At 38.7% G+C, this 144,179-nt stretch overlaps 1 protein-coding gene across 7 annotated transcripts; it reads right to left on the bottom strand.

Annotated features, from left to right (window-relative positions):
* Positions 1 to 34,017: 34,017 nt before the first annotated feature.
* On the bottom strand, positions 34,018 to 134,430 carry LOC149218238 (uncharacterized). Of its 7 annotated transcripts, none has more exons than XR_016249147.1 (9): positions 134,141 to 134,424; positions 79,266 to 79,344; positions 79,056 to 79,135; positions 36,369 to 36,435; positions 36,055 to 36,126; positions 35,708 to 35,917; positions 35,167 to 35,607; positions 34,639 to 34,893; positions 34,018 to 34,143 (listed from the first exon to the last, which is right to left on the bottom strand). XR_016249147.1 is itself a non-coding variant. In XM_089383859.1 (8 exons), exons 1-8 carry the CDS (start codon positions 134,214 to 134,216, stop codon positions 35,325 to 35,327), a joined length of 756 nt encoding a protein of 251 aa, XP_089239985.1. In that variant the 5' UTR covers positions 134,217 to 134,424; the 3' UTR covers positions 34,996 to 35,324. The 7 variants fall into 7 exon arrangements, 3 of the variants coding, with proteins under 3 accessions (XP_089239985.1, XP_089239986.1, XP_089239983.1); XR_016249146.1 differs by having other exon boundaries at positions 34,018 to 34,140; XR_016249148.1 differs by having other exon boundaries at positions 34,018 to 34,930.
* Between the last annotated feature and the right edge of the window lie 9,749 nt (positions 134,431 to 144,179).

Below are 144,179 nucleotides of genomic sequence, written 5' to 3'. Positions count from 1 at the left end.
GACCCTATATCCCCTTTCTTGTTCGTCATAATGATGGAAGGACTAGGCAGATCGATCAAATTTGTTGTCAGGGAAGGAGATATTAGAGGAATTCAACCATACAAGGGGTGGCTAGGTATAATGCACCGGGAGTTTGTAGATGATACCATGCTACATGGTATCCCTACAGTGAAGGAGGCCCGATCATTCAAGTCTATCCTAGACACTTTTGCTGCAGCCTCAGGTATGGAGATAAACCACTCCAAATCTATGATTTTCTTTTTCAACATGCATATTTCTATACAGAGGAATTTGACAGCCATCTTAGGCTTCCAAAGAAAAAGTATTCCTTCAAAATATTTGGGTATCCCTCTAACTATTAAGGCTTGGAAGAAGTCCAATTGGGAGAATATTGTATCAAATATGGAAGATAGAGTTAAGTGATGGAATTTTAGAGCCTTAAATCTAGCTGGAAGGATGGTTTTGACAAAAGTTGTACTGCAAGAAATTTCGAGGTATATGTTATCAATTCTCCCAACTCCCAAAGGTGTTCTACAAAATATCAGGGAGATTGAAAGGAATTTCTTATGGAGAGGAGCCGAGCACAAGAAGAAATGGGCGCTAGTAGCCTGGAACATGATATGTAAACCAAATTTTTAGGTGGCCTGGGCTTACAGGACCCAGAGACTTTCAATATAACATGTGGAGCTAAACTTTGGTGGTGTTGCTTAAAGGGAGGTTCTTCACCTTGGGCCCAGCTCTAGAGGGCAAAATATGCCAACAATTGGCCCTCACAATACCTTGTCTGTATGTCTGGAACAATTAAAGGATCGGTGATATGGCATTTGGCCTGGGGCAATAGGGAAATCATACAAAAACATTGTTTCTGGGAGGTAATAAATGGAAGATCAGCTTTGTTCTGGGAGGATGCTTGGCAGCAACAACCTAGCTTAAGAAAGGAAGTGTGGCACCCAATTCAAATGATTACTGATAATTAAAGCCAAATAAAAGTGCACCAATTCTGGGAACGGGTGACCGACAATAATAAATGGAGAAGATGGAACCTTAGTATATTTCGGGAGCCTAGTCAAAATGAGAGGGTGTTCCAATAAATAGTAGGAAAATTAAGTAAGAGAAAAATCCTCTATATTGATGGCTAGGATCAATTGAGATATACAAAAAAAAGGCAGGGAATTTAACCTCAAAGAGGTTAGAACTTATATTAAAGTTCACCATTGTGAGACAATAGATTTATTATGGACAAGAATATGGTCATTTCCTCAAATGACCAAAAATTAAAACTTTCTTGTGGCACTTTTTGCATAGGAAATTTCTGACATGGGAAAATCTAGTGAAAAGAGATTTTATTGGGGGCTTCATGTTCTTATCTTTGTGAATGCAAGGAGGAGAATATCAACCATTTATTAAAAACATGCAGTTATACTTTTATTATTTGGAACTGGATGGCTTTTTTTTACTTTTCTTTTTTCTTTTTTTTGAGGCAAAATTATAGAATCTATGATAATATACAGGAAACTATTAAAAAATGGTGAGAGAACTACACTGATAATGAAATCATAAATCTCACATGGTGCCTAGCCCCGGGATTTATCATTTGGGTTGTATGGAAAGAACAAAACTGTTGAATTTTCTAGAACAAGAAGCTCCCTGAAAAATTCCTAGTTGAATTAATTCAGTGCCAATTGAAGGAAATTATAACCAATAGAGGAGTAAAGGTTAATGATGAACAGCCATCAGCACAGGAGGTAAGAATCCTAAAATTACTAGAGTTGGATAAATCTATTGTGTAGGTAAGTCGGACCAGGGAACCTCGAATACCAATGGGTTCAACAATTTGGATTCCTCCCCCCCAGAGCTTCTTTAAGCTGAATTTTGATGGGGCTTCAAAAGGAAACCACGGGAATGCGGGCGTTGTAGGATTTATAAGAGACTACAAACGGAAAATTTACAGGGTATATTTCATCAACATGGGACATGCTTCTAACAATGCATTTGAATTCCATGCCTTGGAACAAGGGATGGAAATTTTGGTAAGAGAGACGATGGTCAATGTCACGGTAGAGGGGGATTCGACAATTGTCATCCAAGCAGTGTAAAAAATTTCTCATTTCCCACCCCGATTTTCAGTTTCACCTTATTTCTCCAAAGCAATTAAATGCCCTTTCCCATATCCATACATTCAACAACAGGAAAATAAATTTTGCTGAAAACACAAATTCTGGAAATATAACAGAATCCTGGAAAATGTAGAAATAGATATCAGCACATACAAACAGCCATTTAACACACCTAAACACAGTGATTTTTGGTCAAGGTGACCCTGGAAAAACCCCCTACAACTCTTGGGGAAAACCAGTTCGAAAGCTCTTTCTTATTTTTGGAAAATGCTTTTACAGTGAGAGAAATATTCAGCAAAAATCAACAAGCAAACTTTTACAACTTATCTCATTTTCAGTGCCTCACAGTCAACTGGAAACTGCTATACGGCCTCCTCCAAAACTGTTGTACGGCCTCCTCCAAACTGTTGTACGGACTGCTGTAAAATTGTTGTATGACCTGCTGTACGGCCTCCTTCAAAACTGTTGTACGGACTGCTGTACGACCTCCTTCAAAACTGTTGTACAGCCTCCTCCAAAACGTTGTACGGATTGTTGTACTTCCTCCTTCAAAACGTTGTACGGACTGCTATACGGCCTCCTCCAAAATTGTTGTACGGACTGCTGTAAAACTGCCTTGGAATGTGTGCCAAGCTGCTGCCTCCTTCTCCTCACTGTCCAGAAATCTCCCTTGCTCTCTTGCTCTCCTTCTCTCAATCTGCTCATAAAAGAATGAATGACCTTTTCCTCCTTTCCCTCCTTTAATCTAACCCTAAGTGACTTTTGGGGAATCCCTAAATCCAATCGCTGAAATAGATTGAGATCTAGGGCTGAGATTAAATGCTCATTTAAATCTCACTTTCTATTTTTTAGTTCACCTCACTTTAATAAAGACCCACTTAGTCATTTATTTCCAAAGTCACTTTTCCTTTCTAATTTTACATTGACTTTATTAAAGTCACTTTAAAATTAGACTTTAGTAACTTTATCACTTAAAATCACTTTTAAATTAGATTTGACATTATAAAAATTATAAAGTCACTTTAGGAGAAAAATTAAATTCTTTTGGACACTTTTCCCTAGGCCAAAGATCAAAGCCTTAGGGAACCACCTGTCCTCCGGTACCAAATTTCAACACTCCCTCTTACCGAGGAAGGTGTTCAACACCACACCCATCTTGTCTCTGAAGTAGTCATGCTTGCCGCGTGGTAAGGCTTTGGTAAAAATATATGCAACCTGCTCATCAGTGGGAATATACTCAAGCTTCACAGCGCCCTTCTAAACACAGTCTCTAATGAAATGATATTTGATCCCAATATGCTTTGACCTGTCATGAAATACTGGATTCTCCGTGAGTTTAATGCAACTCTGATTATCACAGTAAATCACTGAAGGTCTCAACGGCTGACGAAATAAGCCAAACAACATCTTGCGAAGCCAGATGGCCTCACAACTAGCTAGACTGGTTGCCATATACTCTGCTTCCGCTGAACTCAATGCTACTAATTGCTGCTTCCGGCTGAACCATGACACTACTGCCGAACCCAACCCAAAATAGCACCCTGAAGTGCCCAATCAGAATCAGTATAACCTGCCAATCTCACTCCATCCCCCTGCCTGTAGTCTAGACCATAATCCACTGTCCCCTGCAAGTACCACAAAATGTGTTTTGCAGCCACCCAATGAACCTTCCTAGGCTCACACATAAACTGACTCATCGTGTTGACTGCAAAACAAATATCTGGTCTAGTGTTGACCAAATACATCAAGGAACCAATCAGCTGCCTGTACAATGTGGGATCCACCAACTCGGAATCTGAAGCATGAAGCTTCTTCCAGTTGGTGATCATCGGTGTCGACATGGGTTTACAATCCTCCATGTGAAATCTGCCAAGGATGTCCACAATATACTTCCCCTGCCCCAGGAAGAAATGCCCCTCCTCCTGCCACACCTCTAAACCCAAAAAGTAATGCATCACGCCGATGTCCTTCATCTCAAACTCCGACGCAAGATCTCTCTTGAAGTGCTCTATGAGTCTCTCTGCACCTGTAATGACCAAGTCATCCACATACAGCACCAGAATGAGAGGCTCCTCACCTATCACAATATAGTAAAGGTTCGGATCTGCCTCACTCTTTGTGAAACCCATCCCCTGTAAGTATGTATCTATCCTGGAGTACTAAGCGTTGGGACCTTGCTTTAGGCCATAAAGGACCTTCTTCAGTCTGCACACATGGGACTCCTTCCCATGCACCTCAAAGCCCTGTGGCTGCTCAATGTACACCTCCTCCTGTATGAAGCCATTGAGAAATGCAGTCTTCACATCCATCTGGTGGATCTTCCAACCCATCTCTGCTGCTATCGATATAATGGAGCGGATTGAAGTATATCGAGCCACGGGAGCGAAGGTCTCCTCATAATCAACTCCCTCTACCTGGGAGAACCCTCTAGCCACAAACCTCACTTTGAATTTCTCAATGCTGCCATCTGCAGCATGCTTTACCTTGTAAATCCATCTGGAAGTAACCACGGATTTTCCCTCAGGCCTCAGCACCACCTCCCAAACATCATTCTTCGTGATAGAAGAATACTCCTCCTGCATGGCCTCTCTCCAGACCTGCTGGCTAGCTGCCTCCTCATAGCTAGAAGGCTCAGAGTCAAGGATGCTGGTAGCCATTGCCATATAGCTACAAAACCTCTCAGGTGGTCTACTCTCTCTGACCGGCCTCTTAGGCTCAGCAACAGATGTGGCATCTCTCAAGGTGTCCTGAAGCCACTTGGGCTTCCTTTTCCCTGAGCGTACTTCTCCCATTGGAGAATGAAACTCCTCCTCATCATCATCATCAGGAGCCTGAACTCCTGACTGTCTGTCTGTTGTCCTCCTTCCTGCACCTGAACTTGTAGAAGCTGAGGTACTGTGTGAACTGTCCATCAGTGGATTCCCTAGTGAACTGCTCTGCATGTTGCCCGGAGCACCACCCCTCTGGCTCGGTGAGCCACTGCTCACTGACGGACCTGACATCCTCATAGATGTACCTCCGGATCCTCCTGATCCCTGCCCACTGGATCCCTGCGACTGACTCAACTGCTGCTGAGGGTCTAGCTGATCCAGATACTCTAACTCCCGTGATCTCCTAAAGGCCCTATCCTCCTCGAACTTCACATCCCGCCTGACAACAACTTTCCTCTGTGCAGGAATGTAAATCCGAAAGGTCTTTGAGGTCTCACTGTAGCCCACAAAGATACCCTTCTCTGCCATGGGCTCTAGTTTGGTCCTCTTCTCCTTGGGTATGTAGGAGTATGTAATGCACCCAAAGATACGAAGATGACCAATATCAGGCTTCTTCCCAGAAAAAGCCTCCTCCGGAGTCATGTTCCCCAAGGCACGATGCGGACTCCTGTTCTGCAAATAAACAGCTGTGTTGCAGGCCTCTGCCCACAAGAACAATGGCAACCCCTGATCATGTAACATGGCTTTGGCAGCCCCTCCGATGGATCTGTTCTTCCTCTCTGCAACCCCTTTCTGCTAAGGGTTGTAAGGAACAGTGAACTCCCTCCTAATGCCTGCCTCTGCACAATAATCAACAAACTCTCCAAGGGTGTACTCTCCCCGATTGTCCGACCTCAGGGACTTGATCTTTCGACCTGTCTGTGTCTCCACAAGAGCTCTGAACTCCTGAAACCGCTTGAAGACCTCACTCTTGGTCTTCAAGAAATAAATCCAGGTTCTGTTGGAGTGATCATCAATGAATAAAACATAGTACTCATATCCACTCAAGGAAACATGAGACATCCGACCGCTCACATCGGAATGAATCAAATCAAGAATCCCAGTCGCTCTGTTGTCACTGCTGGGAAAAGGGGATTTGGCAAACTTGCCCATTGCACATCCTTTGCAAGTATCAAAGTGATCAGTACTGAAATCTGGCACACCTGTAGTGATCTCCCGCAAGGTCCTCAAGGCTCCATGATACATATGCCCCATCATGCGGTGCCAAATCTCACATAGCTCAGAACTGCTAGCTCTGTTGTCGGTACTACTGCTCAATGCCAAAAGGGGGTGGAATACAAACTTGTACACCTTTGCATGGCGTACACCTATCACTCTAGCTTAATCAGCTGGGGTGCCCCTGGGATACATCAATACCTGTCCTCCCCTGAACAGTACCTCATATCCTCTGTCCTCCAAAGCTAATACGGATATGAGGTTCTTCCTCATCCCTGGCACATAAAGAACATCTGACACCTTCAGGGAGGTTTGGACTCCCTTTGAAATGTCAGTGTCCCCACACCGAATGCTCTAACAACTCTGTCATCACCGAGTACTACCTCTATATCAGTGCCACTCTCTGAAAGCTCTGAGAAGTACTCACGGACTCGTGTCATGTGACGTGAAGCCCCACTGTCCACATACCAGATACCCGAAGATGCTCCGCTAATCAAGGGAAAAGCATGCTCCCTCTGAACCTGTGTGGCAGGTGATCCTGTACTAGAGGACTTACACGCAGTGAACGCAAACTCCCGATCAAAACGATCTGCAAAGTCCTCAATCTCTGCTGAAGCTGCCATGTCCAGGTTCTTCCCCTTCTTCTTCTTCTTCTCCGGACACACAACTGCATAGTGTCCTATCTTTTGACAATTCCAACACTTCAGCTTGGAATAGCCCTTCTGTGTGTTCCCCTGTTTACCTTTACCTTTGCCTTTGCACCCACCACTGCTTGTGGAAGCCTGCTTCTTCCCTTTGCCTTTCTTGCCTCCTACCACCAATGCTACATCTTCATCCTGCTCAACTGGCTTGGCTGCCCCAAGCTGACCTTTCCTGATCTCTGTCTGAATGCAATCATCCCAAAACCTCTCCCATGTGGGAAGGGTCTCACGTGCACAAACCCCATCAGCAAAGTTCAACCATGAACAGGGGAGGCCATTCACTGCAATCCGCACCAACTCAGTGGGTGGAATGGCCTCTCCAATCGCTGCCAACTCATCTCTCACATTAGTAATCTTTGTGAGATATCCAGTTGCACTATCATTACCCATCTTAATGTTCTTCAGCTTCTCCTTCAGGACCATATTTCGGTTCTCATTGGTACTCTGGTAGAGATTGGACAATGATGTCCACATCTCATGGGCATTGCTCTTTCCTCTCACATGAGGAATGCAATGGTCTTTGATTCCGTCTAGAATCAGCCTCTTACCTTTGTTGTCATTTTTATTATAAGTTGTCAACTGAGTAGCATCAGTAGGCACAACAACAGGGTTCTGTATGGTATGCACCATGATATCCCAGACTTCTGCCTCCTCAAAGATACTCTGCATTCTCTCCTTCCAAACGCTGTAATTTGTATGCCCATCCAACCTATCCTCCTCCCTCAATCCCAATGACATCCTGTTATCCTAAAACTAAAAATAGCACTGCTGTAGTAAAGATAAAACTGTTGTTTATGAAAAAATCAGCTTGCTGGAATTTTCTGAGTGAAAAATCAGCAGCTGTAATTTTTCCTTTTGCTGTCCCAAACTGCCTTCAGCACTCAAGCTCTGATACCATGTAGAAATTTCTGTTTCCCCACCCCGGCTTTCAGTTTCTCCTTATTTCTCCCAATCTAGTTAAATTCCCTTTCCCATAACCATACATTTAACAAGCTGAAAAAAAAAAAATAAATAAATAAATAAATAAATAAAATAAAAAATTGCTAAAAACACAAATTCTGAAAATTTTACAAAATACTAGAAATTGCAAAAATAAAAATCAGCAGTAATAAACAGTCATTAAAACACATTTAAACACTGAGATTTTTGGTCAATGTGACCTTGGAAAAACCCCCTACAACTCTCGGGGAAAACCAGTTTGAGAGCTCTTCTTTATTTATGAAAAATGCCTTTTTACAGTGAGAAATATTCGGCAAAAAATCAGCAAGCAAATTTACAACTTATCTCTTTTCCCATGCCTCACAGCAAATTGGAAATTACAGCAAACAAGACAACAATAAATGTTGTACGGCCTCCTCGATTTTCGTGCCCACTTTCAGCATTAAATGTTGTTGTACGACCCTCATTTTGTGTGCAGAAAAATCAACAAACTGCTCCTCGATTTTTGTGCAAACCACTCATCGAAAATCGTGCCAAAATCTGTCTTTCACTGTGTGTTGAACCAGTTGTACAGATCTGCTCAACTGCTGCCTTAGAATGTGTGCCAAGCTGCTGTCTCCTTCTCCTCCCTGCTCAGAAATCTCTCTTGCTCTCTTGCTCTCATTCTCCCAATCTGCTCATGAAAGAATGAATGACCTTTTCCTCCTCCTTTAATCTAACCCCAAGTGGCTTTTGGGCGATCCAAGTGACTTTTGGGTGATCCCTAAATCCAACGACTGAAATAGATTGAGATCTAAGGCTGAGATTAAATGCTCATTTAAATCTCACTTTTTATTTTTTAATTCACCCCACTTAGTCATTTATTTCCAAAGTCACTTTTCCTTTCTAATTTTTCATTGACTTTATAAAAGTCACTTTAAAATTAGACTTAGTAACTTTATCACTTAAAGTCACTTTTAAATTAGATTTAACTTTATAAAAATTATAAAGTTACTTTAGGAGAAAAATTAAATTCTTTTGGACATTTTTCCCTAGGCCAAAGATCAAAGCCTAAGGGAACCACCTGTCCTCCGGTACCAAATTTCAACAAAGAAAGTCTCTCAATCATCCAAGAAGAATAATGGGAGTTGTTGGACACCTAATCCTAAATGGGTTAGTGTGGAAGCCGAATAGACCAAAGCAGTCCAAGAGACCTTGCGATCTGAAACCCAAGAGTCACATAATGTACTATAAATGTAAATCTCTTGTTAATAAAAAAATGTATTGCATGTTTTATCTTTCACATTATCTTTGTTGTCCATGTGTGTTTAACATGGTATCAGAGCCAGGTTTATTCCTGCCCTGCATAATTAATATGAGCCACTTGTTTTTTGTGGCCTTTCTTACCTGCCAGTCCTGTACATTCATATAATTGTTAGTGCTGCTATTATGGAGGTAACGTACATTCCAGCAATCTGAAAATAGAGGCCTGGCTATTTTAAGAGTATGTCAACTCTGCAAAACTTGTCTGCCATTCTCAGTCTAACGCTCAGCCTATCGCTCTGCGCTAACCATACAAATGATGGCCCATACAATTACTGTCTCGGCTTTGCGTTAATCATCGTTGCTCCTGCGCTCTCTGTTTCTCCTGCCCTGTCAGAACCTTGCTATTCTAAGCCTGTAATTGTCTGAGTCAATGTATTATTCTCTGCGATGACCAGTCTCAATTCGAACAGGACTCTAACATCCGTGCCCTCACTGGCCAGGGCTATGAAGAGCGAGACATAGACCGAATTATCCTCAGGGCTCTTGCCATCGGGATAGAAGTAGATGGCCCATTCGTAACCCCCGACCACGAAGGTTTCACTGGCGATGTATTTCCCGACTCCCATTCCCTTGGAGAGGGTGTAACCGTTAATTGTGAAGTGATGGGAGCCATTGACGGTGTCAGTAATTGACGTAGAAGTCGACGGCGCGGAGGTTGGGCGAGATGGGCAAGAAAGGGAAGAAGACGAGGGCGCCACTGCAGCTCCCCTTGTCGTTGTTATCATAATCCCCCTGCTACTCGCTCGCTTGGTGGCCACGGCCATTTGCTGTGTTGTCTCTTTGTTTGGGGTTTAATGTCCGAGGATATCTCCTGTGAATCCTTGGTTAACAGCAGCCTGTATCTGATTACTCATCCTTTCGGAGGGAGAGGTTTTGAATCCCACGTATTTCCTACAATTATTTGTATGAGTGGTTTTGATGAACGCCCACGTTTTGGTGTCAGAGCATTTGATGAATGCCCAGCACCCACTGTTTTGATGAACGCCCAGCTCCCACGTAGCTCCCACGTATTATTTGCATTATACCGCTTGGTATTTCCTACCCATACCATCGTGCGATACTATTCTCCATCGTCCAGTCAGTACACTCTGCATTCACATTGTTCCACTGAATTTCGTGTCAGTCTCCTCGACACTATTTCTGAGCTCATAAAATTTTTGCAATAACACTCAGAAACGCCTCCACCACTCGAAAGTTTACTTACTCGTGTTGTTGCCCAATCTGTTGTTGTCAAAGGAATTCAAAACGACGTTGTCAAAAGAATTCAAAAAGTTTTGAACGTCCCTGTCCGCTCATATTACGCTCCTCCAAATGTCGTATAGATTGGTGATACGATGCGTTGTTGATGATTTTTCCAACATGAAAGATTGAGTGGAGAGCAATAAGATTGTGGAAGGACCCCATATATTCATTGCTCGGTCACTGTTCCAAACCAAGTTTCGTTTGTCCCTTTGTCGTCTCTTCAATCTCTGACGCTGCCACTGACTAAATTTGTTGACTAAATCGTCCACTAAATCTGGAGCAAAAAGTTTGGGACTCTCCGCAGCTTTATTGGCCGTATTTGTGAGCCCGGTCTTGGTATCAGTTGAATGCCATGTCTGACAGAGCCCTATCGTTGATGCCATTGAGGTGAGCGCCTCTTCAAGTATTGTGAGAAGCACCCAGCCATCACCGAATTGTGTGTAGATAGCTGCGAGATTTATCTGACGCTGCAAGGGTCATAGCCGAGATTTATCTGACGCTGCAAGGGTCATAGCCGAGCCTTTGAAAGTAATTTCTTGGCAGCCAAGAAAACGTCCTGCAGTGTCCACACTGCTTCAGCGAACGAGCTAGATTTCTCCATGTATGCTTAGATTGACAGAGAACCGCTGCTTGCACCAGAGGAGAGAAGAGAAAAGTTCGATTTGTTGCAGGAGCAGAAGAGAAAAGGAGAAAAACACGTGGGAGGTGTGAACGTGAGCACTGGTGCGGTGAGCTTCTAGTGTTGTTTAAGCGATCTGAGGGCACCGTGAATTCTGGAGATTGCCAGAGCCATCACAAAACAAGGAGAATAATTATCGCAGAGCCAACACCGTGAGTAAAGAAGCCAGTGATTCCTGTTATTTATAGCCAAAATCTATAAAAGTACAGTAAGCCAGCGCCATCCATTTGCTGTTGAAGATTTAAAGTTAATTTGTTTACAAAGTCAATCTTACTGCCAAGCAACTTGGGCTCGTTTTTGAGATGACCGGTGAAAATAAAAAGTGTGGTGTTGTGTAAATAAACCTGTGAGTGAGTGACTGCCTTTATTTTTTCCTCGGCATTGGAGTATAAATTTGCAGTCGCCTTTTCAAAGTAATAATGGTGATACTGTGCTAAATGGTGATACTGTGATATAGTCCAGAATCCTAAAGTGCCACGCAGTATTTGGGAGATTCGATTAGTTTATGTCAGTGACAGTTCTTTATTTTCACATTTATATACTACAGCACAAGCGGAAATAATTCTGTGATGCATGGATCAGTTCCACGCTCAATGGATAACATTTGAAGTCACGGGTGCACAGTGGCTCATATAGTGCACGGTGGTTTTGGACTGGTGCGCATCGAGGCATGGTGAAAAGACGAACGAGGAAAGCTGCCATCCGTTGGTATACACGCGCATTGCTCCTCCCATCAAAATTTGTTGAAACGAGGAAGGAGGAATGATGAAACCGATGCACTGCACATTGAATGTTTGTTACAGTATGCGTTATTTTTGTGTTGTCCATGTATAACACTCTGGTGAATGTTTGTGTTGTCTTGCATTGCGGTCTTACACTCAGAGCGCTGTCCATTAACACTCAGAGCGCTGCCCAAATATTTATATGTGTTCTTTAACGTTGATCAGTTTTTAGTATTATGTTGAATGAAACGTTGAATGTGTTGAATGCCTGTCTAACATAACAGCTTGAAAGCTCGAGCGGGAATCTCACACTGTTTGGTAGCTCAACAGCGCTTACAGAGCCTTGGCCTGGGCTCCCACCTTGCTCGTCTCATACTGATTGCAAAAATTGACAGTAAAACCAGCAGATGTCCTGGCACAGTTGGTAACGTTACAGAGTGCCATATTTCCTTGTGTAGAATTGTTGGAGAATTTGATCAAATTTGTAAGATGCGTTGCTCTCATATATTTCAATATATGATGAGTACTCAATAGAAAGAAACTGTGAAATATAGAATAGCGGCAGAGGTTTTCTGATTCAAAAGGGAAGGAGTATTTAAAGGATCCAAGCAAGTTTGCAGTTACTGCTGCCCCAGTTGTGGAACTGCATTTAAAACTCATTATCGTTTCTGTTCCTTGATTCATTTGTTGCACATTTACAAAGGATTTTTCTGTGTCTTTGTACTGTGAGTGGTGTTACTTTTACTCATTGGGTCATAGTTGTAATCAATTTTTTAAAGGGGTGTAATTTTGACAATGAAGAATATGCCTCGAATTACTGAAATATTAGAGTTCTTAAAAACTTTGATACATTCCTCTAATCATGAAACATTCCAAATCAGCAAAGGCTCTCTCTCAGAAATTCAGACATGTCTACAATATGCACAAGAGAAAATTGATTTTTTGCAGCTTGAAACACAGCTACAGCAAGAAGAATTAAAACGAAGGAGTCATTCTGAACCTGTTTCTGTTCAGAACAATGAAGCAGACTCCCATAAACAGCAAGTCAATATTGTTCAATTTCATTCAGATCCAGTACCCAATAAAGCAGCAATTGTACATGCAGATGCAGAAACTCAGTCTGCACTTCCCAAGCCCATCATCAGACCTTGGGAACAGCTTGTCCACAACAAGCACAAAACTGGTCTTGGATATGACAAGGACTTGTCCTTTCATATTCCAGACTATGCCAAGCCCATTCAGTTTCAGAGTGTTGGATTCATTCATGACAGTTCACCTGCTCCTCATGACAGTTTAGTTTCAGCTGTTCCAGACTCTGCCCCTCTTCCACAGCAACAGCAACAACAACAACAACAGATTGTGAAATGCCAACACTGTGACCGAGTTGGCCATCTGAAAGATCATTGTTTTGATCTTCATCCATGTAAGCACTGTCACAAAACCAGTCATTCTTCACACAGATGCTTCAGAAACAAACATCCTGCAAGAACAAAGATTCATCTTGGATGGATCGCTTCTTAGAAATGGGCATCAACAGCGAAGAAGATATTCCAAACACATGTCAGAACTTGTTCCAGAATATTGAACAGTCTTGCAGTTGAGTTTTCTCCATCATCTCACCTTGTATCTGACACGGGGGAAATGATGGTCATCTACAAGCTTTAAAGCCACATCAAGCGAGCCTGAGCCACAACCTACCACACCAGTTTCAGAGTTGTAGCCAGAGACAAAGATGCCCGTGAACATGCCTTCAGTTGGCAATCTGGGACACTTCCTCTAGCAGAAGACTTCAGCTTCTTGCCAGTTTTGGAAGAATTTCAGGAACACAATTGAGAACACTTCCTCTAGCAGAAGACTCCAGCTTCTTGCCAGTTTTGGAAGAGTTCCAGGAATTGTATTAAGCATTCCAGAGTTGTTGGTTATCCTTAAACCATCACAGGTTGAGACTTCCCTTTTCAGGTTGAAGTTTCACCTTTTATGTGGGGTGAGACCTCCCTTTTATGGTTGAAGGTTTCCCTCCTTAAAACAATAGGATCACTTCCTCTAGCAGAAAACTTCAGTTTCTTGCCAGTTTTGGAAGAGTTCCGGGAACTGCACTAAGCGTTCCAGTGTTGGTGGTCATCCTTAAACCACCGCCCTTTTTACCAACATTTCATAGAGCACATTCAGCCTAGTGCTGCCATGCATTTTTTGCACATTTTGTATTACAGCTCTCTTCTTGGACTCATACATAACCCTTCGGATTAAGGGGGGAATGTTGGACACCTAATCCTAAATGGGTTAGTGTGGAAGCCGAATAGACCAAAGCAGTCCAAGAGACCTTGGGATCTGAAACCCAAGAGTCACATAATGTACTATAAATGTAAATCTCTTGTTAATAAAAAAATGTATTGCATGTTTTATCTTTCACATTGTCTTTGCTGTCCATGTGTGTTTAACATGAGTGATAACAAAGTGGCTGAGATCAAAGAAAAGGATACCACAAATGTGGAAGGTTTGCATTGGATCATTAAGAAATTGACGAACACAATCATCAATATGAAAAGGAATTCTGGAGAGAGTACAAATGGGAATGGAGGAGATCATAACAACTGAAAATCCTTCAAACCTTTCTATCGTAAGAAGATAGAAGGTGGTCATGGCCAACTTGCGCTACCTGCTCCACCCAATGAAGGGATTTTAAATACGGAAGAGTTGGCTCTTATCAGATCGCTCCTTACCAAAGAAGAACCTATAGTGGAGCTGGAGCCAGAACAAGAAAATGAGGAAGAATACCAAGTAGAAGAGCCCTTGGACAAAGAATCTCAAATCAATGTATTGTGGGATTTCTATACAAATGAGAACGATGATGACGAAGGAGATAGTACGGCAGAAATCCACACTAATGAAATCCCCACACGAAGTAAGGGGCCACTTGCAAGCGTGATGAAGCATGTAGCCCAGACAAAGAAAGATGTTCGCCCTTTGAAGGCATCCGCTCCTAAAGTTCTTGTTGAGAAGGGTAGACCTAGTGGTGATTCAAAGAGTACTCCAGTTGTGAACTGTCCAGAGAAAGATAATACATCACCAAATGCAACGAAGGCAACTCAAAATGGTAAACTTCCACCTAAGAATGGCAAAACAGGTATGTTTACTCTGCCCTACCCTGTTTATAACAGTGATTACAACATTGTGGATGATCTTAAGAAATCTCGAGCTAATATCACATACTTCGATTTGTTAAAGTTAACGTAGCAAAGAGATTTGCTTTTGAAAGCTACTTCGATTTGTTAAAGTTAACGTAGCAAAGAAATTTGCTTTTGAAAGCTATGAATGAACGGAATTACAAACCTCCCACCAATCCAAGTAGTCAAACCAAAACTTTGGTATCCAGACCTATTAGTACCTCCAATACATCCCAAACGCCACCAGCCATGTAAGCCACTCTGTTAAAAATAAATCGAATGCCCCAAGATGTCAGTGCAGCCATGATAGGAAGGAAATCAAAATCCATGACTCCACATTTCCTTATCACATTTGAAATCTTCAACATGAACGTATATAATTGCCTGGTAGATTCCGGCGCCTCATCCACTGTTATGCCTTATGCTATTGCTAAAAGACTTCATGCAATACCCGAGAAAACTAGAACTCAAATTATGCAACTGGACAGAACGAATGTAAAAGTAATCGTAGAATTCAAAGGTGTGCTGATTCAGATGGCTGCTAAACCACATTACACACAAGTCATTGACATAGTGGCAGTCGACATATTCGAGGCATATGGAATGCTGCTTAGTAGGGACTGGTCAGCAAAACTGAATGGATATTTCTTAATTGATTGGTCCCATCTCCTGTTGCCTCAGAATGGAAAAGTTGATATGCTGAGACTTGATCGAGAAAGATACAAGAAGTATGTAATGACAGAACTAAACGATCCCAATGAGCCTGTAATGTTTACCAGCTCTATCCTTGGGAATTATAGTTTCGAAGTTTGTGCCATCGAAACATGTTTCGGAGAATTGCATGCAGAGACAATTGAAGAAACTATGACAAACACACAGTTGGAAGCTCTCCCCTGCAGTCCAACTGATGAGGCACCCTGTAATATAGTAGATGATAGAACTAATTTCGTAGAAAGCAGTTCAATTGATATAACATTAGACTATATATTTTGGACACTACTTTGATGGCTCTCGTTGCCTTGAAGGTGCAGGTGTTGGGAGCATTCTCATTGACCTGCAAGGGAACCAACATCTGATGGCCAGCCGGTTGGAGTTCACGTGCACCAGCAACACGGCAGAATACGAAGGCTTGCTGCAGGGCCTGAAAAAATCCATTGATATGAAGGTAAAAAATCTTAAATTTTTTGTGTGGACCAGGTAAGGAAAAGGATACACTGCAATTCGCCACACCTGGTAAGATACCAACATGAGGTATGGAGCTTAATTGACAATTTTGATTCTTTTAATATCACATACATACCTCGAGGGCAAAACCAAGATGCCGATCTGATGGCTGGTATGGCTGCGAAACTTTTGCCTGATCTTAGACTAAACAAGAATAAATGTTATGTTGAATTGATTTTCAGACCATCCGTCCCTGATAACATCTCAAATTGGCAGGTGTTCAAAGGTGATGAGCAAATCCTTGAGTTCCTGCATGGTGAAAAAACATTCAAAAATGCAGTCATTGATGAAAAAGAGCATGATAGGCTTATGAATGAGAGGGAAGATAAGGAAAAAGATCAGTCCAATATAATTCCCAAGTCAGTTGTCAAGATGGAGCACTTGTATGACCTACATGATAAATTCAAGAAGCTGACTAACTGCAAAACGCATAGCTCATCCATGAAGTATGAATCGGTCAACCTTGGAACCAAAGAAGACCCAAAAATTGTTAATTTGGGCTTAGGATGCTCTCCACAAGAAAGGGTTGTGTTTGTTAAGTTGTTTAAAGAGTACAAGGATGTCTTTGCATGGACATATGGCGACTTAAAAACCTTTGATACCAACATTATGCAGCATGTGATTCCGTTGGAAAAGGATGTTAGGCCATACCAACAAAAGCTTCGCAAGATACATCCAAGCCTGGAACCGTTGGTGAAGAAAGAATTAAACAAAATGTTGGATGCCAAAATCATTTTTCTTGTCAGGCACACCCGTTAGGTAGCCAATCTCGTGCCAGTAAGAAAGAAAAATGGAGACATCAGATTATGTATCGATTTCAGAAACCTGAATAAAGCATCGCAAAAAGATAACTATCATGTCCCTTCTATGGAACACATTCTTCAGTGTGTTTCCGGGTCTGAAATGTTGTCCCTATTGGATGGTTTTTCAGGATATAATCAGTGTTGGTATCAAATGGAGATCAGCTTAAGACAACCTTCAACACTAAATGGGGCACTTACGCATACCGTAAAATGTCGTTTGGAGTTACTAATGCAGGCGCCACATTTCAGAGAGCTATGGAGATAGCTTTCGGAGGATTGATTAACAGATCAGTGGTAGTGTACATGGATGACATTACTGTGTATTTGTATCGCAAAAGGGATCATATTTATCACCTGAAACATATTTTCGAAAGATGTCGAAGATACGAAATATCGTTGAATCCCAAGAAGAGCGTCTTCGCAGTTACAGAAGGGAAACTATTGGGTCATATCCTCTCTAAAGAAGGGATTGTTATTGATCTTGAAAGCATAGAGACCATCTTGAGAATACAACCCCCTAAAAATAAAAAGATAATGCAATATTTCTTCGGGAAAATCAATTTCGTTAGGAAATTTGTTTGAGGTTTCGCAGAAATAGTGTGTCCCATGCAGCGAATGATGAAGAAAGGCGTTGTGTATAGGTGGAGCGATGAAGCTAAGAAATCGTTTCAGCGAATTATGGAGGCCATCGCAGAAGCTCCTGTGTTGGTTAGCCCCGATTTCGACAAGGAATTCCTCTTGTACACTTTCACTTCTGATGTTTCATACGCCGCAATCCTCACCCCAAAAAATGATGATGGAAACGAAGTCCCTATTTCTTATATGAGCTCTAATCTCTAGGGAGCAAAACTAAACTACCCAGATGTGGAGAAACAAGGTTTTGCGGTTTTTAAAGTCGTAAAACATTTTTGCCCTCATTTATTAAAGGCCAGGACTAAAGTAATCGTTCCCCACCCTGCTGTAAGAGCCCTCTCCGTGCAGAAAGAAATGGGTGAACGAAGAGGGAATTGGATAACTGCCCTTCAAGAATACGACCTCGAGATTATGCCGGCGAAGATAGTTTGAGGGCAGGGATTGTGCGAGCTCGCGGCAGAAGCCTTGGCGGATAAAGAAGGGGCGTCAGAAGAACCAGAAGCGCAGAGGATACAGAATGCAGAACTGGAATTCAGGGAGGAGCCCATATGGATTAATGAGACGATGATGTGTGAGTGTGAAACGTCGGAAGTTCCTTTGGACTCTGAGTCATGGTATTACAACATACACTTTTATTTGACACGAGGATCATGTCTTGAGCACATGGATGCATCACAAAGGAGAGCCCTCAGATTGAAATCTAATAAGTATCACTTGGCCAATGACACACTATACAGGAAAAATTATGATGGAGTTTGGCTGAGGTGTTTGGAAAAGGATGATGTCGATCATGTCTTGAAAGAAATGCACGATGGCCCCGTAGGTGGTCACTATGGAGGAGAGACCACTACTCATAAAATATTAAGAGATGGATATTATTAGCCCACACTGTTCAGACACTCACATGCCTACACTCGAAAATGCAAGGTATGTCAAACTGCCGCGGGACGAGAAAGGAAGCCTGTCGTTCCCCTCAGGCCCATTATGATTTATCGCCCGTTCCGGCAATGGGGCCTCGATGTCATAGGTGAGATCACTCTGAACTCTTCACAGCAACATAAGTATATACTTACGGCAACCGACTACTTCACCAGATGAACCGAAGCCATCCTGCTTCGGAAGGTTAACGAAGACGAGGTAATATCTTTTATTGAGAAATTTATTATCAACAGGTTTGGCATCCCTGACGCTCTCATATTTGATAATGCTTCTTACTTTTCATCACTAAAATTGACTGAATTTGCTATCGATAAATCAATTCGCATAAGGTATGCATCAAACTATTACCCCCAAGAAATGGAGTTGTAGAGTCCTCAAATAAAAACCTCATCCGCATAATCCGTAAATCTGTCACCGACAACTAGAGGAACTGGCACAACGCTCTAACAAACGCCCTTTGGGCCGACAAGGTCACCCCAAAAGTAGCATTAGGAAACTCCCCATACTTCCTCGTCTATGGACAGGAAGCCATCTTGCCTCCTAACGTTACCCTTCCCTCTTTACAGCTCTCCCAAGCTTTGAGAGAGACCCCTTCAGACTTACTTCAAAAAAGGATCAACCAACTAGTGAGGTTGGAGGAATTGAGAGATAAAGCCAGAAATAAATTTAGAAATCACCAAATGATTGTGAAGAGATGGTTTGATCGCCATCTGGCAAGAGATAAAGATTACCAAGTAGGAGAGCTAGTCTTGAAATGGGAATGAGCCAAAAGGTAAGCACACGAAATTCCAATACTTATGGCTGGGCCCGTTCCAAGTTGAGGAAAAAATTGGTCAGGGAACTTACAGATTGAAAACTTTACAGGGAGAAACTGAAAAACTCCCTGTTAATGGCCAACATCTTAAGAGATACTTCCAGTAACCACCACATGGTGGTTACCTCCTGAGTAGGTTAGGATTCATTTTTATTTTTTATGTTAGCTTAGTTATATTTTCATCCTGTCCGTTCTTGTTTTTTCCGCAAAGTTTATTTTCCTTCTGTTTTGAATTTCAGTCCTTTTCAGTCAATTGATTTTGGTCCTTCATTCTCGTCTTCACCTTTATAACTCTCTTCAGATTGCCCTCATTCGCCACCTTCAGCTTTTTGCCTCCCTCATTAACCTGCTGATGAGTCTGCCAATCCTAAATTCATCGTTACCTTGCAAATCAAGCAAACTTTCAATGAGCCTATGAGAACTGGAAAATCAACAGTGGAATTTAAATCGAAGCCACTCATTAGCATGTGCTAGGAACTAGGTAGGATCTATTGATAACCTAGATACCTGGAGCATGTAGGGGCATCTTTATAAAACGAAAAAATGCGTAACGACAACTAGACTGGCATGGCGGAACGCTGCATTTTTAAAATCCCACTCAGACCTAGCCTATACTTCCCAATAAGGTTTGCAGTTATTCTCCATTGGTCCCGTCCACCACACCAAGTTTTCCAATACCTGTCATCTACAAGGAAACCTCATTTCATGAGCTAAGCTCACTGTCATATATCCTGTGGCAAATACAATTGTGATCTAGTCCTTGTGCCTGAAACTGGAAGGACTTATTTAAAAGAAAATGAAATGTTGAGTCTTTGTGCCAATCTAGAAGGACTCAGAGTACCGGTTGACACAGCAATCCCAACCTTGCTTAAGCGGCTTAAAAATATGGCATGATCCATGACTGCGCCCCATTCAATCATACGAAAGTATAGCACTAAAATTCTTAAAAATGCAGATAAACATATCTACATCAAGTTTGATGAGCGATAGAGAGCTAAGGTACACACCTAACAGGTATTCACAGATCGGTGATGGCCCCGAAAGGATTTTTGAAAGTAGAAAACAAATAAAAGAAGGTCAATAAATCCCATAATACGACCATTGGAGAATGCCTGTCAAAACCCTATCAGTAAGTAAGAGCTATATGTCTTTATCCCACCTAAAGCTATTAACGCTGAAGTGGAACCCATTCTTGTCCATCTATTACAGTTTGCATTTCAAGTTTATCTTAACACCCTGATTATCTATTGATCCAAGGTTTATTTGGAAACAAAGATTCTGGTTCGCCCAGCAGTTCGCCATTTGTTGTGGCCACAACGACCACCCTATTAAAACCTATTCTGGAAGCAAATTTGAATGTGTCCCCTAGAAGATTGATCTTTTATTTCTCTAAATATTTTGTTTTTATCCCAGGGATTTTAACTCTCTGCCAAGTCAAATCTTCAATTCTTAATGGCTAAGACCCCCCTGAATAAATCTATGCAGCATGATTCATTTATAACCCAGTCTAGTCCTTCATTCATATCCTTCATCGGGACTTTTTCAATCCTCATAAACCTTCATGGTGCTCTATGCCCACGCATATAACCAACCCCCACTCTCTATTATGATTGTATTTGGATTCAACCCACAAAACCTTCTATGCATCTTTATTCCTATTATAACTCTTTTATAATAGAAATGCTTTGCAAAGCATGCATGACTTAACATCTCTGCACTTCCTCGGTCTTTACACATCCTCCTTGCATACCTTTATCGTATATCGCAGGTCGCATTGATCAAGGGCAAGGCCTATCTCTCATGAATAAATGCGATGCGATCAGGCCTCCAATCGCAAATCGCAATCGCACTTTGCTAAGACCCAAAGCCCAAGCTTCAAACATTCCACGATATGGCGGACCCGCTAGGATCATTAACCACAATATATATATTTTCGGGTCCACTCCCCCCAATCGCAAGTCGCAATCAGCAGAGCCCAAGGCTTATACATAAGGCGCACCGCGATATACCGGACCCACCGGGACTATTAAACATGGCATATATATCTTTCGGGTCCAGCCTAATCACATATCACAATCGGCGGAGCCCAGGGCTTATATGTAAGGCGCGATGCGATATACCAGACCCGCCAGGACTATTAAACGCAGCATATATATTTTTCGGGTCCAGCCTATCGCTAATCGCAATCGGCAGTTGGCGAAAGTGAAGCCCATGCGATATGCGAAGGGGCGATGAGCGGACCCGGCGATAATTATACGTCCGGGTGTATAGTATTTGAAGTCTGGCCTTATGGTTTGGCTGCGGGTTTTCCCGTGTATTCCGATAAAATGTTGTGGTCTGGGTTTCAAAGGAAAATCTGATAGGGGTGATGTTGCATGTGATTGCCCACTGTAGTGAGCGATTGCGACATGATCGCATCACAACCTTGGTTGAACTAGGGGTCGATTCTTTCACATTTGTTCCTTGTGATTTTATAAATGTTTTAATGAAGGCAAGATTTGTGATTTTAGGCATTTTTGTCATATTTTCATAAGCATAGTTGATGTTGGTTATTTTTGCAGGCGAGGATCGAGAGAAGGCAAGCGAGGTCAAAGAACAGATGCATAAGCATCAAGTATGGCTCTGGGTAAAAGATGCATGAGTGGATCCGAAGAGTTTATATATGCAGGTGTGTTCTATTTAAAGATCCGGCTTTAGGCGTTGGCGGTCAAGTTTCCATGTGTTACCTGTGTGTTCCAAAGGTTATGTGGTCTTGGGCCTTATCATGAAGAAATAACACGCATACCTCCTCCTTTCGATAGGCATATATTCATTTCCCCAAGAAATGAAACGCTCCAACAGATGTGGCCTTTACGTGTCAGTCGTTTCACCAATCGATTCTACGCCTGTATATTTTAATTTGTATATTGAAAAGAGGAAAGAGGAGGGAGGTGGAAAGGCAGGGATAAGACGGAGGGAGGTGGAAAGGCGGGGATAGATTAGAATATTTAGGATTAGCATAAGTAGTTAAAATTAGTGTAGATAGGATTTGATATACATAGGTTAGTTGTTTCTTTTGTTGATTTAATTGAAGTCTCCCTCCAAAAAGCAATCTTTCAACACCTATAACAATTTACGGGATCCTTTAAAACCCATTGGAACTAGCCACTCCAAACGAAAGCGGATCTAATTGGGATTTGTGATCGGGTTAGTTCCCCTTGTTGGCATAGCGAACATTTGCCGCGTCAACAGATCCATAGCCTCATAAATGAAGCCCATAGCCAATCTTTCCCCATCCACCAACCGCAACACCTTAACTAGTGGCTCAGCAAGCTTCACGATCTCTGCTACCTTTCTCCAAAATATTTCTTCGTTAACTTTCTTTTTCAATTCTTTGCCTTCCAGTTTGTGAGACCACTGGCTTAGATTCCATTCTTCATTGGAAAACATCTTTTGCAAGTTTCTATGTTGTGAAAGCATAGATTGCAATGTCAAAAAATGAGTAGCAAATCTAGTGATGGCAGGCCTAGTAATATCCCTGCCCCCTGTGTGTTTCTTCATGAGTCTCAAAATCCATGTGAATGATTGTTGATAAATTTTGTTATGCTTTTGGCATGATCTACAGTGTTTTTGACCCAATCTAATTTTCCAATATCCTCAAGCATGAGGTCTATGCAATGTGTAGCACATGGGGTCCAAAAGATGGTCTTGTGTTTTTCCTCTAACAGTTTACCAGCAAGAACATAGTTAGAGGCATTATCTGTGATGACTTGAACAACATTAGCCACCCCCACCTCCTCAACAACCTCATCCAATAGTTGAAACAACAATTGCTCATCTTTTACCTTATCAGATCCATCAACTAATTTTAGAAACATGTTTCTTTGTGGGCAGAAGATAAGAAAGTTTATGATGGTACGGTTTCTTTGATCAGTGCATCCATTTGACATGATGGTACATCCTGTTCTTGCCCATGAGTCCTTGAAATCTTTCAAATAGTCATTAATGGATAAAATTTCTTTTTGCAAACGATATCCCCTTTGCTCATATGCATAATCGGGCCTTTTAAGCCTTTTTCAGCAGCATGTATGGCATCAAACATAGGCTCATAATATGGTGAACAGGAAGCATTGAAGGGGATATCAGCATCATACCACCATCTAGCTATGTAATCACAAGCAGTCCCCCTCAATTCTTTCTTCCAATAGTCATCTAAAGTGCGCTGCATTTGACTTCTACTAGCTTGAGGACCATGTCCATTTGATGGAGAGGAGGGAGTGAAATAATTTTTTATATTCATATCACCCTTTTTCATTCTACACTTTCCCTTTTCTTGAATGGACTCAAAACAGGGAGGAAAATATCGGAAGGGGTTGGATGCATCAGTGCAAGGGACAGAGGAAGAACCCTCAAAATCAAAATGGGGGTTGGTAGCCATAATTTTTTGTATATTCCTCGTCCTCCCAATTTCAACCTCTAACTCTTTTTGCCTAGCCTTATCTTCTTTAAACTTCTCAAAGCTGGCTAACAAATACTTCTTAATCTCCCTAATTTCTGGTGAGGTACATGGAGTAATTTGGCCTCTAATCCTCGCCAACTGTTGTTTCAGCCTATTAATGCCCCCAGGACCTTCCTTAATTTTTCCTATGGCAAAATTTGCAATGCATTTGACTATCAACCATTTCAACATATGCCCATGCAGCATCTTTCACTCTAGGTGCCATTTTTTGACTTGGAAATAAAAGCAAACAATCTGAAAATGAATAATTAAATAAAAAAACAAAAACAAAAACAAGAAAAACATTGATTCAATGTTCATTTCTTTCACAAAAAACACTCTTTAAGATTTCTACATTTGCACGTAAAATTTAATAAGCAAACACAGATTTCTACAAGTGAAAAAAATACCTCCAGGCACAAACTGCCTCCTCAAGCTTGCTCCAAGAAACCAACTCCTCAATGCTGCTCCAAATGGCTGCCCAAAATGCTCCTCACTCTAGCTACAATGCTTGCCCAAAACTCCTCACTACTACAAAAACAAACTCAACAACTCCTCACAAACTCTCACTAAAATTCTCAATAAAATGCATGAGATGGTTGTGAGGAAATGAGAGGGGTTGAGTGAGTTAAATAGTGTTTAGGAGAGGGGAATGTACCCCAAAGACCAACTAAATAAAAATTGAAGTGCTTTGGAGTCCCCCACACTAAACAATTAATAAAAAAATCGCTATTTTTTGTTGTTGTCGGGCCGTTGTACGTATCCCGACCGAGTTAATACAGACTCGGCCAAGCCGGCCGGGTTAATACTGAGCCCGCTGAGTTGTTAGACAACTCGGCCGGCTCAATATTAACCCGGTCGGCCGAACCGTTTCCTAGGCCAGGTCGATATTTGGACGCTTGGCTCGGACCAACTCGGCTGAGTCGGTTCCAAGCCGGCCATTTTTAAAAACAATGGTGCCTACAACAAAATGAAACACAATCAAAATAGTAATTACTTTGGTAGATCAAAAAAAATGGAAATTACATCATATGGATGTTAAAAGTGTCTCCCTCAATGAAGATTTTCAAAAAAAAATTTATATCACGCAACCTCTTGGTTTTCAACTTGAAGGACAGGAACATAAAGTTTGTAAATTAATCAAGGTTTCATATGGATTGAAACAATCTCCTAAAGCTAGGTATGCTAAAATGGATGATTTCCTTCGCAAAGTAGGTTTTCAACAAAGTGAATCAAATGATACTTTGCATGTGCGTCAACAAGGTGAAAATCTAGTGATATTGGTAATGTATGTGGATGACTTGATCCTTAGTGAGAATAATGATCCTCATATTTTACAAGTGAAGCGGGAATTACATGTTGGCTTCAAAATGACAAATCTACTATTACTTCACCACTATCTTGGAGTTGAAATATTCCAACATTCAAATAGCATTTTCGTTAGCGAATGCAAATATTCATCTCAACTATTGAAACGATTTGGCTGATAGATTGCAAGTCTATTCTCACTCAAATGGAGCAAAATTTAGAACTTTCAAAACTTGAAGGGGTGGAATTGGTAAACAACGCTTCTTACAACCAATTGATTGACAACTGCTCATCCAAGTTTATCATACGCAGTCAAAGTTATTTCAAGATTTATGCAAGAAACAAGGGAAAGCCACATAATGTATCAAGACATCCAAGGTACAAAATATTACGACCCGTTATATAAAGAGAATATGAATTTTATAGTTGTTGGAATATGAATTTTATAATTGTTGGATATTCAGATGCAAATTTTGTTAAAAATGTTTATGTTTGCGCATCAACATCAAGATATTTAATAAATATGTGATTAGCAGTGATTTCTTAGAGTTGTAAAAATCATTCTACAACACCAAATTCTTCAATACAGATGGAATATATTTTGTGGGAAGCGACATGTAAAATCATATAGTTACACAGTGTTTTACAGGATTTATGAATTCGTTGACCAAAAGCCAATTCATTACTTATTGGCAATCAGTAAACCATTAAGCTTTCCAAAAATCTAATTTTCCATTCCAAAACAAGGCATGTAAACACCAAATATCATTACACCAGGACTCATTAAAATAGGAATCAAAATCATCAAACCAAAGTATTGTCCTTCAAAAGATTAGATTGCAAGTATCTACACAAAACCACTTCGCAAGATTAAATTTACTAAGTTTAATGAAGAATTTGTTTTTGTTCTAATGTACTTTTAGATCAAAGGGGGGAATGTGAGATATTATGATCCAAAAATACTTGATTTAAAATTATATTTCCATATAGTTGGACTTTTCTATGTTATTAGTGTAGATCTAGAAAAACATTCGTTACTTAGTATTAAAATTAGGAAATTTGTTAGTATTACATTTAATGTAAATGGGCAATCATTTGTGACAAGTTGGTCATAACCAATTTAGTTTAGGACAAAAGCTTATTTAAAGCTTATTTTTCTCCTCATGCAAGAGGATTGAAAGATTATTGTAAACTTTTATATCTATTATGTAAATTTATTTTCCTTTGATAAAATTTGTGTTTGATGACACTTTTGTAATCATCCTTGAGAATCCACAAAATAAACTTTAGGTCTTCAAAGCCATGCACAAAGTATACGTTCCATATGCAACTCAGGGAGGCCACCTCTCCTTTCCACAATATCCACAAACCTTCTAGCAAGAGATCTATCAAAAAGATAGAGCAACAACCAAGGATGATGGAAGCACAACCACTCCATCCATTTTGTGGTAAAACACACAAGGGCAAAGATGAGGAATTGTAAACTCAAATAGAGAAACAACTAACGATGATGGAAGCACACAACCACTCCATCCATTTTGTAGTCAATCACACAAGGTCAAAGATGAGGAAGTGTAAACTCAAATTGCACTAGCACTTTGCAAAAGTGACAAGAAGATCAACTTCAACAAGGTGGCAAAGAGTAAGAAATATGTACTTGGTAAGTCATCCTTTGCTTGACAATATTACAAGGAGAAAGGCCATAGTGCTTCAGCAAAAGGCCACCAAGGAGAGAGACCAACAAGTAAAAGGGATAAATTACCTACAATAGAAATTAAAGGACCACAAACACCAAATAAGCACTAAATAAAGCATAATAGGGAAGAGAGGGATTGTAACTTTGGAGGGGGCCAAACCACATCATCTTTGTAGGATCATTACATGATATCATAACCAATAAGATCACACTAAATAAGCACAAACCAAAATTTCACTTTTCATTAACTACCATGAGGGGCCATCTTCAATTTTCAAAATGCAAGAGGCCTATGCACTAGAGTTAGGAATGAATCTTGATGAAATAGTTAAAATCTAAAGATTGTTCACAATTGATAGTCATGCACATGCTTCTACATTGTGGGAACAACCAAGCGAAGAACAAGAGATAGTCAAGGCTTAGAACCATTGTCAATAGCCAAAACCAATCATTAACCAAAGTTATAGCCATGTTCCATAGAAATAGACAAAAGGCACATACATCCAAATTTGTTCCTTCTAAGCTTTTGGAGACCAAAAATCTCTCAATGGAAAGGCGTGACGTGAAATGGGTTTGAACAAGTGAATGGCTATAAGACCCAGTGCTCAGTGTAATTCAACAATTAATAAAGGTTAGATCAATCATGGACCATGCAAATGTTAAAAAATAAATGAGATGAAGGAAACCCCAAAATTAAAACAAGAAAGTAAACAGATAACAAATTAGATGATTCCTCGCTAAAAACAAAAACAAAAACAAAAAAGTGAAAGGATAGAAAAGATATAGGATTCTTGCCTATGCTAAATGTTTTTTGGTGTTAAAATTAACAACTAGGGCCAACTTCGACCTTAGGACACCTCATATGATGGAGATGATTATTGCATTGGATTCTGCTTTCGGAGAGGTACAATTTTGATATAAAGATCATTTCATTCTTACAAGCAAAAATGGAATTTTGAATTCATTCTTCTCATGGACAAATTGTCAAGGTCGACCTTAGTCAAATGTAGGCTCATGAAACTCAATGGATGTGTCCCCTCACCCTCAACGAATTGTATAAATAAGAGGGACCCTTATCTCATTTGGACACTCACTCAACTCATCATATCATCTTCTCTCTCCTCTCTTGATTAGTTCGTACACTTGGAGACTCTCTCTTCTTCACACGTGTGGAAGGAAAAGAGATTTCAGGAAGCCGAAAGTTTTTGTGAATAGAACAGCATTGACTTGGGTACTTTGACCAAGTGTTGACATCTGTTTTTGGGCCAAAACTTTATCTTTTTAGGCCGCATTCTTTGGCATGCAAATCGAGGCAATTGGGAATAGTTTGACCATGTTTATTGCAGCATCGCCTTTTTGTTTGACCACAGAAATTACTGCAAGGATTGTTTGGGTTGACCAAGTTGTTTTGGGTTGACTTTGAGCCTCTAGAGGTCATACTATTATGATGTTAACTGAGCCAATTAGAGGTTGATTTGGGGCAACTTTGACCACCACTGACTTTCTAGTTACGACTGCATTAACTGTTGATTTGGCAAATCTGTTTTGGGCTTGTATTTATGATATTTGTACTCTCTCTTTGCTAAACTATCAAAGAATAATAAAAAGATTCGATCAAAGTGTTTCTCCACATTAGGGTGTCCCTGGCATCCGCCACATCTTGTGTTCTCTTGTCTTGGCTTGTTTTTTGCATATGATTTTATGTTCTATATGCATTTACTATCAATGTGTATAATTTAATGTGATTGCTACTAGATATAATTGGAAATTGTCATTAGGTTGCTAAAGGAACATTGAAGTAAATTGTCTTAAGTATAGAACATACCATTGTTATCTAAATTAACAAACCTACACACAAGTAACCAATTGACATCTTTTCTTTCCTATAGGCATAGCATTGGCTTAATAAATGTTGGATTCCTACATTCTCATCAATATTTTGATTTGTATTTATTGTACTTTACAAAAATAGCACATGTGGCATAATTGAGCTAGAAAAAAGAGCACTACAATCAATGGTGACCACACACCAAACCATGGCAATGTCTCAACATCAAACATCTTGAGAAATCACTACAATCAATGGTGAACACACACCAACCCATGAAAATGTCTCAACATCAAACATCTTGTGAAATCTAGGTCAACTGGACAACGATATACAAAGGAGTAGCAACACAGGCAAAATTCTCAATGATGAGTATTTGCAGAATCTCGCTTTTTGTTGGAATATCAATTGGTTGCTTGTGTACAAATTTCACCTAAAAAACAAGCAATATCACCAATCCTAATCAAAGTTGCAAAAGTTGCAAAGCATTTTGCACTTGGAACTAGATTGAGAACATACAACTTGTAGATAAAACTATGAACAAAGACAACAATTAAATTTGACAAAGCATCAATGTTGATTAAGCACATGGACTATAAAATACCCGTTTACAAATCATACATAAAATCTGCTTTTGACTCTATCCATGCAAACATAGTACAAAAGGAGTTCAAATATGTTTTTTTATTTTCAAATTGATTATCGAAATTGGCCAACCACATCATTAAATGATTTGCTTTTAAAAGCCCATATTCAATCTTCATTTTTCATATGCCTGAAGAAAAGGCATCCTTTACCCTCATTCGAATTCATTGTAAAAAAACATTCAGCCTTCTTTTCATTAGCTCATTAATTTATAAAAAATTGATAAAATTTGAATAGTTGTCATAAAATATTCCTATATTTATATTCTATTTGATAAATAAAATGGCAGATTTGAAATGCACCGAAGAGTTGACAGCATAACATTTGTTAACAACGCATTTATTATGTGATAAGTAGCTCTACTTTAATGCCCTTCGCTTCCGCTTGTTCCACTAAATCGTCCATTGATGACACCACCCCTACCATTTGTCAATTATGTTTTTATGATACCATTATTTGAATGCCCTCCTGTTGTTACACTAATCTCTTCCATTGAATGCACACCCCTATTCTTGAACGTACTTTCAAATTAAATTGACAAATCTTCCATTGTGACACCACCACTTCCGCTATTCTTGGAAGTAATTTTAAATTAAATTAAAAATGTTGATAATTTTTCCAGATTATATTTAGCAAGAAAGTCTAAGGGTGAATTCTAACTATTTTATGCCTCCAACTTTTTTGTTGGAATTTGGTGATACAATTTTTAGTGAGATCACTGTTTTTCACCATTTGAAATATATTTATGAATGCATAAATAGATTCAAAGCCCCAATCACTCCAGAACAGTACATTTATATAAATTCAACAACTCAAATCTGTAATTCCAATAATTCTTTATCTGATTTTGAACAAAGCTCATCGGGAAATATCTCGGAGAAAAAAAAAAGCATAGAATATATCATCAATTGGTTAAGTTAGCATTGTGCTGACACCACCCAGGGGTTTACGAATCCAGATGTTGTAAATAACGTGTACTGCACAATAGGCTTTGCTTGAGCTTGGTCTGGGGTTTGGGTTTTGTATTTTAATTTACATTATAAGACATTTGGTCATGTAATGTGCAACAATTGGTAATGTCACGCACAAGGATGCAAGAACATACGTCCAGTTCATTGTAGTTATATGGATCATTCCACTCTACAGTGTAACAAAATAGGGCAACCTGTCCACATTTGGAACTTACTCTTTGCCTAACACATACATGAACCTATCTTTCCTGAAAACAAGCTGAACCTATCTGCATGCTATTTGCTCAATTGGAAAACGAAATTTTGCAACTTTTCACCATTATCTCCCGTTTGGACGCCATTCGTTCTATATGAACACAAGGAGCTTGAACTTGGAAGTGGCCTTCACCTTACAGCACATGGCGTCCAGTGAAGCGCCCAAAAAACCTTTTCTTGAAAACTCATTTCCTCCCTATCATCCATTAAGGATAGGTGTCTTGGGGAATGCGTTCCCAGAGAAGATACTGCACTCCTTGTAGAGACAAAGAGGGGTTGAACGATTAACTATGTCATTGGCGTAACAGCAGCAATCAAAGGAGCTCAACTGTTAATGGGTCAAGGCAGTAGCTAACTGCTGGCCTGAGGCTTTGCTGCCAAAAGAGAATCTTAGCAAGCCCCTACAATTCTGCGCCACTCCACCAGAATTCATCACCATTATAATCCCGAACCAAAACAGAAGCTTATAATTCACCCTTACCAAAGTCAAAACCTGACAAATCAGATTTCATATATTACTGTTTTTAGCAGCCCAAAGGTAGCGACAACTACTTTCGCACAAGAAAATGTTGATAGCTACCCTTCCGAAAAGAAACGCCTTTGACGTAATTTAAATTTTATTCCATTTTCTTTGCAGCTATACATACTTCGTACTAATGAATTTTATCTACTGCTTCACACAGTATTGCATATATACATAGTTTTACAGTATTATGACGTCCAGAACACTGAATCCTCACTGAAAACACTTGAAACTATGTATATATGTACAGTATTTGGCACTTAGAGATGATAGACCACCCTTAGAAGAGCAAGGGATTGCCTTCAAGCACCAGGAGAGCCCTTGTCATTGTGGAGAATATATTTTTTGTGTTTCATGTGGGCATATTTTTTATGTGTTTCATGTGGGCTTTGCAACAAAGGATTCAATTCGGCTTGCTTGAAAAGGTGCCCTAAAGGGCTGGTCATTGCACACCCTAGGAAGAATATAAATAGAAGATGAAGCGGAGGCTCATTTAACCATCCAAGGAGCAACAAATCAGAGGAAGACATCTCCGAATTGGCCGCAGATCATAAGGAGCCCTAGCCGAAGATAAGGACTGTTTTGTGTCTTCTTGTGACTGGTTTGGAGCAGACTTTGAAAGGGAGTGCAGACTGTGACTTGAAGGGAAATTCTGGGCTGTTTCTTGTGCGAGTTTTGAATAATCTTCTGCAATCAGGCCTAATTCTGTACTGTCTGGACAAGAGGGCCGAGCCCTGCAACTTCAGATTGGAAGGGGGCTGAAAGGCCTAACAGTGGGCTAGAAGCAGCCCTAGAAGCCAGTGAAGGGAAGACGATTGGAGGAGGAAGAAGACCGCAGCTAGAGAAGGGGTTTTGGAACAAATTGGTAGGGTTGAAGTGGACTTATAAGAAACCCTAACCAGGCCGAGATCCTACAACAGAAGCACAGACCCAGAAAGTGTAAAAAGGTATGTCGTAAGGTGTCTTCAAGTTGATTTGTTTGCTAGTTGAAAAGGTCCTTGTTTAGGACAGATTTGTTGACTTGTTTGACATCTAAAGGTCTGTTTGGACGGCAGGTGCAAGGTGTCCTTGATGCCCTAGATCAGCTTGTTGAGAATGACATTGACAGCTGTAAGAAGAGTAGACTTGGAGAAGCTCAGGGATTGTTCTTTGAAGGGCTAAAGGGCAGCCAAGGGAGCACTTGGATCAGCCCTAAGTTGACTGTTGGAGAAGGACGTTTGACAGTCATAGTGGGCAGCCCTCCATGCCCGAAGTTTGTTTTCATTGGAGCAGCACAGGAAAGCAATAGCAGGAAGAAGTCCTAAAGAGTTGAGCAACAGTGGGCAGTCTAGGAGTTGTTCACAAACGGAGTTGTGAACAACTCGCAAGAAGACCCTATGTGTTGATTTGTTGATGGACTAATGATCAGCTAGAAGGCAGATTGGTGAGCTGTGTTCAGTGACCTAAAGGAGCAGAATTCATTGAGAGAGGCAGATTGGTGTTGCTGCAGATTGGGAGCAGAAGGACCAGCAGTTGTGTTTAGGCCCTAGGGTACCACCAAGTAGAGCTGTGAAGTGCACTACATCAGCGAGTAGGTCAGTTGGTATCTTGTTGTGGGTAGATTAAATGACATAGTTGTTAACACCAAACCCTAGTTTGTATTATTGTATCAGTGATTGTATGAGGGCCATGATCCCTGGTATGGGAGCCTTAGAAAGTTCTATTATAGAAATTAATATAGATTGATAACATAACCAAGTTGGGTTATTGAAAAATTGTAAGAAGTTGTCTATTTATGCACTAGTTGATTTACTGCTATATTTATTCCGCTGGGCAAAGTAGTTTGTTGTGACACTTGAGCTGGTTGTGTCAGAGATTCTAAGACCCTAACCTAGATTCTCCAGTGCCGTGGAAAAGCAACAAGCCATGCATTCCTTCAATGTGTCATTTCTCCACTTTATGACAATTGGTTATCCTATGAATACCTTATAGTAGACAGGCCAACTGTGCAACTCTTACGGTCTTTTTCTTATGCATTATCCAAATTTCATCCAGGAATTAAGGCTCAAAAGGAACTTCAAAACAAGAAAAACCTTTCATGAAAGAATATGATTTCATTAAACTTTTCATGGAGTCCCAGGCAAATTCAGAGAAATAGATTCCCCAGGTAATGGCTGCTTAGACAAAGGTCGGTTCTAGGTAACGGTGGCTTAGCCAAAGGTCACTTTCACAAGTCCACTTGCTCGTTTTGACCTGCCAGGTCGCTTTCACAGTGGCTTTTAGCCAAAGTTTCACTTTCACAAGTCCGCTCGCATGTCTTGACCAAAAGCCTTTCTAAACAGTAATTATAACTAGTAATGACCAAACATAAATCTAGAGGAAAATGTTCATAGTAGATTGACAGTTTGTCAGTACAATGAAATCAAACATATTTGCAAGAAAATATTAGTGAGTTTTCATTTGACAAACTTTCTAACGGAATTCTGGGTTGCATAATTAACAAGTTTCAAACACTGTCAGAGTTGTCTTTCAAAGAGGAATAATCTTTACCAAAATGATAAATAATCCTGAAGTAAATGCCTAACTGATAACAGGTTGAAAGAATCCCAAATTTTATCAACCAAAAGAGAACTGAAATAACTAGACATGCATATCCAATAGCAACACCACATATAATTTAAACAAGCAACAATTATTAATATTACTATAAACCAAACCAGATATATTTTCAGTAGAAAGCACTGTTTGAGTGCATAAGTTCGCAGACAAGTGGCATAACGTTGATAACAATAATAAGAAAATCTTCCAGATGGTTCATATGTTCTGTGCAGTCTAAGTTCATTCAGCTGGAACTTCCCCTACTTTTTGAAGCCAACCAAATTAACGAGATCTACTCTGCAGAAAATTGATAGAATCCTTTAAATACAAAATTTCTAAAATTCCAAGGTTTGCCATAAAGTACCATGTCAGCAGCTAAAGATGAAATTTTTCACAGGATAAACAATAAAAACGAGTACAGGAAAAACCAACACAAAACATATATCACAGTCCAAATTAAGTCTGTAAAACATGGTTTTATCAAAAACCTGATTAATCTGTAACTGCAAAAACTTCACCTTGAACTCACCTTCAGAGAGCTGCAACACCTTCCAAAACGAACATTTTGCCCAACTCGTAGGGGAATAGTTGGTTGTCAGAGGTATAATTATATCTCTAATACATTCCAATCAACTCTCCATGATAAGCTTGGCTGCTAGTTACATAAGGAAAAAGTAAACAGGCACTTCAAAAATGATTGATTTCCACCCTTTATATGGGAAAGACTACATATAAACGAGAAAGAAAAGAGAAGAATCGAAACCGAAGAAACAAAAGTCTGAACTTCGTTATAGATTGGTGCAATGCAAATGGGAGACAAAGCTGAATGTATTCTAAAAAAGTTATTTATGCTACAGTGATGAACAAAAGGACCACAAAATGGCTCCTAGAATAGCTCACAAGAAATCCATCACAGGGTATAACATTTGCTCCCAACTGTTCTCGTACAGATTCCAGATATGCATGCTGAAATGTTAATAATGAAAGAACCAACTCCATGCAATCCACTCTATCTGAAAAGAATAGCAAGACACTCCAAAAACAAAACTACAAAAAATGAAAAAACAAAGAAAAAAACTGGAACAAGATTTCAGTTTGCAAGTTCCACAATATCAACCCAAGCATTCAACATCGTGAGAGAGCTCCATACCAACTTAACATAGAACCCGCCCTGTCGAACATTGCATCCCACCACTCTTGAATATCAATATTTTCCATCATCAAAATCAACAGCAAAAATTGAGTGCAACTTTCCCTTTTGATCAGCATCATCAGCATCTAATAACACATGGCCCCAGCCCATCATCATCAACACATGGCCCCAGCCCATCATCATCAACACATGGCCCCATCCCATCATCATGACCATCACAGCAACCAGCAGTGTTTCCACGGCCCCATATAACTATCACATCCCAGTCATGGCCGACCATAAGTCAGAACTAAAAAAAAAAAAAACTAAATTCAAATTTAATGACTACGGTATGCCCTCTACTAATAGACAAAATACAAATAGAATTGCACGATTTTATTACTTCCAGTCCATAAAAACGATTATGCTAATATAAGCACCTAATGGAACATGCCAAATATCTGCCACGACCAGTACTTGGCACCATTCTAAATAAACAACCCAGCAATGGTTAATATTATAAATATCTGGGTAATCAAGACTAACCATCCAAAAAAACAACTCCTCGAACATAGCATAAGTTATGTGTCATCTGTGTCCAACACCACAAGTAGTAGTACTGACTATGAGATCAAAAGCACATTCGAACTGCACTGGTGTATGAAGCTACCTGAATCTACGACAGCTTTCTAAAGTAGATTTCATTATACTGCATAGAGGAAAAAACAAACAATTTCAGCATTAAAGCTCAATCTCAACAATAGAACTATTACATTTAATATTCATTCCATGAAATCCCGTCTGTCAGTCATTTAATTACTTGAATTACTAGGTGACACACTCCGACGTTTTGGAGACAGATTTCGAGCACTGGGTGATAAGCTTGCACGTGCAGGAGACCTAGCAGGAGGACTAGACTGATCTGGACTTCGCGGCTGTGGCGTGGCACTCCTGTAACGAGACCGACTGTGCCGAACTGGGGAACCACTGATGACAACCACCAAATCCAGTTTATATCAAAAATATGCAATTGTTGCAATAAAAATCATCACAGTTTCAGTTTTCCAATCCAGCAAACCAACATTACCTGTCTACAGAACGACTCCGAGATCTTTTCCTTCTCTCATCATCCCTACTTCGGCTTCTACTACGACTGTATGAAGGACTCACACTGCGGCTTCGGCTTCGACGGCGATAATCTCGCTCTCTCTCATGATATCTATGATGTTCATATCTATCACGGCTCCTACTCCGCCTCCTAGAATCTCGAGGCCTATAATTATCAAAGGCCCTTCTGCTGGAAAACCAAACACCAGGAAGGGATTTTGTGACTTGAGGTAATAACATAACAAGCTTTAAACTTGATAGAAGCAAAAGAAAACTGATCAGAAATAAAGAAAATTACTATCATACTAGTTCAACCATACCCCTTACCTGGTACGTCGAGGACTGCGACTCTTATGTCTCCTTGAGCTAGGAGGCTCTGATGTTAGCCTTCCTTTCTGACTGTAATAAAAAAGCACAACAATAAACTATTACCTAATATGCTAAACAATTTAAAGTAACAGATCTCCAAGGCAACACCTAATGAGTTATGCAAACTGATTTAGAAAAGTTTTATTATTATAGTTATATCCTCCTGAAAGATTAATAGAAAACGTGAACCCACTCTAATATTTAATTTTTTGAATAGAAAAATAAATATTCCTTTATTGTCATCACATATATAACCATGTCAATAAACTTACATTGATTCTGCATTCGGACCGTATTTTGCAAATTGCACAACAATATCTCTTCCATCAACGTTTCTCCCTGTATATGAATCATAACAATAATGAGATCAACTATATCCCTTGCATCAACGTTTCTCCCTGTATATGAATCCTAACAATAAAGATATCAACTATGTCAAAAAATACAAACTATGTTCCAGTCCATAAAAATGATTGCCCACAAATATAACAGACAAATCACTATTTTGTAGACAGTTTTAGTCTACAGGCATTTGCAATCCCGCAGATGCAGGTAATGGGTAACTTACAAGCCCACAAACAAGTTCTGTCAAAAATTGAAGACCCACTAGAAGTAAGTTCCACCGGGGTTATCTATGCTATATGCAGGGATAGTGCCTGCAAATAGTGCTTTGTGCACTTTGTGTTGAAAACTGTAAAGAGTGAAGGTCTTCTGGCTTGTGCCTTAGCCAGAAAGACGACCACGAGTTTGTCTTTCTCTTAGCATGGTTTGAAATAGATGGTGCCAATCAAATTGTAACCAACAAGAATTGAACTTGGAGAATGTGCATCGATTACTAACTCTCAAAAAGATAACCATCAAGAAGCAATTCCCATTGCCTAAGACTAACAACTTGCTGAATCAGCTTCAACAACAAAAGTTATTCACCAAGTTAAATATCATTTCATGGTACCATCAAGTTCAAGTGAAAACAAGGATAACTAGAAGACAACTGCGAGGATTTTACAAGTGGTTCACAATGCCTTTTTTATCATGCAATCCGTCAGCTACTTTTAAAATACTGATGAATGATATAATGTGCCCTTCCATTGATTCATTCAGATCATATTTGATCATTTGATATTGCATGTGATGCAGAAATTGGCAATAATAAAGAACCAACAATTGTTGGTAAAATGTGAATTTGCCAAACAATCATGGATATACTTGGGACATGTTATTGGAGAAGGTAAGCTCAAGATTGCTCTAGCAAAGATTAAGGTTATCCTCAAGTGGCCAACAGAATAAAGGACTTCAAACAGGAGCCCAAAATTTGTGTGAGTTCAATGCCTCTCTTTAACAATAGCAGCCTCTTTACTTTCCATAACAGTGAGTTGCACAAGTTTTTTATGGAAAAAATCAGTGCACTTGCATTTAAGAGTTGAAGCAGATTATCTTGAAACCCCAGCTTTGGAGTTTCCCAATTTACAACAGCCTTTGGAGGTAGAGAATAATGCAAAACGATTAAGGGGTCATTTTTCCAGATTGTGGTAAGCCAGACTGCCATCAATCCAATTTACTGATTTCACAGCACTGAATTACCCAACTTACGATAAATAACTCTAAGCCTTGGTGTAAATTGTAAAGAAGGCGAAACATTACTTGTTCAGAAAGAAGATCAACATCCACACTGATCATCAGCAACTACAATAACTTGCAATTGCATATTAAGTTGCAGAAAACAAGGCTCTTCAATTGGAAAGGTATTTTGTAGCAATTTCATTTCGTCATCAACCAGAAGAACCACACATCAAATAAGCTGTCAAATATGTGTTTGATGCACATGGAGCCACTAACCCATGAAGTTTATCAAGAATAATATGCAAAAGATGGTGACAGTGTTGAAAATAAGGGTACCAAGGAGGTGTTTCCTAGTGCATTTATCTTTTTGGCCTAAGAAGACACATTAATGACCCTTTTGTCTAGTGACATTGTGTTTTATTGATGTCATGGAGCTAAAGTACTTTTTATGAGATATGTACTATGTACTTTAATTTATTAAAGTCGTATGCGTTATAAAAGTGACTTCATGAGAAAAGTACTAAGTACACTTTATATTATTAAAGTGACTTATGTTTTAAAAGTGACAAAAAGTACTAAGTACACTTTATATTATTAAAGTGGCTTATGTTTTAAAAGTGATTTTATGAGAGAAAAAGTACACATGGTACAAAACATTAAAGTACTAGAAGACTCATTAATTGAGGGGGATCACATGAGGGTGGGGGTCAAGTGGGGGACTTGATCTCATCCATTGATCTCATGGGCTGAGATTTAATCTCAGCCCATGATTTCTAAGGGTTAGAGTTCTCATCTTTTGGAGAGAGAAAAAGGGAAAAGGAAGTTAAGAGCTCATTCATTATTCTCATTAGACTTGAGGAGAGCAAAGATCAAGGAGCAAGGAGTCAGAGCTTGGATGGAAAAAGGAAGGAGAACACACAGCAAGGAAGCTGCCGTTGTAGCTCGAGTTTCCTACAGCAGTCTGGCAGGTATCCCGAGAATTTCGGGCCAGCTTTTCAGGCTGAATTTCAGTAAATACAGGGCCGAAATTTGAGTTTAAGGCTAAAATGATTGGTTGGAGAGCTGAGAGTGAGTCTCAACAAATTTCCAAGTGTGAAAAGTGCACTCTGAACCCTGTTTATTCTGCCCAGTTCAGACTGAGATTTAAGGAGACTGCCAGCGCAAATTTTGGGGCTCTAGCAGTGAAGATTTCGAGACAATTTGCAGTCAGTGTTGAGGCAGAAACCTCTTGTAACTTTCTGCTGCACCTGGCACAAAAATCAAGTTTTGTTGGGTGATTTTTTCTGCACATAAATCAATGCATATTTATGACTGTGTGAAGGCTCAAATTTCATTGTAACCTAGCAGTGTTTTATTCAAGCTAAACGGGAGATAAGTTTGACTTCTCTCTGCTGTGTATAAATTTCTTTAAGAGCAATCCAAATACTCCTTGAAGACTGGTTTTCCCCTTGTGGGTTGTTCCAAGGTCTTAGACCAAAAATAAGTGTCTAATTTTTTGAGTGTGTGCTTGCATTTATTTCTTATATCAGCTGTGAAAAACAAAAGGAAGTAAACTAGTTCTATGTTTCAAGTTAAATGCAAAACTAACTTGTATATCAGTCATATGTTATGATGGGATTTGGGCATTAAACTACATACAAAAACTTGAAACTGGTTGGGCTATCGCATTTGAAAATTTTCTACATACAGGTATTTTGTGAACTGGAAGGTCAGAAACTTTCTGAAGAAGAGGACAATGAAACTGAATTTACCTCCGAAAGGGATTGCTCTACAAATTAGGGAGGTTCTGCATGCCCAAGGGAGAAAGATTATAACTCATGAGAGAGGCCCACATGTTCAAAGATGCTAGTCACTTTGAAGTTGGAAAGACAGTAGCTAATTTGCATAGATATGTTTATTGCCCAATATGCAAGAATATGTAGCTACATTCATTTGAGGCTGCCTTTTTGGTTGTACCAACAAACCTAGCAACACACAGCACACTTTATTCAGCACATTATCTGTGCCCTCAAGGCAATGGGAAAGACTATCCGTGGACTTTGTTAGAGGTTTTCCAAATTTCTGGCACTGGTCAATTACCTTTTCATGGTAGTGGAAAGGATCGGTATTTTAGTTAAAAGACTATAAAGTGACAAAAAACAGCAAGCTCATTCCTTCCTTACGTCTAAGTGCACTGGGTTACTCTAAACTATTATCTCTAATAGAGACACAACATTCTTCGTATCTTTTGAAATACTGTGGAAGAAGCTCAATACTGAATGAATACATCAACAGCATTCCATCCACAGAAGTATGGGAAAACAAAGGTAGTAAATAAGACATTGCTGCATCTTTTGGGAGGGCTATAATCAGAAGCAATCCAAGACCTGTGATGAGAGTTTGATCTATATTCCACATTCCCAGATCTGACTTCTTCATTCTCTTACAGGTAAATTTTCATTCCAAACATATTATGGTTATTCGTTCCTTTTCAACTTTTGATGTTATTTATACACAGCATAAAGCATCAAAATGATCAATCTCAAGAGATGCTTCGAAGGCTAACAAGCCCATGAACGAATAAGGCAAATTCATTTACAGGTACAAGTGAGACTTAGTGAGTCTCAAATTAGATGCAAGGCAAAGCATGATGACCACACAGCAGTATTTTAAGAACCAGCCAAACCAGAACCAGAAACAGCTGGTTTGACCAGCCAAGCCTCTAAAGGCACTGTTGACCACTACATATCAACGACCCATAGCAATACACCCCCTTTTATCACAAAAGGGATAGCGCATAATCGATGTCTCCGTGCCGTCCAGCTATCATCATTAGCCTGACTACCAAGATGTTATGTAAACCCATTTTGCATGTGTATAATGTAAATAATCTCAGCAGACCCGTGTCATGTATGTAACGACCTGGGTAAACCTACCTTTCTAGTGATAATCTCCATTCTAGGAGGTTTTTCGTCTCACCGATTCATTTTTGAATAATTGGCAGAGTTTTTTCCTCCAGTCTTACCCCAAAGCTGGAATGGTTTTTGTCGCTAGGATCTTAGGCAAGTCCTAGTGTTCTAGATGGAGTCTATGTAAAAGTGATTTGGGAATAATCCTAACTATTTGGTTAGATTATTTTATTACAAATTGTTTGGTCTGTTGGATTATACTTGTGTCGCAAAACTGAGTCGTCTGTGAGAGTCTATTACAAATGGGTTTTCCCCCTTGCGAAGTAAAAAAAATGTAAATCATGATGTAAAATGTCTAATGCATGGTCCCTCGTAATTAGAAAACCATGGCTAAACATTTGAAAGTTGGAAAAATAATTTATCCCCTCATAGGTTAATTAATTAAATTTTTTGCCCCAAAATTAATTAAAACCTAAGCCAAATATTTAATTAATTCTAAGTTCTAATTAAATTTAAATTCTTCACAGGCAAAATTCGTCGGTCCTAAAAAATTAAATTTTAAGAGATCCTGGGACTAAGGTAAATTAATTATTTTGATAAATTTTAACCCTTTCATCCCTCGGGTTAAGTCAAAGTCAAAGTCAAAATTTTTGGGGGAAATTAACTCAAAAATTCTTTTTTTGAGTTAATTAAAATGCATTTAAGTGAAAATTTCGAATTAAATTAAAAGAAATTTTGATCTTCATCAATGGTCAAGATTACTATGACAAAGATAACTCGAACTAGCCGTTGGAGGATTTATCTTTAAGTAGGAGGTCATTTGTCAGTCGAATTTATCTGATCTTTGAGTCATGTGCTAAGCAAGACGCTCTTTGGTTAAGGCAAACCGAGCTTATGTATCACCATTAACAAAATATATTCAGAATAAGAAAAAAAGCAAAAAGCAAAAAAAAGGAAACAATTTGATACATCTGATGGCCGAGAGCAGCTCAATTTTCAGATAAGACAAAGCCCTACAATATGCAAGATCGGGCATGGCACCTCCGAAAAACAACCCACAGATTTGCAAAAAAGTAGGCAAATGCTCAGTATGCACTATATTGAACGCATCTGATGCTATGGGGCATCCTTTGTATTGTATTCCTAACCCTACACCCTTTTATTTTAGTATTTTATTTTGTAGGTAGATTTATGTTTTCCATGTTATTAGGATAGTTAATAAATGAAAAGCTTATATCTCTCCTGTGCTTAATATTATATAATGATTTTTGGATGGACACTACTTATGTTATCTTGTGGGTTGTGTAGATGCAGATTCTAGATTCTCACATTCCTCCGATGCAGCAACGTGTCCCCAAGTAGAGCCAGATGTTGACCACTATGTGTCAACGACCCATAGTAGTACACCCCCTTTTTTCGCAAAAGGGATAGTGCCTGATCGATGTGTTTGTGCCGTCCAACTATCATCATCAGCCTGACTTCCAAGATGTTATGTAAACCCATTTTGCATGTGTATAATATAAATAATCTCAGCAGACCTGTGTAATGTATGTAACGACCTAGGTAAACCTATCGTTTTGATGACAATCTTCATTCTAGGAGGTTTTTTGTCTCACCGATTCATTTTCAAATAATCAATAGAGTTTTTCCCTCCAGTCTTACCCTAAAGCTTGAATGGTTTTTGTCGCTAAGATCTTAGGCAAGTCCTAGTGTTAGATGGAGTCTGTAAAAGTGATTTGGGAATAATCCTAACTATTTGGTTAAATTATTTTATTACAAACCACTTGGTCTGTTGGATTATACTTGTGTCGCAGAACAAAGTAGTCTGTGAGGGTCTATTACAAATGGGTTTTCCCCCTTGTGATGTAAAAAATATGTAAATCATAAAGTAAAATTATGTAAAATGTCTAGTGCATGGTCCCTCGTAATTAGAAAAACCATGGCTAAACATTTGAGGGTTGGAAAAATAATTTATCTTCTCATAGATTAATTAATTAATTTTTCTGGCCCAAAACTAATTAAAATCCTAAGCTAGAAATTTAATTAATTGTAAGTCCTAATTAAATTTAAATTCTCCAAAGGCAGCCACGGGGCTTTGGATTGGCGGTGAATGGGTGCACTGTTAAGGCACTCCTTGCAATAGGTCACTGGTTCAAATCCCTCGTGGGTGCTTACCTAACAACAACAACAACAAAAATTCTCTGAAGGCAAAATTTGTCTGTCCTAAAAAATTAAATTTTAAAAGGTCCCAAGACTAAGGTAAATTAATTATTTTGATAAATTTTAAACCTTTGATCCCTGGGGTTTAAGTCAAAGTCAATTTTTTGGGGAAATTAACTCAAAAATTCTATTTTTGAGTTAATTAAAATGCATTTAAGTGAAAAAATCGAATTTCCTCAAAAATAAAATATTTCGACGGATGAGATTAAAAGAAATTTTGATCTTCATCAACAGTCGAGATTATTTTGACGAGAATCACTCGAACTAGCTATTGGAGGATTTATCTTTAAATAGGAGGTCATTTGTCAGTGTCTAATCTCTGAGTCGTGTGCTAAGCAAGAAGCTCTTGTGTAATCTTTTTTCTGGATAATAAAGAAAGACTTTGGGGTTAAATTCTGTTGGTGTTACTCTTCCTGAGAATGTTGTAAGATGTTTTTATTTCATGCATAAGTTTTTCTAAAGCCATTCATGATAGCTTCTAAAGAGTAATCGAAGCACAGATATCTTGTTCAATTTGCTGGGGTTTGAATAATAATTTTAATTTTGAACATAATAGCAAATATCTTTATTTGTCTAAATTTAATTATTATTTTCTCGCTCTATTTTTTAATGGTTGGATCGAGTTTTGCAGGGAAATATTGAGATAGATTATCGAGCATTAAGGGATAGTCTTTAGAGCCTTCAGTTTGTAAATACTGTGTTTTTCTTACGTGGGTTTTTCTGGTTTTTTAATTTCATCATTGTATATATCGTTTGGGTGTTTTCTTGTTGTCATGCAGTTGCAGATCTCAAGGAGAATTTTTATTTGAAGCCAAATCTAGCCCTAGAGGGTAAGATCTAGCCCCAAAATCATTTTTGCAAGAGCATTATTCCAAAATATTTTCAGTTTGAGGGTTTCAAAATTCAAATTTCAGGATTTTTCGAGGATAAATTTGAAGCAGAAAAATATATCATTTTAATCAAAAAATATAATTTTCTGGGTTTATTTCTTGGGGTTTGTTAGGCTACCATTTTTCTTTTGTCTGTTGCCTTATTGAGCCTCTATTTTCTGCTGCATTTTTCCCTCTGGAAAAATTCGAAATTGTTTTTGTTTCCTCCTTCCGCTGCTATGCAAATTTTCGATTTCTTTTTCTATCGATGACAATCCCAATTCAAACTTTTAGAGCATTAGCATAGAATATATCAAAAAATTTGGGTGGGGCATAGAGTTTGGTTGTGCCTAAGCAATGAGAGGTTACACAGACTATGGGATTTCAGAAGTGTTGGAAACGGTAGGCAACAATGCTTACAGGTTGAATTTACCTCCCTTATATGTGCACTAAGTTACCAGGATTCAAATCGAGATCCAGATCCATCAATTTTTTGAAAAGCCAGGATCTGGGTATAGTAGGGAAACGACAAGTACAAATAATTTAAATATATTTTTATAATTTTTAAACATAAAATTATATACAAGTAATGTTTATAACTAATAATATATAATTTAATTAATATATAGTTACAATATATAATAATATATTAATGATATATAACATATATATTAATAATTTCTAATTCAGATAACTTAATTAATAATATATAATTATATTTAATAATAAATATTTTTGAATGCATCATAGTGTACTAACCACGTCAATTTAATCCACAAGTTGGGCGGACCACTAAGAGAGAGGATTCTCATTCTTCCAACCTTTGTCTTATGTTCTGTTCAATTCAATTGTCAATGTGATCGATTGTTTTGTAACTTGTTTGACATACCAAAGGAAGCGGGGTAAATCCTCGCCCCATATAATTATATTTAATAATAAATATTTTTGAATGCATCATAATGTACTAACCACGTCAATTTAATCCACAAGTTGGGCGGACCACTAAGAGAGAGGATTCTCATTCTTCCAACCTTTGTCTTATGTTCTGTTCAATTCAATTGTCAATGTGATCGATTGTTTTGTAACTTGTTTGACATACCAAAGGAAGCGGGGTAAATCCTCGCCCCATATAATTATATTTAATAATAAATATTTTTGAATGCATCATAATGTACTAACCACGTCAATTTAATCCACAAGTTGGGCGGACCACTAAGAGAGAGGATTCTCATTCTTCCAACCTTTGTCTTATGTTCTATTCAATTCAATTGTCAATGTGATCGATTGTTTTGTAACTTGTTTGACCAACCAAAGGAAGCGGGGTAAATCCTCACCCCATATGGACGGTCTTGGAAGCACTTTCTTGCTTGATTGGCAAGTGCTCAAGGAAGTATTCATGGAGACAGCAAACTAACCTCACCCTGTCTTACATGATTAAATATATACAGTCGAATGCTTTCGATTTCCAAGTGAATGCATGAATGAGGACATCAAAATATCTTAAGAATTTCTCTAACCATCACTCCATGGGAAGGTCAAAGAGTTTGACCCATGTTAGGAACTTCGTGATAGATTATGCTCCGAAATTTGTTCCTTGCCCTATGGACAAGTCCCACAAATCTTTATTTCATCACAAAGAATACTTATAATTAATAATGCTCCCCTAATGAATGCAAACCCTAAGCATTGTTATGGGTGAATCCAGATCCGTATCTGATCCGAGAATGTGCAGATCCAACAATAAGAAATACTACAAGCTAACTATACATGAAAAGGAATAAGAAATATAAGTCTTGCTTGAATAAAATATTTGGCCCGTTCGACGAGAAAATTTAACAAAAGAAATCCCACCACAGGAAATGAAGCAAACCAGCAGAGGTCAGCAAGAATATTGGTAGAATCAAATGAAAGGCCAACATCCAGGCAAAGCCTAATGGTACTCCATGGGGAAAGTTGAGGAAGCTTTTCCTCGTCTCCTTAATGCTTAGAACTTTAGGCACCAAAGGCCTCCCGAAATGAGGAGATATGATCCAAGATGGATTACAGCTAATTTGATATTTCATTGGTCACACTCTAAAGTTCACATGTAGGGGAAAAAGTTCTTCCAAACTTCGAGAGAAACAAGGTTTTTCCTCCAAGTTATGTCAAGCTCACTTCCTCTGAAAAGAAATGAAAATCTGATTGAACAATTTTCATGTCTTAAATACCATCGCCTTAGCCTTGCTAAGATTCACCATCAACTGCAACTACCAGCAGCCACAAACATCAATAAGGGTGTGTAGCTGCCTTTGTAAACTCTCCAAAGCGTAAAGCTCAAAGGAATTTGTCATCTACATAGAATAGGATAGCAACCAAAACACGCTGTGGTGAATGTTAGCGATCTCAAATTGCATGAACCACCATATCATAAGAGAGAAGTGCATCTCATACAACATACAAAAAACCACAGAATTTCAGCTTCATCTTAACAAAAAAAACACTTCAATACCAACATGCAAACAACTACATACCCAATTGAGCAATAAGGGACTTCATAAGCTAAATGGTTTTCTCAAGTGTCATTTATGGAATAGTTTCACCACATAAAGACAAGTTTGGGACAATTAGTAAGGAAAATATATAAAATGTAGCACCCTAAATAACAAGTACAAATAAAAAAGAACGCTACGGTTGGATGACAATTACAAATAAAAAAGAACGCTACAGTTGGATGACAATTACAAATAAAAGAGCACAGAGACCTACTTCCTTTTAATCATTCTTAGTTCAAATCTCCAACAGTTATAGGCACTAACAATGAAAATTTCTTCTCACTTAAGCTAGCTCCTTACATGCAACACACAAGAAAAGGAAATCAAACTCTCTTCAGGTGTTTTGGTTATTAGGCTTAACCTATACAACTAACAAGAGATGACCCCCTTCCGAGAAGGAAATAGCTTTTTATACATTATGGCTTTTGTGAAGCTCTAAAATTCGAAATAAAATGCCAGGCAATATAGTCGCCTACCTCTTCCCTATCTTCTCCCATCCTAGTTGAACTAATTTCTCTAAAAAAATCAGAAGGCAACTCCAAGTCCCTTCCACGTGCTCAAGCTTGGACCATAGCCTTGAGCAAACCTAGAAAAGATCACATGGAGACCATCTTCAAGCCTTTCGCGCTGAGAGAAGCCTTTGCACCATTTAGCAAAATTTTCTCACATGTTAATCTCTCCAATCCCAAACTAAAGGAGAACAAACATGCTTGGCAACAAGTATTAGCGACCAAGGAGGGTAAGTGGCTCGGTATTCATGATCTATGTGCAATGCCTAGACACTCCCCTCCTCCCAGGCGGTCCAACCCCAATTCTTATGAATGACCCTGCCTATTCATTACCTATTGGAATTGCAATGTTGTGTTTTGATATTCACCTAGAATGGTTTATGACATACTTGGTTCTAAGGATCTTTTTTTCCTCACTTAAAACCATGTATGCCCAAAACGAGGGCTCTCACGTGCTATTGGTTATCACTGGATGTAAACTTGCAAAGAAGGATACTTATCATTATAAAGGAGTTCAAGGATTGGACATGGTGGCTTCCTAGTACAAAATTCCCTTCAAAGTAATGTTTAAATGGACATTTGTATTAAGTATGTTAAATTTAGGTTGATGTGAATTCATTGTAGTGCTCCTCTCTTTTGAGATGTTTACAATGTGATTTGTTATTTCCCTTCGACTTCATTCACAGTGAGCCGAATGGGGACTTGTTCCTCGATTTTTACCCAAACGCCTCACTACTCTTCATGGGATGTTATCCTCCTAGAGGATTTCAACACCATACCGAGCCTTTCCAAGTATCAATGCATGATAAGTCTTGGGATGCCCTTTGTCTTTGAAATATTGACGCAATCTCGATGGGCCTGCATAAGATATGGAATGATGTTCACGGCATCCTCACAGTGTATAAACAACATGTCAAACATCTCAATGAATTGCACAATCTTTTGATCCTAAGCGGTCTCCCTTGTTTGTCAGACTTGAATGGCTTCAATTGTTTCCCTCATTGTGGCGATGTTAGTGCAGTTGATCATGTCCTAGCCAACCCAAATTTGCTTCCCCATATCTTGATCTCTCAAACAATCTCCTCACAATGACCCATGCTCTCTTCACCATTTTCCTATCAAGATACACCTCTTGGATTTTTTCATCAAAGCAACATCATCTACGGCTCTAAGGTGTAGGGGTGGCTTATTTCGAGCCCACTAGGATAGGACAAAGAGAATACAATCTCTTATGTTATTATGCATCATTTATAAAAAGTGAATGATCCCTTAGTCCGTAAAGTAGGTTAAGTTTGATGTACATCCTCAGTCCTCACATACCATTTTCAATCTCTTTACTCCCGTTGTCACACAAAATGTCTAGGCACCACGACAACGGCTCAGATCAGGAGTTGTCACCCTGATCCCCAATCTCTCTGTTTAAGTTGTCTCACAACAGCAGACCAAGGGAGGTAGACCCTACGGAAATGGATGCAAGAAAGACTAGTTGGGAACCAACCAATCCGAGAGACACAGTTAAGCGACCAAATACTCGTTTTAGATTAAGCAATATTTTAAAGGATTAGATTAGATTTAGACGATTGATACCAATGCCTTATGGAGTCAACTATCTTGCTGAGTAAATTTAGGACAAGTACTAGATGGATAATTGTTGCTTGGATGAATAACTAACCTATATGACATGCAATTCCTAAAACTAATGTGAAATGCAGGATCTTGGTTAATTTTAATTAAATGTCTATTCTAAGTATGTTCTTTGATCTTTGTGTATATTGAGCCTAAACTTCATAGCGAATGACAGAGAAAAGACAAGGTGAAGCACACGAGGGTGTGATTAACGATCTCTCCTTGAAATCTAACGTACCCGGTGCCTTCAGCACTGTAGACGCTGTGGTTTTGACGACTGCAAGGTCATCGTTTTAGACACTAAAAAGACTAAACTTCTCAAGAGAAGACACAAAGGTGTTCCTATCTTTCTTTCAACCAAGCTTATGCTTGGAGGTTGATTATTAAATGCAAGACTAGCTTGGAATGTGGAATGCAAGGAAGATTAGAAGATGTTTTAGTGAAACAAGATGTTAAAGACTCAAAGCACTTAGATTACTATTTATTCTAAGTTAAATGCTAAAAGTACTTTAATGAAAAATCCCAATTAAACAGATGCTCAAAATACTTAATTTTAAGAACCGAAAGATATACAATTTTCCACAAGTCCACGATAGTATATTCAATAAAAATGTTCATCACAATTACTTGAAAATTTCTCAAAACTAATTATTCAAGAAAATATCCAATAACTCAAGTAAATGGATCCAAACTTAAAAGTTAATTTCCGTCTTCGACAATGAACGATCTCAATAATTATGAAGCATTAAAATCAATGATCACAAAACTTAGGTGAAGCATGCAAATAATGAAAGCCAACGCACTTAAATTTCAATGATTTAATATTCAAGGAAACAATGAAATTTAGATGCTAATTAATGCCAAACACCTCTTCAAATAATTCTGGAAATTATTAATTTTTCTAATGTTTCATATCCAAAAAAAATATCTCTTCTCCTATAGTAAAACTTTGAGAAAGTTTTTAAAAAAAAAATTTATATGTTGCCTTGATTATAGAAAAATTTAAATTTTTACCCACAAAGCTTTTAAAGATTATAAGCCCAAAAATAAAATACCCTTATCACAAAAAAGATTTAAAACTTAGATCTAAAATTTTATGTCACTTTTATTAAATTCAAAGTGATAATGGTCATAAAAAAATGATTTTTCTAAAAAGGGCCAGCGCATTAAACGATAAATGCGATAAATGTTTATGAAAGAATTAAACTTAATTTTTTAGAGGGCCAAACAGCTACTTTAAAAGAATAAATTGAAATGTTAGGTCGAATAAGGCAATCGAAAGTGATGGAAAGTGTATGCAAGTAGAGGGAGAGGAGCTCATGCGCAGGACTGAGGAGCGAAGAGCTCACGCGGAGGAAGGCTTTCGAAGAAGAGGGAGGAGAAGGCAGTAAGGGAAGAGGGTTGAGCAGCAAAGAGGAGAGGGAGGCGGAGGCAACTCATGCAGAGAAGAAGATCAATGTTGCGGGCAAAGAGAAAAAGCGATGTGAGGCAAATATATGTAGTTGCAATCAATAGGAGAAAAGTTGCCAAGAGGCAACGAGCAGGGGGGATAGGAATATGAAGGGCTCGCACAGAGAGGAAAGGAAGGTGAAGGGAGGAGAAAGAAAAACACAGAGAGGAGAGGAAGGAAAATAAGGGGCTTAGACAGCGAATAGGGAGCCACAAGCAAGGAAAAAATGTAGGGGAATGGAGGGTTGAAGTAATAGAGCATATTAGGGCAAAATACCTTCAAAAGTTTGAGACTCAAGTCATTGAACCAATAGAAAATCTTGTGACTCAAGCAGTTGCAAAGTTTGGGAGTCGAGGCTCAACAAACTAAGTTTGATCATGATGACTCATGAGAAGTTTCAAGTGATAATGTTGATCACTATTATCATATATGTAAACTTGTAGTAGGCCAGTGGCCCCATAGTTTGTAGCTTTGTTTTTGCACTCTAGAGGCCATTTAGAGCCTTATTGATTATATATTTTGTAGGCGATATGTAATGCACTTGATGCCATTTTGATATATTCACCCTTACATGGTATATATATGAGCAAACTTTGCCTATTATGTGTCTACTAGTTTGGAATCATGGTTTTAAATCTTAAAAATAGTTTTTTTCATTAAAAATTAATTATTTGATGTATTTTCTTTAAAACCGGTTCATTTAGACCTAACCAGTCTCAGTTTGACCAGTTCCAATTTGAAACCCGGTTTATTAGGTGGACTAGTTCGGTCACCGGTTCCAGTTTTTAAAACAATGGGAAGAAGATGCTTTGGATTGGTTTACGAAAAAGCCTAATAATTCATTTGACACATTGCAATCGATTATTAATGCCTTTTAAGGAAAACTATGGAGATAAGAGACAAGAGAGGCATCACGTTAAGGCTATTAGTGTCATAAAGAAGGAAAATGAAACCGTAGAAGAATTTAATAAGAGATTTAATGGTATTATTAAAGAATTACCTCAAGATTATAAGCCTCCTGATAAATCTCTTTTGGATTTTTACATTGATGCTTTTATTCCTGATACTTCTTCTAAATTAAGGCATGCTAAGAATCATGATTATAAAGTTGCTTGGACTTTAGCTAAAGAGCTAGAAAAAGATAAGAAGGCATCTGGGAAATCTGAAATCCCAGGTTTTGATAGGGATTCAACCAAATTAAAAGAACCTAAAGGAAAAGAGGTTAAAGAATTTGATGATGATCCTATGCAAAAGTTTCTACAGAAACTTGAAAGCATGGAGTTAAATCAAGCAAAGTTAATATCTAACCATGCTAAGGAAATAAGTGCCTTGCAATCTAGGTTGGTCCAAATGGAAAGGTCTCAGGCTCAAAGTTCCTAACCTAGAAATAATAATAATCAGAATAATAATGCTTGGCAAAGAAAAGGCCCGTCTAATGAGCATAGACCTCCAAATCCTCTCGAATCTGCTAATTTTGTGGATGAAACTCCTCCTTATTGTAGGGCCTGTGATGCTCTTCATGAAGAGGCTACTTGCCCCACTGTTAAGATTATTTTGGATAGTGGGATGTTTGGAACAAGTAATCAAATAAATATGGTTGGCAAAGATTTTTCATTATCTATGGAGGATTGGATGGAAGTTAAAGAAAAGAGTCAAGAGGTTAGGCCTTCTACATCGTCCTTTAGTATAAATAATTTTGATCGTGAAAAGGATGTGGTGGTTGAATTATTTGGCGAAAAGCCTTCTCTTGAGCAAGTTTTGGAAATTGTGAAAGATAAGGGTTTGACTTACCAAAGAAGGGATAAGGATCAAGTGGAAATCAAATTCCCCCTCGAAGTTTTAACCCTAGTTCAAGCTTTGGTTTGGATGTTGATTTGGGAAGTTGGTTTAAAAATGCAAAAATTTGGGATCATGTCACCGAGATATTGAAGATTCCTTCCCAAAAGACTAAATTATTAAAAGTTATTGAAGCTCCTCGTGTGAATGTTTCTCAACAGAAGGCTCCTGAGACTATCTATCAGGATGCCCCCATATATTTGCAAAGTATGGATTCGGATAACAAAGATCAAAGAACATACTTAAAATAGGCATATAATTAAAATTAACCAAGATCCTGCATTTCACATTAGCTTTAGGAATTGCATGTCATATAGGTTTTCTGTGTGCAAGTTTTTGCCCAACACTTTCTCTGATATTCACAAATCAAAAAACAAAGAGAAAACTTGCATTTTTCAGATAAACTAATTGAGATCTAAGCCTGACCTTATAAATTTTTTGATTTGTCTTTGAAAAAAATTGCTTGCTTTTGATGTGTGTTCATAACGAAGCATTTTGTAAGGAAAAGCAAGGTTTTGAGGGAACGCAGATACTTTAAGGCAAATTGTATAATAAAATGACACTCGTGCTCCTTTCTAACATTTGTTATATCTTTTTTAATGGTTCACTTGGTTGAAACTTACTCTATTAGATTAAAGATATTAAGTTCAAGTCTTTCTTTATGTAGTGCCCCGCTCTAGTTGACCGACAGTCATATGAAATTTAATATGTATTTAGCCCTAAGGCCCACACTTTATTCTTTGAGGACCTCAGGTTGAGGATCCGAGCACGACTCTATTATTAGTGGTTGTGATGTTTATGTATGTTCTCCATTGATATTATGATGTAGATAGCATTAAGGGTTATGTATGTTATCTATTAGTATTATGATGATTGTAGCATTAATGGTTATGCATGTTCTCTATTGATATTATGATGATTGTAGCATAAATGGTTATGTTTGGTCTCTATTGAATTTATGACGATGATAGCAGTAAAGGATATGTATGCTCTCTATTGATATTACGATGATGATAGCTTTGATGGATATGTATGTTTCCATTGATGTTATGATGATGATAGCCATGATGGATGTGTCCCTATGTTAGCTACTTACATTAGTTCTGGTTCACAATGAACAATGATGCGAATGACTAGGTGATGTTGATGATGCTATTATGACAATGACTAACACTGAGAAACCTTGTTACTGATGATTATTGAGTATGGCAGGAAACCACCAAAGGCACTCGCATATGATGAGTTGATGACAACTTGTTTCATGAAAAATTATATATTGTCTTTGAAATTCTAAGTCAATTTTGAAACCTGCTATCTGTGTATATCTATATTCTGATGATATGTTAGTGGTTGCAGACACAGATTAGTTGCTTGGCCGAATGACTCACATATGGGTGATGGGGTTGTACAATTGAATATAACTGCATGGGAGGGGTGGGACAGTGTCCCTGATCTCACCCAATAGCACTCCCACCGTGACTTGAGCTGGAAAGGTTGAAACACCTTCGCCTTGAAGACCACGATGTCATGAGGGCAGGTCCCAAAGTTGGGTCACTCATGAGGATTTCACTGGGAGGCGCGCATCAAGGCGGATTCCTTGATCCCCGACACCATTACTCTCATTATAGCAGGCAACATAAAAAATGATAGTGGTCTCTATCGTTGCACCTATACTTTCCCCTGGTAGCCATTGAATGCTTAAAGGGCAAGTGGCGTGGGACCCTTGGAACTTCAAGGGAATTTCTTGAAGGGCACGACCAACTTGGCACCCTTGGCATCACAAATAAATTGTTAGGAGTGACACTCTTGGCAGTTCAAGGGAAGTTCTTGAAGGGCACGACTAATCTTGGCACCCTTGGAATCATTAAAAATAAATAAATTAATAAATATAATCAAGATATGAAAACCAAGTAAATTCACATCAAGGGTAAATGATGTTAGAAACCGAGGTAATTAAATCAAGAATAAAACTTGGGTTAAGAGGATCATAGGAAGAAATAAAATATTGTACCTTAAAAACTCTACCCTTCCCATGTTGGAAAATATTAGGTAAATAATGTAGTTTAATTAGGTAAAAAGGCAAAAGAGGGGCATAAATGTAAAGATAAATATTAATCTTAAAATAGTTAAACCTAATTAAGACGAGGATGGTGAATTAAAATAAGATCAATAAATTAAATTTTAGAAAAATTTAGAGAACCTCCATGTAGCATCAACCAACATAAGAATATCCATCTAAGAGATAACTTGAGTTAAATCAGGGAGTAGATAAGGAATCAAATCTTGACTTATCAATTGACTTTAGTAATGAACACAAATTAAGGAGTAAAAAGGGGGATCAAAAGACAACTAGGAGAAGAAATAGGAACCTTGTTAAGGCGAGGAAAAATATTATTTTTAAATTAAAATTTAATTAAATGAATTTTGGAGATCCCTGATGAGAGGGTGACACATGGGTGGGTGAATAATCAAACTATGGGATTATCAAAAATAATTAAATATGCATGAGATGCCAAGTGTCACCTATGAGAACTCCTATAAAAGAAGGGGCAGGCCATGGGAGAGGGGACTTTATCTTTACCCTATTGTTGTATGGATGAGACTATGTCAGAGTAGTGACTACGAGCTTTAGTGAGTTTGGTCAGGTAGAGGACTTTAGAGAGGGGACTCGTGAGCCAAAAAGTGCTCTCCTCTGCCAGCTAAAACATTCCTCCATTATACAACCCCATTGCAGCTCGGGGGTCCATGGGAAGGAGAGTACCCAAAGAGTAGGCTGGGAGGTCAACCAGTGGGTCACTGCATTCCGATTAAGCACGTCCACATTCACACTTGGAGGCGACCAACAACAAAGGAGGGCAATTAGGAACAAGTCAAGTTTGAATCTCGTCTCCTGGTGAACGGTACCTATGTTGTTATAATGATCTTTGGTATGACTTCATTAAGGTTTAGTTAATAACATGTAAATTAGATGATGTGTTCAATGAAGTGAAATTCAGGAAATTTTTATATAGTGCTTAATAATTTTTGAGTTCCCAATGTTATTTTCTTATGGTTGTATTTTTAGTATTTAAAAAAAAAAAAATTATAGGGTTGGTTCCTACACTTTCCACTAATTATAGGTTTTCAATTCAAGTCTTTATTTCCCATGAAATAGAGGTCTTGAGTTCAAGTCTTTCTCTCCATTGAATTACTTATTGAAAACGTTGATGCACCTTTAAGTTATTACATAAAATTCCAAAGCGCATTTTCCTTAAATTATAAAAATGAACAACGCAAAGTGACTTTAATGTTCATTTTATCAAAGGATGAGGACATGTCATCATTTCTCACGAAAGTCTCACAGCTGAGAGACCATCTGCAAGGTCTTGGGGGAACAATATTTGATTTGGTGGTGACCATTTGTGCACTAAATGCACTGCCACCAAAATGGAATAACTTTGCAACAAGCATCCACTCCAAGAAAGATTCAACTCCTTCTGATGAGTTGTGGGCACAATGCATTTTGGAAAAATCAAGGATTAAGGTAAAGATTACATTGGACCAGATGAGTAGTCTCAAGCCTTTCTAACCCGAGTCAAGAAGCTGAAGAAGGGAAAATTTGGAAAGTCAAAGAAGAAATACATGTCCAAGGTTCAATGCTTTAAGTGCAATGAGTTTGGACACTATAAGAGAGATTGTCCAAGACAACAGAACAATAAGAGAAAGGAAAGGAGTGAAGCTCCTGTAGCCAAGGAAATGGGAGAACTTGAGAAGTTGAAGAAGGAAGAAGGAAGAAGTGAAGGATCTTTACTATAAGAAAAGGCATCTTGGTTGGTTCTTGGTAAAATTGGCCTTTCCATTAGCATGCATTATTTAGAAAAGTTTTGATTTTGCATAACATCATAGAGATAAGCATGTGATATCTACATAAGTAGAGTCTACTTGGTTAAGTTACTTTGTAGAAGTCATCTAGTTTTTAAAGACAGATATATAGACCATTTTGCATAATGTTCATCTAAGCATTAGCTAACATTAAGTTAGAGCTTGTCATATTGCTTAAGTGGATCACTGTGATCTGGAAGAACCATCATTATGGAAGGTCTTGGGTGAAGCACTATGACAAAGTTAGTACACATTCCATGTAATGTGGAAATAGTACTGGTAAAGGGATGAAGGAAAGCAATGGGTCAGGATGCAAGCTCATTATGAGACATATAGCTACATGATGGAGTAAGAAGCATAGGAATGCACATTGAAAGTAATTCTTGGACAAGATTCATTTGAATAGAATCTTGTAACATGCTTAATATGATTGTATAATGTTGACTTACCTAAAGATGTAGGAAATATTAAGACATTCTCTAGAATATGTAAATAATGATCAACATCCAGTATAGTCTTTGGAAGAAAAGTTGTAACTTGTTAATCAAGTTCGATCCTTGGGCACTCTGATGCAAGAAGGAAAGATTCATATGGAGATGGACCATGACGATGTTGATGGAACGAGAAGGTCATCATGATGAGGTAGGTATAATTTTCATTATTGTTGGTTATCTGGTTAACATATTATTTTGCTACCATGAAGAATGTTGCGGGAATACATAATCACAGTTGAGGCAAGTTCCACTGTATAGATGGAAATGTATGATGAATGTTGAGAGAAGCTCAACTTGTGGTACCTGGAAACTATGCAGTCAAGATGTGTCCATCTTGGGATTAAAATGTAGCAGTTCAAGAAGATAACTTGAAGGTCAAAGAAGATCACTTTCATGAGGAATTTATGCTCAGCTTAAAGTTTGGAAATGCTCAATACAATGCCTTCATCTATGATGATGAAGTGATGAGAAAGAAGAATGACCTAGAACCTGTCACAAGATTGATGAGTGAAGATGCTCCATGATACCTCAAAAGGAAGCAAGCTCGATAAGGTGAAATGTGGAGAAAAGGAGGAGTCGTGTAGCTATGAAGAACAAATAGCTAATACTCTTATGAAGACAAGCTACAAAGCTTGTGATGGTGACTTCCCAAATAGAAAGAATATTTGGATCTCTAGTTTTGAGAGGTTGTAAAAGGAGTCTCCTTGAATAGGAGTAGGGATCTATTCTCTAGTCAAAAAGGAGAATAGGGATATCCTCTCTAGTTGAGAGGGAGTGATGTTGGACATGACATATGCATTCTCTTCTTCAAGTAATGAAGAGAGAATGGCAGAGGATTGGATAAGCATTTGTGGTTTCCTTGAGGATATAGCATTCAAGAAAGGAAAGAGACTGATACTCTTTGAGAATAGGACAGGTATCCAAGAGAAGAGTAGTCAAAGAGGATTGATATTCTTTGAGGACTCAGATTTGGAGATCCAAGATAAGAATAGTCATAAAAGGGCATACATCGTAGACATCCGGATGGGGTATGTACCTTATAAAGGTAGTGTGGTATCACAAGTAAAACCTCCCAACATAATGCTCTTGAATAAAGAAGAGCTTGTCTAGTTAGGCCTCAAAGATAGTGTTGGTCATGATAATGATGCTTACAGTATGTCTTATCAATTTGACTCTTCTTATGAGAACTCTTCAATTTGAGAATGATGTTGTACCAGTTGTACAATTATGAATACCTCCCTAGTTAAGAGGGAGTGTTGAAAATGTAACTAATTTCGATCTTCATAATTGTTGAACTCGTTTCAATATTTATCTTATGTAACAAACAAGAGAAGAAAAGAAAATTTTATTAGTATTAAAGCATGGGTTGAAAAAATTATTATTATTAAAGTATGGGTTTCATGCTCATTATTGATGGTCTTCCAGGTAAAAGCATGTTCTTCATGCTTCTAGGGTCTGTTAGGTCTTAGGATTTATTGTCATGAGTCAAAGGAGTCAACATCATCTTTATAAGGCCCTTTCATGCAAAATGTAATTGTAAAAAGAATTATTTTTAGAAAGTCTTGAGAACTCAAAAGTACAAGTCGGCCCTGGTTATTACAAGTCGGCCTAAAAGGAGGGAATTCGACCCCTTGGAAAGGTTATATAAAGACGCAGTTCAACCTCATTTACTCATCATCGAGTTTGACCTATCAAGGAAAGAGTTCGATCTATAGCTAGGAGAAGCAAAAAAGGAAAGTGAAGGTTTAGGAAGCAAGAAGAATCCAAGGAAAAACCTTTGTTTTGGGCTCTATCTCTCTCACATGTGCGAAATTCTAGGGTTTGTGCTGTCGTAGAAGGAGGCCAAAGTTGCAAGTCTCAGTTGTAGTAGGACGAAGTGCAGAATCTTATTGCTGGAAGAGAGAATACTCTACCTTGACCTCGTTGACCTTAGGAAGAGTTGTCTTGCTCTAGGAAGGTCTTAGAAGGAAGCGGGATTAAGGTTTCTACGAAGCTGCAAGGTTGAAATTGCATGGTCAAAGTTGCAGGACGAGTTGCATTATTGAAGATGGCAGGCCAAAAGTTTTTCGGGTTTTCTTCTAATTTTTGTGTCCTCTATTGTTGTTGTTTTGTTCTTAATATTTGTTTTATGAAAAGGCTTAACTAAATAACACAAGGAAGATTAACAAGGATCACAAGCAAATATTAAGGTTAAGTTAAATAAGAATTAATAAGCTGTTATTTTACATTTTCCAAGAGCACCTTAGTTACTTTTTATGCCTTTCTTCACAAGGGCATAACTTTGACATTTAGAATTCATTTCTTGTGTCATTTTTTTAAATTGCCTAATTTTTTGAGAGCTTCCCATCCAGACAAATAGAATTTGAAGCCATCTTACCTACAACATATTGTAAAATGGCTAGTGTAATTGATCTCTTGCTTATCAATTCAAACTACTTCTCTTACAAATCATATATGGATAATTTACAATGAGGGGATTTTATTGGGTTATTTGGGGAACAAAAATTGCCCTTCCTAATGTATTAAATAAAACCAAACAAGATAGTAAAATATGAACCGCGTGGATTACTCAAAATGTCCATCTCCAATGATCTTCAATTTCACCTTCAAGGAATTGATTCCAAATGCAGTGTAGCAACAGCTCGATATCGTGTTTGATAAACAAAATGAGATCCACTCCTACCAACGCAAAAACCAATTGATTGCCTCAAATCCTAGTGATTTCTATTGTATTGAAGATTTTTTATCAAAATTCAAAACGCTACTTTCACTTACAAATTGTAAGATAATCAGCACATATGACCAACTTATACATGTTCTTCTTGCTAATCTTCGGACTGCCTATTCTATTTTTGTATCCACCTTTCACTCTAATAAAGAAGCTCTTATTAATCAAGGAGCTACTTACAAAATGCCCTCCCTTGAAGCTTTTGCAATTCTTTAATTAGAGAGCAACATAAGCTCTTTCATCTTGGATCAATCGCAACTCTAAGTACATCTAACAAAGCCTCAATGGCACAACATAAGGATAAAACCATGCATTGAAAAAGAAAGAAGAAAAATCCTCTGAACAACAAACAAACCCAAGATCCCAAACCACCAACCAACTTCTATTACCAACAGTGATAAAGGAACAAAATAGATAGGAATGAAAATTGAGAGATTGTATTTTTTGTGGGCAAGATAGTCATCTAGAGTCTAAATGTTTCAAGAAGATATAAGCCTTAAAAGCACCAATGAAGAAGCAGAACATCAATCTTGACTACTAACTTTTCTTCTCATGGACATGCCCTTTCGACTTCTAATTTTTCCTTTAATGCAACAACCATTTCTTCTAAGTGCATTACTAATTCTAGAGCATCCTATCATATAGTGAAGAATTAAACCATCTTTTTTTAACTCTTAATGAATGTGAAGACAAATCTCCTATTGTCGTAGGGTCTGAAACAATTTAGCTAGATGATGTCAATTTTAATGACATATTATATATTTTGTGCCCTTCTGAACACCCTCTATCGATGAATCAAATCACTCGAGGTAAAACAATATAATTTTCCCCTCATGAAGTTGTACTAGAGGATTTAAAAGATCATAAGCATATCCTAGCAATTGGAATTATTGATGATAATACAAACTTCTATATATTTGACAACTTTGGATCATCGTCTCTTCCATCAACTTTTATTGCTCACACAATTGACTTGAGCAAACTTTGGAATGAGTGATTTAGTCATCTAAAATTATTGCTTATTGCAAAAAATATGTAATTGGAATATGGTGGTTGGCCTTCCTCTCGCTTCTTACAAAGATAGTGTTTGTTCTAGCTAAATAGTTTTGAAAAGTGTGCCTCAACCCCCTTGCAGGTGCTTCACAGTGGTTGTTCATAGTGATTTGTGCGGTCCGCTTCATTTTGCTCCTCTCTCACTCAAGTACTTCTTAACTTTCACTGATGACTTTTTCAAACAAACTTGGGCATATTTCTCAAAACTTAAGCGTGAAGTTTTTGACATGTTCTTGGCCTACAAAGGCCCTTGTAGAAAAACAATTTGGACATCAACTTCAGATGTTAAGAAGAAATAATGGAAGTGAATATGTTAACAACAAATTTACAACTTCCTGCACTACACAGAGCATTCAAATGCAACAAACTGTTATGCATACACGAGGGAAAAATGGTGTTGTTGATAGAAATAATCGCACACTACAAGAAACGGCAAATTGTATGAACCACTCTTAAGGGATTGAGTCCTCACTTTTAATTGCCATTTATTGTACTAATTACATAGTTAATTGCACTGCCACAAAGGTTTTAAAAAATATAGCATTGGAAGAAGCATGGCCTAAAATTGAAGGAAAAAGAAACCATTACAACTTAGAAGTGAGAAGTGCACTTCCATTAGATATTATGAAGATATAAATGGTTATGGACTTCTTCAATCTCATTCCAATGAGATTGCTATTAGAAGAGATATTAATTTGATGAAGATCTCTCGACCTTCAAGCTAAATTCAACATTTGTAGCAGCTTTATCACACTAGCCATCCTTGGTGATTGTGCCCTCTTTTATCCCCAACTTTTCTGCTAGTGTTCCTATGCTTGCTTCTTCTTCAAATGATGACAGTGAAGATGAAATCCACCTTTGGGTTCTCACCTTCTCTAGTTGAGTTTGTACAACACAAGAAGTTGTTTGTAATCTATCAATGATCCTTCATATTAGCATTGTACACGTTCTATTCAGTTCCAACAAGTCTTCCGTCTTTGGGAAGTTTTAGAGACTTGTGATCCAAAACATTTAAAGAAGCTTCTGGGCATCAAGATTGGGACACAAAAATTAATGAATTCCAAAAGGAAGAAAACTAATCTAACATATCTAGGTGTAGAGAACTACACATACATCAAATGAACGTGTGGAACAACACAATGATAGATTGGTTGGCAAAGCATTTTCTCGAGTACAAGGGATTGACTATAATGAAACATTGTTCATTGTAGCCAAAATGAATTCCACCCACCTTCCTCTAGCCCCCACTACTTCCAATAAATGGGAGGTCCATCAAATGGATGTTAAGTTTATCATCTTTCATGCAAATTTGCAAGAATAAATTTATAAGGAATAACCTCAAGCTATGTCCCAAATGACTCCAAACTTGTTTATCACCTTAAGAAATCTCTCTATTACCTTAAGTAAGCTCCTTAGACTTGATATGTTAAAATGGATAGCTTTGTTCTAGATATCATTTTGACCATAATGCCTATACCAAGAAAGCAGGTAGCCATTGTGTAATATTTGTTCTTTACATTATGGAATTTGTGCTCATTGGCAGTGACTCCAAACTTTACCCACGAGTAATCCAACCTCAAGAATATATTTGAAATGATAGACTTAGCACATTTGCATTATTTTCTTGGCCCCCAAGTGTTGCAAACCAAGGAAGGAATTTCTCTTTCTCAATCTAAGTATGCATGTGACTTTCTTCACCATTTTCACATGGACGATTATCAACCAACCCCATCTTCCTTCCAATCTAGAGTTAAATTGGTCACTTGTACTACACCAAAGGTAGATACCACTTTGTAACGTTAGTTAGTTGGTAATCTATAGTAATTAACTCATACATGTCCTAGTATTTCCTTTACTGTTGATCTTGTTGCCCAATGTCTTCAAACACCCCATGAGAGCCATTAGAAAGCAAAATAAATACTTCGATACATCCAAAGCACAATTCCATTTGGGATACATTATAGTTCTAGGGGGTCTCCTTTGTTTGTTAGTTTCACTATTTCAATTGGGTACAAAAAAATTACTTCAATACATCCAAAGCACATTTCCATTTGGGATACATTATAGTTCTACGGGGTCTCCTTTGTTTGTTAGTTTCACTTATTTCAATTGGGTTGGCAACCCTAACGATCAAAAATTTACATCAAGTTATGTTTTCATTATTGGTTTTGGAACTGTCATTTGAGCTTGTAAGAAATAATGTGCCCTTGATTTTTCTTCAACGAAATCCAGGTATCGAGCAATGATTAGTGCAGGTCACGAAGCCTTGTGACTTCAAGGGTTCAATAGATCCTTTCAAAAATTGGATTCCAATAGTAGCGTCCAACCACATTCTATTGTGATAATAGAAGTGCCATTTAGCTTGCCAAAGATCCAGATCAACATCAACACAATAAACACATACCTTCAAAAGAAAGCATCTTCGATATCATGTTCTCAAAATACCATATTGCCCTATAGATAAGCAAGTGGTAAACAACTTCACAAAGTAACTCACTGAAGTGAAAATTTTCAGACTTCAATTTATCTTTGGAGTTTGGGAAATTGTCATTAAGGGGAAATAAGCTCTAATGTCTACTTCCTTCTCCCGTTGTGTCAACTTTGTAAATCCTTCAATCCTACACCAAGTTGTTCTTGTTATTTTTCTAAATATGTAATAAAGAATGTAAACATGGTTAGAAAAGGATCTCGTTTAAGATTATGCAAATTGTGGATGGGACGGGCAACCTACACAAATACAAGTTATTTCTGTCTCTTCATTTTCTCATGTAGTGAAAGGAAGACAACTAAGCATTGATAGATGAAGGGTGCCATTGTTGACTCTAATTATATAGATATAGGGTTTTTAAGCCCAATGGGCTACCTCATTCAATTTTTGAAGTGACAATTTCAAGGCATGCTACCAAGAGATCACAAGTTCAGCTCAATGGATCACGAGTTGCTCATGTTATTGGTAGTGAATGTGCCTTTCGTCTATAGATTCCAGTGAATAAGAGTGAGTCCTTCGTGAGGAAATGATTTTCGGCCTCTAAACCTTTGATATCCTTCGAGCGAACCAAACTTGACCCTTTCCATGGAAAAAACTATATTGGCCTTTGAACCATTTGAATCCCATTCTTGAAGTCTCTTTTGACATTAATTTAATGACATGTACATTATAGGGTGTGAATAAAGAACCTATAACAATGAGTTTTGGGGTATAAACATGGTTATTAGCAAGACATGAGCATTCCCAAAGAGATGTCAACATGTTAATTTTATATAACAATGGTATGTTCTATGCTTTACAGCAACTTACGTCAATTTTTCTTATTAGCCCAATATCAATTTCCAAATTAGCAATCGCATTAACATGATAGTAAATGCAGATAGAACATAAATAATAAGTAGAAGACAAGCCAAGACAAGAGGACACAAAATTTGGTTGATGCTAGGGAAAAACCCCAATGTGGGGAAAACCCTTTGATGAAATCTTCTTATTATTCTTCAAAAGTTCAGCAAAGGGAGAGAGTACAATATACAAAATTTACTTGCCCAATCATTCAAACTACAGTCAACGGGATGCCCTTACCAGAAAGTCAACGTTGGTCAAACCAACAGAAAGTCTCCTCCAAATTAGCTCAGTCAAACCTAATCAACTCAACCTCCAAAGACGGGTTGAATCAACCCAAAACAATCCTAAAATTCTCAATCAAAGACGGTCAACACAGGTCAACATTGCGGTCAAAGTTGTTGTAGTCAATGCTCGTCGATCGCCTAGAAAATCTCAGTATCTGTGCCAGAATATGCAGCCTGCCCAAACAAAGATTCTCCTGGTCAAAGATGGTTGCAACTCAGTCAATGCAAAGAACAGCAATGCCCAGTCAAACCTTCGCACGTGTGGAGAAGAACACGTTGCATGTGCTTTGTACAACCCAATCAGATAGAGAGAATGGAATGTTGAGCTGTGAATATCCAAATGAGGAAAAGGCCTCTTCTATTTATACACAACGTTGAGGGTGAAGAGACACGTCTGTTGGCTTCATGAGCCTACATTAGACTTCTGGCCGACCTTGACAATTTGTCCATAGAAGAAATAAATTCATAATTCCATTTCTACTTGTCAGAATGAGAGGATCTTTAGATCAATCCTACACCTCTCAGAAAGAGGAATCCAATAAAAATATCATCTCCATCATATGAGCTGTCCAGGGTGGAGTTTGGCCCTAGTTGCTAATTTTAACACTCCCTCTCAACCAGGGAGAAATCCACCTGCCAAACCATCTGACAATTTGTACCATCTTTGACATCCCTGCTCTACTTTGTTCAACCATAAATATATAATGAAGAAGAAATGATCGAGAGTGTATAATACCACTCTCCACTGACCCAAAGTCAGTCTCCATTGATCCCAGATCAATATCAAACATCCTAACATATGGAGTACGGTAGTACACGATGCGTCCCTCGGTAGTACTATGGTCCCTATCCTCATTTCCCAACTCATTGGCCAAATGAGAGGTACTTCCGATGAGTCTCGGACTGCATGGGTAGGATGTATCGGCAGGAGAAGGTGAACCACTCATCCTGCTTATGTGCCATAGGAGAAGGTGAACCACTCATCGTATGCATATATCAATCATCATGTGGTATCACAGGGGAAGGTGAACCACTCACCCTGAACACAGCGCACCACTAGGGGAAGGTGAACCACTCACCCTATGGTCTCTCATAGCTCCAAGACGTACCCCAAGCCCCCTGAAGCTCCCAAAGCTCATATCCAACTCAAACGGGACCCTCATAAGAGGGTTTCTCCACGACTCCAAGTCGTTCACGGAAGGTTAAGAATTTGACCTTCCCCATGGGCTTCGTAAGAATATCTGCAACCTGTTCATCAGTCCCAATGTGATGGAGCCTTATTGCGCCTCATTGTACCATATCTCGCATAAAGTGGTAGCTAATATCAATATGCTTGGAGAGGTCATGAAATACGAGATTCTAATTAAGACGAATCCCACTTTGATTGACGCAGTAGATCATGGTGGTATCCAGCACAAACCCAAACAGCTCACTAAAGAGCTTCCTCAACCAAACAACTTCACAGGAGGCCATACTAGCAGCAATATATTCAGCCTCGACGGTGCTCACAGCAACCAATTTCTACTTCCTGCCCATACAGGATATCGAAGCAAAACCTAGTGAGAAGCGACATCCCGATGTGCTCTTACGATCCACCACACTGTTAGCCCAGTCAGCATCAGAATAACCATGGAGCCTGAAATTCTCGACAATGTATCTCAGTCCGTAGGTGATTGTGCCCATAGATATCTCAAGAGATTCTTGGCAGCAATCCAATGTATGTGATGAGGCTCGACCATAACTTGACTCGATGTCTTCACTACAAAGCATATGTCCAGACTAGAGTTTACCAAGAACATCAGGGCCCCCACGAGTTGACGATACTCAAAAGGATTTTCCAAATCAAGGTAGTCACGGACTTGCAATCCATCATCCCAAATATTTCAAGTAGCTTCACAATGTATTTTCCTTCGGAAAGGAAAATCTCACCTGCCTTTTGCCAAACCTCCAAGCATAGGAAGTAGAGCATCAATCCTAAGTCCTTCATCTTGAATTCAGAAGCCAACTCCCTCTTGCATTCATCAATAAGAGGGTCTGCACCTGTCAAAAAGAGATCATCCACATAAAGTACCAAGATGAGAGGTGTATCATTTTCAACCTTGAAGTAAAGGTTCAGATCAGCGTCACTTCTTGTAAAACCCAGCGTCATCAGATAGTTGTCGATCCTCTCATACCAAGCCCGGGGAGCTTGCTTCAACCCATAGAGGGCTTTCTTCAACCTGCATACATGTGTCTCTCGATCTTGAACTTCGAACCCCTTAGGTTGTTCAACATAGACTTCCTCCTTAAGTGAGCCATGCAAAAAGGCGGTCTTGACATCCATTTGATGTAAATTCCATCGTTGAGAGGCAACAAGGGCAATGATCGAACGGATGGTGGTATATCTGGCAACAAGTGCATATATCTCATCACAATCCACACCTTCCTAGCCTCGAGCAACAAACCTGGCCTTGAACCTTTTAGCACTTCCATCAACTCCATGCTTGATCTTATAGAGCCATTTCAAGGTGACAATTGATTTGTCATTGGGTCTAGGGACCGCATCCCAAACATCATTCTTCATAATTGACTCATATTCTTCGTTCATAGCATCCTTCCAAACTTGGTGCTTCACAGCTTCTTCGAATGTGCAAGGCTCAGTTTGAATAATGGTGCTCATGGAAGCTAAGTACCCTTGGTACCTATTCGGCTTCTTACTTTCACAAAATGTCCCCCTTGGTGCAATATGTCTCTTGGCATATTTGAGAGTGTCTCTGAGCCATGAGGGTCTCCTTTTTGAGGAGGAGGGAGATCAATGGGATCCATCGATCCTTCAACGTCGGGCATCGACTCATCCTGCGATTCTCCCTATTTTCTTGTATCTGCTTCTTTGTCCTTCCTTGGAATAGGAAGGTTCCTAATTTTCCCAAGGGCAGCATCATCGAAGGTGACATCATGACTTATCTCCAATTTTCTTTAACCAGGCACATAGATTCTATATGCCTTTAAAGTTTCATTGTAACCCACAAATGTTCCTTTCTTCCCAGATGCATCCAATTTGCTTCTCTTTTCTTTTGGCACATGAAAATACACGAGACTACCAAAAATTCTAAAGTGAGAAACAACATGTTTCTTACCGGTGAAAACTTCTTCAGGAGTTCTGGAGTCCAATGCTCGATAAGGGCATCTATTTTGAACATACACGGCAGTGTTGGCAGCTTCTCCCCAAAGGAACTTTAGAAGGCCTTAATCAAGAAGCATGGCACGAGTGGCTTTTATAATAGAACGATTCTTCCTTTCAACAACCCCATTTTACTCAGAAGTATATTCGGTAGTAGTCTCCTTATTAATGCCAGCTTCTCTACAATAGTCATTGAACTCATTTGATTCATGTTCAGTTCCATTATCAATCCTCAATTTTTTATCTTCTACTTTGTTCGATTTTCAACCAAGGCTTTGAAAGAGCAGAACCATGTGAACACTTCGTCCTTCTTCTTCAAGAAATAAATCCAAGTTTTGCGAGAGAAGTCATCCACAAAGATAGCATAATATAAATATCCTCCCAAAGATGTTACAGGCAACATACCAGATAGATCAGAATGAACCAATTGCAAAATGTCAGTAGTCTTGCTATCACTTGAGGGGAATGGTCCCCTTGTATGGTTTCCTTCGGCATATCCCTAAGAAACACCTTCATGTTCTACTTTAAATTTGGGCATACCTGTCACCATCTTTCTTGCATCGGGTAGAGCCTTATAATGAAGATGAGCAAACCTCCGGCGAAATAATTCGGATTAAAGAGATGCGTCGCAAGACATAGCTCCTAGTGGACTTCCTCCAACTTGATATAGGTTGTCAACCTTGAATCCAAGAGTGAATGCTTCTTTGAAATTTCTTTTCCAAACACGCCTTTCCATCAAGGAATGCCACCTTGAATCCTTTGTCCTCTATCACCGAGATAGATACCAGGTTCTTCTTTAGATCAGGCATATAGAGTACTTCTTGTAGATGAATGGTGTTACCTTGATTCAACTGAAAAGTAACATTCCCAACTCCTTTTACGGGATGGGTGACATTGTCTCCGAGAATGATTTCCAAATTTGTATCCCTTTCTATTAGATTTGAAATAGCTTCCTTATACCCAGTGACTTACCTTTAGGCACCACTATCAATCAACTAATTTCCCAAGGTATCCAGAGGAGAAGCAGTAGAGAGGGCAAATATAAGATAAAATTCTTTTTGCTTGTTATCTACAGTATTAGATTCATCATACCTAGAGTTTCTTGATCTTTTGGGGGGTCGGCCATTTCAATGTTGAGTAGCGGGAGCATTCCTTTTTCCTTTGTTGTTGAACCTGCCAATCATTTGATTGTTGTTGCCCTTGAAATTGTTGTGGTTGTTGTTGTCATCATCCTGAGGTGTATCCCTTTTATTAGGACACTTCTTAGCATGGTGGCCAAACCTATTACAAATGAAGCATCTACCCTTTCTTCCTTTCTTCCATCTTTGAATCTCGATCTTCCTTGACATTGCTTCTTTGAACCTACATTGTTCTTCTTTTTAGCATGAGCGAAGAATGCAGTAGGATCATTCCTATTTCAAGGCATGTCTCTCTCTATCATCCTTGTTTCTTCTTGAGTACATCTAGTCAACAGTTCATCAAAACTTGGAATCCGGTCATTGTTGACAATAGTAGTGTTGAACACATCCCATTCACGAGGGAGACCTCCAAGGGCAATGAGAGTGAGCTCCCTGTCAGCAATAACTTCTCCAATTGATAGAAGATCATTTTTTATTTCGGTAATCCTCATGAAGTAGGATTAGATATCTTCTCCTCTTCCCCTCTTTATGTCCTTCAACTTGTTCTTGAGAAAGAGGACTTGGTTTGCATTGCTAGCTTTGAAAATGCTAACCAACTTGTCATACATCTCCTTAGATGTGCCCAAATCGTTGATGTAAGCAACTAAATGCTTATGAATAGAATCCCTGATGATCTTCTTAGCTTTGACTTCACCTTTCTTGTACTATCTTAGCGGCAGTCGATGCATTTGAAGGAGGTTCAACAATCTTTCCCTGCACATAGTCCATAGCATCATGCTCTTCCAAAGTCAAATCAAGAGACATTTTCCATGCATGATAATCAGACTTATTATTGAGCTTGTCATCAAATTTGGAGTAAGATGAGGAGGCCATTGAATTTTGTCCTTGGCCAACAAATCTCAGTGATTGCTTTTCTCACCCTTGCTTGGGCTTTGTCTTTACCTCAGCTTTCATACCATGTTAATTTTAGATAACAATGGTATGTTCTATGCTTTAGAGAAATTTACTTCCATTTTTCTTATTAACCCAATATCAATTTCCAGATTAGCAAACACATTAACATCATAGTAAATGCAGATAGAACATAAACAATACGCAGAAGACAAGCCAAGACAAAAGGACACAATATTTGGCGGATGTAAAGGAAAAACCCCAATGTGATTAGGTGATTTCTCTTGTTTTGATAACTACTTGTGATATATTTTAACTTAACTTGATTAGCTTCTTCTTTCACCTGATTATTATTATGTTTTTATCAATAAACAGCTACCAAACTATATAAGAACAATGAGACAAGAGGACACAATATATAGGCTATCAGTCAGGGCCAAAGCTCTCCTCTTGAAGGGAAAACCCACATGAACTCTTCTCTTCTTATATAACTTCAAATAACGAATTCCAAGACCTATGACCATTGACCAAGTCCCCTTCCAGGCCAAGTCAAACTTTTCCTCTTCTTGCCAAGTCAAACCAAGTTGCCCTGTAACAACTACAATTTCTCCTTCGACCTAGACTTCAGACCTGCAACCTTGGACTGCAACTTCTATCTACAATTCTTAGTCCCTCCTGCAACCTTGGACTGCAACTTCTATCTGCAATTCTCAGTCCCTCCTGCAACCTTGGACTGCAACTTCTACCTACAATTCTCGGTCCCTCCTGCAAAAACCCTAGATGGCAAGTCTGAGATTTTTATGGTGATTTTTCCCTCCTCTCCCTCTTGCTTGAGATGACTTCTTCTTCTTGGGAATTTGGCTTACAAAGGAAATTTCTTTTAACCCAAAATTCGGCTCTTAATGATAATTGTAATCTAAACTTGTTGCAACTCCAAAGTGCCCTAGTTCTCCTTCACATGTGTGAGAATGATGGTCCAAAAATAGTTCCAAATCCTAAGATTCTTTTTCTTTAAAATCTTCTCCTTCTTCGTTGGCTTCAGGTTTCCTTATCTTTAGGACACAAGATATAGACTATCAACTAGGGCCAAAACCTCTCCTCTTGAGAGGAAAACCCCCAAGAACTCCTCTTCTTATAGAACTTCAAATAACGAATTCCAAGACCTATCACCCTTGACCAAGACCCCTCCAAGACCAAGTCAAACTTTTTCTCTTAAGTCAAACCAAGTTGCCTTGTAACAACTGCAATTTCTCCTTCGACCTAGACTTCAAACCTGCAACCTTGCACTGCAACTTCTACCTACAATTCTCAGTCCCTCCTACAAAAACCCTAGATGGCACTTGTGAGATTTTTATGGTGATTTTTCCCTCCTCTCCCTTTTGCTTGAGATGACTTCTTCTTCTTGGGAATTTGGCTTTCAAAGGAAATTTCTTTTAACCCGAAATTTGGCTCTTAATGATAATTGTAATCTGAACTTGTTGCAACTTCAAAAGTGCCCTAGTTCTCCTTCACACGTGTGAGAATGATGGTCCAAAAACAATTTCAAATCCTCGGATTCTTTTTCTTTAAAATCGTCTCCTTCTTCGTTGGTTTCAAGTTTCCTTATCTTTACCAGTGTTTTTAAAACCGGAACCGGTGACCGGACCGGTCCACCTAATGAACCGGTTTACCGACCGGAACCGGTCTAACCGGGACTGGTTTGGTCTAAACGAACCGGTTTTAGAAAAATACATTAAATAATTATTTTTTAATGAAAAAAACTATTTTTAAGATTTAAAACCATGATTCCAAGCCAATAGAGACAAAATATGCAAAGATTGCTCATTGATATACCATGTAAAGCCTTAAAGGTGAATATATCAAAATGGCACCGAGTGCAATACATATCATCGACAAAATACATAAGCAATGAGGCTCTAAATGGCCACTAGAGTGCAAAAATAAAGCCTACAAACTATGGGGCCAGTGGCCTACTACAAGACTTCAGTCTAGACTCTACATATATGATAATAGTAATACTATAATAGTGATCAACATTATCACTTGAAGTTGAAACTTCTCATGAGTCTCAGTCATCATGATCAAACTCAGTTGGTTGAGTCTCGACTCCCAAACTGTGTAGCCACAAACTTCTATATTGGTTCAGTGACTTGAGTCTCAAACTTCTGAAGGTATTCTGCCCTAATATGCCCTATTATTTCATTTGGTGCTCCACATGGCTTTACATGGCCTCCTATCCCAGCCAAGTGTTGCTTGAACCTGTTAATACCCCCTCCTTGAATGGATTTTTGGCAATATTTGCAGATCATTTTGCCATCAATCATATCACAATGAGCCCATGCAGTATCTTCAGCTTTTGGAGGCATGATGACTCCCTGGATGGTAGATCATAGAAGTGAGAAGTTCATAACACAAAAAAAAAAATCATGGACAACAGACTCAAATGAGGAATTATCAAGTGCAAATCCTTACCTGGAAATGCAAACTAGCTCCCTTAGCCTCCTCTTGAAGATGGCAACTCCACTGACAGCTACACACTATCTCCAAAATAGCTCCAACTCCAACTCCAAGATGACTACTTCAGCAAAAACTCCACCCTCTCCAAGCTCACAAACAAACTCACAAACACTCACAAACACTCCAAATCAGTTGTGTGAGACAAATGAGAGTGAGAGGGGTCTCTTATAGCAAGTGTGAGGGTGTTTTTGGAGGGAAAATACCTTTCCCTCATCCCCAAAACCCCTAAACTACAAAACCGCTGCACTTTTTGTCATAATTCGGTGGGCTGTCCATAAACCGGCCGGTTCCGCCCTAAACCGGCCGGTTTTTACCGGTTAGGGCCGTTTTTTGGGCACATGAGGTATCTAACCCGGTTTTTTAGGCCGGTTCGGACCGGCCAGGCCTCTAACCGGCCGGTTAGACCGGTTACCGGTTTTTGTGGCCGGTTTTTAATACTATGTTCCATACATGACAACGACTTAATGACAAGCCTTTAAAACACTCAATGGGTGCTTGACCTATAAATCAAATAACGTTGAACATGAAACCCATGAGATAGAGCATTCAACCATGCTATATGCAACCATCTAAGAAACTGGATTCGCTCCAGGGCCCCACGTGTCCCGAATCGGACAAATCAGACACGATTCAATGGGACACGTGTCCTCCAAATCGTGTTCGATTGTGTCTTGATTCCAAGATACGTGTCACGCATTTTTGCCCATTGCGCAACTATAAAAGTGCAATTTGGCCATTCTAACTTCACCAAAGTCATTGTGGGTTTGATGTGGGTGTGTAACAATTAAGAGCAAAGGGTGTGGGAGCATTTTGGACGTGATTCAAGCAACAGGTAAGTGCATTTTCTCTCTATTTCTTTTGCATTTTTATTACAGCAGTTTGCATGTGCATTTGTTTTACAAATTTGTGCATTTTTTCTTTATTTTTTTACAGCATTCATGACTCAATCAAAGGCAGCATGGAAGGGGAAAAGGAAGGGGAAGAATATCCCCATTGGAGATGCCCCTCCATTTCCAATTTCATCAAAGGTCTGCAAGTGTTCCCTCTATTGCAAGTGGGGATGCAACAACTTAAAATGTTGAGCAAAGACAAGATAACAAATATCCCTTGTGGAAATATGTCACAAGAGAGCAAGGGCCAGGCAGCAAGATGAAGGGAGGAGGCAATGTTGCTTGGAAATGCAACTATTGCAAAAATCATTTCATGATCACATATTTCCATGTGAAATCTCATTTGTTGGTTTTACCAAGTCGTGCAATTGCATCTTGTACACAGGTGTCTTTACCTGAAAGGAAATGAAAAAAGAGGCCAACGTTGGTATGGCTAAGGTGGCTGCAACATCTAAAAAAACAAGAATGAAGACCCCCTTCCACTCTTGAGGAAAAGCAACAAAAAATTTCCATTTGAGAGTTCTGGTGGGGGACAAGCAGCAAAAAGAAAGGCAATGGCACTTGGTCCAATGGGCAAGATTTTTCAAAAAGAGAAATGGGAAGAGCTTAATCTCACCATTGCATTCTTTTTCTATTAGAACTTCATATCCTTTAATGTTGCACGCTCACCTTTATTTATTGAGATGTGTTGAGCTCTAACTCAAGGGGCTCCATCAGGGTATGTGCCTCCTGGGTCAGAGAAACTTAGAACCACATTGTTGATGAAGGCAAAGAAAAAGGTGGACAAAATGCTTAAGCCTATTAAATCAGCATGGCCAACATTTCGTGTTAGCATTGTTTTTGATGGATGGACAGATCCAGCATGGCCAACATTTGGTGTTAGCATTGTTTCTGATGGATGGACAGATCCAGCACGGCACCCACTCTTCAACTTCATGGTTTGTTCCTTAAATGGTCCAGTTTTCTTGAAATCAATGGATGCACTTGGACAATATAAGGATGCACAATATATGGGTGAGTTGTTTATTAAAGTTATTGAAGATGTAGTTGTTGATTCTTGTGTGCAAATCATTACAGATAATGCACCTGTTTGCAAGGTTGTTGGCATGATTGTGGAAGCTAAATATCCACAAGTATTGTGGACACCTTGCATTGTCCATTCTTTGAATTTGGCACTTAAATCTATTGCTTCTGATGTGGTTTGGATTGGAAGCATTATTGAGGATGCACGACATAACTGCAACCTTGTACTAAATCATACAAATGCCCTCACTATCTACAAGAAGTACACCAATCTATCATTGTTGAAGTACACCAATTCATCAAGTTGAAGAGGTTGAGGGAGCTCAAGACCGCTCTTGGGGGAATGGTTATTTCAGAGTTTTGGTCTTTTTTGATCAAGCAGCCTCAAAAAGAGTGAAGGACACAGCGTTAGATGATGCTTGGTGGGAGAGGGTAAATCTACTTATTCATATCATGGACCCTACATTTCCTTGCTTCAATTTGCAGATATAGACCAACCCATCCTAGGAGAGGTTTATGAGGGATGGGATTCCATGATTGTGTCTGTGAGGAGCATTATTTTACAAATTTAGTGCCACAAGTATGAGACATCATCAGAGGTCTTCTTCACCACCATACAAGATATTCTTGTGAGCTGGGACAAGAATTACACACCTTTACATTGTTTGGCTCACTCATTGAACCCAAAATACTACAGCCATGAGCGGCTGAATGGTGGACCTTCCCGCAGATTCACATGGATGGGCAAATTTCACAAGGGAAGAAAGTTGCATTGAGGCGGATTTTTCAAGATAGAGTATCCCTTGATGAGGTGGAGGATGCCTTTGCAGAGTTTTCCATTGGCACTGGTCGATTTGCAGGATATAATGTGATTAGAGACAGGGGGCTAAGAGGCCCTATTCATGGTGGGCAACTCATGGGCAACAAGCCTTCTTCTATAGCAATTAGCCATGACACTCCTTTCTCAGGTGACTTCATCCTCTTGTTGCGAGAGGAATCAGAGCACATATGGGAATTTGTATAGTGTCAAGTAGAGTAGGCTTGAGCAGTCCAGGGCAGAGACAATGGTGTATGTGCACACTAACCTTCATCTTATTAACAAGCAGAGGGATGAGTAGTTGAAGGGAAACACAGAGATGTGGGATGTCTTTCCTAATGATAGGATTTGGACAACAGTGTTGAGTTGGCACTGGCCAACATGGATCTTAATGAACCAATGTTAGAGCCTGTCACTTTTGATGATGGTGATACTGTAGAGGGGTCATCCTCCACACCAGCAGAAGCAGAGATGACATTGGATACAGAGTAGGAGGATGCAGCAGAGCAGAGCAATGGTGACCATGATGATGAGTACAGTGATGTTGATTTTGATGATGAGGATTGATGACTCATGAGCTACCTACTACCTTCACGCTTGTACTTGTTTTGTATTTCTTATTTCTATTTGCTATTGGCATTGCTACTACCTATGTAACATTGTACACATTTTGACTTTGATGACTTCATGAGCAAACTACAGTATCTTATCTTTCTCCTATTGGATCATTGATGAATAAGTATTACGATTTATCATTTATGTCACAATTGTATTTGTATGCATAATGTTACTTTGTAAAACTTCATCTAGATGAAGACCTATGTTTTATCAATGAATTTGTTCATGAATGAGAATTTGTGTAACAAATATCTAATTTTTAATATATATATATGGTTGCCTAAGTCGCCTGACACAAGACACGAAGGAAGCGGGGATTCGAGTGTCAGACACGGACACGTGTGTTCCGGGGGGTCAACGTGTCCGTGTACGATACTCGAATCCCCGCTTCCTTCGTGTCCTGTGTCAGGCGACTTGGGCAACCATATTATGACAAGGCATTATCTATATATACACATACCTCTTCATTCTTTTGGTCATCTAGACTTCCTTCTAGTAGCTTCCTTTCCTTTCTTGAAGATTAAAGTACTTCAACCAACTTGACATGTCGCATACATTTGTCATCATACCATCATCCTTCCAAACTACAGATCATACTATGTAGATCATCTATATGCCATTTGCTTCTTCCAAATTGAGGTGAACCTTCTTATGAAGATTTCAACGTGTCCGTGTCCGACACTCGAATCCCCGCTTCCTTCGTGTCCTGTGTCAGGCGACTTAGGCAACCATATTATGACAGGGCATTATCTATATATACACATACGCTTCATTCTTTTGGTCATCTAGACTTCCTTCTAGTAGCTTCCTTTCCTTTCTTGAAGATTAAAGTACTTCAACCAACTTGACATGCCGCATACATTTGTCATCATACCATCATCCTTCCAAACTACAGATCATACTATGTAGATCATCTATGTGCCATTTGCTTCTTCCAAATTGAGGTGAACCTTCTTATGAAGATTCCAATGGAGGATCATGGTGATCCTCAATCTACAAATGCTCCATTCTAATGATGATGATGTGACAAGCTTTAATATTTCTATTCTTACTAGATGACTTTCTCCAGATTTCTACTTCAGATAACCTTCCATGTCATGAACTACGTTCATTCTATGATGATTGCTTTATATCAATTTCTACTTTGGTTATCCTTTCATGCTTATATAATGATGTCATGAGCTATTTTTTGCTTCAATCATATGCTTCTAATATGATGGATCCTACATACTTACAATGCTTCTCATCATGACTGCAATCTTTAATCATACTAGAGGTCTCTTCACCTCCCACTTCTCCTTGTTATGTACCTGAAGATAAAATGTGTGAGAGACCTTAATAGTGAAGATCTATCACTTCTTCCTCCTTCTCGGATTCCTTCTCATCGGGTTCTTCTACATCCTCGATCACATGAGCTTCGTTTCTTTCTTTCCTTTTCTTGTTTCCCTTCTTAAGTTTAGGACAATCTCTCTTGAAATGCCCATATTACTTACATTCATAGCATTGGATCTTTGACATATCAATCTTCTTATTTTTTTGAGGACCAAACTTTTCTTTTCTCCTATCCATGGCAGCATATGCTTAAACATGTTCATTTGATCCAACATCGCTCTTTTCCTTCAACCTAGTTTCTTCAATCTTACATAATGACCAAAGTTCACTGAATGGAGTGGCTTCCTTCTTTCCATAGATAGTTGACACAAAGTTGCCCCATTCATCAGGTAGGGTATTGTGCACAATGGTGGTCATCTCTTTATCAGAGATTATTTCTCCTTGTTCTTGTAGTTGATCTCTTATTTGTGACACCCTCATTAAGGTATGAGGCTATTCCTTCTTCCTTTGTTACCTTCGTCTTGTATAGCTCGGTACTCAAAGATATAACTTCTTCTGCATTGCTTATGAATAACAGTTATACCAACTTTTCATAGATTTCTTTTGATGTCTCCATCTTTGCTACATAAGGGATCAGTGAATCCTTGATTGGTTCTATAAGGATTCTTTGAGCCCTTATTTCCCCTTTCATATACTTTGATCATGCTTGAGATTGTTCTTGAGATGGTTTCGAGATGGAGCCCTTTACAAATTCGACAACTTCATTCCCTATGAGGATCAAATCTATCCTTTTCTTCCATGCAAGGAAATTTGATGACCCAATCAATTTGTTGCTTTCCTTGCAGAATGAAGTCATTTTGATAGTAGACATAGACATAGATATAAAGATACTTACTTGTCAAGTGAAGATGCTCCTTGATAGTGATATCTTCAACTTGATGCCTTCTAGATGATGTAGCTTCCTTGATGATCTTCTTCAAGGATATGTGATCTTTGCTTCAATGTGAGGGAGATCACCTTCATGTCTTATATGATGATTGCAACGCTTCTTCTTACTGCCTTGGATGATAATGTAGAATGTGGGGGCTTCCCAAGGTGCTTCAAATGTGCAGTCCTTCTTTCAATGGAGGTACGGTTTTTGAGGTCTTTTTCTTCTTCCAAGAGTTGTGATGATGTGATCCTTATGATGGATGGCCCTTCTTGATACTCCTTAGATTGCTTAGCCCTTATTTATCCTTCTTCGATTGCATGATTTTCTTCAAGTTGCCTTTCCTTATTGTAGTCACCTTAGCTCTGATACGATGTTGAGAAATCTAGGGGTAGCTATATTAGGTGATTTCTCTTGTTTTGATCGCTGCTTGTGATATATTTTAACTTAACTTGATTAGCTTCTTTCACTTGATTATTATTATGTTTTTAACATCAAACAGCTACCAAACAATGAAAGAACAATTACACAAGAGAACACAAGATATAGACTATCAACCAGGGCCAAAACCTCTCCTCTTGAGAGGAAAACCCACAAGAACTCCTCTTCTTATAGAACTTCAAATGACAAATTCCAAGACCTATCACCCTTGACCAAGACCCCTCCAAGACCAAGTCAAACTTTTTCTCTTCTTGCCAAGTCAAACCAAGTCAACCTTACCTTGTAGCAATTGCAATTTCTCCTTCGACCTAGACTTCGGACTTGCAACCTTGGACTACAACTTCGACCTGCAATTCTCGACCCCTGCTGCAGAAACCCTAGATGGCACATGTGAGATTTTTATGGTGATTTTGCCCTCCTCTCTCCTTCGCTTGAGATGACTTCTTGAAAATTCGGCTTGCAAAGGAAACTTCTTTTAACCCAAAGATCGACTCTTAATGTTGACTGCAATCTGAACTTGTTGCAACTGCAAAGTGCCCTAGTTCTCCTTCGCATGTGTGAGAATGATGGTCCAAAAACTCAAATTCTTTTTCTTTGGAATCTTCTCCTTCTTCATTGGTTCTAGGTTTCCTTATCTTTACTTGATCGAACTTCTTGTGAGCTTCATGGATTGTCTCAAATGTGGTCGACTTCCCTCTTATATATAGGCTTCTAGAGAGCCTTATTAGGCCGACATGCCATCTCTAGGAGGCCGACTTCACTGTTTGATAGGTCGACTTGTTGCTTGCACGTTGACAAGGTCTTGGAGGGTCTTTCACTCTAATTTTGACTCAAATAAATCTTTACAATATACAACATGCCCGAAATGGTCCATACATAACAATGACACAATTGACTTGTTGACTTAATGGCATGCCCTACAAGCATTCAGTGGGTGCTTGACCTATAAATCAAATAACCTTGAGCATGAGACCCATGCATCAAGAATGACAATAATAAATTTATTTTCTCTTTAATATAAAATACATAAAATCATGATTACAATTGTCATTATGAAGACCGAACCCGTTTACATATTTCAACACTTTTTAGTACTAATTAAATTGTAAAATGGTGAATTTAAATCAATGTATCATTATTTTACTATTTCTATATCATTTACAATTTATGAATATATGTCTTTCATTGCTAAATCTAAATCTAAATCATGTTTCTAACATTTACAAATTTCAATTTAGAAATGTTTCATTGTTTACTATTTTATATTTACATAGCACAATGTTGAATTTGCAAGTCATGAATTGTTATTGTAGGAATTTTAGCATTATTACTTTATTTTTATATTCTTAGAGACGAGGAATATGCTAGAGACTACGATGCCCCCCCCCCCCAAATTACCCCAAAATTTGGGGGAGGTGCACCCAGACATCCAACATGTGCATCTACTTGCTCCTGAAAACTTGGTGGAACACTAACACACAAGTACCATATCACAAGGAAGCTATAATCTTTCTAAAGCATGCAATGCCTAAGCAATTGGTCAAAAACTTGTAGATGTTAAATCATAAAACAATTCAACATCCACATGGATTAACATAGAATAATTGAAGCTATATTGAAATTTTCAACTAACCTATGCAAATTATATTGTATAGCCACATTAACACAAAAGCAACTAAACTCAATTATTATATTCTATTGTCAACTCAATTATTATATTCCACGTGTATCTCACATGCTCAAGCCAATCATTTCAAGTAAAGAATATTTTCAAAAGATCAAAAGAAAATTATTCACATCATTATATAACAAGTTTTCATAAACCAATATTATTGGTGAAATTTTACGAATATAAATATCATACAAAGTTTACAAATCTTACATGAGGCATATATAAAAGCAAAATCCCACTTGCTAAAAGATTCAACTTGAAGCATAACATATCAACATATTTGCTTACCATCAAGCCTCTCGATCGCCTTCTCTGCCTCGTCAGCGTATTTGTAGCGGACAAAAGCAAATCCTCTAGAATCACCAGTCCTGCATATAATGTGACCATAACAAAACACGAAAGATTTCAAATTATGTAATCGTAACAAAAAAAGAATACTCCAATACAGCGACTTGAGATGTATCCATATAAACAGCTACACATATATACATTATGTACCTCCTATCCCTTGGTATAAAGATGTCCACAACTTTCCCATACCGATCAAATAATGGATAAAGATCATCTGCAGTTGTACCTACAAAAGATGAAATCTAAGAGTCAACAATAAAATAGCACACTCAACTTGAGAATGACACAAAACAAATTTGTGCAATGAATCTAAAAGCATAAACCATGGGATGTGAAAGAAGAAGAACAAACCAAATATATGCAACAACAAAATTCCTTTGTAATGCACATTGTCTATGACAACATTGCAGCGTTTTGAAGTTACAATTGAACAAATAAATGTCCATGTAAATTATCTTAGTATACTTTGTTAAATCTCTATAGCCCAATGGTCCACTTGGAGTAGCTCAATCGGCAATGGCCATGGAAATGAAGTCTCACCGAACCAGAAGTCTTGGGTTCAAATCTTGTGTTATCCCCCCCCCCCCGATCGGGGTTAGAAGTTGGACATGATGAAGATGTAGTCCTACCAAGCTTACAAAAAAAAAATCTCTATAGCCCAATGACTTTAAACCAATGTTACGAGCATAGCAATCGGTATAAAATCGAGGAGGGTCCAAAAAATGAAAAATCATCAAAATCAAGGAAAAAATGGTAAAATTTAGCAAAACATCAGCAAAATTAAAAAATTACAAAAAAAATCATTTTTTAATTTTTTTACTATCTAAGCATCCACAACATAAAATAAATGCATTGACACATAATATGAAAAGAAAACTAATATATAAGATGTGTAATATGTCTAGTGCTACATCACACATAACAATAAATCATGTCCTGAGGCCTGACTCAGCCTCAAAATACTGTATCTCATATCATGAGCCAAATACAATCAAATGAACCACTAAGTAACTAATGATTTCCTCTGCCCCTTTTGTGAAGAAATGTAATAGCTTTCCCTCTATATGAAGAAGGCCCTAGGGTTGGCATTAGACTCTAATGCCCTCTAGAAGAACTCGGAGCCAATGGAGGTAGACCATGTCCTCTACTCGTAAAAATTAGAAAAACGTCGGCAGAATTTAAAAATTACAGAAATATTCACTTTTTTCAAGTTTTTTAGTATCTAAAGCATCCACAACATAAAATAAATGCATTGACACATATATATGAAAAGAAAACTAATATATAAGATGTGTAATATATATAGTGCTACATCACACATAACAGTGAATCATGTCCCGACTCCTAACTCAGCCTCAAAATATCAACAAAAAATATAATAATGTATCTCATATCATGACCCAAATACAATGAAATGAACCACTAAGTAACTAATGATTTCCTTTGCCCCCTTAGCGAGGAAATGTAATAGTTTTCCCTCTATATGAAGAAGGCCCTAGGGCTGGCATTAGACTCTAATGTCCTCTAGAAGAACTAGGAGCCAGAGGAGGCAGACAACATCCTCTACTCGTGACCATGGTAGGTGGTGTCACCTCCTTTCCTTCTCCTCCACTCTCTCCTCTGTAGTTGCTACCTCCTCCACTCTCTCCTCTGCAACTGCTACCTCCTCCACTGCCTCCTCCTCCTCCTCCATTACCTCCTTTGCAGCTGCTACCTCCTCCACAGCCTCCTCCTCTGACCAATCAGGGGTCGATTCAATGACAGGCCTCTCGACCTCAATCCTCCATGCAACAGTGGTGTCAATCCCATCAAATGAGATGGCCTCCACGTCAGGTGTCTTCTGATGTTGCCTCACCCACAATCGAAGATTATAGTGATGTAGACCATGTCATTCAGGCGTTGGGACTCCTATGTGTATGAAGATCATAAATTATATATATTGATAAATATAAAAATAATAAATTATGAATATTATTATTTAATGAATTCAAATAATTAATTTATTACTAGCAATTTTTTCATGATTTTTTGGCTTTTTTTGGCGATTTTTACGATTCCGCTGATAAAATCATCTTCCCAAAAAAATAGTGATTAGGCAATAAAATCGCGATGTTCGCAACTCTACTTTAAACACAATTGAAGAATTTACCATCTTTGGCCCCTAATTATAGATCCCCCAATGTGATTGAAAAGGCAAAAGCCATTGGCCATGAAATCTTACCCTAAAAAGTAGAATAAATAAACATAACCGAAAAAGGTAGAAGAAATAAACATAAAATTGAATGTTGACCTGTATTAGCAAATTTTATACTGCAAGTTGTACAATGCCCCTCCTCTATATTCCATGGATGTTAAAATATCAATTTGTATAAGATTAATCCAACCATAATAGGATCAGAACAACACATCTCTGGCATTGGTAATCCTATGAGAACTATGTACTCATAAGTTAGTACCACGTATTGCACATATATAAAATTGAGCCAATGAGCCCAACCCATGTCAAACTCAAATTTGTAGAGCAAGTTGATCTCTCCACAATCAAAGTCCCACTTCTTCGCGACATTAAACCACTCCTTTATTGTCAGAATGAAGCCCAATTATATTGTAAAGTGATGATTGTCCATCAGGCTGCAGTTTAGCAGTTGAGACAAGGTGTTGCCATGCTAATGTCACAAGGATGAACCTTAGTGAGCATCCAGCCAGTTACCCACCATTTTGTGGGTGATATCCCTAGAAGAAAAAAAATCTCCAAGATGGTCCTCAGCCGGCAGCCCCTTGCAGCCACCATTTAGCTCATTGTGCCATATCTCCAGCCCTTGAGCCCAACCATGTGGTCCCTCACCCATCTGCCATGATCGTATGTTTGAAGGTAGGTCTCTCGAACCTAAAGGTATGTCTTGTCATTTGGTAATTGAGTATTGTAGTTTGCTTATCCTGGACCGAAAGAATGGGTTAGGTCCGTGCCCTTGTCCCCTAGACCCCTTTTGGATATAACTTTGCATTCTAGCCCTGTGGGATCTCTTTTACTGACCATTTGGCTCTAGGGATGGTATTTCATGGGAAACCCCAATTTTAGTGGTCCCGCTCCCTTATCCGCTTATATTACCCTCTTTCCACTCATTATTACCCCATTCATCATTTCTCCCACCTGGTTCCACATTCCTCCACTAGGTCCATGCAGGGTTAGCATGCCCCTTCCCATTGCCCACACCTTGGGTCATGGCCTAGAATGAAGCCCGGAGGTTGATGCAACTTAAAGAAATATAAAAGCATATATGGCCACATTCAACAGGAAAATGTACCACAAAAAAGCAAAATATGGTCGGGACAAACACATTTAGCATGTGGGCAAAAGCAAATTCATGAGCTCTACGCCATCATCATGGCTATCACCCTGGTTCCTACAAGTTCTATGACCTCCTTCTTCATATAGGAACCCATGATTGTCCCAACCCCTGGTGGGCAATGAACTGCCCCACATTCAAAGAGGGTATTCATTGCTATATCTTGTGCATCATGCTCTTACCCCTTGAGCCCCAATCATGTAATCAAAGAAAATAATAAAAAGGCACAAGGCATATAAACAAGGGTGGAAAAATCAAGGTCGGGGAACCTCATGTACCATGATTGCTCCCTCTTGTACATCATAAACCCAAGTGTGGACTTCCCTCCTATTAGCTACCCTTGCACCCTAGCATGTGACCCGGGGCTACCCCTTCTCATCCCCTACTTCATTCAACCATATGTCACATGCCACCACCTTTTGAGGGATGTACCTTCACTATATTGTCCCCTTTAGAAGTAAAAACAACCTAATAGGATTAATGGTTAACTCCATTTGGAGTTCAGGAGACATTGGCACAACATCCTGAAGCCCATTATGGAAGGGCATGCCATTATGAAGTCCCCATTTGTGGTTTGTGATTGGTAAGCTCATTTACTCGATTTCTCTAGTGACTTGTTGTACTGGAAGACTAGGGCACGCATTGGATCTTATGCAGGATTGCAGGTGGTCTCCATTTTGGGTTTGGTCCCCTATACGGTGTCCTAATCCTCCAAAGGGCTATATTGGCACATGTAGGGTAAGCGTTGAGAGCCATGGGCCTCCACAACAGCAGGCAACATCCCATGGATCCCCATAGCTATTTAGAGATCGCTCGTGGTTCACTTATTGGACGAGAAAGATGCACCTAATCCATCATGCCCAACTAGCCCCAGATTTGCATCATACACTTGGCAGATGATCCAAGACTTGCACGATGATGTGGCATCACCTACACCATCATCCTAGCCCTTGTAGGCGATCTACAGGCATCTTCAATTTGTTTGGAGACCCATGAGGACACTTGTGTGCCCCCACATGTCATTTGGAGCACCACGGGTTATTACAAGGGGCCAACCCCTTTTCCACTGCGTTTGAGGGTCCTATATTTATTGTGACACCCATGGACCTCATTAGGTGTCTTAGAGGACCCTACGACATGCATAGATTATTATTTGACCTCTTGAGAGGCTTACATTTTCATTTATGAGCTAGTTTGATGGCTTCTCACCAAAAGTTGAATTATTAGAACATTATTTTATTTTTGGGGCTTACATAGGCCAAGGAGGCTAATTCGAACTCCTAATTTGTGTATAAATACAAGTGAGATGAGTTCATTTGTTGATCATCACTTTGGTTTGGATCTCTTATCTCTCTTGATATTTTCGCACTTTCTCTAGAGGCTTAATTGGAGCTTTATGGATGAGTTTTGATGTGTGGATATTGGTCTATCTTCTCTTGGAGCTTCTCTCTTGTCAACTGTGAATGATTAGTATATTATGTTACATGTAAGTACATGTTTTTTAATGTTATTCTTGTTTACTTTTGTCATATACGTTGGACTGGGATTTTCAATGTTCAAGACTAATTGTTGCATGCATTTACTACTTAAAATTTTGGAATTTGTCTCTATTATAGCATCTCTCAATGTATGGGCTATGTAATATGAGTGAAATATCCTAGGGGTAATTCTATCAAAGAATTTGACCTTGATAAGCCATTTCCCTTGCACATCGAAGTATAAAAGCTGCAACGTTGCTTCTTGACCTAGAAGGCTAGCGAAGTGATCTTGAGGCCTCCTTGACTGGGAACTAAGAAATCCTACTCATATTCATCATTGAATTCATTCTCCCAGAGATTTAAGGCATTGATCTACCAAGGGTAGTCACTAAAAATCGTATTCTTTCACCTCCTCCCACGTCTAGCCAAGTTGGGGTACCTAGGGCATCAATTTCCCAACAAGCTAGCCCTCCAAAAAATTCGATCTACTGGGATCTCCTACGGTGACGTTTCCTCAAGCTCTCCTCCAATTTTGAAGCCATTCCGACGGTGGAGTTGGGAGAAAAGCCAAGCCCTAGCTTTGGGATCAAATCTTGCCCTGCCATCCCTAAGGCTAGTACCTCATAGGGTCAAAACAACATCTTCAAGTGAAAATTCTTTTGTTGATCCTTCCCCCACCTTGTCTAGGGTAAGAATATCATTGTTTGCTACATTCTTTCCTCATACCCTAGTCTGGGTCTACTTGGTCCAGTGTGGTCTCGTTCCTTTGAAAGATCATTCTTCAAAAACCATCCGAGATTACAAATTCCAACAAGGATTTTAGGGATTGGGAAACTCCTTCACAAGTCTCATCTCATAAACCTAACCCTCAAATCCTCTCTTCCTTTCCTAGGAATACATAATACCTTGCATAGAAAGCAAGCAAGCTCCATCCTTTAAACTCTTCTGGGAAACGGTTTATTTGGGTCACTCATTGACTTATCCTTCACTGGTGACTCCATACATACCGAGTCTCCTCCCATCGGTGAAAGTTCATAAATAGAAGGGAACCTTAGTTGAGGTGACAGTGGGCTAAGTCTCCATTTGTTGCCCTTGGCTTAGCATTTGCCCTTTAGGGATCCCCCCTTAGGTCCCCTGCTAGTTTGCGTGGTAACACAACCCTAGGACAACGTGTGTATCAGCAATGTTTGATGGCTCTCTCCAGTGAATTGGAGCCATGATAATTTGGTGTTGGGGTACATAGCTCCCCCAAGATCAAAACAAAGTGTTTACCTTGCATAAACAGATATTCTGAAGAGATTACTTAACTCTATTGAAATGGAACTGATATCCACCTAATAAAAGAAAATATTATATAAATAAATCAATTAAACCTATCCCGTCTGACCCCTATAGTTCAAAAGGATGAATATTATCCCAAATATAAAGCACAATTCAATTTTACTACAGTTGTAAATAAAAAGAATCCCTGCACAAACGCGGTGCATCAAGCTGATAAAGAATATTGTTATACAGATTAAAACAATAAATGCAGATATCAATGCAATAATGATTTTTCAAACTAGTCCAACAGGCACGTAGCATACAAAAAAAAGTGTCTCTGCATATGTGAACATCCATATATCAATGGCAAATGCATGTATATATACTCAGGAAAACATGTAAACTAATATGTAAGCTTAGGAGGTGGAATTCCACCCATCTGTCCACCTATAAACACATGCAAGAATAACCCTATCCCTACTTACTTAATGCGTATGCATTTAGACATCCTTTATCCAGATATCAATATTATATAAATACAACCTATCACTCAACTTCCTTTTGGAGAAGCACAAGTGTTGATCCATCTTAAACCTAGATATATCAAGTATTGTGTTACCTATCAAACTAGCAGGGATTCTAAGGTCCTGGCAACCCGCAACAATAGGCAGACATAGGATGAGGGCCCACTATCACTTCTGCCAACATCCCAACTTTTTATGCCAAACTTCCTCTGTAAAGGGGCTTAGGAGGATCCCCATTTGATACCTCACCCAACTAAATAAAGACTAGTGCTTTTAATGGGGTCTATCAATGAGATCGAGAGTTAATTGTTTACTGTCCCACTAGTTTCTGTGTGAAAATCGCATACAAAATTTACAGCCAGCAAGATATGACACTCAAAAGCAGAAGATATATCAATGTGAGTAGTCAAAATGACCGTACTAGAAAATGAGTATACTAAAAATACACTAACTAAATCTAAAGTTATTTATGCGATTAGAGCTTTGGTTAGAAGGGTTCCAATGTTATTTTTGCTTGTTATTCTGTAACTGCAGACCATAAAATTTGCAGTCAAATGCAAGGATAGTAACAAATCCTCTTAGAAAAGGCAACACAAATAGTGCCTTCACATTCTAGATCAATGTACATGTGGATAGGCTATGAGATATTAAATTAACACCGAAGGATCACTCCGAAGCCTATTACTAACAGCAAGATACAATTTCCAGCAAGCTAGAAATTGATCATGAGGTCAAGGAATCAAATCCCACTGGATACTATGCCCAGTAAATTTCCTGCAAGGCTATTTTGTTTACAACAGCTGGAAATATTGTTTTCTAGACTCTAAATGTAAAAGATAAGCAAAGTATATTTAGTATTAAATCTACCTACAAGTTTCCAAAGTAAAATACTTACTTGTGATGTGTTAGGATTCTTGGAACCTTGAAAATCGCACAAATCTGTTATGTTACAGAAAAAATGCAACACACAAATCTGCAACATAAAACTCAATATACCGTGAAATATGTGTGATAAAAGCTCAAGACTCGGTATATTGATCCTCGGCTAAATTTTAACTTTACTACTTACAAAGGTACAAACTCCAACGTGTAAAAATTAGCTATTTAAGATATGAAACTTGAAAAAATCAGCTCGTTTATTATGCTAACCTCAAACAGCAAATTTAAAGATTTTGGTTTTTTCTATAAAAGTGGTTGTTGAAGATTGCATACCTTGTACCACAACAATTTACCTCAAGATGCCAAGTTGTGAACCACAATTGCACTTAGATTGATCTTGTGTGTATTGTACAGTAAAGTGGGCTTGGTCACGAGTAGAGAATATCACCTCCACTTATGTCTTAAAAAATTTCCATACCTTCAAATCCAACTAGGAGTGGCCACTAGCATGGCATCTCTCATCATCGTATCAACTGTTTGACAAATACTATTTTTCTCTCCATTGAAGCTACCTCCTAGAAGATCAGTCCAACCATCGTCCAAACGACCCAACACAACAAAAGAGATGGCACAGACTAGTGCGTACTCCACCCTTTTCACATGGCCATGTAGCCCCTTGATAGATTGTTCCTCAAAATACTGCGTAATCTTACTTAGTGCAAAAAAACTTATGTTAAAGCCCACTTACAACAATGATCAAGAAAATGTGAAATAAAAAAAGCCAACCCACACAATGTTTGTGCACAAATGAGTTCTTTATTATCACATATAGCGTTCTCACAAATCAACAATAATAATCATCTAGAGGAGAGGCTAGCCTTTTATAAAAATATTCTTACATCTAGTTGGCTCTTCCTCTAAGAAAACATTTGTTTACTTGTCATCCACATGTTGAAGACAAAGTAATTTTTGATAAAATTATTTTTATTACATTGGGTTTGCCCACTTAAGGTTCATTTGGCTCACAATCTTCTGGGAGTCCAATGTTTCCTTGGCAATGTCCCCAGAAGATTAAGAAATGAAGAATATTAACCTTTGGAAACTCAACGTTCCACTTGGAAGCCCAAAGTTCAACCCCAAACGCTAACGTGAGGCTCGACTTGGTCCATGCTACTCAACTTGGTCCATCTTGGAGTTTGATTTGGTTAAAGGAGAGTTCAATTTGACTTCGCAGCGGTTAGAAAAGTGTCCACTCATCAACTTCTTCGTCTATGATGCCCCAACTTTCCACTTTGACTTCCAAATGACTAGTAAAACTTGAGTTTGCCACCTTTGTTTGGTTCTCGAATGCGAACTAGGTCCCGCTGAGATTTGCATTGACTTCATTTGGGTCTCGCTTCATTTTGCCACATACTCCTTGTATTGCCACATCGTCACTATCATTGTCATATCATTACGCCCTACAAAGCGATCTCTAACACCATTGGGAATTTGAAGGAATTGAGACATGGGTTGTGCTCCTCTCCTTCTGTACACCTACATTGACATAATGCATGCAAAGCACTGACCAACATTGCTCTTGTTTCACAACCTGGAAACTTGTTGCATCTGTTGACCAACCTTGACCACTTGTAACTTCATCTTGCCTTCTCGTCAATCTAAGCATTTTGAGACCAAGTTAACCTTTTGAATTCTAAGACCACTTGCATTTGTAAACATGAACTACCTCAAAAAATGTGGAATGATGATTTTCTGAGACTGTAATGTTGAGCACTATCTAAGGAATAATGCACCAAGGCCACATACAAGCTCTATGACTGATAACATACAATAAGACATAAATGCACATTGACGAGGGTTGGACTAGCCCATATGCCAGTGATCACCCCTACATAAGCAAGCTCCTCTAAAACCATGAGTCCTTTCAAGATCCATCCAAAATCTCCTCATCCTATACAAGACAAAGAGACCAAGGACTTAGCCCAAAAGGATACGCCATGGTTAACTATGACAAGGTCTAACCCACTTAATACAATGATTAACATGGTTGTTACAAGGCTTTTGACTTCTATCCTTGGCTTACAATGGTATTAAATGCACTGTGAAATAATATGTGCACCCATAATGACATGAGGGGTAACACACTACAACCGATTGAATCACTCAAGGTGTAAATATTTTGATCATTTAAGATCGATCTAAGTTAATTATAGTCTCACTCAACTCCATAGAACTCCTAACTAACACAACTTATAAAAATACAGATATGCAAAAATACAATTCTGATTGTTATTAAAATATTTATATTTGCATTGTAACAATATTTCTATTTAAATATCATATCTATAGTGTTTCTATTTATGTGAAAATATTGTATCCTTCTTTTTATCTCTCAAATTTCTCATAAATACTATTTCTATTCATGTGTAAGTCTCTAAATCTTTCTTTTAATCTTTCTATGTGGCAACCACTATATTCATAGTTTTAAAAATCGATCAATCCGAATCGATAATTAGTACAATAGGGTTGGGTAACGAGCCAGTAGAAAAACCTAGTTGGAGGGTTGGTTTGTACTAGTGTTATCAAGACTAGACCAAACCGGTCTAAACTGGCCAGCCCCACCATTTTGAGGCAAAAACCAGTTCAGACCGGTTACTTGAACTGTTTTTGGTCGATTCGGTACCGAAACAACTAGTAAAGTCACGAAACAAGTGGGGCTGATTTTACTTTTTTTCTTTTAGTTTGTCTTAGCTAGGCACTAGCCCACAATAGGTGCCTAATATTCAAGCCTATGGGCATACTATTGTTGTGCAATTCATGGTAATATTAAATCTTAAAGTAAAAGTGACATTCTCCTTTATCTTTCATTTTCATCCTTTTACTTAAATTTTTAACATTACCAAGAAATGACCCAGGATGTTTGACAGCGATTCTGACCTCGTTGGATTTCATATGGAGAAAGTATAATTTTAGATCTCACTCAAAATTCAGCGGACTTAACAACTTTTCAAGATTTCAGGATTGGGGGATTCGAATGTTTCCGTTGGATTTTGTCAAGTATGGTAGTATTGAACTAGCATTTAATCAAGAGCTCCAATTCCTCTATTTACCTTTGATGTTAGTGGCATTGATTGTTGAACTCCTCTATCATGATCCTACTAAAAATGTACCCATCACTCAAACAAAATCTTGAATTGACATGCTACCATTTTTTATCTTATTTTAATGCTTATAGGGTGATATTGATGACGAAGATCCCAATATAGGAAAAGATTTTGCTGGTATATAGGTATTTGTTGTAGCATGATATTTTTGGGTGCTAGAGGCCATCTAGGTCTTGTTTTTTATGTATTTTCAGTTCAAAAATCGATTGCACTCTGTGTTATTTTGGTTATGTGCACCCTTGTATGCTCTATAAATGAGAATTTTTGCTTATTTATGTATAAATGCTTTGGATTCTGTTAAATTTTATTGCATGTTCTATGCTTGCAACAATTACTTCAATGTTTTATTAGTCCAATAGCAACTTTACTTCAGATTCCAATAGCAATCACATTAAAACTTCAGTAGCATTCACTTTAAATAATCATTGACAGTAATTGTAGATAGAAATTCAACAGTAAGTACAAGAAGATATGAGATGATAAGTGAATTGTGCGAAATGAAAAGTTTCAAATGAATTTTATACTCAAAATACCCAAGAGACATGTCTCATGTCTCTTTGTAGATTGGATTACATATCTTTGTAGATTAAATTCTAGTAAGTTTGCACATTTACATTTTTAACCATATTTGTTAAAGTGTTAAAGAACTTGTAAATAATGGTGGGCAATAACTCCTGGTATGTATATTTATTTACATATTTTTCCTTATCCCATCTTTTACGCAAATACTTAAATTATGGTGGGTAGTAACTTATGGTAAATATGTTATTTACAAGAGTATGAGCTATTTTCAACGAATGGTCGTGTCGTTAGAGACATGACTCTTCAACACTAATTATTAGTTAATTATTCATTATTTATGATATATATATATATATATATATATATATATATATATATTATTCAGAAAAGGCCACTAGCTGCACTCTTTAATAGAAACTCTCCCCTAATCCTTTACTAGTTGAAAATACGACTGACTTAACTGAATCGTCGGTCGAAACACCCATCGTTGAAAGTGCATCTTCTAAGTCCATATCAGACCAAAGTCAACAGGTCGAAATGGCAGTCGACCCAGTTTTACCTTCAGATGATACCCTTCCCGAAAAGAGTGAGAACAATACTGTTCAAATTATTTTTGTCATTTCAGAGTCCGATGAACTTGGGGGCAATACACCCCTTAATTCACAATAGGAAGAGAATCCTCTAGTTCCCGCTACTCAAAGGGTTATTTCGCCCGTTTATTCAGTACCCCCTCCAAGCAGTGTAATCTCTTCCTTTGATTGGAATCGACTAGCAAGATCTCGCCTTCCTTATAGTGTACCATTCCGGATCATAGTACAAGTTTACAAAATGATCATGTCTGGCACTATCATAGATGAAGGGGCTTCAGTGAGTATCCTTTCCTCAACTGCTTGGAAAGTGCTTGGTTTGCCATCGCTTATGCCTATTACACAGAATTTTTCAGGCTTTAACAAAGGAACCACTCAACCATTAGGGATCCTTCCTAAGTTGTTGATAACTTTGAGAAGGAAAACCATTCACTTGAACATGATGGTAGTCCAAGGACCATTAGATTATAATCTACTCCTTGGACGTCAATATGTTTACAACATGGAAGTTATTGTCTCAACGCTCTTTCGAGTGATGTGTTTCCCACATGAAGGCAAAATTGTCCAGCTTATTGACTAGCTTTCATTTCCAGGGTCAAGCATAGCTCCGAGTCGATCATCATCCCTAAACGGTATTTTTGTGTCAAGAGTGTCTCTTCAACCTTCATTCCATCCACCTAATTACCACGAGTAGTCCGGTGAATGTAACGAAGTTTAGGGGGCATGCACCCTTGTCTATTTTGAGACGAACCCACCTGGAAAGATAGGTTTCCCTATAGGTTATGTGATTGGAAGTGTCATCTCACACAATTCACTTTTGTCTATTCAATGGGCAAAGCCAAGGGAGTGTTTCGTTGGCTCCGTTGACAAAACAATCCTACTTAACCGCAGTGACTTCCATATGGTTACCTGGAGACTCTCCTTCTCTCGATGCCTGGGGGCATGCAAACCTTTTTATGCAAGCGAAAAACGACCAATTTCATTTTTTAGCTTTTTAGAGTTTTTAGCTTTTTAGCTTTTTAGTTTCAACTTCTTAGGTTAGGTGATTGGTCTGATCCACCATTCACCTTTGTCTACGCCACAGGCAAAGCAAAGGAAGAGTTTTTCTAGCTTTGTAGTTTGGTCATTTCTAGCCTACATAAAAAGGCTATGAGCAATGTTTCCACAAGGTTCAAGCTCGTTAAAAAATGAACCTGCCAAATGAGCATACTTTCTGCAAGGTTCGAGCTTGCTAAAAAATGAACCCGCACTTCCTGAGCATACTTTCTGCAAGGTTCAAGCCCGCTAAAAAATGAACCCGCACTCTCCTGAGCATACTTTCCGCAAGGTTCAAGCTCGCGAAAAAATGAACCCGCACTCCCATGAGCAATGTTATCGCATGGTTTAAGCTCATTAAAAAATAAACCTACCACACTGAGCATAGTTTCCGCAAGGTTCAAGCTCGTTAAAAAATGAACCCGCTCCCAAACAGAGCATGTGTTCCCCTAGAGTTCAAGATCTTTTAAAAAAAATGAACCTACCTTCGGTAAATAACCTTTGTGATTGCCTTTACATCAGCCTTTTGAGCCTTGGTTGTGTTCCTGCCATCACCTCCATTCTTTTGGCCGATCATACACTTCCACTTGATTGTTTACCTTTTTTAGGAACAACTGCGACGAGTGGTCCTGTTAGCCACCCTCTTCAGATCACCATGTTTTGAGAAGTTCCAAGATTACCCGGAACCTGTTGCTACCCCAGATACCACTCATTCATCAAAAATGAGTCCACTTTAAACCCTTTTTAGGCTTGCTAAATATGAAAAGATTGTCGACCAATTGGCCTCTCCAGCTCGCTAAAGTAATTGGAAGTGCCATCCCTCTTGTGTATTTTAAAATTTTCAAACCTGAGGGATTATCTCATGAAAAATTTCAAGTGCTTGTCTTTTTTGTCTCACTAAAGTGATCAAAAAGTCATCCCTTTTGTATTATTTTAATCTTTTTCAGACCTAAGGGATTATGCTATGAAAAAGAACTACTAGAGTTCTCTTTTTGTCCCTTTTCAAACTCTCTAAACATGAAAAGGACCGAGTTGTCTTTGTCGCTAAACTCGTTAAAACAATAGCAACAAACTTGTCCACCCAGACAAGAACGAGTTTCACTGTCGCTAGACTCGCTAAAACATAGCGGCAGGTTTGCCCGAAGGGCAAATTATAGAACAAGCATACGTTATCCTCCTCAAGCTTGACAAAAATAAAGAGGTACTGGTCAGCATGATTGAGTCGGGTTGGGTTATTCCGTTCATCGGTTGTATCGCCATTGGTCCTCCATACCAGCCATATTTTGGGGTTAACGCTACCAATCCATCTCAGTGTCGCCCCTAGTTGCACTCTTTAATAGATTCATATGGGATGCGCATGAATATATGTGGTCTTCTTCAAAATTTGAATATTTTGTGTTTACAGTTGATCAATTTTTTGGTCTAGTTTTTTTTACTGATTCTCGATCCGAGGGGTCTATCAGTTCGATGACCGACCCAATTCTGATAAAATTGGATTGTACTAGTTTGGTACTGTTACTGCAAAATCTAGCAGACCTAGTGAAAAGCCCCACTAGGCAATTAAGGTCTTATGGCAACAAGAGATCAGCGACCATTGTCACTTCAATGGCTTATCTCTAGTTTTTTACTGATGAATTAAATCGCATAAGGGAAGCTTCCCAATAAAGATCACCTAAGGATATTCAACAAAGAAGGGTTAACGGTGAGGCAAGGTCTATGGATTGGAGGAAAGGTATCAACAAAGCTTGGAAAGGCTAAGTTAAGATTTACCAAACTTCAAGTACTATTTCCTACGACCTTTTAGATAGATTAGTGAGATGATATAAGTTAGGGATTGAGAGGTATTCAATAATATGGCATGCAATGTCATATAATATCTAGAAGAAATAGCACTTTAAGCATAGCATAATAAAGGAATAAGGCTATCAATTAGGCAGGCAGGTTTTCGGATAGGCAAGTGAGTTTCAATGGCTAAGACATGCATAAAACAACAATAAATGACGCCAACCCAGTTATAGGGTTTTAACATGCAATTAATGCTAAATTTTCTCTTTTTCAAGTTATTAAATGTAATCCCTATGAAGAGGGCAATAACACATCAAAACAAAATTGCTATTAAATACAATTTCAAGAAAAATCCTAACCCCAAATACCTAGAAATTAAAGAGAAGATAAAATATATAAAAAGAAGGGGTTGATCAAAACCTAATAGGTTAGTGCTTTGATCTAATTGGACAATGGAGTCTTCTGGGGCAAAATTTATGAAGGTGGCTTTGATGAAGAGAGTGAGAGAGCGAAACAATCTACTTAGAAACCCTACCTACTTCCTTAAATGGCATAATATTTTAAATTCAAGAGATGCATATATCAAAGTTCTCTTGAATAATTCAAGGAGTCAAACTTTACATACCATGAAGAATCAAGATTTTGAGAAAAATATGGCAATTTTAACATGGCACATCAAGAAACCCTAATTCACAAAATATAGCATGCAAAATGGAAGAAAATCAGCATTAAATTTACACCATTCCACAAGAATCTCTTCAATCAATCCCAAAGAAGTCTCCACATGCAAACATCTCCCTACCAAGACAATTTGCACCATGAAGACCACATTGCATCCAAGTAGAAACAATATAAGAACTCATGCACACTTTTAAAGAGAGAGAAGTGTGATGAGAATAAGTGAATAAGACTCCCCTTTATTTGTATGTGGGCAACCAAGCCTCATTTCACTAATTTTATGAGTAAAAGTCCTAAAACAAGTTTACTTGAGCATTCAGCTAGGTTAAAAATCACAAACCGACCTTGAGATAGCTTTAAAACATAATGAAATGCCCCAAATAACCCACACATGCAGGAATAAATGTTTTCCACTATGACATCATCCTCCAAGAATGGTTGATAATGCATAAGTGTTGCAATGGTCCAAGGGTGTTCCTCACTCCAAGAAATCCTTAAAATTGCATGTGTACATCTCTGAAAGGCACCTCATCCACCATGACATCATCAATAAAGAGGCATACATCACCATTTGAGGGCATGCAAGTGTGACGCAGCACCATCCAAGGCAAATGTTGGCACCAAGGAGGAATGTGCTAGCCCTCCCATGTCATCTCATTGACAACCACCCTCAGTTGGGATTTGAAACAAGGCATCATCCATCAAACAGGGTCAAGGCCAACCTGAGGGCGTCCTAGGTCTATCTGGGCACACAAATACTCCAACGCCCAAGTTGTGAAGCTCAACATTTCAACATTTAGAGGCACACCAAGAGGTGGAGAATCATGTAGAACATGCTCAAGGCCCAACACTCATCTCTGGAAGGGCAACAATGTGGCCAAAATTAATATATGCTCTCAGAACAAGGCAAAGTACCCCCTAAAAGATGCTGGAAAGGAGTCAAGTTGTCCCTCAAGCAATCTCTATTACATATGTGATACCACCTAAACAAACCTCTTTTAATCTAGTTAGATCAACATCATTAGGGGCATAAAACCATTAAAGCGTCATAATGGACCATACCTAATGCTAGGGGCATAAAAATACTTCACACAAAACTCACCTTCAAATGTCTTAGCTCAAGAACCGTAGACAAGTTACCTCAATTATGTTAGGGATGATTAGGTCAACAACACTATTAGGTGTTTCCAACCCCCAAGGGCAGTCACACGTCCTAAGAAAACCATCAATCTATAGGTGTGTGTGATAAAGTGGTCATGGAGTGGGAAAGACTTCAAGGAAGATGCACATCCATGAGACCAGCTAATGGAGGTCCAACATCCTCAGTGTAATGAAGTAAGGAGGAAGCCATCGTGGTGGGATGAGTTACCCCTTTCCTTGGTCTGTTTTTTTCCACCCCTTTGGTATGCCTTTTGTTTTAATGATTTATCTTTCTTTGGTGGATAGCTTACAAAACCAAACTTGCTTTGGGCTCTTCCAATACCCCTTTAAGATGTAGCAAATTCGTGCTCATGGAGTTGGGACGTTCAAGGGTTCCTTTATTTTTGGATGAAGAATTAAATGTTTGAGGAACCGAGTGATGGCTAATCAAGGGGGTAGAGCTCATGTTAGGCTTTTGCCCGTGTGCTAAATACATCCCAAAGATCTTTTCCAGTTTACATTTTCTTTCTATTGTGGCTTTATATGCTTTTACCCTTCTTTCAACTGCATCAACCTCTGAGGCCATGTCTCTACGCGCTGACTTGAGGATGTGGATATATCATAAGGATGTGGATAGTTGATGTTAGGTTTTTGCCCATGTGCTAAATACGTCCCAAACATCTTTTGCATTTTACATTTTCTTTTTATTGTGGCTTTATATGCTTTTACCCTTTTTTCAACTGCATCAACCTCTAAGGCCATGTCTCCATGCCCTAACTCAAGGATATCGATATATGATGCCAATCCCAATGACCAATGATAATCAAATTAAAGATTGGAGATGAATAATTTGGAAAAAAAGGAAAGTGATGAGTATGGATTTCCTTAAAAGCGTTATTTCAATCAATGTCCTTGCTAAGCCATAGGGCCTCAAAGGATGTACATTGAACTAGAGTCAAAAGCTAACCCCCCAAGTGAAGCGTGGGAACAAGGATACAATCAGGAGCAATCAATCGTCCAGTTTGCCTTGTGATCCATATTAGTATACCCATAACATTAAATGAAAGCACATGATTGCTAAAATGGTTAGAGTACCTATTGATAGATGACCCACCTTCCTTCGAGAAGAATTCTAGATGGGTGAGAGCACTGACCAGAGCAACAAATGGAAAACTTTGGCATAATGTTATCTGAAGACCATCATAGGGTTGTTGGTTGGTTGGCTGCCAAATGAAGAGAAAATTGTTCTCCTATGGGCTACACACTTTTGGGGGGGTAATGAAGAATTTCTTTTTTTTTGCTGAAGCAAGAGTCGATCCTTCTATTTCATTTATTCAAAAGAAAAGTTACATAATGTACAAAAAAATCATCCATTTACATGGATTCAGGAAAAAGGGTTCCCTGGCAAAGCCAAACCCCCCACCTTACACCAGTAATCACCAAACCCATGAGAAACATAATCTAAAAGGTTACAAGAACCCTAACCACTAGGGAAGCTCTGGAAATCCACAACCCCTTGTGCAAACAGACAACCATCGTGACGCCCGCCCTTGCAATTCACGCGAACAACGAAAGAGCGAATGGGGGTAATGAAGAATTTCAACCCCCACTCCAGTTATTAGTTTTCCTTTGACTCCATGCATTTAGTTTTAAATCCAAGCATGATAAAAATTCTAAAATCTGGAAATGACAATATTTCTTAAAACACAAATTTAGAGATTTCACAATTGTTGAAATTGCCGAAATAAATCACAGCAAAATTATGACAACCACACACAGAAAATAACACAGTGATTTTCGGTCAATGTGACCCTAGAAAAACACCCCTTCAACTCTTCGGGAAAACCAGTTTAAGAGCTCTTCTTTATCTCTGAAAATGTTTTTACAAAGAAACTGAAATACACAGTAAAAATTCCAACAACCACAAATTACAACTTATCGATTTTCGTGCTTGAACCGCGCCTCCAAAATCGTGCCAATCAGCAAACTGCCAAAACAGAAATTTTTCCAACAATAAAACAGCATTAAATGTTGTACGGCCTACCTCAAAAATCGTTCCTGGAACCTATTGTATAAATCGTACAGATTTTAGCAATATGGCTACCTCAAAAATCGTGCCCAAACCTGCCTCAAAATTAGTGCCCTTGATCTTGTCCCTCTTCCTCGATTTTTGTGCCATTCTCCTGTTGTACAGTTTTGCCTTGGGATGCGTGCCAATAAATGTTGTTGCCCAGATTTCCTAAATGTCTTTTGGCTGCTCTCCTTCACTTCCTCACTGCTCAGGAATTTTCTCCTTGCTCTCTCTTCTCTTTCTCTCAAATGCTCATAAAAGAATGAATTGATTTTTTTTTCTCTTCTCTTCTCCTTTTACTCTCTAAATGACCTTTTGGGTTACCCTAAGATCTAATGGTTGAGATTCATTTAGATCTAGGGATGAGAATAAATGTGCATTTAATTCTCACTTTCTATTTTTTAACTCACCCACTTAAATAAAGACCGACTTAGCCTTTATTTCCATAGTCACTTTTTCACTTTCTAATTCTTCATTGACTTTAATAAAGTCACCTTTAAATTAGAATGTAATTTTACCACTTATAAAGTCACTTTTAAATTAAATTACCTTTACCACTTATAAAATCACTTTAGGAGAAAAGTACAAATAAATTTGAACACTTTTCCCTAGCCCAAAGATCAAAGCCTTAGGGAACCACTTGTCCTCTGGTACCCAAATTTTAACACTCCCTCTTACTGAGGAAAGTGTTCCTCACCACTCCCATCTTGTCTCTAAAGTAGACATCTTGCCCCGTGGTATGGCTTTGGTGAAAATGTCTGTTACCTGCTCATTTGTGGAAATGTACTCAAGCTTGACAACTTCCTTTTGGACATAGTCTCTAATGAAGTGATACTTAATCTCAATATGCTTTGACTTGTCATGAAAAACTAGATTCCTTGTGAGTTTTATGGAACTCTGATTATCACAGTAAATTACTAAAGGTCTCAATGCCTGACCAAATAACATCTTGCGAAGCCATATGGCCTCACAACCAGACAAACTAGCAGCCATATACTTTGCCTCAGCTGAGCTCAATGCAACTGACTGTTGTTTCCGGCTGATCCACGATACAACTGCCGAACCCAACGAAAAACAGCACCCATAAGTACTCTTCCTATCTAGATTCTAAAGCATAACCTGCCCAATCTAAATTCGTGTACCCTGCTAGTCTCACTTCGTCAACCTATCTATAATCCAGACCAAAATCCATAGTCCCCTGCAAGTAACGAAGAATGTGTTTTGCAGCCACCCAATGCACTCTCCTGGGCTCACACATGAACTGACTCATAGTGCTAACTACAAAACATATATCTGGTCGAATGTTGACCAAATACATCAATTTACCAATCAGCTGTCTATATAGAGTAGGATCCACCAACTCGGGATCAGAAGTGTGAAGCTTCTTCCAGATAGTGATCATAGGTGTAGACATGGGTTTGTAGTTCTCCATGTGAAATCTGCTAAGAATATCCACAATGTACTTCCCTTGTCCCATGAAGAAATGCCCCTCCTCCTACCACACCTCCAATCCCAGAAAATAATGCATCAAGCCAATATCCTTCATCTCAAACTCTGAAGCAAGATCTCTCTTGCAGCCCTCAATGAGTCTCTCTGCACCAGTGATGATCAAGTCATCAACATACAACACCAGAATGAGAGGCTCCTCACCCACCACAATGAAGTATAGGTTCGGATCAGCCTCACTCTTTGTGAAACCCAACTACTGAAAGTATGTATCAATCCTTGAGTACCAAGCTCTAGGAGTTTCCTTTAGGCCATAGAGTGCCATTTTCAATCTGCATACATGCAACTCCTTCCCATGCACCTCAAGCCCTGCGGTTGCTCAATATAAACCTCCTCCTGAATGAAGCCATTGAGAAATGCAATCTTCACATTCATCTGGTGGATCTTCCAACCCATCTCTGCTGCAATCGATATAATGGAGTGAATAAGATGTATACTGAGCTACGAGAGCGAAGGTCTCCTCATAGTCAACTCCCTCTACCTGTGAGAACCCTCTCGCCACAAATCAAGCCTTGAACTTCTCGATGTTGCCATCTGCAATATGCTTTATCTTGTAGAGCCATCTGGAAGTAACAACTGATTTACCTTCAGACCTCGGCACTACCTCCCAAACATTGTTCTTCATAATAGAAGAATACTCCTCCATCATGGCCTCTCTCCAGACCTGCTGGTTGGCCGCCTCCTGATAACTAGAAGGCTCGGAGTCAACAATGCTTGTTACCAATGCCATGTAACTACAGAACCGCTCAAGTGGTTTACTCTCTCTACCCTGTCTCTTTGGCCCAGCAACTAATGTGGCCTCACGCAAGGTATCTTGAAGCCGCTTGGGCTTCCTCTTCCTTGAGCATACTTCTCCCACTGGAGTGAAAGAATCCTCATCATCACTAGAAGCCTAAACTCCTGAAGGCCTGCCAACTGACCTCATGCCTGAATCGGTGCCTGTAAATGTTGAAGTACCGTGCAAACTGTCCATTAGTGGACTACCCTGTGAAGACCTCATACCCGAATCTATGCCTGTAGATGCTTAAGTACCGTGTGAACTGTCCATTAATGGACTACCCTGTGAACTACTCTGCGCATTGCCCTGCATGTTGCCCGAAGAACCACCCACCTGACTCTAAGAGCCACTGCTCACTGATGGACCTGACACTGCAATCGATGTACCTCCTAATCACTGACCATTGGATCCTTGTGACTGACTCAGCTGCTCCTGAGGGTCTAGTGACTCTAGATATTCTAACTCCCGTGACCTCCTGAAAGCTCTCTCCTCCTCGAACTTCACATCCCGCCTGACAACCACTTTCCTCTGTGCAGGAATATAAATCCGATAAGCTTTCGAGGTCTCGCTATAACCTACAAAGATGCCCTTGTCTGCAGTAGGCTCTAGCTTGGCCCTGTTCTCCTTAGGGACATAGGAATATGTAAGGCACCCAAAGATACGAAAGTGCCCAACATCAGCCTTCTTCCCAGGAAAAGCCTCCTCCGGAGTCACATTACCCAAGGCAAGTTGTGTACTCCTGTTCTACAAGTACACAACAGTGTTGGAGGCCTCTGCCCACAAAAATAAAGGTAACCCCTGATCATGAAGCATGGCTTTGGAAGCCCCTACAATGGATCTATTCTTCCTCTCTGCAACCCCATTCTATTAGGGGTTGCAAGGAACTGTGAACTCCCTCCTAATGCCTGCCTCAACACAAAAATCAACAAACACACCAAGGGTATACTCCCCTCCATTGTCCAACCTGAGGACCTTGATCTTCCTACCTGTTTGGGTCTCCACAAGAGCTTTGAACTCTTGAAACCGCTTGAAGACCTCACTCTTGGTCTTCAAGAAATAAATCCAGGCCTTCCTTGAGTGGTCATCAATGAATAAAACATGGTACTCATAGCCACTCAAGGATACATGAGACATCCAACCACTCACATTGATATGAATCAAATCAAGGATCCCGATCACTCTGTTGTCACTGCTGGGAAAAGGGGATCTGGCAAACTTCCCCATAGCACATCCTCTGCATACATCAAGGTGATCAGAACTGAAATCTGGCACACCAGTGGTGATCCCCAACAATGTACTCAAGGCTCCATGATACATGTGCCCCATCCTTCGGTGCCAAATCTCACACAACTCTGAACTGCTAGATCTATTGTCGGTCCTGTCTCGAGTATTGCTACTCAATGCCATCAGGGGCTAGAATGAGAACTTGTACACCTTGGCATGGCGCACACCAATCACTCTAGCTGAAGAAGCTGGAGTTCCCTTTGGATATATAAGCACTTGCCCTCTCCTGAACAACACATCATACCCTCTGTCCTCAAGCGTTCAGACGAATATCAGGTTCTTCTTCATTCCAGGCACATATAGAACATACGACACTTTCAAGGGAGGTTTGGGTCCCCTATCAAATGTCAATGTCCCCACACCGACTGCTCTAACCATGTTGTCATCACCAAGTACTACCTCCATATCAGTATCATCCTCTGAAAGTAAGGAGTAGTACTCTCGACTCATGTCATGTGGCTGGAAGCGCCATTGTCAACATACCAAATGCTAGAAGATGTTATGCTAGTAGTGGAAAGCGCACACTCCCTCTGAACCTGTATGGCAGGTGATCCTACACTAGTGGCCTCACAAGATATGAACCCAAATTCCCAATCAAAGCTCTCTGAGAAGCTCTCTATCTCTGCAGAAGTTGCCATGGGTTTGTCTCTCCCTTTCTTGTTCTTCTTCTCCGGACACACAACAGCATAGTGTCCCACCTTTTGCCAATTCCAACATTTGACTTTGGAATAGTCCTTCTCCTTGTTCTATTGCTTGGCCATTACCTTTGCCTTTGCCTCCACTGTTGGAAGCTTGCTTCTTTGCTCTACCCTTCTTACCTCTTGCTAACAATGCCACATTGTCATCCTCCTCCACCTATTTAGCTGCCCCAAGATGGTTCTTTCTGATCTCATTCTGAATGCAATCGCCCACAACCTCTCCCATCTGGGAAGGTTTTCCCGTGCAACAATGCCATCCACAAAATTCTCCCAAATCTTGGGAAGACCATTCAAAACAATCCTCACCAACTCGGTGGGTGCAAATGATCTTACCTACGGTTGCCAACTCATCTCTCACTGATGTGATCTTTGTGAGGTATGTTGTAGCATTATCAGTCTTAGCCATTTTAATGGCCTTCAGTTTCTCCTTTAGGACCATTTTTCTATTTTCATTTGAACTCTGGTAAAGACTGATCAAGGTTGTCCACATCTCGTGTGCATAAGTCTTTCCTCTCACATGAGGAATGACATGATCCTTGACTCCTTCCAGAATCAATCTTTTTGCCTTAGCATTCTTTTTGTTAAACTCTGCCAACTGTACAGGGTTAGCAGGTACTGCCACTGGGTTCTGTGTGGTATTTACCATAATGCCCCAGATTTCTGCTTCCTCAAAGATGCTTTGGATTCTCTCCTTCCATGCACTGTAGTTGTTCTGCCTATCTAACTTGTCTTCAACTCTCAAACCCAAAGAGATGTTTCATTGTCCTACCAAACTGAAATTTTCAAATCTGTGGTAAAGGTTTATGTTTTTTGTGTAAAAATCAGCGTGCTATAATTTTCACTTTGTTGTCCCAAACTGCACTTTTCAGCCAACCAAGCTTTGATACCATGAAGAATTTCAACCCCCACTCCAGTTATCAATTTTCCTTATCACTCCATGCATTTAGTTTTAAATCCAAGCATGATAAAAATTCTAAAATCTGGATATGACAATATTTTCTGAAAACACAAATTTAGAGATTTCACAACTACTGAAATTGCAGAATAAAACACAGCGAAATTATGACAGCCGCACACAGAAAATAACACTGATTTTTGGTCAATGTGACCTTGGAAAAACCCCCCTTCAACTCTTGGGGAAAACCAATTTGAGAGCTCTTCTTTATTTCTAAAAATGCTTTTACAGAGAAACTGAAATACACAGTAAAAATTCCAGCAACCACAAATTACAACTTATCTAGATTTTCGTGCTTGAACTCCACTTCAAAAATTTCCCAATCAACAAACTGCCAAAACAACAGCATTAAATGTTGTACGACCTCCCTCGAAAATCATGCCCAAAACCTATTGTACAGACTATGGATTTCAACAGTACGACTACCTCGAAATTTGTGCCCTTGTTGTTGTCCCTCTTTCTCGATTTCTATGCCTTTCTCATGCGATACAATTTTGCCTTAATAAATGTTGCTGCACAAATTCGCTGAAATGTCTTCTTGCTGCTCTCCTTCACTTCCTCACTGCTCAAAAATTTTCTCCTTGCTCTCTCTTCTCTTTCTCTCAAATGCTTATGAAAGAATGAATTGATCTTTTTTCTCTTCTCTTCTCCTTTTACTCTCTAAATGACCTTTTGGGTTACCCTAAGATCTAATGGCTAAGATTCATTTAGATCTAGGAATGAAAATAAATGTGCATTTAATTCTCACTTTCTATTTTTTAACTCACCCACTTAAATAAAGACCCACTTAGTCTTTTATTTTCATAGTCACTTTTTCACTTTCTAATTTTTCATTGACTTTAATAAAGTCACCTTTAAATTAGAATGTAATTTTACCACTTATAAAGTCACTTTTAAATTAAATTGACTTTACCACTAATAAAGTCGTTTTAGGAGAAAAGTACAAATAAATTTGGACACTTTTCCCTAGGCAAAGATCAAAAAAGCCTTAGGGAACCACTTGTCCTCTAGTACCCAAATTTTAACGGGTAATAGGTACCTAACGAGTACAAATTGGCCCTAACTAGCCAGTGAAATCTCACATGTGTTGGTGAAGTTTGGAACCTGAGATGGTGGTTTTTTTGGAGGTTTTTTAGGAAACCATGGGTTCTTTCCATCCCAAAAATGCCCCCTTGGCTAATAAACCAACCCTCCTAAACCCTAAACCCAAACAAAAAACCTAACTCAACCCTAACAATGTTGGCAATCAATGGTAATGTAAAAAAGAAAAGAGAGCACATGTCAACTTTTAAATAAATTTTTAGCATTACTATTGCCACAAAATCTAGTAGACCTTGGAGAGGGGCACCCTACAAGGTTAACACTAGACCAAATGACAACAAAGTAGTGATGGCCCATTGTCACCACAGCGAAAACCCCCTGCTCTTTATAGATTTTCGTCGATGGAGGAGTTCAGTATGTGATAAGATCACCTAAAAATTATTCTGAAGTTAAGGTACAAGGTGACACAATGAGAGTGTCTACAAGAAAGGCACAATTTAGGCTCAAGGCTCCAAAAGGAGGAAAATCGCTTTTTTTGTAGAGACCTATAAGATGAAGCACAAGACCTAGGGCTTAATTGGTTAATTGAGTGTTGGGGTGGCCAAAGGTCATGGTAGGGAGAATGGGTTTACAACAATATATATCAACAAGTTCAAAGAACATGAAACCCTCAAACAAGCCCCTAAGTTGAAGCAAGACTAGACTATGGTTTTACCTTAGGGCGAAGGAATCTATGCATTAGGTTTAACTGGATGCCCACCAAAACAAGAGATTTTTTGACAACTACCCTCCTCTTGATGTTTAGGCTAACTAACCCCACAAATGCACCTTTCTTAGGGATTTGCACCAAGCCCTAGTTAGCAAGCTTGGCCTTGATGGGGCCAAATTTAGAGAAGAATAATTTATGGATAAAAGAGTCAAGTATGATCACCAACAAAATGGACAAGTACCTTGTTCCTTGCCAATATGGAGGCTACGATACGATCAATTAGCCAAGAAGTTCTTAAGGAGGTCGAACTCTTGATGCACTAGCAGCAAAAATTCAAGCATTTACCTATGTAAAGGATAATGGAATTTTCATGGGAAAGCTAGTTAAATTTTACCATTAGGAAATTCATTCACATGTTATGTATGAACAATGCATGGAATAGATCATCTAGAAAGCCTTCAATAAATTAGGGCACAATAGCAAAACCTAGATTCAACATTATTCCATACATTAGACATGTAGAAAGAAAAGTATTCAACAATAGGTACACTAACAAGATAACATGCAAAAGATTCCATCCATTGATCCAAAGAATAGCTCAACAGACAAACGATTTATTTCCAAATGTCAAAATGCATCCACAGATCCCAAATTCTCCACAAGAAATGAAGTTGAATTGTTCAAGAAGGTTGGAATTCCAAGTGATGTGATGATGATTTACAAGAACAAATGATTCCTCTACTTATATGAAAAATTTGTGTCATAAATTTAGCCTAATGCCCCTAAAATCATAAAATAATGTGCTACTAACAAGCTAGCTCACAAGTCAACCTAGTAGCCAACGAATAAACATAATTTTAGCACACATGTGTGAGTTGAAAGAGAGAGAAAGGATGATGTCATGCATGTGTGAGCCCTTCTAGGGCTAGGGTTGAGGCTTCTTAGTGCCAAGGCATGAGTAGAAGCCCTCTAAAACCCTTAAGTCTTTGTTAATGCTCTTCTATGGACCCCAATTTTCATCTTGGGGCACAAAAGCGGTCTTGTGGGTCTCTATGTGGTCAAAATGCCAGTCTCTATCCCAATATTGGGGGCTTTAAAGGTGGTGCTAAGGTGTGAGACCATCCTCCTTTGGGCCATGGATCAACTACCAACCCCTCATGAAGTGCTAAGTCAGTGGGGGCATGTTCGGTCCCAGTGCATAACCACAAAAAAAGTCATCAATGTAGGGGAAAGTGTTGGAATGTTGTGGTTGTTGGAGGTGCCTATGGTTACAAGTGATGTTCTATTACTACTTAGAGTTCCATGGCTCTCAACACTCCACCTGTGGGTGCCAATGTTCCTCTATGAGACTTGGGCCCCATTTACGTTGCCCAAGACATGGTTATGGAACCACCTGACAATTACACACAATATCCAGTGCTAACATCTACATCATTAGGTACATTTAATCATTTTTGCATCTATGTGCGCTAAGCTTGAAAATAATGGACAATTTGGCACTTCAAATAAGACTTCCCTTCCAAAATTAAGGTTTTGAACTTGTAATAGTGTTACCTCCCTAGGTAGAAGTGGCTAATAGACCACCCTATTACGTGTTTCCAATCCCCAAAGGGGAAATGACATGTCTTTGGTCCACCATTCAATTGAAAGGTGTCATGTGAATGGTGATGGAATGGAGGGGAGAAGACTTCATGGCCAAGTGCCATGGTCAAAGGGACCAGTTATGATGGGCTCCTCATCCCGAGTGTATAGGTGTGGGGGGAGGGAGCAATCGTGTATGCATGAGTTACTGAATCGGCCTTCGTTTTTCCACCCCTCTTGTACGCCTTTTACTTTTTCTTGATTTTTCTTTGTATTACTGCTCGTAGCTCAAAGGGTTAGAGCTTGCTTTGTATGATGTATAGCAATTATTACCCCCTTAATGGTGAAGCAGCTCATTGCCCACCAAGGGTTGGGACATGCAAGGGTTCCTTCTCATAATATGAAGAGCAACATGTGCTCAAGAATTGGGTGATAGCCATAATGAGTGAGGTAGAGCTCATGCTAGGCTTTTGCCCACATGCTAATGTGTATGTCCTGGCCATCTTTTGCATTTTGATCTTCTTTGTTGCTTGTGGCCATGATATGTTTTTACTTGTTCTTTTAGCAACATCAACCTCCCAAGTCCAAGTTCCCAGCCCTACCCAGGTATGAGGATGTATAGTGCCGAATCCCAGAGAGGTGGGATATAGAGTTATAATGTAAGATGGAAAGTGGTAAGTATGGAATAAGGGGAGATGGGACAAAGCTCTCTCAATTGGGGTTTCCCAAGTAGTGGCCCTTCTATACCCAATGGACCATTAGGGGAGGTCCCACTAGACTAGGATGAAAGATTAACCCCCTATTTAAAGTGAGGGAACAAGATCACGCTCAAAACCCCTCTTCCTTCAAGGTTGCCAAGCAAGCATTAGCACTCGATTGCAAAATAAATAAAGTGCCTTTTGATCAAAATCCCGCCTTCCAACATGCGCTCTTGCCAAATGGGCAAAGAAACATATGAATGATGCAAGTGGCGGAGATATGAATGGCACATTGTTATCGGCTACTAGTGGCTGTCAGGGGATGCTAACTGCCAGTTGGAAGAGATGATGGGATAAAAATGTCTGGTATGAGAGCACCCACTTTTGGTGGGTAACAACTATTATTAATTGTTTCAAGATATGTTTGAGCGTGATTCCAACCTTATCAAACTTCATATGGAGAAATTAGAATTTTGTATCCCGCTCAAAAATCAGTAGACTTCACAATTTTCAAGATTTTAGGATTGGTAGGATTGTAACATTTTCATTGAATTCTATCATGTATGAGGGTATGGGATTAGCATTTAATCAAGAGCATGATACCCTTTATGTACTTTGATGTCGACATAATTGATTGTTGAACTCCTCTGATGCGGTGGTATTGATTGTTGAACTCATAAACCATGGCCTTCACAAAAATGTACCCTTCACTCAAAACAAAATAATTGGTTGAGCATGTTAAGCTTTTTCAACCATACCATGAGGTTGAGGAGATCAACCCTTCGCTCAAACCAAAATCATAAGTTAAGCATGTTAAACTTTTCCAATTCTGCCATATTAAAAGGATAAGGAATTTGAGTCTAAAGACTTTGTGCCAGGTTGATGTTTATGTAGCTCTTGTTGATGATCCCATTTCTTGTAGTGGTGAATCGGTGATAAGTTTGATGAGTGATCATGTTGATCAGTGACTTGTAATACACCAGTGGGCCAATAGCTTTTAGCACTATTTTTGGACTCTAGAGGCCATTTAGAGCTTCATTGATTATGTATTTTGTTGTTGATATGTATTGCACTCAATGCCATTTTAACATAAATATACCCACCCCCACATGGTATATAGATTACAAACTTTGCATATTTTGTCTCTAATGGTTTGGAATCATTGTTTGAAATCTTAAAAATATTTTTTATTTAAAAATTAATTATTTTATCTATTTTTTTCAAATTTGATTCATTGAACCAAATTCTGTGTGGTTCCAATTCGAAACCCATTTAGATAGGTGAGTGTTGTAGTTGCGACAAACACCCTCCAAAATTTTGCTTACACTTGAATTTTGTAGCCCACTGTGGATCTTATGATCGGTCGTTTCCCAGTCACTTCTTGGTCGGTGGATGTTTTGTTAAGTTTTTGAGCTCCCTTTTGAATTGTAAGTGTCGAAGTCACGTGTTCAGTTCGCAACAAGTTCATGAGCGTATTCTTTTATACAAGCTTGAACAAGCATAGCATGGTCCATCAAGACAGTGTCTCTGCAATAATCAAGCTATGTCAACAATTAGTGCGTGCTTTCATTGACAGTTTTCCACTTTTGGCTGCATTTGTACTTCTATTTTGGTGAGTTTTTCAAACTGTTACTTTTGTGCACCTTCGCTTTCGCGAGTGTCATTTTCATGCTTTCGCTTGCTTTCACTTTAATTAGTGTTGTTTTCACGTTATCTTCGCTCTGGCATGTGTCGCTTTCACTGTTGTTTGCATATCACAAGTGTCGTTCACACTTTTCTCTTCATATAGTAAATGTCGTCTTTTAGCATGTGGAGTGTCACACAATGCACGAAAGCTAGTTTTGGTGGTTTCAATGGGTAACCTTTGTGTAAATGAGTTGGTCTTACCATGTAAACATGTATCACACTCATTTCCAAAAATTCAAGCATTATCGCACAAGTGTCGTCACAGTCGTATCTTTGGTGTCGCACTTGGTGTAGATCATCGCAAAGTTGTTGCATTAAGGAAAGGATGTTGTTCATGTGTTCCAAGTGTTCCATGTTGTGTCGTTAAGTGATTCATGTGTGCGGTCATGTTCAGAGTCATGCTTTTGCTTATCTTCCTCTCACTGATCTGACACTTAGTCAAATTGGGAAAACTCTCCGACCAGACCACTCAGCCTCCTTTAGCCAGCATGAACTGCGCACTGCACAGTCTCAGCCCTCAAGCAACAGTCTTGTCTCTTAGTACTATGCAATGTGCAATTTCTGCCTTCCAGAACTATGCACTCTACAATCTCAGTGCTTAGTCCTAGCCCTTGAGCTCCAAAACTGTGCAATCCTTGCCTCCAACCAACCTTCTCTGTGCACTACGTAGTCTCAAGCATCAAGCCTCAGCCTACGCAATCACTTGGCTTTTGTCCCTCTTGAACTATGCATTGGGCAACTTTAAGACTCAAGCTTGAGCCCTTGAACCCCTCAACTATGCAACCTCCCAACATGTTCTCCTATTTGAACTGCGCATTGGGCAACTTCAAGCCTCAAGCTTGACCTCCTAAGTCCCTCAACTACGCAATCACTCAGCCTAGGCCTTCAAAACTGTGCATTGTGCAATCTCAAGCCTCAAGCCTCCAACTTGAGCTCTTGAGTCCCTCAACTATGCAGTCCCTCTGACCAGGGCTCCAAAATCGCACATTGTGCAGTCTCAAGCCTCGGTCCCGGACCTTGACCTCTAGAATTGCACAATCCCTGAGTCAGTCACTAGTTCCAACCCCAACAAGTGATTTCATGAAGCATGTTAGATTAGGGGTTTATCGAACTGATGTCATCTTGTCATGAGTGGATTGCAGTCGCAGGTATTCTTTCATGTTATGACAAGATGATGATGAAGGATATGGAGAAGGAGACCATGCTAAGAGACACCTATGGAGCTAAAGAAACCAGATGATCATCAGGCGAGAAGACGAAGGAACACAAGATTACAATAGAAGACAAAAGATCAAGACCACATTGAAGACTCCTTATCTTCAAGTCATGAGGAGGAGAAAGAAAATACCATGTTCTATCTATTAAGAAGACACAAAGAAACTAGCAGCAAAGAGTGACTTGACACTGCCATGTCATCATGTAGTCCATGTCATCAATGTCATGTCATGTTGTGTCATGAGTCATCATGTGCCACATCATTTTGTGGATTATGTAAATTCTATAATGGAGAAATATAATGTAAAGTGGAAGTCCAAGAGTCATTCATGTAATGTGAAAAGTCATGTAGGAAGTCAAAAGGTCATAGAGAAGTTGAACAGTCATGAGGGTAGTCCAAGAGTCACAAGGGAGGTGAAGGAGCACTCCACTTGTTATACATACACCCTCGTTGTACAAGAAATGGACTTTTCACCTTGGCTTCGTACAAGAAATGGACTTTTCACCTTGGCTTCTCCCATAAGGCATCAGAGAGACAGAGTCAGTAATTTTGGGGAGCAAGTTGTGGCTCCAACGCTCCATTGTTGGAGCTAGTGATGTTCGTTGTAGTCATGTATCTTGGGACTTTTACTTAATACTTGAAGCATGATGGCCAGCACATTTTCATTCATAGATTGTGATTATTTGTAAGATTGTTCTGTAAATGTTTATCATTCATGTTTGCTTTCACCTGTATTAAAGTAGTTGAACTATTTCAGTTATTTTAGTGCTTATCTAATTGAAAATGTGTTGTAATGGTTGTAACAATCGTTGCATCTATGTGGACTATTTTGCTTGATGTTAGGTGATTCTCTTTTCGCTTGTGTGCGCCTCTACTAGGGTGGTACTATTACCTCTCTCTTAGAGGCTCACCTTTCCTCCCTCTGTAGTAGAATAACCTTGATACACCTGCAACCGAACATTCACTAGGCACACTTACTTGCTTTTAGCAAATGCATATGCGTGCTTCTCTCTCTTGCTCACAGCTAAACCCAAGGCAAATCTATAAGAATATATGGCAATTGGGTCGATACTCCGAATGGGGTTCCTATTCCAAACAGTGTGAGGCCTAATTGGGACTTCACATCGGGGAGACCCCCTTGGTTGACGGATTTCCAGCACCGTCAACAGTGAGCTAATTCAAAATCCAATTCCGGTTTTTAAAATTGTGTGTACACAAATCAACTCTCTCTTTCATATATATAAAGATGTTTTTATTTTCACTTGTATTATTATTATGTGTTATGGGTATTATATTATTTTTGAAGAAAACGAAAGAGTTGCCCACACGACAACATTTGTCCCATATTGGGTTGTAGAAGATCCTTTCAATGCAATCAAGTATATAAGGTACATTCACAAGGCCTCCCAACTAAGAGCCAAATTTTAATAGAAAATTTAATTCATTTAACTTCAATTTTTTGTCATTCACGCTACTCTGGCTAAATGTTGTCCAAAACTCCAAGTCATACCACTGCGAATTATGTGGTTAACAGGTTACTTATATTGAGGTATACGACCTTGTTTTGGACCCCTTGTGCCACACATTGCATTGAAATAATTTTAAAGAGTTGGACACAAAATCTTTCAAGATTTTGTGTTATTGCAAAAAAATTGTATATAATAAGTAGGTAGACGAAATGAGCAGTCATGAAGGAGGTTAATTGTTAGGCCCCTATACTACTAGTGTAACCCCTTATTGTTATTAGTACAACCCACTTATTATATCATTGTACCCATGTAGTGCCCATATTGTTACTATTGTGCCCCATTGAAGCCCACTATTGTTATTATTGTGCCCTTACATTATTATTGTTATGTCGGCTCTGATTATGTTATGACCCCTTAGACTCCTATATATAGAAAGGAGGTCTTTTCATTTGTATCATCCAAGAATTGTTCATTTATGTAATGTAAAAGAGGTTGCCCCCTCGAAGAGGCTGAATTCTAAGGCGTTGATCTATCTTTTCTATCTTTTCTTGAGATGGTTTCATAACAATTGGTATCAGAGCTTTGGATTCTAGGGTTTCGCTACTCCAAACAGGGCATCGTGGCATTTTCGCTATAACTTTTTTTTTGCGACGTTTCAGAAGTTGCAAAAAAAAAAACCCCCATTTGAGAAGAAATCGCACTGAACCTCAGGTCCGAATTTCAGAGCTTTTCACGCTATATTTGCGGAGATATGATCTGAGGAAGTTGGTCTTTTTGCAGACTCCTGAATTACATTCCAAATAGGTGACCTGGGCAAAATCATCATATCTTTCTCTCTGGGGATCGGATTGAAATTTCGTAAGAAGGTACAGAAAGAGGACAGACTGTAGTTTCTTGTGTACATTTTTCAGATCCAGAGGTCGAAACAGTGACTCGTGGCACGTCGTACAAGTTCGCTCTACTGAACTAGTCTATAATCAAGTCACTGTGGGAGATTTCGCATAACTCTTCCTTGGAGAATCCAATTTGGGTCAGACTTGTGGCATTGGAAAGAGGACAGAAAGGGCTACTGTAGTTCACAAATTTTCAAAACTTAAAGATCCAAAAGTACAGAGTTACAGTCATTTCAAGATCGAGCTCCTAAAATCAAGAAAAACCAAGATGAGGAAGTTTGATGGCAAGGATCCGGTAAATTGGATACTTCAGATGGAGCAATATTTTGATCTACATGGTGTACCACTGTTACAAAAGATATGTATTGCATCTTCATATTTAGAATCAGATCAATTTTTATGGTATAAAGGGCTTTGTTCTCGTAAACAACTTGTTACGTGGTCAATTTTCACGAAGGAAATGATAGCACATTATGAGGATACAAAGAGAAACACCTTCTTTAGAGCAACACCACAACAATTGGAAAGAGTAAAAGGGCTTTGTGACATACTGGAAAGAAAAGATATTAGTACCCCTTTTGTTATTAGTACAACCCACTTATTATATCATTGTACACATGTGCCCATATTGTTACTATTGTGCCCCATAGAAGCCCACTATTGTTATTATTGTGCCCTTACATTATTATTGTTATGTCGGCTCTGATTATGTTATGACCCCTTCGACTCCTATATATAGAAAGGAGGTCTTTTCATTTGTATCATCCAAGAATTGTTCATTTATGTAATGTAAAGGAGGTTGCCCCCTCGAAGAGGCTGAATTCTAAGGCCTTGATCTATCTTTTCTATCTTTTCTTGAGCTGGTTTCATAACATTAATAGTCCCTCATAAAAGGTGAATCGAATAGACATCCTCTTGTTTATATATTCAACATTGAGTAATGAAATAAAACACACAAATGGAGTTATATCTCGGCGTGACAATGATATTAGAGCTAGTTATTGACTTCCGTATTATTCTCATTCAAGCATGCACCTCTGCTTATTTACCACTCTCTAATAATCAAACTTGTCTCCATACGTTTCATTCTTCTTCATACCAGTCGTGACTCCCTTTTATGCACTCTCAAAGTCTCAAGGCATCGACGCATCCTCTGCATGGTTCTCTCATGCACTCTTGCTGGAATGTTTGTGTTTGACCTCAAAAACCCTAGCTCATATGTTATTCAAAGGCCCTCCTTGTGATATCTATAATCTCACATTTGTGTTGAAAATGTCAGTTAGGAAGCTTGACATTTGACAATACTCACGATATGGATTCTGCTCAATCCCCGTTGTCTTTGTTTTCTTCAATAACATTAGCCCATGTGAGTGAATTTGGCTCCTACATTAAGACTCTTCTTTATCAGGGACAGGTTTAGCCACTAAAGACGGATCATGTGCTTCAATCGCTACCATAATTCTCCTCGAGAGGAGCATGTGATATTCCCCTCCGTTACACAAGACCATGTGAGAAAACCAACACCAACACCTGCACAAAAAACATAATGAGCAATGGGGAGGCATTGGCCTTCATCAAAATCCTCACCTCTACCTCGGTTTTAGTGGTGGGCTTCAGGCAACACTTGGCACCTCTTAATTTCAATGGAAACAACTCCAATGTTTAGCTCAAATGGGAGTTATTACCCAAGTCCTAGTTTGATACATTTGAAAACTCCTTAACTACTACACTATGTTGCCGCTCGAGTTGATCTCCAATTCGATTCGAAAGGGAGATGATCCTTGCCAGTTTTTGATGGAGAGAATTGTGCTCCTCAAATCCTCTTCTCCAGCGAATGAGTGTGATAATTCTAATGCCCCCTTCCATTGCTCTCTCTCTAGCATTAAAGTTTTGAAACTAGTCAAACATGTTTTTTTCCTTTGACTCTTCCCAGCTAAACTTGATATTATCTCCCGAACATCATTCTTCAAGAAGAGTTGTAAATCTCTACATACCACCATTCCTTCTCAAATGCTATCTCCTCATAATTGGAAGGCTCTACATCAATAATGGTAGACATTGTGCAACATAATTAGGAAACTATGACTCACTCAAAGAGAAGTGTTATCCTCTACTAGTAATGCTTATGCCATCTAGTTTTTTGGTTAAACCATTTGGGCCTCCTAACTAAATTAAAAGGCAAAATTGTTTATGTTTTCATATTACAATCTAACTAAACTAACTCTAATTTATTTGGATTCTTTGAAACCATCTTTGGGGCAAAAGGCTTCTCTACCTCAATCTCTATGGGAGGTTCTTGAGACGAAATGAAGATGTTGTAAGACTTTGACGTCTCATTCAATCCCATAATAATTCCCATTAAACTAAAAAAGTTTCAACTAAGTTCTTTTCTTCTCAAGAATACAAATAAAAGCTCCTTCTAATGTCTTGTCCTTCAATATCCTACAAGGACACCTATTCCAAAAGTAAAGTGTCATGAAGCATGCTTCTATACAAAGACACATGGGTAGATCCAAGTCATGGATCAATGCCTTAGCAATCTTTATCATGGACCTAATCTTTATTTAATCCCATTTTACTATGGGTTGTAAATGACTATTAGCATCCTCTTCATCCTTACCTACCTACCAAAAGTGCTTAACTTCTTAGAGATATACTCTCCTCTAATCTCTAATCTCAGTGTTCCTACATTAAGACTCTTCTCTATCAGCTCTAGGCTAGGTTTAGCCACCAAAGAAGGGTCATGTGCTTCAATCGCTACCATAATTCTCCTTCTCCTTAGGAGGAGCATGTGATATTCCCCTCCATCACACAAGACCAAAGTGAGAAAACCAACACCAACACCTCCACACAAAACATAATGAGCAATAGGGAGGCGTTGGCCTTCATCAAAATCTACATCGCTTTTTGGTGGTGGGCTACAGGGGGCACTTAGTACCTTTTAATTTCAATGGAAACAACTCCAATGTTTATCTCAAATGGGAGTTATTACCCAAGTCCAAGTTTGATACATTTGAATCCTCCTTAACTACTACACCGTGTTGCCTCTCAAATTGATCTCCAATTCCATTAGAAGGGGAGATGATCCTTGCAAGTTTTTTGGCAAGGAGAGAATTGTGCTCCTCAAAGCCTCTTCTCCAACGAATGAGTGTGATAATTGTTGAATTTAGGCTTCTGTGATCCATATCAAGTTTATAGAGAAGAGTTTTCAATGAAAATCACATCGTAATTCATTTGTCGACGCATTCCGAACCAACAAGTGTGGTTCATCGTCGAGACAAGTTCCTAATGCCCCCTTCCATTGCTCTCTCTCTAGCATTAAAGTTTTGAAACTAGTCAAACAAGTTTTTTTTACTTTGACTCTTCTCTACTAAACTCAATACTATCTCCCAAACATCATTCTTCGAGATATAGTTGTCCATCTCTACCATACCTCCACATAATTGGAAGGCTCTACATCAATATTGGAAGACACTTTGCAACATAATTAGGAAACTATCACTCACCCAAAGAGAAGTATTAGCCTTTACTACTTGTACCTATGCCATCTAGTTTATTTGGTTAAACCATTTGGGCCTCCTAACTAAATTAAAAGGAAAAATTGTTTAGGTTTTGATATTTCAATCTAACTAATCTAACTCTAATTTATTTGAATTCTTTGAAGCCATCTTTTGGGCAAAAGGCTTCTCTACCTCAATCTCTATGGGAGGTTTTTTTAGACAAAATGAAGATGTTGTAAGACTTTGACATCTCATTCTATCCCACAAAAATGCCCATTAAACTAGAAAGTGTTGAAATTTGGTACTGGAGGACAGGGGGTTCCCTAAGGCTTTGATCTTTGGCCTAGGGAAAAGTGTCCAAAAGAATTTAATTTTTCTCCTAAAGTGACTTTATAATTTTTATAAAGTCAAATCTAATTTAAAAGTGACTTTAAGTGATAAAGTTACTAAAGTCTAATTTTAAAGTGACTTTAATGAAGTCAATGTAAAATTAGAAAGGAAAAGTGACTTTGGAAATAAATGACTAAGTGGGTCTTTATTAAAGTGGGGTGAATTAAAAATCGCAGAGTAGGGCTCATAACTGGCGTCAAATTTGGGAATGGAGCAAAGAACATTAATCATTCTCAGTTTGCTGACGACACCTTGCTAATTGGGGGAGCATCTACCACAATAGCAAGGCGATTCAAGAAACTCTTGGACCAATTCATGGAGTATTCCGGAGGCAAAGTCAATCAGCTCAAAAGCTGCATCTATGGATGGAACACTGCAAATCATGTTATACACAGCATTGCAAGCATATTTGGAGTCACATGCACCCTGGAATGGACCCACTTTTCCTATTTAGGTATGCCTGTGAGCATGGGGCCCTTGAAGGCCAAAACCTGGAATGGAATCCTTGACAAGATTAAGAGGAAAGTGCAGCAATGGAGTACAATGTGGCTTAATCCAGCAGGCAGACTTATTCTCCTTAAATCAGGTATTGCTTCACTTCCCATCTATCGATTTTCTTTATATCAAGCTCCAGCTATTTTTCATCATAAAATGGAAGTTGCTCTTAGACATTTCCTCTGGCAAGGGGGAAAACTGATAAGAATAAGTTCAACTTAGTTAGCTGGAAAAATGTAATCCAAACCCAAGACAGAGGCGGACTTGGCATCAGATCACCAAAGCTCCTAAATCTGGCCCTTGGCGCAAAAATTATATGGAGACTGATCACAGGACCTACAATGTGGTGGAAAAAGGTACTAGAGGTAAAATACTTGAGCTGTCCAAGACAGCAACTTTTAGACACCAACATTCCTAACAGAGAATCCACAAAAATCTGGAAACTTTGCAAGAAGGCTCTTCCATTTATGCATCAAAACATCTCGAAAGTCCCTGGCGGGGGAACCAGCATTAAGTTTGGAACAGACAAAATTCTGGGGCAGCAACCTCTGGGCATGAACGCAGAGGCAACTCCTGTTATAAACTGGCTTAACAATAAAGGATTATACCATTTGTCTCAAATCTCAAGTTGGGACTCCCTCTCCCATGTTTGGATTGGCTGGAATTTTCCTAAGCTTCCCAACGCATTAGAATCTAGCTTCAACTCTCTAAAGATGCTCCTTCACAGCAAGGCTCCCATTCAAGAAGGTGAAATGGATGGGTTTCGATGGGATGCATCTGGAACAAATTATACTGTTAAAGCCGGTCATCAATACCTCTGTAATAGCATCTATCAAATAAGCCTTTGGAATCATTGGAAAATAGTATGGCGAGCAGAGGCTCCTCCAAAAATAAAATTCTTCATCTGGCTCTTACTGAAAGGTAAAATTCTAACAGCTGAAAATCTAAGAAGAAGAGGCATTATTGGTCCATCCAGATGTCCGAACTGTTGCAAATCAGAGGAAACGATGCACCACTTATTCATAGAGTGTCCAGTTGTTGTTGGTTGTTGGGGGAAAATGGCCTCAATAGGAAATATAAATTGGGAGCCCCAGCCCACTATAGCAGAGACAATATATAAATGGAGGAAAGATTGCCCCTGGAAAGAAAAAAGAAGTAGTTTGGTGAAGAGAGTATGGAACACCCTCCCACTCACTCTACTCTGGCGCATCTGGCTAGCTCGAAATCATAAAGTCTTCCAGGATAAAGGCTCAAGCATTCGTAAAATTTGCCACAAAGCTAAAACACTCGCTCTGGAAACAATCTCAAGTAACACCACCGGCAAGATTGATGCAGCAAACTATAGCATAGAGGAGCGAAACTTAATCAGTTACATCCTGGAGAACAATCCCAATGCTCAAGAAGCCCGCAGGAGGGAGACTCAGACAAAAGGAGAAGTCAGTACATGGAAACTGAGACTAAAAGAAGAAGAATTTGCTAACTGGATATGCAACTGTAACATCTTCCACTTATTTTTCGACGGGGCATCCAAGTCAAATCCGGGTCTAGCCGGAGCAGGAGGGCTGATTTGTAATGCCAATGGAGAATGTATTCTCCATTATGAATGGGGTCTCGGGAAGAACTCTAACAACAGAGCTGAAGCATTAGCTCTGTTCCAGGGCCTCACCCAGTTAAGCAAGCTAGGAATAAAAAAGGCGAAGGTTTTTGGGGACTCCTCAGTCGTTATTCGCCTCATGGTGCATCAGCAGAACACACCAAATACTCTCCTCAGTCGTTATTCGCCTCATGGTGCATCAGCAGAACACACCAAATACTCTCCTTCAACAAATTAACCGACGCAACCAGATCCTCCATCAGGCAATGGAAGATATCAAATACTATCATATTCTCCGTAAATTGAATAAAAAAGCGGATGAGCGTGCCAACAAAGCATGCGAAAGACCCATCGGCATCCTGAGCTGTAACTCCAGCGAGTCCTTCCAACCCTTGCCATGACACAGTCACATCTCCTCAGCAGCAAGCATTGCATCACTGACAGAATCACTGAGATGAATCATGCGATCTGGGCCAACAGCAGAACAGCTTATGGTATATGAAGTTCGTGAAATACTCAAAGGCATTGAAAGTCTCAATATCCCAGCCGGTAAACGTCTTCTCGGACCCGATCCTCGAGCCTTGCAGGATATGCTCCAGTCCTTTCTGCAGATACACCATATCTCCAACGCGATAAGCATGCTCCCTTCCCGCCTTCGATCTACGCACTCTCCTCCTATTTATTGTTCCTCATATCGCTATTTTCATTACTCTGTGCTTTGTTACCTCCGCGAGCAACAGTTCTCTAATGTCCCCTCTGTCTCGTCTTCTTCAACGATTTGTTGCGTTTCCCTCAGAAGCTATCCCTACTCCTTCCGCGCCTATCAGAACCTCTGGACAGCTCCTCCTTGCTCCTGTTTGACCATCAGCACCCTCAAGCAAGCTCGTGCTCCCCTGTTTTTTGTTTCTTTTATTGTTGCAGGGATTTTGGATAGCAATAGCCCTGAAGCAAGCATGGCTCGCTCCGAGGATTGCTTCCATTGTGCGGACCTGCAAGCGGAACTGGAGGAAGTAAGGGCGCAACAGCGCACCTTGGAGAATCAGGTCAGGAACCTGGAGACCAGAATGGAGGATCAATATCGCACCATCAATGATAAATACAGAGCAGAGATAGATCTCTTTCTGCATAGGGTAGCCTCTCTCCATGAGCAATTTAGAAATCTGTCGAACCGTTGTAGCCATGCTGAGGAATCCATAGCAATACTGCAGTATATGATGGACAAAAAGAACAAGGCAGCAACTAGTTCCTCCAGTGCCAAGCAGATAGAACCGGACCCAAATCCGGAAGAGTCCACGGCAAGGCAGATAAGCCACATAGAAATAGATTAAAGATGTTATGCAAATGTAAATTTTGGTTATTTCACTATGTAAGAGTCTATAGCAGCTCAGGAAGCTTTAGAGGTAAAACCAGCAGAACAAGGATCAAGGAAAGATCCCATTTTGTAATTCCTTTGATCCAAATCACCAAAAACATATTGTACTCCAGGAGAACTGACTCCTCTTTTTTCAGCCATTAATATAGCAACCGAATTTGTCAAAAAAAAAAGTGGGGTGAATTAAAAAATAGAAAGTGAGATTTAAATGAGCATTTAATCTCAACCCTAGATCTCAATCTATTTCAGCCATTGGATTTAGGGATTACCCAAAAGTCACTTAGAGTTAGATTAAGGGAGGAAAAGGAGGAAAAGGTCATTCATTCTTTCATGAGCAGATTGAGAGAGAGAGAGCAAGAGAGCAAGGGAGATTTCTGGACAGGGAGGAGGAGGCAGCAGCTTGGCACACATTCCAAGGCAGAATTTTAGCAAATTCGTACAACTGAGTGAGCACACAATGAAAGGCAGATATTGGGCACGATTTTCTAGAAATCCGTACAGCAAGTGCATAGAAATCAAGGAGCAGAAATCCGTACAGCAAGTGGTTGTACCTTGGCATGCAAATCGAGGCAAATCCGTACAGGTGGATTGCTGGTTTTTCTGCACGCAAATCGAGGAAATCCGTACAGCGTATTTAATGGCAGATTGCACGCTTTTCTAGGAGGCCGTACAGCATTTATTGCTGTTCTGTTTTGCTGTTGGCAAGTTTTCCAGTTGGCTGTGAGGCACGAATACGAGATAAGTTGTAAAATTTGCTTGTTGATTTTTTGTTGAATATTTCTCACTGTAAAAAGCATTTTTCAAAAATAAGAAAGAGCTCTTGAATTGGATTTCCCCAAGAGTTGTAAGGGGTTTTTCCAGGGTCACCTTGACCAAAAATCATTGTGTTTAAATGCGTTAAATCGTTGTTTGTATGTGCTGATTTTTATATTTCTGCATTTTCCAACATTTTATAAAATTTCCAGAATTTGTGTTTTCAGCAAAATTTATTTTCCAGTTGTTGAATGTATGGATATGGGAAAGGGCATTTAACTATTTTGGAGAAATAAGGTGAAACTGAAAACCGGGGTGGGAAATGAGAAATTTTTACAGAAAGTTTCAACTACGTTCTTTTCTTCTCAAGAATACAAATATGCACAAGGGAACCAAAAACATAAAAATGTGATAAATGTGATTTCTCACCAATAAAAGCTTCTTCTAATGTCTTGTCTTTCAATATCCTACAAGGACACCTATTCGAAATGTAAAGTGATGTGAATCATGCTTCTATATACAAAGACACATGGGTAGATCCAAGTCATAGATCGTTGCCTTAGCAATCTTTATCATGGACCTAATCTTTATTTAATCCCATTTTACTATAGGTTGTAAATCACTATTGGCATCCTCTTCATCCTTACTTCCCTACCAAGAGTGTCTAACTTCTTAGAGATATACTCTCCTCTAATCTTTAATCTCAATGCTTAATCTTCTTACCTAACTTCTTAGAGATATACTCTCCTCTAATCTCTAATCTCAATGCTTAATCTTCTTACCTATCAGATTTTCTACAAGAGCATTAAACTCTTGAACTTCCATAAGACAACATCCTTGGCCTTCATGTAGTATATCTGAGTCTTCCAATAGGTAACATCACTAAATGAAACATAGTAAATGTTATACAATAATGAAACTAAAGTCATTAATGTATTTGAACCTATCAGATTATCAGATCAAGAATCCCTCTTAACTTATGCTCACTACTTTGAACTATTTACGTGAACTACTGCTTCACGCTCGCTGGTTGGTTCTTGTACAGGGCCTCGTAAATTTACATTACGAGCAGCATATGGGTTCTCTCTGGAATATTGACATTGAAGAACCTGGCATTATGTCTTCTTTGGCTCAATACGCCACCTTTCAATATTGAATTTCCCACAAGTAAACTTGGCATGCTTGTTGACTGCACTGAGTACACTCTAGTCTTTACGATTTTTAAGTTGAACAATTACTACACCATACCCTTTAAGATAGATAACACTCCATGGTGCAAGGGACCTAGCGCCTTGTGCCAAAGCTTCCACAAGTTGACCAATTCCTGCAATAGGGTTCTCACTATATCCCGAAACAACCTATACACACCACCCTCACAAACAACCTTGACCAAAACTTGACCAAGGTCCAAGCATCTCCTCTGAATGACAACTTGCTTGATCATCAAACTCGACAATGCATCCTAGGTCTGTCGTAAATGAAAATTAACGTACATTGTCAGTGAAACCAGGAACATATAAAGCACCACTAAAGCTCAAGAAAAATAATTGGCAAGATCTGAAATGAGATAAATACCAGTCTCATTATTAAGTATGTTAACCATCCATATGCATGGTTAACCCTGCAAGAAATTTTCTCTTATTATGCAAATTCCTAGACAGCAACTACACATGTTCTTTATTCTCAACAACAAAGATCATTCTCTCGTGATTCACATTATAGAAGATTACCAACACTCTCCACATACAACAACCCCTAAAATGCCTCTTATTCCTCATACACTCAACCCATTCACCTAATCAGCATACCCATTCAACAATAGTGGCTCAACACATATAGGTACATTAGTCATTGTTTCATATGAAGTGCTTACATTTAATGTATTGGGAATTTAAGTAAGAATCATGGGTAGTAAAAGAAAAATCATGATACTTGGAAGTTATGCTTGCTACCTTATTTCACCTTCGTGGCCGTCATCCTTCTAGTCAAGTGTAACCACCCCAATGCTTTTCTTTTCTTGTATAGGAGGGGCACAAATAAGAGGCTTAGATAAAGATAATGTGTCCATATCCTTCCATATTTAACACTTCCCATTTATCCTTCTCTCCACTCATCTTGCTTTTGAGTTGGTTATTGTCAGCGAATCGTACTAGTTCCCCATTTGTCTCATCCTATGAGAAGAATGGGTTTGGAAATGCCAAATGTCAAAATGCAAAATTAGAGCTAGGAATGAATCATAGTCAAAAGCCAAATTCGCTTAAGAAATACCCCCACATGTGAAGTCGTCACCCCAATCCCATTCATATCATGATCTATTAAAGAAAAAGGGGCATCATGATCTGTCGAAGTAAAAGGGAATAAAAAGAACAGCCCAACACCTATGAACAACAAACTACCCATACTAAGGGGATTCAAAAGAAAATCAATGAAGCTTGCAAAAGAAGATAAACAAAGTAAAGTAAATGGCTAATTAAGGGGTGGAAAAGCCAATGCCAAGGAAAGGATAACTCACATACAAAAGCGCTCCCTCTAGGAAGGCACTCATGGATGATGGTCCTTGCATAACCCATGTATAAGACTATGACACCATTTATGGAGTTCACCCCTAACCATATCACTTATCACATACACCTATCAACTAAAGGGTCGACCTATGAACTATTCCTCCCCTTGGGGTATTTTCTTTCACTGTCATTTGGGAGCATCTAGTAGGGGTAGTTGATGACCATCCTATAGCTAAATTTTGCAACTTGCTAAAGGTCGTGACCTATTGTGAAGTTTGAATAAGCTAGCTAATGTGATATACTACATGTTTTTTTCATGAAATATGTTTCATTTTTTTATGTTAGATGACCCTCCCATACCTAAATTTGGCAATTTGCATAGGGTCATGACCTATTGTGAAGTTTGAAGAAGATACATAATGTGATCTACTTACATGCTTTTTTTCATGAAATATGTTTCACTTTTTATGTTACATTGATTACTGTATGCATGAAGATTGATCTTACTTGACTCCTCAAGATATGCTTGATGATGATACATACACATACATGGCCCTTGAGAGGACGATGATGATGCTACACCACCCTTTGATGGGCATTGGACCCTTGATGATGACCATTGGACCATGTGATGACTTGGCACCATGCTAGACACACTCCACAACACTGGACCATGGATGTTGCACCATGGAGCTAGGATGTTACATGGATGAGCTTGATGAGGGCATGAAATCGCTTGATGATATATAACCTTTTGATGATGTTGAGGTTTTGGCATGGTGACATGACACATAATGATGATAGCACATACATTTAGAGGGGTCAAGGTGCCTTTCTAATTGATGATGTCATGGCCTAGCTTGAGAGCATTACTCCTTTGATGAGCGCTACCTTGACAATAACATATGATGACTTGTGGAGCCAATTTAGCTTGATGAGGAGATGTGGACACCTTATGATGATAAGACATGACCTTTAGCGAGATGTTGCACCTTTTGGGGAAGAGAGATGACCTTTGGAGCATTTGCACCCCTTATTGGAGATGACATACCTTCTACACGCACATGTGTGGCCTTTTGGAGGACGCTTTTCATATTTTAGCATTTTATCTTCATCATAGAGGCATTTTTTGGGGTCAAATTTAGACCCATACACCTTATATCGTGGACATTGTGTATTTTTATTGGCTTTTATTGGATAGTAGCCTAATTAGACCAAGTGTTTGGACTCCCTTGTATAATTAGGGGAGGATTAGCCTTTATTTGTGAAGCTCGGATGCATGCATGATAAACCTAGTAAGTGGAGTTCTTTTATCTTGGTTATTGTTTATGAATTATGTTGTTAAGTATTAAGCAAGTGGGCATGGCATTTTAATTTTCATTACCCCCCTAAACAAACCTTTCTTCCAACACTTTAAGGAAAGAGAAAGAGGGCTCTTTCCATTATCATTTCCTCGATGATTAAGGATGTTTAGGTGAAATCTTTATGGTAAGCAAGTGTACTTGTCCTAGCCCTTTGAACCTATCTAATACAATCCTCTTCAAAGAGTGTTGATACTTGACTCCATATACCCTAGAATGAGAATGGCACTAGCCTTTTCCCTTGTGTCAATCTATATTTCTTTAAAAAACCATTTTTCTTTTTGTTTTAGGGTAATTTAGGGTTGAGTTACAACAAATTTTTCATTTTCAGCATTAAACAACTTTAGTGTGTAAGACCTAGGGTTTAAAAGCGTTTGGAATATGTTACAAAATACAAAGTGTCATTAAAAGTGCATTTTTCAGCCACTTTCTAGGGCTGACGTCTAAGGTTTCTATTGTTGTTACATGCTCCTTTATTGCAGAAAATTTGTTGTAATTAAGCCTCTATTTTACTCAATCTGGTGTTGTCTATTATTGTCGTTGTAAACTGGTATATTGCTGCAATTTCATATCATACAAACTAGTTTGCATAGCGTACTATAATTTCTTGACTATATGTGTTTGGGGACCTTCACTGAGCACATATTTGTTGACCTAAGTCTCTAAAACAACCATAGGACCCTTTGAATTCAAATCTGGAAATTACCTCTAATTTCACCGTAAACGTTAATTGCCTAATCTTATTTCTTGGTGGCAATCATTGTAGAATCCTTAGGGGGCTCTTAGCTTAGTTTGGTTAGGTTATTTGATCCCTAAGATCTAGAATAGAAAACTCTCTAGTGTTGGATGGTGTCCATCACTAAAACAGGGGGAGCAGTTGCTAAGGTGACAGTCATTACTCTCCCATGTTACTCATTGTCTTAGTCAACTAGTGAGGCTTTGCACTAAGGTGAAAGACTTCGCTGTAACAAGGTACATGACATCATCACCAAACTCCACCTCTGCGCCTACCTCCTAGAGCCGATGTCCACTAAAAGCCTTAAAGGTCATATGTCTTTCTGACAATATGAAAGATCAAGTAATCCTTCACAAAGTCAAGGATGACACACTTTGGTTTGGACTTCTTGTTAAGATCTCCCAACAAATTATGACCTATAAGAAGTGCAACCTTCTCTACATAATGTCAAAGCTCATGCTCCTCTAAAAGCATATGTGCTCAACAAAGTCAAAACTTCCAGGAAATGAAGTTTGGAATGACCTTCCAATTGGTCATTATATCTACGAGTGAAGGTTTATACCACTAGCTCCTAAAACGCAGTGCTAGTCAATGTTACTTGGGAGCGGGAGCGGGAGCGGGGAGTGGGAGCGAAAACAGGAGCGGGAGCAACCATTTTCAGAAGCTCCCGGTTTGGGATCGAATCCGGGAGCGATTTTTTAAAAATATATATATATTTTATATTTTTTAATTTTTGATACATATATGTCAACAAAAACATGTAGAATGATGAATTAGACATTAAAAACATAAAAAAACATAGATTGATCATTGAACCATATCACATCAATCATCTAGAAATTATAATCGTCATCAACCATGTCCACAAGTTAGTAAAATACATATTACCACTGCAACATATTGAGTCTTATAAATCATAATTCATCAAATTCAATCTTAAAGTTTCAACTTCAAGCTTTCAGAATTGAAAATTCAATAACATTTATCATCATTGATCACCAAAGTTGTACTTGTAAGCTAAGTTTAACCATTACAAGAAGTAATATCGAAGATATTTCTAAGTCCTAACTTCTAACTGTTAACATGATATGAAATGTTAAAAATTTATAAAATGAAACATGAATAATGAGATGAAATGAAACAACTTTAGTCTTTGACAAAGCATCATATTCATAATTCACAATCATTACCAATGAGTTATAATTGCCAAGGCCCAACTTCAAACTTCAAATTTTCATTGTCACAGTGATATAATGTTTATAAAAAATATCATTATGATATGAAAGAGTCAAGAGTCAAGGACTCAAAACTCAACAGTTATGAAAACTAAAGTCTAATAGAAACTAAAAAAGACAAGTAAACTGTAAATCTACATGTGGCCCTTGCCACGAGAGTCTCCAGGAGTATAAGCAGGTCATGGTGGTCTTCTAGGAGTCTCCCGCACAAACCGACGACCAGAACTAGAACCTCCACGCGAGGGTGTAGATGGAGGTGGCGACAGCAAATGAACAAGACTCGGACCTCAAGCACTGCTACTGGATGGTGGAGGTGGAGGTGGAGGTGGCATGGCTGCTGCAGCTGCTTCATTTTCATCCCTTACAAGTTCCTCTTCTAGTTCTTCAATATGTACAATGCCATCCTCCAAATTGTCATCCTCTGGGTGATTGTCCCAAATTTTATGTGGGATCCTCATTAGCCCGATCACAGTAATGACTCAACAACCTCAAGTTGTAGTGCACATAAACCAAGCTTTCTGCTCGATTTTCATTGAGTCTATTTCTTTTCACCTTATGTATATTGTTGTAGGTGCTCCAACACCTCTTTGCAGAAGAAGAATTTACAACCTGTGAAAGAACTTTTTTTGCCAATTTTGGCAAAATTCCGTGGCCGCCATATGTTTCCCACCATGTGAGAGATTCAAATTTATCTTTGTCGTCCATTGCATGGAAGTTACCATACAAACCAGTGCCACTGAAGTATCTGCCTATTTCAAGGCACACAGCTGCACATTCCTCCCTGTCAGGTACCAACTTTTCTAATGCTTCCAAATATCCTTTAGTTACCTCTGGATCTAAATGGGGTTTGGTCCTAACCCCACCCCCTGCTGCAGGTTGGCCCAACCAAGATGTAGAGTAGTATTTTGGCGTAAGGATATACGCCAAGCAATGTAGTGGAAGGTTAAGCCTATTCCATCGTTCGCACACACAATCATGAATCAGTTTGTACAAGTTGGGATCTCTATTATGAACAATGTCTTTTATTTCCCCCAACATGGTATCCATTTGCTCATACACCTCGCCAATCACTGGTTTGTCTGTATCTGCAAAACGAATCATGTGATAAATTGGCTTTGGTGAAATCCAATACCTGCCTCACACTTGTCCAAAACTGCCCATCAAGAGCAGCCTCCTCCACCATTTCAAAACCTGCCATGTCAGCTACATTTGTAGCCCTTTCCTTTAATACCTGCCAATGTGGACTTGATACCATGCTAGCTAATGCCTCTCTTACCTTCAAAAGGCGCCTGAAGGTGAGGTAATAGCTACCAAAGCTAGTCTTCGCAATCTTCAGCAACTCCAATCTCGAGTGACTGCGGAAAAGGCCATGGGTATTGCTATGATTTGTAATAAATTTTATCATTTGTTTGCCTTTCTTGTACAGATTACCAATCCATTGGTATTGTTCATTTTTGTTTTTGACAATATCATGCAACAGAATGTTCAATGTGTGAACCAAACATCCAGACCAAAATATGTTGGGGTATTTATCCTCAATAATTGCTCCCGCTGCCTTACAATTAGGAGCATTATCAGTGATGACTTGGATGACATTGTATGGGCCAATACGCTCAATTGTTTCAAGTAATGCTTCTGCAATGTTGATGGCGGTCTTGAACTTGTCTGAGTAATCATGTGCATCTAGAAAGATGGGACCACTAACAGACACAGCAAGAACACTTATCAATGGCTTGCCTTTTACATTTGTCCATCCATCAGATACAATGGACACACCATGGTCAGTCCAAGAACTTGTCATTTTATTCAAAGAATGTGATATTTTTGCTTTTTCATGATCAAGGCCAACGATTCTTGCCTTGTCATACCCAGGGCTCTTGTATCCTTTAGGGGCATCATTTATGGCAGAAACCATTTCGTGCCAATAAGGTGAGCGAAGAACATTGAATGGTATCCCACATGCATAGAGAAACCTGTAAACTTTTGAATCCACATCATTCCTACACCCCTCATTAAGGAAATCTGATATGGTTCTACGCCTTAAAGATGATGACCCTGTGCCTCCATGTCCATATCCACTGCCTTGGGAGGATGCTGAAGGAGTTCTTTGTGATTGTGAGCTTGGTTCAAAGAAACCCCTTGATTTTTTTGTTCTGTATTGGGCTTCCTCCTCTTCCCTTATGTATTTGGCTCTCTCCGCTGCTGACACCAGTGTACAAGTTTTGATTCCTATTTGTTTCTCTCCATCCCATGGCCTTTTCCCGCAGAGGTGTCTTCTAGCACGGGTGTATGAACCTGTGTAATCAGTGTTGCAATGGGGGCAATGAAATTTAGTGGTTCCACCCCCTCTCCCTGTTTCAGCCCTGTTAACATATTTCCACAATGGAGTTTGGTCTTGTTTAGTTTTTTGAGGATCATGTTCACCCTCCTCCAGCTCCTCCAATTTGTTTCTCTCCGCTGTACAAGTTTTGATTCCTATTTGTTTCTCTCCATCCCATGGCCTTTTCCCGCAAAGGTGTTAACATATTTCCACAATGGAGTTTGGTCTTGTTTAGTTTTTTGAGTGTCATGTTCACCCTCCTCCAGCTCCTCCTCACCGGGGTTTTCACCCATTTGACTTTCTCTGGCTTCTTCATCCCCCTCTTCAGTTTGGGGCTGGCCCCTCCGTTTCCTACTCTCCAGCACCATAATAACCATAAAAGGGACCAGGAAGAGGAAAATGCCAAGAAATATAGCCAGGTCCATGGTGTTTGATGTTTGTAGGGTTTTGATTCTTGAATCTGCAAATTAATTTAATTTATTGGGATTAATTAATGTAATTTATTAATTTAATTTAAATACATGATTTTTAAACTCAATAAGCTAAATTAAATTAACTAAATTACTACCTAACCAGCTAAACTAACCAAATTACTAAGTTACTTACATCTGCAGGCTTGCTCCTCGCTCCTTGGCACTTGCTCCTCGCTCCTCAGCACTTGCTCCTCGCTCCTTTGCTCTTGCTCCAGCTCCAAACTCAAGCTCAATGAAGTAACAATGAATATTTTTTTGGCCCATTGGCCTTTTAAAACCAAAAAAAAAATTTAAAATTTTATTTTTTTCGGGTCCGCGGAATTTTTTTCCGCCGACCCGCTCCTGGCCCCGCGAATCGCTCCCGGAGCGATTTTTAACGCCCGGGAGTGATCGGGGAGCGATCGCTCCCAGGCGTTAAAAATCGCTCCGGGAGCGCCGGAGCGATCGCTCCCTAAGTCGATTCCTAACAGACCAGGGAGCGCAAATTTTTTTGAGGGAGCGCGCTCCCGAAAATCGCTCCCGTCCGGGAGCGATTTTGGGAGCGCGGACGGGAGTGATTTTCGGGAGCGCACTCCCGAGCTGCTCCAGCCCGGAGCGCGATTCGAGAGCGGGTTCGAGGGGGGGGGCGCTCCCCCGCAACATAGGTGCTAGTCAATGCATATCTATTATCAACAACCTAAAACAAACTATCACAATTCCACAGTGTTATTTTCAAGCACAAATCTTGAGCATCCTACACCTAAAACCTTCAAACAACTCCTTATCCCAAGTACAACCCCCACATCCATACACAAATTCATAGAAGGTTTCAGAAATCACACTCTAATACAATGTTAAAATTTCAATACATGAACAGATCTGCAACTAAAAAGACCTAACAAGAATAGAAACTTGACTAACTCTCAAAATTGTTATTATTGCTAGATCTGAACACACATAGGCAAACTGAAATGTATTAACAGCAAAAACGCAGAGGAAATTTCAACTATCAGCACTTAGAACAAATTCAAAACACTAATATCAACACTCAAAAAACTAATATCAAGTTATCAACACTCAGAACAAACTAAAAAAACTATCAGTTGTGTTCTCATTAACAAGGGAAAAAAGTACACTCTAGTAGAAAAATTGAATAATAAACAAAAGGTCCCTCCCTTATTTTTATAAGAAAAAGGCTAGGTTATATGTCATAAACCCTACTCCTACGTTGCAAGAGACACCTAGGTTGGCCATGTACCAATACCAGAAACATCTGAAAATGCCAAAGCAGGTACTAAACAGTTTTAAAAACCGGAATCAGTGACTGGACCGGTCCATCTAATAAACCAGGTTTCAAACCACGACTGGTCAGGTCTAAATGAACCGGTCTTTTAAAAAATACATGAAATAATTAGTTTTTAATAATAAAAAAGCGATTTTTAAGATTTAAAACCATGATTCCAAACCAATAGAGACAAAATATGCAAGGTTTGCTCATCTATATACCATGTAAAGGTGAATATATCAAAATGGCATCGAGTGCAATACATATCAGCAACAAAATACATAATCAATGAGGCTCTAAATGGCCTCTAGAATCCGAAAACAATGCTATCAGCTATGGGGTCACTGACCTACTACAAGTCTACATACCAGTGATCAACAACATGATCACTCCTCATCATGATCAAACTCATCACCACTACTAGACAAGAGATCATCAACATGAGCTGCATAAATAATATGGTTCAGAGTTTGAGGACTCCTAAAACTCCTCTACAACTTTATTAGTAGTAGCAAAAATAGACATCAAAACTACAAATCACTGATTAACATGGTCACTCATGAAACTCATCATTGATTCAAGTTTCAACGCTACTACAAATACATAAACATCATCAACAAGAGATACATAAACATCATCTAGCTCAAAGTCTTCAGACTTGGATTGCTCAACCTTATAGCATGATAGAAATTGAAAAGGTTTAACATTCCTAACCAATGATTTTGGTTTGAGTGAAGGGTTCATCTCCTCAACCTTATAATGTGGTAGAAAAATATTAGCATGCCTAACCAGTTGTTTTCCTTTGAGTGAAGGGTGTATTCTTGTTAAGGCCATCACAGAGGAGTTCAACAATCAAGACCACCAACATCAACAAAGTTCAACAATCAATGCAAACCATGAAATCCTGAAAACCATTAAGTCTGCTGAATTTTGAGAGAAATCTAAAATTCTAGTTTCTCCATATGAAATCCAATGAGATTGAAATGGCGAAACCACTCTCAAACATCCCAAGTCATTTCATGGTAATGTTAAAAATTTAAGTAAAAGTGACATTTCCTTTAAAGGTCACTTTTACTTTAAGAATTTAACATTACCATTAATTGCCAACATTGCTAGGGTTGAGATGTGTTAGGAAAATGAGACGGTAGGCAGGCATGCTTTTCTTGGAGGGGCTATTTTTGGAGGAAACAATCACAAATTTCCCTCAAAACAGCTTCAACACTCACAAAAATGTTTTTTGTGGGGTTTATAGCTGCCTTGACAATAAACCAGATGGTTTGACCATAAACTGGTTAGTTCCGTCCTAAACCAGCTGATTAGGACAGGTTTTTCTATTTTTTTGGCGAAGGGAGGGGTCAAACCGGGTTTTTCTACCGGTTTGACCCGATCAGCGAGTGAACCTGCCGGTTTGACCGGTTACTAGTTCAAACCGGTCGGTTTTTAAAACACTGGTACTAAACACCTTGGAAACACAGCCATATGGCATTTCCAAATTTGGAAACATCATACAATGCGTCCAACGACATTTAGCCATGTCCAGTGACATTTTGGGCACTTGTTTGGAACTTTCATGTTGACCCAAGTACCGAGAGAGACTTGGGAGATATAGGAAAATACCACCATGTTTGTCACAAAAATGCTTCAAGACAGAACAACGATAGGTGATTGAGCTTCCTTTCTAAAACGTCATTTATGTGTACCATTCTTATTTTCTTGCTTATGTTCTTGTGAGATAATGCGCCTAGAGAGAAGTACACAGTCTGCATGCAAAGGGTATTGAGACTTCTAGATATATGAGCCAAAAACAGGTACACCTCGAAGCAAGGCACCCCAGCCTAACTAAACATGGGATCAGAACCTCTCCTAACTAATTTTGGAACTCATAACTCTTGACTTAGTCAAACAGAAATTCAAACTGAATTAGTAAAGCACCTATTTTAGAAAAACTAATTTTGCACAGCCACAGTAAACCTAGAAGATTCATAAGCCCAGGACATGAATATATCAACTGCTATACGCTTTTCCTGCCTACTTATTTGCTGTGCCCTCACTTCCACCTGCTGCCACTCAAGCTGGAGTCCGTAATATGCTGGGAAGCACAGTAACTGAGCAATAGGTAATTCTAATGGAAATGGGAGAAAAAAATAAAAAGACATTTTAGGCACGGTCATCCTATTTATGACATGCCCAACGTGCCCAAAAATGTTGGGTCATTGCAGCGCCATCAGCACTATTACTGGAGAGCCCAACACTTAAAATTTTATTTCATGATTCACCTTGTTTTTCCTGTCTGTCTTCATTATTCTGGATTCTTGATCTAAGCAATGTGACATTTCAAAAGACTTTTTGAAAATCATTTCAAAGATCCATTTGAAGAAAGGTTTTTTGGGGAGAAATTTAATGGAACATTTTTAGGTTTTCCGAAATGGAGATATTTAAAAATGAGAAGGGTATCATGGAGACTAAGCATAGCAGAAAATTGTGGGTGTATCTACTATTGAAAGGGGCATTGGAGAAAAGCTCTTCTCTGAGCCGTTCAACAGGATGCCTCGTTCAGGTCCTCAGGATTATTTTGCAGCGATTAGAAGGGTGCCAAGCTCTGGCTGTAATAAACAGAGAACATAGGGATGTCTTAACTGGGATCAGATCGGCAGTTTCATATCTATTAGTTGATAACATAATGCAATAGGACATGGTCTTTTAGTGTTTTCCAGTTTTTTATTGGCTTTTTTTATTATTTTTGGAAAAGTTTTTCAACTAAAAAGAAAGTTGTCAAATGAAAGTAGTACTTCACTAGTTTTTTTTCCCATGCATACAAGTACCCACCCTTCCCATGCATACAAGTACACCATCCTTCATGCATACAAGTACACCATCCTTCAGCCCATGGGCACGGGTAAGATATTCTTCAAGGCTCAAGGGTAAGAAATTCTTCCAGGCTCAAAGCCATTCAACAAAAAAGCTCAAAGTCATTACAACAATATACTCAATATGAGCTCAACATGTCACTTGTGGGAATTGAACCTGAGTGCAGAGGGTGACAAATACTCTTCCCAACCACCCAATTGACTAGTACTTTGCTAGTTATAGTTGTCACCTAGCCATTCAGGGACACCTCATAACATGTTTGCTTATACAACAAAGTCTGTAATAGGTTGCATCAGTTTTACATTGTTGGACAACAGTTTGTTTCCGTTATGCCATGGATATTATTGTGTTTAAAATACCCAATGAGCGGAGAAGGTCAATCTGTTATGCAAATATCAAAATGATTCAAAAGGCACGTGGTTGTAGCAGGCCAAAAGAACTAAGGTGATCTCCAATTTCTGCATATGTATCATACACTGTACCTTTACGTAAAGTGAAAATTTATACCCTAGTCCCTAACCCTAAAAGCTTCTTGTCCCTGAAACTTTAACCCCGTTGTTTCTCGGTTAAACCCGGTTTCCGATAACATGGCTTACGTCGGTAGGCATTCCTTCAAAACATTATAGAATTGCATCGCCATAAAAGATTTCAACAGCCTTGAGTTATATCAATTCGAACCCACAGCCGCCAAGAACTGGACAATACTACGATTTCCACATTGAAGGAAAAACAGTAAATTTCCTTAATTTCTTTGTTGTTCTCCAGAAATGAGAATAGTAAAAACCTCTAAAGCAATAAGACCAAACCTACGTATTCATCAGACCCTAAATCCTGAAAAACCCGAAGAAACAAAAACTATAACCCAAGAAATAAAATTAAAACTTGTGGTGTTTAATTTATTAATTTAAGAATTAAACTGATTAACAAAAGAATTTGAAAAAAAACAACAGAACCTCCCTTTTTTAAGGTGGCATAACTAGGGTCAATGTCCTTAGTCGTGTTATTTGTCACTTCGGGGGTGATTCCCAGGTAGAGCTACAGGAAATGACCTCTGAATGAAACCTGGGCAGTGCATTGTGGCTAAAACGCCATAAATCGTTTCGGCATTGCTACAGAGACACAGAAATAATAATGCTACCAAGAAAATTAAGAAGAATCCAGAGTACTTACGAAAAGTGATGTTCAGAACCAGCAAAGAATAACTGTCTTTGATGTCCGGAGGACCCGATCTACCGAAATGAGACATATTCTCGGGAGTTTATAGAAACAGAAATGAAGGGTTTGAGGTCTTAAACCCTTTCCTAACTCGCTGCCGGAAAAATACGAAAACAAAAAGGTTTTTGGGCTTATCAACTTCACCGAGGTTTTTCTGCACACAACAGTTGTTGTCAATAGCTGAACGACTCGGAACGACGCTCCAAATTCAATCGTGCGCTATCTACTAGGGTTTATTTGGGATAAGTATACATAATTGCGAGGTTCATGTCAAGAGGGGTTCCACAAATTTTGGATTAGAAAGAGCAAAAACCAAATTTTATTTATCCTTTAAATAATACAAAGTGTTATTAATCTTCCCTTTTTTGGGTTTAATGATTATGAAGAAGTTTGGTAAAAAAATATTGGGTAGAAAGAAGAATTACATTGAGGAATTTAAGTTTACATGTGATTTACAACAAAAAGAGTTTATTGGAGCTAGCGTTTCATGGAGGGCAAAGGTTCTTATTGCTCAATTAAAGACTAATTCACATCAATTTCCGTGTGAAACAGGAAAGGCGGTTCTTATTGCTCAATTAAGGACCAACTCACATCAACACATCAACTTTGATGTGAAACGGGAAGGTGGAAAAGGCTTAAAGAAGCTTGGGAAGAACGGGTGTGTACATTTTGCACGTCTGGGGTTGTGGAATCGGAAAATCATCTCATTTTGGAATGTGATGCATCCAAAGAGAAAGTTATGAGAACATGTTAGCATCAGTTTCTTGGCATTGTCTTTTTAGCGAGGGGATTGTTGGAAGGTTGGGCCAGCTCATCATCAATTTGAATCGGAAAATGATTGAATTGCAAAAAACCTAAAAACAGAGAACTAATGGTCTCATAGACTATTTTTAGTCTCATGGACCTTAAAATATCATTTCATTACAGTGTAAATATTTTATAATCCTGGTTAATAAGCAGTGAGAACCACTTATCAATATCTCTAAGTGAGGATAGTTATAATATTTAATGATCCTTATCATTATTTAATTGAAAATAAATGGTCTAAGCTGAATAGTTGGTGGTTTATGAACCTTTTCCTGCTCTAACTCGCGGCAAGAACACAAGTGCTTACCCGGGCCGTTACTTATAGGGCGCTATTATTTGACAGTTGAGGCGTATCCGGCAAAAAGCGGAGACCGAGTTTGATGAGCGATATACTGGTGGCTAAATGGTCACCGAGTGGAGGGATTGCAGGTCTGTTTTGTCGAAGGGAAATGGTATATTATGACACTGAAGCTTACGGATTCTATTTACCAGCGTAACTGTGAAGCTGAACAGGGCGTAACCAGGGCGTAACCAGCGAAACCAGCGTAACTGTGAAGCTGACGAGAAGAGCACTGTAAACGGTTGAGCGACGAGAAGAGGAGCCGATACCTGGTCAACAGGAGCCGATTCTGAATTTCTTCAAACAGCCGAAGCTCAAAATCAAGTACCGTGGCAGTGGGACAGGGATTCACTGTGCCGAAAACAAGGTGGGGCCGGCGGGGTTTTGCGTGGACGTGCATTTCAAAATCCCAAAACCCAAAACAAATTCACTCAGCGGCATCGATCAGCGCAGAAAACTTCAGGAGGACCTAATTGTGGAGGGTTCGTGCTTGGGTTTTGCGGCAACCGTGGGATTTCTCTCCTAAACTAATAATTTACTCCATATCTGAAGATAATATTATCGTTACAGAGAAAAGCTTTTTCGCTTTTCCCACTAAACAGAGCAATTTGGGCAGCAGCGAGAGCAGCAAACAGTGAGCAGTATGAGCAGTGAACAGTCAGCAGTATGAGCAGTGAGCAGTGAGCAGAGCAATTTGAGAGCAGCGAGCAGCAAACAGTGAGCAGTATGAGCAGTGAACAGTGAGCAGAGCAATTTGGGCAGCAGTAAGAGCAGCGAGCAGCAAACAGTGAGCAGTGTGAAAGCAGGGAGTTTTTTTACGCAGTGGAAGTATTGAGCAGCAAGCAAGCAACAACAAATGCATTCAAACATGACAAAGGAACCAGAAATTTCAGAACATGTGGAGACAAATGATTTAGGACAAGTGAAAATTGCATCATTCGCCAAAGCTGGGAAGTGGGTTTGGGTCAATGCCAAACAATATCGGGGCATTTTAAAACGAAGAATAGCTCGTCTAAAATGGGAGCAAACAAGGAAGAAACTCCCTCGCAAAAAGCACCCAAACAAGTCTCCTCCACAAGCACGTGGCAACAAGAAGCCCAAAGGAAAAACCATTGATGATTTTGCCTTATATAGTCCCACATCCACACCTCTCACCTGGTCATCTGATCTTTATGTGAAAGAATTGTTAAATGCAAAACAAAGGTTGGAGGTTTTAGAAGCTAAAGGGCAGGAAAGAGATCATAAAATTCATATAATAACGGCTGAGAACAAGGCGTTAGCAGAAAGCAATAAAATTTTAGAAGAACAAGTGGCATTGCTACAGGAAGCTCTCCTGATAGGGAAGACAGAATGGCAACGCATGAAGGCGGATGTGCAAAATGTAAAGAAATCTGTAGTGGAAAGTACAGAGGTGGTGAATGTGAAATCATCCCAGGATAAAGGGAAAATGATTGTCCAAATAAACAACCACGAAGAGAACGCAAGAGAAGAAATGAAAGAAGATTCCACCAAAGTTTCTAAAACTTGGGCTCAAGTTATTAGTAATTCTGCTAATAAGGTTGACAGCATGCAAGATAGTGAAGGCAAGGAAAGACAAAATAGGGCAGCAAACATAATTATTAAAGGGGTGAAAGACTATGGAAAAAATGAATGTACTCTTGACCTTGCAAGAGACTTCTTGAAAGACAAGTTGCTATGGCAAGGACAAATATACCAAGCATGGAGGGTGGGTAAGTTTAACAAGGAGAGAGCCAGGCCCATAAAAGTCATTATGCCTAGCTCACGTGATAAATATATTATTCTAAGCAAGAAGCATCTCTTGAGGGGTTCTCGTTTTTTCCTAGAAGAAGATTTAACTGTAAAACAACAGGAGGAAAGAAGAGAGGAAATTTTAAAGGTTAGGGCAGCAAGAGATGAAGGAAAAAGAGCATGGATTTATAAAGGCAAAGCTGTGATAGCGCAATTTGGACCTCCTTCCAAAACAGAGCAGCAAGTTGGTAATAAAGAAGAGGCAACAAACTCTTCAACAGGAAATCAGAAAGCAAGGTCAGTATGGGAAAACAGGGACAAAGACTCAAATGTGAGTCTTGCACGTCAAAATAAATAGCAATCAAGTCATACCCAGGTTTCCTTGAGATTAGTTTGTTGGAACTGCAGAGGTTACCCATGGAGACGAGGACCTGGGTTAGGGCCTATTGCGGAAAATAGAGACATAATTTGCCTCATAGAAACACATGAGCATGAAGGGTGCAAGACACCTTTGTTTGAAGGATACTGGAAGATGGCAGTGTGGAACAAGGCAGCAGGGAATGGCAAAGGGCACGGGGGTATCATGGTTTTAGTAAGGGAGAAAGAAGGTCGTCTCATTCAGTTAGAAAAAGAAGACTCAAATAGGCAATTCATTTGGTTCAAAATATCAGAAAATGGAAACCACATCAGAATTGCAGCATGCTATTTTGCGCCACAGGTCTCAAAAATCTACAAAGGCAGAGGGCTTGACCACAAAGATCCATTTGCAGCTTTAAAAGCGGATATTGCAACATATTCTCAGCTAGGTGAAGTCCTTATAGTGGGTGATTTCAATGCTAGGACTGCAAGTGAGCAAGCTAGCATTCTTTGTTGTAAAGATGATTGTGACCCTATTTGGCTTACAGAAGAAAGCAATCATCAGTGGGAAAGAATTTCAGAGGACAAGGGCTGCAATCTCTTTGGTGAACAATTGCTTACTCTATGTGGGGCCTTTGATTTAGTCATTTGTAATGGCTTGACTAGATGGGCAAAGTCCGGTAATTTCACGTGCAATACTTATAATGGAGCAAGTGTGGTAGATTATGTAATTTGCTCGCATGGTTTGTGTGAGAAAATGGACGAAGTTCTGGTTGGAGATCAGCTGTGGGATTTGAAATCAGATCACAAGCCAATTTATTTATGTTTCTCTTGGATTGGAAAGAAACAATTAGAGTCAAAAATTCAGCGTGTCCAACAAAATCTTCCACAGGGCAGAATTCTTTTGACCCCAGAAAATTGTAATACCTTCAAAATGACGTTAGAGAGGCTCTTTGAGAAGGAGAAAATTACAATTCACAACCTTCATAGTCATGAATTAACACATTTAATTCAATGCGCACTTGCAAAGTGCAAAAGAACAAAAATTAAGAAGTCTGAAACAAATTGCTTTCCGGTTAATGCTTGGTTTGACGAGGAATGCAAAAAGGCAAGGAGAATCTGGAAAGAGTCAAACAAGGACAACATAACGCTCAAATCTTACAAGCATTTATTAAGCAAGAAAAAGGCTGATTTCATGGTTTCAAGGAGGGAAGAACTAATCTTCCTAGGGAAAAATAATCCCAAATTATTTTGGAAAGAGCTCCAACCGAAAAAGATACAAATTGGAAATAATATTTCAGCTTCTAGATGGTTTGACTATGCAAGACAACTCTATGAGCAGGTTCCCAAGGTTGACCCTCCCCCCTTGGTCAACACGGATACTAAACTCTTCACGGTACAAGAGGTAGAGATGGGTATCAAGAAGTTGGGTGTTGGAAAAGCAAAAGACTTAGCTGAACTCCAAGCAGAATATCTAAAGTGGGGCTCAAAGATCCTTGCACCTCACATTACAAAAATCTTCAACAACATCATACAACAAGGGCTCCCCACAGATTGGACAACTAGTCTGGCAATACCTCTTTTCAAGAGCGGTGACATCAATAATCCCTCCAATTATAGGACCATCATGATAAACCCTTTGTTTGCAAAGCTATTTGGAAGCATGCTAGAAAACAAAATTAGCAAGTGGGCAGAAGAAAGAAATAAGCGTGCTAAAGGGCAAGCAGGTTTTAGACCTAAGCATTCAACAGTTGATCATTGCATAACTCTAAGGCACATCATTGAAAAAGTTTGGGAGAATAAGGAAGAAGTCTTTTGTTGCTTTGTTGATTTCAGAAAAGCGTTTGACTCGGTTCCTAGGGATAAACTTTGGCAAAGAATGGAGGAACTTGGGGTTCCTAAACATTTGAGAGCAGCTGTGCATAGACTGTATGAAGAGGTGAAAGTCAAAATTAGAACTTCGGCAGGCATTTCTGAAAGTTTTAGAAGCGATATCGGGGTCAAGCAAGGTTGCCCACTGTCTCCGACCCTTTTTGGTTTATATATCGACAAGCTTGAGGAGTGGTTAAATTCGCAAGGAGGTGATGGTATCTATTTGTGCAAGTTTGTTATAAGGCTTCTTTTGTATGCAGATGACCTTATTCTGATTGCTAAATCGGCGCTTGGTTTGCAAGAGCACTTACTATCCCTTGAGCATTTTTGTAGAAGTGTGGGGATGCAAGTCAATATCAGCAAAACGAAAGTAGTGGTCTTCTCTAAGAAAAGAAAACATAATCAACATAAGTTCTACTTTGAAGGCAACATTCTGGAAGAAGTTGCGGAATACAAATACCTCGGAGTTGACTTCAACAAAAATCTAAGCTGGAATGGTTGTAGAAAGAAAAGAACTTTGGGGGGTTGGAAAGCATTTTATGCTTTTCAAAATAGGTGTAGAGAGGCAGAGTTATGGGACTGGAAGACCACTCAAACTCTTTTTGGGCTTCTAGTGATTCCAGTGATTCTATATGGTTGTGAACTGTGGGCTAGTAGTACTTCCGACATGCAGTGGAGACAAATTGAGAAAATTCAGAAGCGTTTGATTACAAACAAATTTAAGATCAAAAGTGCAGTGCCTTATGATATCTTGTTAAGTGAAACAGGGGTTGCTCCTATTGAAGCAATTGCTATGGTGCGAGTCATAAGTTATTTAAAAAAAATTGAGCAAATGGAAGATGGTAGATGGCCTAAGGTTGTCTTTAATGATAGATTGTGCAAGAGCAAAAAAACTTGGATGCAACAAAATAACAAATGGTTTAGTAAATGGGATATTTGCTTGAACGCGTGCCCCATAAACAACAAAGAGATAAAAGCTTTTGTTATGGAAAAGTTCCACAAACGTACTTGGGAGAAGGAGCTAGGAAGAAAGAAAAATTACTATATTGAAGTGTTTAATCCCACTCATAATCATCAACCAAAAGCATACATAGAGGCCAATATCTCTTGGAAAGCCAAAATTCTTATTGCTCAGTTAAGGACTAATTCTCATCAACTCCGTTGTGAAACAGGGCGCTGGAAAAGGCCAAAGGAAGTGTGGGAGGAAAGGGTATGCATTTTTTGTTCTTCCGGAAAAGTGGAAACAGAAAAACATTTTATTTTAGAATGTGAGGCCTTCAAAGACAACAGGGAAAGTTACGCAGATACGCTGGCAGCTAACTCTTGGGATAATCTATTTAACGAGGGGTTTGTCGAGAAGACGGGAGCATTTATTGTGAAGCTTCACAAAAAAAGGGCCGAATACATCAAGCAGATGAAAAAGCAATCTGTCCCATAGGCTATCTTTAGCCTCGTGGACGTTAAAATAATTTCTTCTTCTTCTTCTTCTAATGAGACATATTTTACTTTTATCAAATATTTTTAATTTTGAGTTAGAGAGGAGGCAAGCTTTCACTTCTACCAAATTAGCTTTCACTCTTACCAAATGTCTCCATTCTTGAACGAAAACAAGCTAGCTTCCACTCCTACTAGATGCATTTGCTCTTAAACCTAAACACCTCCACTCTTGAACCAAAAGCCAGTAAACTTTATTTCCTTAATTTCAAAGAAGACCAATTCATATCACAATTCATGACTTTTATAGCCTCACGTTATCTTTCAACAATTAAACAATTGTTTGTTTAAAAAAATGGATTATTTTTTTCTTTTTTCTAATTCAAGTATTTATATTATAAAAATAACCCAACTATATTTAAAGAAAGAAAGAAAGAAAAATATTTTAACGTCCATGGGGCTAAAGATAGCATATGGGATAGATTGCTTCTTCATCTCGTTGATTTATTCGACTATTTTCCTTTGAAGCCTCACAATAAACGCTCCTAGCTTCTTGACAAACCCCTCTCTAAATAGATTATCCCAAGAGCTAGCTACCAGAATATCTGCATAACTCTCCTTGTTGTCTTTGAAAGCATCGCATTCTAAAATGAAATTCTTTTCTATTTCCACTTTTCTCGAAGAACAAAAAATACATACTCTTTCCTCCCACACTTCTTTTGGTTTTTCCCAGCACCTGTTTCACAACAAAGTTAATGAGAATTAGTCCTTAACCGAGCAATAAAAATTTTGGATCTCCAAGAAATATTGGAGTTGATGAAAATTAGTCGTTAACGCCTTTTGTTGATGATTATGAGTGGGATTAAACGGATTAAACACTTCAATATTGTATTTTTTCTTTCTCTCTAGCTCTTTATCCCAAATAAGCTTGTGGAACTTATCTAAAGCATGATAATATATATAATTGGATTAATTTTTCTTTTTCTAAATCAATTATTTATATTATAAAAATAATCGAACTACATTGTATAGCATGATAATGTATATATAATAAAATTATTTATTTGAGATGGTAAATGTGTTTATTTTCTTCTGTAAAATATTAATTCTTAAATAAATAAAAACAATTTTATTTCTTACTTTATGATATAGTCTTTTCTAATTTATTTATAAAAAAATATCATCTATAATTTTTTAAATAATTCCTTTTTTTATTTTTTCTATATCAATTAATAATATAATAAAACTATTTTCAAGTCAAGAAGCTTATTCTACAATCGAGTGTGGTGTCCTTTTAAAATAAAAATAAATTATGTTTTAAATGGAAAAATAATATAGCCTATAACTGAGGAAAAAAATAAATAAAAAAAATATTGTAAAGTAATTATAAGTAAAAAAAAATGTTTAGGTAAGATGTTTAAACCTTATACTTTTCAAAAATATTTCAACAAGAGATTTAAATAAACTATTTGATATCAATCGATTATTTAAAATAATATATTTTAATGTTGTATATAAAATAATATTTAATGTGTGGTATCAATAAAATATTTTAATACTAATTAACCATTTTAATTTGAGCTTGAGTGGGCCTAATGGTTACGAGCATGTGTTTCCTCCTAAGAGGTCACAAGTTCAAAACCAAAGGGGGGTAGAGTATCTATGGCTTCGTAGACTTAGCAGTCAAATCGCTACGTGGAAGTGGGTCCCTTGTCCCACGAACAAGGGGGTCTCATACACCAATTTGGTGTCTGGCTTGGTTGTGACCTTAAAAATGGATATTATTATTATTATTATTATATGTTATGTAAAATATTTTAATGTCATTTATGTTTATATTATATAGCATTTAAAAAAAAAACCATATATATATATATATATATATATATAAATAAAAATAAAAAGTAAAAATAATTATGGTTGAAACGTTTATTTGCCTTATATATACTTCATATAGCATTTAAAATACAATTTAAAAAATGAAAAATTACACATTGTATTTTGCACTCTAAAGAAGTTTAGACGTGAATAAATTTGAACCCTCCAAGCTCATGTTAGATCCGTACTTAAGATGGATCTATTTTAGTATTGCACCAGTACAATTTGATCCCTCTAGGCTCATGTTAGATTTGTACTTAAGATGGATCTATGTTGGTATTGCACCAGTACAGTATAGAAATGTTGTAATATCAACTTAGATCTATTTTATCTCTTTGAGGGATTAAATATATTTTCAACCGAAAAAAAAGTTTGTGTTTCAAGAGATTTAATCAATAGTTTTATGTATGCTCATGTTACAAAAAAAAATTTAAAACATAGTTTGAATGTAGTTTAACTTGCAAATTTTCACATAATTTATAGATTATATGTGACCAACAAATTAACATGTTGAGAAATATATTAATACATGCACATGATGTTAACAGATTATATAGTTTGACCTTACATTAATAAAAAATGTTTTGTGTTTTTTTCTTTTAATAGAAAATGTTTTTATAATTGAACAAGACAAATAAAATTAATTAAATATGTTCATGAGGATGGTTAATATTATATCTAATTTTTATAAATTAAAATTAAAAATAATAATAATATTTAATTTTTTATTTTTTGAAAATTATTATTTATTAATTATATTTTATAAAATCAATATATTATAGTTAAATTTAAATTTATGATGTAAATGGTATTCATTATAATCAATTAATTTTTTGTAAGACACTCCTTCATGTGAAGTCATTGGTTCAATTCTCTGCCATGATTAGGGTGAAATGAAATGAAATGATATTTTAACGTCCACGAGACTAAAAATAGTCTATGGGACCATTAGTTCTTTGCTTTTTGCCTTTTGCAATTCAATCATTTTCTTATTCAAATGATGATGAGATGGCTCATCCTTCCAACAATCCCTTCGCTGAAAAGGCAATGCCAAGAAATCGATGCTAACATATTCCCATAACTTTCTCTGATGTCTTTGAATGCATCACATTCCAAAACGAAATGTTTTTCTGATTCCACTGCCCTGGACGTGCAAAATGTACACACATGTTTTTCCCAAGCTTCTTTAGGCCTTTTCCACCATCCTGTTTCACACTAAAGTTGATGCAAGTTGGTTCTTAACCGAGCAATAAGAACCTTTGCCCTCCACAGAATGTTAGCTCCAATGAACTCTTTTTGTCATAGATCACTCGTAGGGTTGAATTCCTCAATGTAGTACTTCTTCTTTCTACCCAACCCTTTACCCCGTACCCGTTTACGAAACTTCTCCATAACAAAATTCTTTAGCTCCTTGCTATTTGTGGGATATGCATCAAGGTAGATATTCCATTTTAGCATCGATGTGTAGTTTTGTTTCATCCATGTTTTATTTTTTTCACGCATGCCTTCAATGAAGATAACATTAGGTCATCTACTTACTCTCATTTACTCAATTCT

This window comes from Pinus tabuliformis, chromosome Q (assembly GCF_031772625.1).
Source record: "Pinus tabuliformis cultivar Carrire ecotype Pingquan chromosome Q, CPIR1, whole genome shotgun sequence".
NCBI lineage: Eukaryota > Viridiplantae > Streptophyta > Pinopsida > Pinales > Pinaceae > Pinus > Pinus tabuliformis.
The sequence above is the reverse complement of the archived record's forward strand: the minus strand, read 5'-3'. Positions and strand labels throughout refer to the sequence as shown.

What these genes read in the sequence shown, in the direction of transcription:
- LOC149218238 (XM_089383857.1), bottom strand. Translation starts at nt 134,216, where the DNA reads ATGTCTCATTTCGGTAGATCGGGTCCTCCGGACATCAAAGACAGTTAT. An exon ending in GGTCCGAATGCAGAATCAAT is followed by an intron (nt 36,127 to 36,368) that starts GTAAGTTTATTG and finishes TTTTTATTACAG; the next exon opens with TCAGAAAGGAAGGCTAACAT. An exon ending in CGGAGTCGTTCTGTAGACAG is followed by an intron (nt 35,608 to 35,707) that starts GTAATGTTGGTT and finishes GGTTGTCATCAG; the next exon opens with TGGTTCCCCAGTTCGGCACA.